At 40.0% G+C, this 144,179-nt stretch overlaps 2 protein-coding genes across 4 annotated transcripts; one reads left to right on the top strand and one right to left on the bottom strand.

Annotated features, from left to right (window-relative positions):
* Positions 1–54,818: 54,818 nt before the first annotated feature.
* LNP1 (leukemia NUP98 fusion partner 1) lies at positions 54,819–94,996 on the bottom strand. Of its 2 annotated transcripts, XM_070368411.1 has the most exons (5): positions 94,600–94,996; positions 76,129–76,177; positions 70,156–70,353; positions 61,374–61,604; positions 54,819–57,313 (listed from the first exon to the last, which is right to left on the bottom strand). In XM_070368411.1, exons 3-5 carry the CDS (start codon positions 70,312–70,314, stop codon positions 57,164–57,166), a joined length of 540 nt encoding a protein of 179 aa, XP_070224512.1. In that variant the 5' UTR covers positions 70,315–70,353; positions 76,129–76,177; positions 94,600–94,996; the 3' UTR covers positions 54,819–57,163. The 2 variants fall into 2 exon arrangements, with proteins under 2 accessions (XP_070224512.1, XP_005890113.1); XM_005890051.2 differs by lacking the exon at positions 76,129–76,177.
* Positions 94,997–95,263: 267 nt separating this feature from the next.
* Positions 95,264–132,716, top strand: TOMM70 (translocase of outer mitochondrial membrane 70). Of its 2 annotated transcripts, XM_005890049.3 has the most exons (12): positions 95,264–95,933; positions 107,367–107,540; positions 109,975–110,101; positions 111,720–111,829; positions 112,680–112,828; positions 115,780–115,987; positions 118,464–118,598; positions 119,777–119,884; positions 120,743–120,859; positions 125,733–125,830; positions 126,434–126,556; positions 132,261–132,716. In XM_005890049.3, exons 1-12 carry the CDS (start codon positions 95,607–95,609, stop codon positions 132,412–132,414), a joined length of 1,830 nt encoding a protein of 609 aa, XP_005890111.2. In that variant the 5' UTR covers positions 95,264–95,606; the 3' UTR covers positions 132,415–132,716. The 2 variants fall into 2 exon arrangements, with proteins under 2 accessions (XP_005890111.2, XP_070224471.1); XM_070368370.1 differs by lacking the exons at positions 125,733–125,830; positions 126,434–126,556.
* Positions 132,717–144,179: the final 11,463 nt, after the last annotated feature.

Genomic DNA, 144,179 nt, shown 5'->3' with positions numbered 1-144,179 from the left:
GTCATCATCATCTACCAAGAAAGATAGTTTTATTTCTTCCTTCTCACCTTGTGTATTTTATATTTCTTTTTCTTATATTATTGAAGTAGCTAGAATTTCCAGTATGATGTTGAATACTAGTGGTGAAAAGGGACAACTTGCCTTGTTCCCAGTTTTAGGGAGAAAGCATCCAGTCTTTCAGCATTAAGTAAGTTAACTGTGGGTTTTTCTGTAGATATTCTGTATCAAATTGAGGAAGTCTCTGCCTTTATTCTTAGGTTACCACTCTTCAGATTAAAAAAAAAAAAATTTCTAAAAAATTTTTTAAAAACTAAGATGGTCTTTAGAACCAGAAACTAGAGAACCTTAAATGCTAGGTTAAGAACTTTATTCCATGGACAATAAGATGCAACAGAATGCTTTGAGGAAAAAAAAAAAATCAACAGAGATATGCATCAGACCCCTTAAACTCTTCCACAATACAAAAATATAATTTCTATCTAAAAATGTCCAGCAAACTCCTCCAACTACTTCAATACCTCATTCTGTGGACATTCAAATCTCACTCTCCATTAGCCCTGCCTCATAGCCAACTTGAGTCCCTTGGAGGTCCCAGGGAAGATGCAGAATATTCATCTGTCTTGATAAACTGCTTCCACACAAACCTGACTTGCAAACTCAGTATTCTATTACCCACTCCCTGCCCAGAAGGGAAAGTTAGATCACTCTGGTTCAGAGCAGAGACACAGTCACCCCATGGCCCAGACTCACTAACCAATGTGCAGTCAAAATGCAGTGACCACCTCTGAATCAACAATGTTGAACAGTCATTTGTACCACATATTCTAAAGAAGGAGTTGTTGTCAAGAGCTCTATCCATAATGGTATCTGGATGCCTGTCTACAGAGAACACCCTGTAGCCTAGTTCTATCCTCTGGGGACATGAGATCAAACTAGAATCCTCATTTTAGCCAGATACCCATGTGACTCATACGCACATTAAAAACTAAAAACCCTTGTCTGGTCTAGGGCAGAATTTCCCTACAGTGGCACTATTGACATTTCATGCACAATTATTTGTTTATTATGTAAGGTTCTCCTGTGCTTTCCAGAATGTTCAGCAACATCCTTGGCCTCTACCTTGTAGATTCTGACAGCACTTTACTCCCAACTGTGACAAAGATATCTACAGATATTGATAAATGTCCCCTGAGGGGCTAAATCATAGTCCGTCCCCAATAAGAAGTACTGGTTTAGAAGATCTTTGGTCCAAACTCTTAACATAAAAAGTTTTTTTTTTTCTTTTCACTTGAGAAAAAGAGAAATCTAACAAGTTTAGCTGTTAACTACTGTATAAGTCCAAAAAATATGATGTACACCTTTTCAGGAAGATAAAATACATGTTATTGCAAATACTAGAACAAAACATCATTTGAAAAAAATGACTTGCAAAATTCCCATGACCTTTCATACAAAAATTTTTGAAGTTTAAGTTTGATATTATTACTGAAGACAAAGGAGGACTTAGCAATAAATATTCCATACACGAAATGAGGTCCAAGGACTTATCCTTTCATGTCATCACTGCAAAAACTTTTGCCCTAGATATCATCATATAAAAGTCTATCTAGAACATCTCATTTTGAAAAAGATGACCTATGAGGCATCATAACCTATCAGTTTATAGTGTTACAGTGTTAGTCCCTCAGTTGTGTCCAGCTGTTTGCGACCCCTTGGACTGTAGCCCGCCAGACTCCTCTGTCCATGGAATTCTCTAGGCAACAATACTGGAGTGGGTAGCCATTACCTTTTCTAGGGGATCTTCCCAACCCAGGGATCAAACCCAGGTCACTCTCATTGCAGGAAGATTCTTTACCATCTGAGCCATCAGGAAAGCCTTTCCAGCCTCGAATAGTGGACATGGTAACAAGGTAGGGGAAGTCATGTTCAAATTCAGCTTGTGAAAAAACATATAAGCAGAAGCTGAAACCAGTATGGTGATATCTGAACCCTGTACAATTTTTGTTGGCATAGAGGAGGAAAAGGTTGCAGAATAATTCTTTGGTCTCTTAGTCTCTTGGAGTTAGGAAATTTAGGTCTCATATTTATTCTAATTAATTTTTTCACAGAAGCCATCTAGGAAATAATGGCTCCTAATTTGGGTGAGTGTCTATGGCAAATAAAGAAAGAAACAAGACAATTTCAGCTATTGATAAACTAGCTCAGGGCATTATGGGGGAGGGTGGGGACACTGGTTCTGCGTGGGAGTGCTAAGCTGGGTTGTGCTGAGTCGAAGGATCGAGACCAAGGCAGGGGAAACATCTATGCAGTGGATGAAGCCATCGGCCCAGTACTACCCTCAAATATGTATGGTCATATTGATTCCATCACACAAAAGAGACAGCTAAACTTAGAGACATTTGCCACTTGTCTGAATATCCTTAGTCAGTAAGCGGTAGAGGGCAGAAAAATAAGCCAAATCTCCCAAGTACTAGCGGACAGTGTTCTTTCTATTAGTACAACACCAAATACCCCCATTTTAGCTTCCTGTTGCTGTTCTAACAAATCACCATAAGTTACAACAAAAGATTCAATGTCTTACAGCTCTGGAGCTCAGAAGTCAGAAATGAGCTGCACTCAAATCTCAACCTCTCTCGCTGACGCTGCTCCCCATTCTTCTGTTGCTGTGTCCTTTTCGACTCTGATGATCCTGCCTTCCTCTTATAAGGATCCTTATGTTTACATTGGACTGACCGGAATAATCCAGAGTATAATCTCCTTATCCCAGATCCTTAGCTTAATCAAACCTTCAAAATCCCTTTTACCATGTAAAGGAAAGCAGAACACATCACCCCAAAGTATGCCTCTTTGACATAAAAGTTATTCTGAGCTGAAGGCTATTAAGAATGCCAGGAAAGCTCTCTCTACCTCACCTTTTTACCTAAAGGCAGAACACACGTTCTCCTTCCACTGGAGACAGCCTTACCAGCCCAGAGATGGCCCCAAAGGAATCTGTAAACAAACATTAACCACTAGTTCCCTGCCATACATTTTTCTTCCCAGTTTGCTGCCCTAAGAAGCCCAAACTTCCTTTCTTTGTCCTGTCATTTCTCTCCACAGTTATTGTTCTTTGTTGAAGATGATCTAGAAATTGTAGTTATAAGCCCTGCTTTGAATTACTTTTAACTGAGATTTCTCCCACGTGCTATGCACTGCATGAGTTAATAAACTGTTTTCCTCTTGCTTGTTGATCTTTCTGTTACAGAGTCCAGGCTGAAAATCTAAGATGAGTAAAAGAGTTTTGTCTACCCTACTTCTTGACACTCCACATGGAACCAGTTGGAATGTCCCACTGTCTATGAAACCTGCAGATTGGATCCTGGGACAAAAAGCCAGTGAAAGATAAGAATTCCTACCCAAGTCTGCTCTCTCAGTCTCTCTGTAATTCCTGGGCAAGAAAGAAAGATAAAAATTTCCCTTATCCCTTCCTCTCCAAGTGTTTTTCCAAAGAAATATTTGTAAAAACTAGTTCTTTAAATTATGACTCTGTGGATTTGGTGGCACTAGTAGTAAAGAACCCATCTGCCAATTCAGGACACATAGGAGACTCGGGTTCGATCCCTAGTCTCTTGGGAAGATTCCCCTGGAGGAGGGCATGGCAACCCACTCCAGTATTCTGGCCTGGAGAATTCCATGGACAGAGGAGCCTGGTGGGCTACAGTCCATAAGGTCACAAAGAGTTGGATACAACTGAACCGACTGAGCACGCACGCATGCACTCTGTAACCAGACCTCCTCACCTCTAGATCTTTCCATGTTTTGGGCCCCCATCACACACACACACACACACACACACACACAAAGTCATGGACTATCCTATACTTGAGAAATTTCTTAAATAGCAGTTGCTTTACATTTCTCATAAGTAAATGTGCCCCCAAATTTCTTTAAAATCTTTCTGGTGACCTGGTTTCTGGTGATGTAAATTTTACCACACCTCCAAAATATAAACATCAGAGGAGTTAATTAAAACAACTGCCTACAACCACCTGAGATTGGAGGGAAATAGAGAGACTTTAAAAAAAAAAAAAAAAAAACAGCTATGAAAACACCCTTGTTCAAAATCTAGTCCACAGTCTCTGTGAGATTAGCTATGAAGAGCAAATTTTAAAATCTTGAAAGTTTTCTCTACAAATATTTGTAAAATGTTTTAGCCATCTAAGCAAATAACCTTACCTTGTTCCAACTGCCAGAAATGCAATTTGAATTCAACATTCTTTTATAACCTAGTGAGTTTTATATTCCATAACTGTTTTTAGCCATAAATGGCTAAAATTTTTAAATGAAGTTTCAGAAGGGCATGGCAACCCATTCCAGTATTCTTGCCTGGAGAATTCCATGGATAGGGGAGTATGGCAGGCTATAGCCCATAGGACTGCAAAGAGTCAGAAAAGTGAAGTGACTTAGCACACACATAAGATCTTTGTCTGCACCTGTCTGTATATTTACGTACGTCTAGGCATGTGTTATGTGTATGTGATATTTTTGTACCTTTGGATGGTATTGCCAAAAATAACTTATGAAAGAGCTTAATAATCAAGTGTATAAATTAAATGTTCCTAAAAGTCTCAGAAATATAGAAATTAACTAAATGTCTTTCAAGTTCACATTATTGGGATAATCTTCAGTAAATAAAAGCTAGTTTAAGTTCTTCAAATTAATAAAACTGGCATGTCTCCAGAGCTTTCAACATTAAATTTAATGCATATGTATGATTTTTTTCCTCCCTGGATTTAATAGTCAAACAAGTATATGTTATCTCTATTAGATATTTAAGATTATAAACTTATAAATTGAAACTAAGAAAAACACAATAAAAAAATTACTTAATGTATGTTAAGCACAACAGCAAAACAAAGGAAAGAAAGAGAAGCCATGTGTTTAACTTTTTAGGTACTTTGCCTCTATGATGTTTGATGCTTGCCTAATATATAATCATGTATGGATGTGAGAGTGGGACTGTAAAGAAGGCTGAGCCCTGAATAATTGATGCTTTTGAACTGTGGTGTTGGAGAAGACTCTTGAAAGTCCCTTGGACTGCAAGGAGATCCAACCAGTCCATTCTGAAGGAGATCAGCCCTGGGATTTCTTTGGAAGGAATGATGCTAAAGCTGAAACTCCACTACTTTGGCCACCTCATGCGAAGAGTTGACTCATTGGAAAAGACCCTGATGCTGGGAGGGATTGGGGGCAGGAGGAGAAGGGGACGACAGAGGATGAGATGGCTGGATGGCATCACTGACTCGATGGACGTGAGTTTGAGTGAACTCCAGGAGTTGGTAATGGACAGGGAGGCCTGGCATACTGCAATTCATGGGATCGCAAAGAGTCGGACACAACTGAGCGACTGAACTGAGCTGAACTGAATATATAGATGTTACAATTGATAGCAAGAAAAGTAATTTAAGATGATGGCTACTTTTGTCTAATATTATGAAATTGTCATGAGTAATCTAAACATAATTGTTTAGAACAAGCAAGTTAAATAAAAATATGTGGGGAAAAAAGTTTATAAATTAACTTTTCAACAATGATTATGTTTTACTTAAAAATAGTTTCCAAAAATCTTTTTGGTAAAATAAAGCCTTAAAGCTATCCTGTATTAAGTGATGCATAGTCATGGAATATCTAGATCATTTCCAGATAAAATAAAATTCTGTAACAATATTGCTAAACATAAGTTTATTTACTTTTGACTTCTTATGACAGAGGGACAAAAGATATTTAGGTCTATTAACAATATGTTTTTCTTGCCATGTTAAAAATTTGTTGTATGAATAAAAGGCATATGAATCTAAAAATTATGAAATGGTTTATTCATAATTTGCCAATCTACTATAAAATGTTGGTATGTGACAGTTCAAAGTTGTGCTTCCTAGTTTTCACTGAAAATTAGGGTCACTAGAGATTAAATTTTTTAATAATATATGTAATTAAAACTATTAAAATAATAAGAAAGCTCTGTATGCAAAGTATATAAGGAAAGTAAGAGGTATTTTTGGTAAGAAAAGGTATGAGATATGAAGATGCTTTTTTGTTCATGGAAACAGGGAGTAATTTTGTCCTGGTTTAGAGGTTATTTAAAGGCTGTTTCAGAATAATAAAGGAGAGAAAGAGATGAAAAAATAAAGGAGAACAACTGAAAATATTTATAAAGTTGGAAATAGAAAATCTTGTGTAGTCAAGTTGGTTTAAATTGAATGAATTTATCAGAATTTTCTTTTTAATAAGCTTTAATATAAAAATGTGGGTATATATAAAACTAAAATTTAATTTTCTTTCTCTGTTCAAAGAACAAAGTCTTTTGGAGGTTTTTCTCTTTACCTTTTAAGAAATAAGCTTAGGAAAAAAGTCCATAAAACCAAGACTTTATGTCTTATCAAAATATTTCTTGTGCTTCATGTTATCTTTACCAGGTTTTCAATTACTTAAGAAAAACTGAGTCAATATTAAGAGAGTTAAGGTTTTTATTCCAACATGGGTAATTATCTTTATTTGCCTTTGAAACCTTTTTGTTGTCAACTTGGTTAAACGGATAAATATTAATTCACTGTGACTTGTGGTTTTATTAATGTTTCAAACCTTTTGATATTTTTTTTTTACAAACTTCCCAAACCAAATTCTAAGTGAAATCTTTTATATTTGGAACTAATTTTTCCAGAGAGTCCCTGGAAAACCTCAAAGAATTTGTTCTCTCAAAAGAAAAATGTTAAATTAATTAGGCTTATTTGATATGTCAAATTACCTGAGAATAAGAAATGATGCTAAACCTTCTTTAGGTTATATTTGTATGGCTGCATGTTACTATTTTAAGTGTTACCAAGTCCAAGCTCACTTTTCTCACCACACGATAGGCCAACAAATCCAAGAAATGAGCTGTTGAGGCAAAGAATACGACTTTATTCAGAGAGCTGGCTGACAGAGAAGATGGCAGACTAAAGTCTCAAAGTCATCATCTTGTTGGGGGCCTTCATGTCAGGTTTTTTTATGGATCAGAGATGGAGAGAGGCGAGGAAACAACGTAAAAAGACCATTTAATTCTTGCAGATATCTCTGAGAACAACAGGCCTCAGGTAGGGGGATGTGTTAGTTTTTTTTCCTAACAGTCATTCACAGGTGGGCAGGGTCAGATTGTCTCCCTGTGAGCTAAATAAAAGCACCTTAAGGGTCAGGCAGAGGGGACAGGATTCTCTGAGGCAGGTCATTATGTATGATTTTAATGACAAAAATGGCAAAAATAAGGTTAAAGTCATAGCATGAAGTCAAAATTAACCCTTCCCAGTTACAATTCCCCACTGTCAATGGCCATCTCACAATCTTGTGGGGGAAGGGGGTGACAACTGTTCTGTCAGAGGGATCTTTCTGGGAGTGTCTATCTTCAGTGCCAGTGTCTCAAAAGTCATGATTTGTCTTCTTTTTGTTCTTTTTTGAAAAGTGTCCACTTTACACCTGTAGGCTTAGAAATATCTAACTTCAAACCCAAGAGGCAGCAACTCAAGTTAAGAAATTTAGTGCTTTTCTATGTATGGGAAGATACAAGAGTCAGGGCTCATTCAAATAATTTCCATGGTATGTACCTCATCTGTCTGGGGACCGTGTTCCTGTATTCTCAGTTTCCTCAGGGCTCACCACCTTCCTCGTTCGCCTTCCTCAGAGCTCACTGGCTCATGTTGAAGGGCTGCAATCACTGATTCCATTTCTCAGGTCTTTCTTCTTGGTCATGGTTTTGACCGATATTTGGGAAACATTTCCTGATCAACTTTTGTCCCATGGTGCTGAGAGGCTCATCCCAGATTAGGCAAAAATGCTTGATACATCACACCAGTTGGTAAATTTTGGACCAGGCCCCATCAATAATGAAAATTCTCTGGTTTCTGTCTAACTGTTAATATAATCCAGGAGACATTTTCCCTTGTTGTTTCTTCTCATACCCAGAATCATATTATTACAATTATTTCTTCAAAATATTTAGCCACAGAAGTTTCACTGGAGACCTGATCTGCACATTGGTTACTGCAAGAGATAACAATCTTATAAATTGGACAGAATGTAACTAGTGCAGCCAGTAACATTGACAATGACATAGTGCAGGAGTGAGACACAAAGCACAATTTGAAGACAAAGAACAAATTTAAACAATGATTAAATTTATAATCCAATTGCAATAGTTGAGAGACCAAAGGAGGCATAACTGATTTAATGAGCTGTTCACAGTTTCAGTGTACTGGCCGTGTGTACTTAGACATTCATAGCTTAATCTTTGAGACAAGCATATGTTACTGGTAGGATCAACAAAGTAGAGAGAAAAAGATACATATTTCAGTTTTGCTCACCAAAGATATAATTTTCCAAGTTATTATAAGCCATAATTTAAGGAGAAGATTTTCCTTACGCTTGGAAAACACAGATTTAAATCAGTAATCCTTTTAGATAAAAACCATAAAAATTACAACCATATTTACCAGTTTACTCAGTCCTGTGTAACTAATCCTTTTTGATAACAGCTTTATGAAGTCATCAGCTTTCTCATTAGAATTCTTTGATTTACAAAACCACTATGAGGTACCATCTCACACCAGTCAGAATGGCTGCAATCCAAAAGTCTACAAATAATAAATGCTGGAGAGGATGTGGAGAAAAGGGATCCCTCTTACACTGTTGGTGGGAATGCAAACTAGTACAGCCACTATGGAGAACAGTGTGGAGATTCCTTAAAAAACTGGAAATAGAACTGCCTTATGATCCAGCAATCCCACTGCTGGGCATACACACTGAGGAAACCAGAAGGGAAAGAGACACGTGTACCCCAATGTTCATCGCAGCACCGTTTATAATAGCCAGAACATGGAAGCAACCTAGATGTCCATCAGCAGATGAATGGATAAGAAAGCTGTGGTACATATACACAATGGAGTATTACTCAGCCATTAAAAAGAATACATTTGAATCAGTTCTAATGAGGTGGATGAAACTGGAGCCTATTATACAGAGTGAAGTAAGCCAGAAAGAAAAACACCAATACAGTATACTAACGCATATATATGGAATTTAGAAAGATGGTAACAATAACCCTGTGTACGAGACAGCCAAAGAGACTCTGATGTATAGAACAGTCTTACGGACTCTGTGGGAGAGGGAGAGGGTGGGAAGATTTGGGAGAATGGCATTGAAACACGTAAAATATCATGTATGAAATGAGTTGCCAGTCCAGGTTCAATGCACGATACTGGATGCTTGGGGCTAGTGCACTGGGACGACCCAGAGGGATGGTATGGGGAGGGAGGAGGGAGGAGGGTTCAGGATGGGGAACACATGTATACCTGTGGTGGATTCATTTTAATATTTGGCAAAACTAATACAATTATGTAAAGTTTAAAAATAAAATAAAATATATTTTAAAAAAAAGAATTCTTTGATTTATTACTCAGTTCATCATTATGGTCTGAAAGTCAGAAATTTGTATTTATCCAAAAGTCCTTTTTATAAATCTTGAAGAGGAGACATTTTTGCAAAGGTATTAGAGTGAAACCATACTGTCTGCAAATAACTTTTAAAAGGCACAGTTTAAATCTGATTACAATGCAACTGACAAAGCCATCCGGTTGCCACTGTGACATTCAACACTTTCAGAAAATAACTAGAATTATGACTGACAATATTCCACCAGGATATATCAGATTATTAGGAACTCCATATAATCTCTAGAATATCTGCACCATTTATCATATAATGTAAAATTTATTAGGTGGCACTAGTGATAAAGAACACACCTGCCAATGCAGGAGACATTAGAGATGCAGGTTTGACCCCTGGGTTAGGAAGATCCCTTGCAGAAGGGCATGGCAACCCACTCCAGTATTCTTGCCTGGAGAATCCCATGGACAGAGGACCCTGGCAGGCAATAGTCCATGGGGTCCCAAAGAGTTAGACATGACTGAAGCAACCTAGCATGAAAATGTATAATTCATTTGACATCTCCCTTACAGTTAGGGCTTTCCTGGTAGCTCAGCTAGTAAAAAAAAATCTGCCTGCAATGTAGGAGATTCCAGTTCAATTCCTGGAAGATCCCCTGAAGAAGGAATAAGCTACCCACTCCAGTATTCTTGGGCTTCCATGGTGGCTCAGATGGTAAAGAATCAGCCTGCAATGTGAGAGACCTGGGTTCGATCCTCAGATTGGGAAGACCCCCTGGAGGAGGTCATGGCAACCCACTCCAGTATCCTTACCTGGAGAATCCCCATGGACAGAGGAGCCTGGTGGGCTACAATCTATGGGGTCCCAAAGAGTCAGACACGACTGAACGACTAAGCACAGCATAGCACAGCACTTGCAGATAAATATACCGAGTGAACCTAATTAATATCTCCCTTTGGTGTGCCTCAGGGGCTCTTTGAAGCACACCAAAGTTAGCTCGAGGTCAAAGAAACATAATTTGATTTGGGAAGTTTTGTCAAAGGAACACCAAAAAACTTTTTAAAATACAATAGGACCATGAAAGGGAAAGTGAAAGGGTTAGTCACAGAATCATGTCAGACTCTTCGTCATTCCATGGACTGCAGACTGCCAGCCTCCTCTGTCCATGGAATTCCGTCCACTGGAGTGGATAGCCATGCCCTTCTCCAGGGGATCTTCCCTATCTAAGAATCGAACCTGGGTCTCCCACATTGCAGACAGATTCTTTACCATCTGAGCCACAAGGGAAGGCCATAGGTTACTGTGAAACTTAGCCAAAGTGACAATTAAAGATTTCCAAGGCAAATACAGATTACTACAGAAGTAAATAAACTTAAAATCTGTTATCAAAGGCAATTTAGCATCTTCAGAAAACTTGTCTGTTTTAACAGGGAGCAAAGCCAAATTTATGCTTTGCCTCAGTTTAAAGTTTCATTTACTGAATTAAACTTGTGATGCTTTTGAACTGTGGTGTTGGAGAAGACTCTTGAGAGTCCCTTGGACTGCAAGGAGATCCAACCAGTCCATTCTAAAGGAGATTAGTCCTGGGTGTTCTTTGGAAGGAATGATGCTAAAGCTGAAACTCTAGTACTTTGGCCACCTCATGCGAAGAGTTGACTCATTGGAAAAGACTCTGATGCTGGGAGGGATTGGGGGCAGGAGGAGAAGGAGATGACAGAGGATGAGATGGCTGGATGGCATCACTGACTCGATGGACGTGACTCTGAGTGAACTCCAGGAGTTGGTGATGGACAGGGAGGCCTGGCGTGCTGCAATTCATGGGATCGCAAAGAGTCGGACGCGACTGAGTGACTGAACTGAACTGAACTGAAACTTAGTCAATCCTGACTGATATTGTACAAAAACCTTTTGTGGTTCCATTTTCCATAAACCTTTCATTCCTTCAGTTATTTTAGCACAATTTTAACTTTTAAGTTGTAGAATATCTGGAGAGATCCTAAAACATGTATTTCTTTTTAAAAATATACTATTTATTTTAATTGGAGGCTAATGACTTCACAATATTGTATTGGTTTTGCCATACATCAACATGAATCCGCCACGGGTGTACACGTGTTCCCCATCCTGAACCCCCCTCCCACCTCCCTCCCCGTACCATCCCTCTGGGTCATCCCAGTGCACCAGCCCCAAGTATCCTGTATCGTGCATCGAACCTGGACCAGCGATTCATTTCATATATGATATTATACATTAAAACATGTATTTCTAAAGGTCTACTCAAAAACTCTTTTCTCATTTGCACCTTCTTTCCTCAAAAATTTCTTCACATTAATTTACTTTCCTTGCTGACAGATTTGCAACAGATATAATGAATCTTATTTAGCTGATACTAAAACTGATGCTGGGAAAGTGTAAAGGCAGGAGGAGAAGGGGATGACAGAGAATAAGATGGTTGGATGGCATCACTGACTCCATGGACGTGAGTTTGAGCAAACTCAGGGAGATAGTGAAGGACAGGGAAGCCTGGTGTGCTGCAGTCCATGGGGTCGCAAAGAGTTGGACATGACTGAGCAAGTGGACAACAAAACCTATGCACAATGAAAGTATTATACTTAATATTTTATTTAATGTTGATATAAGACATGCCTGTTGGATCAACTAACTTATTTTATTTTATTATTTTTTTTTCAACTAACTTATTTTAATGTGCATGCATGCTAAGTTGTTTTAGTCATGTCTGACTCTGTATGACCCCATGGACTGTAGCCTGCCAGGCTCCTCTGTCCATGGGATTCTCTAGGCAAGAATACTAGAGTGGGCTGCTGTTTCCTTCTCCAGGGGATCTTCCTTACCCAGGGATCGAACCCACGTCTCTTACATCTCCTGCATTGGCAGGCGAGTTCTTTACCACTAGCACCACCCAGGAAGCCTAGTATTGAATATTTCCCATTCATGTGAACCTGAAATTTACTTTGCTTAATTTCTCTTGTATTTAGAATCGTTTGGTTTGTAAGTGCTAACTTTTGTTTAAGCCAATTAAATAGAGCTCTCTTACAGATCAACCACGGCAATGTTATCCAAAGACAAAGACATGTACAGACACACAAACAGTGAGATCTCAGTTCTTATTTCAAGACTTTAATCCTGAGTCAGGTACAGCAGTGTAAAACCTATACGTTTACAAAAGAGGTTGGATTAAAATTGGGTTTTTCACAGATGGAACAAGTCAAGTTCGCTCAACTAGACAGCTAAATATTCACAGGGAAAAAAACATTTAGGATTTCTATTTGTCTTCAGTTCAGCCACTCAGTGGTGTCTGACTCTTTGCGACCCATGGACTGCAGCATGCCAGGTTTCCCTGTCCATCACTGCCGGGAGCCAGCGTGAGGAGCTCCACCTGTGGCAAAGGTCATGAGGAAGGAGGCTCGGCATACGCAAAGGTGGGATCGAGCCTCACGAGTCCCCCTGGATATTCTCGAGCATCTACCCCCAAAACCAGAGTCTGCCTACTTTACTGCTTTGTGCTTTCACCTCTGACTTTACGGGGGCTGTCCCCCACCACCATCTCGCTCTCTCTGAAAAGGAGTTAACTTACAGCTCCAGTTAATAAAGTTCCTCGGCATAATAGGAGTGTTTAAATCCAAACCCCTCAGATAGCTCTCTAACTCGCCTGACAAGTTTACCTGGACTCCTACAGCTATGCACATGATTGTTCACAGTCTCTCAGCCGCGAGAGGCATGGGAAGCCTAAGATATTCAAATAGCTTAGAGCCTCTCAGAGACTTATAAACTGTCAGAATAAAACTAGTAAAAGATTTCATTGATGAGCCAATGCTTGCTGCCAAGTTTCCACATCCCCTGTATTGTATCCTTGAATGTGTATTAATTAATATAGTTGGTATGTAGAAAAAATAAGTAGTGGCCTTGGTGTTAGCAACTTTAGACCCTTAAGGTAATAAATTCTTTCCTTTGTTGTAAACCCACTGCACCTCTGCCCTATAGGAATGCAACTTTATCTAACACCTTTGGAGGATAGTGCCAAACATTAAAATAATTACTCTTAGAGAAATAAGTCTTATGGTTGACAAACCTTTATCAGAGTCATAAAATGTTAACAGGCCTTCTGGCCAGAAGATGATGTAAATTACCTAAACCATTTGTATACGATAATTTACAGAAAAGAAAGCCTGGTCTCAATAAGGATCAGAGACTGCTGACTTTGCATGATTTCACACCCCCTGTTATTCTCTATGCGCAACTTAGGGTATAAAAGCCCCTGTTGAAAATAAAGCTATGGGCCTTGCTCACTGAAGCTTGGTCTCCCCATGTCATTCTTTCTTTCACATTCTGGCTGAGTCTCCATCTGGAGCGCAGAGGTCCTCTGTGACCATTTATTTGCCTGGGCTTCTAAGACCCACTCGAGAAGGTGCCTAAGGCGGGGCACCTTCTGCTATTCGAGAGGGCACCTGCGGCCTCCATGGTCAGAGCTAACCTGATGTCACAGGTTGTATTGATTTTCCTCATAAACCAAGCTACTCAGCCTCTTTTCTCCACTGAATTTTCCTACTGAGCTATCCTCATTCTATTACTCTTTATATCTTTGATGAATATTTAAATAAAGCCAGGGTAATCGCTGACGCCATCTCCCCTTCAAACTTCCTGGATCAGCCGGGGCTGGACCCCGGCACATCACCAACTCCCAGAGCTTGCTCAAACTCATGTCCATTGAGTCGTTGATGCCATCCAATCATCTCATCCTCTGTCATCCCCTTCTCCTCCTGCCGTCAGTCTTTCCCAGCATCAGGGTCTTTTCCAATGAGTCAGTTCCGTGCAGCAGGTGGACAAAGTATTGGAGCTTCAGCATCAATGGCCACCTCCATGAAACCAAAGGACTGACACACCCATCCACCCCTCTTGCAAAGCTTCACCCCTCCTACTATAGCCTAGGGGAGAAGGCCTTCTGCTAAGAAACCAGCCTTACAATAAGTACTTTTCATTTTACCTTGAGCAGTTAGTACCAGAGGTCTGTGTGTTACCGAACCACACTAACAGGAAATCACCAAAAAAAAAAAAGCAAATAGCAAAAATATGCCCAGAAACCCAAAAACCAACTGGCAAGAATGCCCCAAATGTGACTCCAAGTCCCACTAAGCCTTGGATGTTTCTCTAAAATGTTGTAGTTTTACTTCACTGGGAGAGCTTCCAAACTGGAGCTGAAGCTCTCACTGCCAAAGTTACCTGGGGCCCCTGTAGGGAAAATTATAATTGGATGTCTCAAGTCCAAGGGGGACCCCAGGCCTGTTCATTATCAGTGTTCCTCTCCTTGGCAAAGCACTGCTAACTATGAGATTGTATACTTGAGTCACTCAGGGCCTTCTGATCTTAACATATCTAATATGCTCCCCCAAAGAGCTATCCTATGGGATAGATGAAATATTTCCCATTTTTATAAGTTTGGTAACACGAAAACACAAAAGACATAGGTAAATCTCAACAAAAATGGCACAAACAGGTTGCATCAATGCACAGATGAACCAGCTCCCAACTCAGGTAAATAAATTTACCCTACAAAGAAAAAAAAAAAAAAGAACTAATTCCAGCCAGGTAGCTCACCACACGATACTAGCTCCCCAATGAACCGGTTCGCACTCAGGTAGAATCCAACAAAATCTCCCCACCTCCAACAGGGTGCCCCAAACAAATTGGCTTGTCTTGTAAAGGAAAAGCCCAGACTGAGGGGGAAATACATTTTTGATGTGTATACTGGAGCAACTTAGCCTATAAAATTGGGTTCATCAACTTGCAACACAAAGGATACACAAAACCACAAATAAACAAACTGGCTGAACTGGCTACCAGAGCGGGTAGAACAAGGGGCTTCCCTGGTAACTCAGTGGTAAAGAATCCACTTGCAATGCAGGAAACATAAGAGAAGTGGGTTCCATCCCTGGGTCAGGAAGATCCCCTGGAGGAGGAAATGGCAACCCACCCAGTATTCTTGCCTGGAGAATCCCCACAGACAGAGGAGCCTGGTGAGCTACAGTCCATGGGGTCACTGTGAGTTGGACATGACTGAGCACATACGCATAGGAACCTACCAATGAAATTGACTTTTGTTTTGTCAGTTTCTTATACCAACTGCCAAGCACTGTGCAGCCAGTGCCACTTCAGGATATCTTGAAGGAAGGATCCTCAGGACAAATAGTCCTGGTAGATGCTTAGGGTCTTACAACAGTACTCCCTGACCAGGGCCAGCTAGCCACAAGCAGCAGGACTCCTGGCTGGCTAAGCCAAATTTGTTATCGAGTCCAAGCTCTCTCTACTGACCACATGCTAGGTCAATGAATCTGAGAAACGAGGTGTTGAGGTAGGAATACAACTTTAGTTGGAGAGCCAACTTTTCTCTTTCTTATCCACCTATTAATAATTTAAAGCAAATTAAATTATATTGGTAAATTATATCTTTGTAAACAAAATTTTCTTTCTACCTGATCCCTCAAGAATTTAGAAACTCTTACTGAGTGTTCCTATTTTCACTATAAGAAAATAAAACTATTTGCATATAATTATGTAATATAGTTATTTGCATAGACTGAGGGAGAACCTGTTTTCCTTATTACAGGACACAGTGGGCAATACTGGTTATATTACCAGGACTTTGACTGGAATGTTATATTTGAGAATATAAACTAATATAACTAATGTTAATTAGTTTTTTTAAAACTGTCTGGTCATGTATTTAGACTAAGACATGACCAGACAGTTTTTTAAAAAACTAAGATTGACTTTATGGAGCCTTTACAGCCTCCTTTCAAAAAACTATCTGGTATCTTGTTTATAGGGTTCCCAGCCTAACCAATGAGAATGCAAAGTCATTTCCTAGTAGACCCAACAACTTATGGCATCTTACATCTCAAGAAGAGAGGAATTCACCTAAATCTACAGGCAATGCAAGTGAGCCCTTGACTTGGCTTCCAGAGTAATCTTATATTCTTTATCAAAAATTCTAGCAAAACAGACTTAAAAGAGCTTACATGATCAGTGTCTATTCTTGCTTCATTTATGCTAATAATCAGACCAAGTTTAATGAAATTAGACTTATTTAGCAAAGCAATCAGAGAAGGCAATGGCATCCCACTCCAGTCCTTTTGCCTAGAAAATCCCATGGATGGAGGAGCCTGGTAGGCTGCAGTCCATGGGGTCGCTAGAGTAGGACACTACTGAGCGACTTCACTTTCACTTTTCTCTTTCATGCATTGGAGAAGGAAATGGCAACCCACTCCAGTGTTCTTGCCTGGAGAATCCCAGGGACGGGGGAGCCTGGTAGGCTGCCGTCTATGGGGTTGCACAGAGTTGGACACGACTGAAGCGACTTAGCAGCAGCAGCAGCAGCAGCAAAGCAATTTGTCTTATTATCTCTTTGGTAAAAAATGGGGGTGATCGTAGAGATAAAAAAATGATGTTTCAATGGAAAACTATGACACAACTTTATGGATATTGGACCCTAGTCCTGTTCACTATCATTGAGGTTTTGTTATTTACCTGTGAATCAAAGTGGATCCCAAATTCTTTTAGATTCTGAAAATATCTGGTCACAGCTCTCCAAGCTAACATTTCCAGTTTTTCTCCTACCCTTCTGACTTGTAATCACTAAGAAATCACTAAGAAATAAAACTGCCCTTTTCCCAAAGGGCAGTTTCCCAAAATGACTGAAACTAGACAACCTGATATAAACAGAAATATCACCCACAACAGCTCATGTATGAACAACCTTCATGCCTGTTGTTGTGTAGGTCACTCAGAAGGTTCACTGGAACACACCTGATGACAGCCTCAGAGACATTCAAACTGCAAAACATACTTTGAGCTCAATATCTTGAAATCTGCTCAGTTGGCTGTCATCTGGACTCAAAAATAGTTTTATAGTCTACTCCAACCATTAAACTTCATTTTCCTTTTGTTTCTATAGAAATGCCTCTTACTAAATCCCTGATTGCTCAGATCATATAGTGGAAACCCACGCAAACATCACCTTCTGAAATGAGACACAACTGTTGAACCAAACTGACCTATTACCAAATTAACAGACCGACTCAATCAAACAGAAAATAGTGTTCTTAAATTCACTCTATTCTGCTTGTTTCTGTCTATATTTTTCTCCCCCTGTGCTGATCTCTTATCTCACAACTTGTAACCCAATTCAGCTTTTAATATGTTCAGTTCAGTTCAGTCACTCAGTTGTGTCTGACTCTTTGCAACCCCATGACTACAGCACGCCAGGTTTCCCTGTCCACACCAACTCCAGGAGCTGCTCAAGTGAAAGAAAGTGAAAAGTGAATTCGCTTAGTCATTTCCAGACTCTTTGCGACCCCATGGACTGTAACCTAACAGGCTCTTCTACCCATGGGATTTTCCAGGCAAGAATACTGGGGTGGGTTGCCATTTCCTTCTCCAGGAGATCTTCCCGACCCAGGGATTGAACCCAGGTCTCCTGCATTGTAGGCAGACGCTTTACCATCTGAGCCACAAACTCATGTCTGTTGAGTCGGTGATGCCATCCAACCATCTCATCCTCTGTCGTTCCCTTCTCCTCCTGCCTTCAATATTTCCCAGCATCAGGGTTTTTTCCAGTGAGTCAGTTCTGCGCATCAGGTGGCCAAAGTATTGGAGTTTTGACTTCAGCATCAGTCCTCCCAATGAATATTCAGGACTGATTTCCTTTAGGATTGACTGGTTTGATCTTCTTGCTGTTCAAGGGACTCTCAAAAGTCTTCTCCAACACCACAGTTCAAAAGCATCAATTCTTCAGCACTCAGCCTTCTTTATGGTCTAACTCTCATATGCATACATGACTACTGGAAAAACCGTAGCTTTGACTAGACGGACCTTTGTTGGCAAAGTAATGTCTCTGCTTTTTAATAACCTATCTAGGTTGGTCATGTGACACTTTCTAAAAACATGTGACACTTTCTAAAAATAAAGCTACAAATTGGGAACTAAAGGAAACTAGAATACACCATCCCAAAGTATGCCTATTTGACATAAAAATATTTTTGAGCTGAAGGAAATTAAGAAGCAGCCAATGGAGGAAAAGATTTTTCTTTTCCCTCCTTTCTGCCTAGAGGCAGGATATACATTCTTTCACTAGAAACAGATTCTAATCAGCGCAGAGGTGGCAAGTGGAATCTGCAAACAAATCTTAGCCAAACTTAAACAAATCTTAGTTCCCTCCCATATGTTTATATTTCCACAGTTCACAGCCCTTGAAAACCAAAATTGCTTTCTTTTGTCTTATCATTTCTCTACAAATTTATTGTTTTTTGTTGAAGATGCTCTATAAGTCAGAATTCTAAGCTGCCACTTTGAGTTATTTTTCATTGAGGTTTCTTCTGCATGATATGTGCTGCACGTGTTTAAACAAAAACAACAAAGATTGTTAGTTTTTCCTCCTGTTAATCTTTTTGTTAAAAATACCAGTTGAAAATCTAAAATGCATAGAGGTCCAGTGTTTCCTTTCCAATATATTTTGTTGTTGTTGTTGTTCAGTCGCTCAGTCGTGTCTGACTCTTTGAGACCCCATGGACTGCAGCACACGAGGCTTCCCTATCCATCACTAACTCCCAGAGCTTGCTCAAACTCATGTCGAATGAGTCAGTGATGCCATCCAACCATCTCATCCTCTGTCGTCCCCAATACATGTAAGGAAACACACTCTAATTTCCAGAGATTGGCCCATCTTTGGGGCTGGGGAAGGGGGACGTTATTCAGATTGTCATACCCTGTTAGGAATGCCAGTCAGAAGGAGGGCCTCTGACCATCATAAAAGTAAAAACTTTAAAAATCACTACCAGATGGTGGGGGGAGAAGAGAACAGAAATAGAAATGTTACAACAGAAATGGGAACTGGGTTTTTCTGCTAAGTGAAAGTGAAAATGTTAGTTGCTTAGTCCTGTCTGACTCTTTGCAACCCTACTGGAGCCCATCAGGCTCCTCTGTCCATGGAATTCTCCCAGGCAAGAATACTGGCATGAGTTGCCATTTCCTTCTCCAGGGGATCTTCCTAACCCAGGGATTGACCCCAGGCCTCCTGTGCTAACAAACAAGGAAAACAAAGGAATGAGTATAGAAACCCCCAGAACAGGCCTGTAGGAATTAAGCAATCCTAGCTTTACTTTGACTGTTTCTAATCTTTGGTGCACATAACTAGACTTGTCCTTCCCAAAGTTAATTTCTTAATCACTCTCTGACCCTAGGCATCCTGCACCTGCATTCTTTCCCCACACACCCTTGTAACACTCCCTTGCAGCATTCTTCAGAAAGGAAGTCACAGGCCAATAACCTCAAGGATGACCAAACCCAGTGTTATGGCTGTGTTAGAACTTTGCAGAAGAAAGAAGAATGTAAAACCGCCACTGCCCTGATCCTTATCATATACCGCTGACAAAGACATCAAACTATAACACCTCTCCCTATTTCCCAGGGAGGTGGGCACAGTTGAGGTGCTAGCCTGATGCATTCCCTCCTTGCCTTGCAAAGGAATAAAGCTACCCTTTCTTTCTCCTCTATAACTGTTTCCGTACTTTTGTTTGTCATCGGCACACAGACAGCCAGATTTTGGCAGCAGAAGGAGCCTCTTTAAACTCTCAGATTCCATCACTGATGAAAACTCAAGGGCTTAGTATTGTCTACTTCTCAATCCTGGCTGCACCAGAGAATGCCCTGAAGAGCTCATAAAAAATAACTAACGCCTGGACCTCAATTCCTAGAGATTCGGCTTCAATTATATCAAAGTCTGCTTTTATATATATAAATAAGTCTGCTTTTTTGTATATATATATATACACACACATATATATTTTTGTGTGTATATATATATACAAAACAATTTTGTGTATATATATATATTTGTGTGTTTATATATATATATATAAATATATATATATCTGTGTGTATATATATAATTTTGTGTGTATATATATATATATATATATATATAAACTAAGATCATGGCATCCAGTCCCATCACTTTCATGGCAAATAGATGAGGAAAAGATGGAAGCAGTGATAGATTTCTTCTTCTTGGTCTCTAAAATCTCTGCAGATGGTGATTGCAGCCATAAAATTAGAAGCCAATTGCTTCTTGGAAGGAAAGCTACGACAAACCTAGACAGTGCATTAAAAAGCAAAGACATCATTTTGCAGACAAGGTCTGTATGTATGCATCCAGCCTCACAAGTATGGACTTGAGAGCTGGAACATAAAGAAGGCAGAGCACCAGGGAATTGATACTTTTGAACTGTGGTGTTGGAGAAGACTCTTGAGAGTCCCTAGGACAGCAAGGAGATCAAACCAGTCAATCTTAACCAAAATGAACCCTGAATATTCATTGGAAGGACTGATGATGAAGCTGAAACTCCAATACTTTGGCCATCTGATGTGAAGAGCTCACTGGTTGGAAAAGACCCTGGTGCTGGGAAAGATTGAAGGCAGGAGGAGAAGGGAGCAGGAGAGGATGAGATGGTTGAATGGCATCACTATTTCAGTGGATGTGAACTTGGGCAAACTCTGGAAGATACTGAGGGACAGGGAAGCCTGGTGTGCTGCAGTCCATGGGGTTGCAAATAGTCAGACACAACTTGGCAACTGAACAACAACAAAGTATATATACATCTCCTGGCTCCTCTTTGAAGCAGTTTCTCAGACCCACTGTGAGGCTATTTTCCAAACTAGACTATAGCCTCAGTAAGTGAAAGTGAGTGAAGTCGTTCAGTCGTGTCTGACTCTTTGTGATCCCATGGACTGTAGCCTAAGCTCCTCCCTCTATGGGATTCTCCAGGCAAGAGTACTGGAGTGGGTTGCCATTTCCTTCTCCAGGGGATCTTCCCGACCCAGGGATCGAACATGGGTCTCCTGCATTCCAGGCAGATGCTTTAACCTCTGAGCCACCAGGGAAGCCCTCAGTAAGATCCTGAAAGTGAAAATGAAGTCACTCAGTCGTGTCCGACTCTTTGTGACCCCATGGACACCAGGTTCCTCCGTCCATGAGATTTTCTAGGCAAGAGTACTGGAGTGGGTTGCCATTTCCTTCTCCAGGGAATCTTCCCGACCCAGGGATCGAACCCAGGTCTCCCGCATTGTAGACAGACGCTTTACCAACTGAGTCACCAGGGACAAAGCTCAAACTCACATCTCGCATGTTGTACATTTTTGTTTAAGTAGACAGTTTGTTAGCTCTCCAGATGATACTTGTTAACTAGAGGTTAAACTGCTAAGTCCTCTTCTTATGCCTGGTATCTGAGTTTCATTAGCCTCACAAATTTCAACAGTAAATGCAGGAAGGGAGGGGAGAGAGTGACTCACCATGAATGACCTCTTCCTATTATGTGCCAACACCTAATACATTCTGCATGCTCCAATTATGTTAAACCTCTTGATTATCATTCCCATTTTTAAAGATAAGATAAAGATCAGTTCAGCCACTCAGTCATGTCTGACTCTTTTTGACCCCATTAATGGCAGCAAGCCAGGCCTCCCTGTCCATCACCAACTCCCAGAGTTCACACAAACTCATGTCCATCGAGTCGGTGATGCCATCCAGCCATCTCATCCTCTGTAGTCCCCTTCTCCTCCTGCGCCCAATCCCTCCCAGCATCAGAGTCTTTTCCAAGGAATCAACTCTTCACATGAGGTGGCCAAAGTATTGGAGTTTCAGCTTCAGCATCAGTCCTTTCAATGAACACCCAGGACTGATCTCCTTCAGAATGGACTGGTTGGATCTCCTTGCAGTCCAAGGGACTCTCAAGAGTCTTTTCCAACACCACAGTTCAAAAGCATCAATTCTTCGGCGCTCAGCTTTCTTCACAGTCCAACTCTCACATCCATACACGACCACAGGAAAAACCATAGCCTTGACTAGACGGACCTTTGTTGGCAAAGTAATGTCTCTGCTTTTGAATATGCTATCTAGGTTGGTCATAACTTTCCTTCCAAGGAGTAAGCGTCTTTTAATTTCATGGCTTCAATCACCATCTGCAGTGATTTTGGAGCCCAGAAAAATAAAGTCTGACACTGTTTCCACTGTTTCCCCATCTATTTCCCATGAAGCGATGGGACCAGATGCCATGATCTTCGTTTTCTGAATGTTGAGCTTTAAGCCAACATTTTCACTCTCCTCTTTCACTTTCATCAAGAGGCTTTTGAGTTCCTCTTCACTTTCTGCCATAAGGGTGGTGTCATCTGCATATCTGAGGTTATTGATATTTCTCCCGGCAATCTTGGTTCCAGCTTGTGTTTCTTCCAGTCCAGCATTTCTCATGATGTACTCTGCGTATAAGTTAAATAAGCAGGGTGACAATATACAGCCTTGATGTACTCCTTTTCTGATTTGGAACCAGTCTGTTGTCCCATGTCCAGTTCTAAATGTTGCTTCCTGACCTGCATACAAATTTCTCAAGAGGCAGGTCAGGTGGTCTGGTATTCCTATCTCTTTCAGAATTTTCCACAGTTTATGTGATCCACACAGTCAAAGGCTTTGGCATAGTCAATAAAGCAGAAGTAGATGTTTTTCTGGAACTCTCTTGCTTTTTCCATGATCCAGCAGATGTTGGCAATTTGATCTCTGGTTCCTCTGCCTTTTCTAAAGCCAGCTTGAACATCTGGAAATTCACGGTTCACGTATTGCTGAAGCCTGGCTTGGAGAATTTTGAGCATTACTTTACTAGCCTGTGAGATGAGTGCAATTGTGCAGTAGTTTAAGCATTCTTTGGCATTGCCTTTCTTTGGGATTGGAATGAAAACTGACCTTTTCCAGTCCTGTGGCCACTGCTGAGTTTTCCAAATTTGCTGGCATATTGACTGCAGCACTTGCATGGCATCATCTTTCAGGATTTGAAATAGCTCAACTGGAATTCCATCACCTCCACTAGCTTTGTTCATAGTGATGCTTTCTAAGGCCCACTTGACTTCACATTCCAGGATGTTTGGCTCTAGGTGAGTGATCACACCATCGTGATTATCTGGGTCATGAAGATCTTTTTTGTACAGTTCTGTGTATTCTTGCCACCTCTTCTTAATATCTTCTGCTTCTGTTAAGTCCATACCATTTCTGTCCTTTATCAAGCCCATCTTTGCATGAAATGTTCCCTTGGTATCTCTAATTTTCTTGAAAAGATCTCTAGTCTTTCCCATTCTGTTGTTTTCCTCTATTTCTTTGCACTGATCACTGAGGAAGGCTTTCTTATCTCTCCTTGCTATTCTTTGGAACTCTGCATTCAGATGCTTATATCTTTCCTTTTCTCCTTTGCTTTTCACCTCTCTTCTTTTCACAGCTATTTGTAAGGCCTCCTCAAACAGCCGTTTTGCTTTTTTGCATTTCTTTTTCTTGGGGATGGTCTTGATCCCTGTCTCCTGTACAATTTCACAAACCTCCATCCATAGTTCATCAGGCACTCTGTCTATCAGATCTAGTCCCTTAAATCTATTTCTCACTTCCACTGTATAATCATAAGGGATTTGATTTAGGTCATACCTAAATGGTCTAGTGGTTTTCCCTACTTTCTTCCATTTCAGTCTGAATTTGGCAATAAGGAGTTCATCATCTGAGCCACAGTCAGCTCCCGGTCTTGTTTTTGCTGACTGTATAGAGCTTCTCCATCTTTGGCTGCAAAGAATATAATCAATCTGATTTCGGTGTTGACCATCTGGTGATGTCCATGTGTAGAGTCTTTTCTTGTGTTGTTGGAAGAAGGTGTTTGCTATGACCAGTGCGTTCTCTTGGCTAAACTTTATTAGCCTTTGCCCTGCTTCATTCCGTACTCCAAGGCCAAATTTGCCTGTTACTCCAGGTGTTTCTTGACTTCCTACTTTTGCATTCCAGTCCCCTATAATGAATAGGAGAGCGCCAGGCTCTGTTGGCACAGGAGCGGCTGAGAGGAGCTACCCCACGTTCAAGGTCAGGAGCAGCGCCCTTGAGGAGATATCCCTCATCCAAGGTAAGAAGCAGCGGCTGCGCTTTGCTGGAGCAGCCGTGAAGAGATAGCCTACGTCCAATGTAAGAGAAACCCAAGTAAGACGGTAGGTATTGTGAGAGGGCATCAGAGGGCAGACACACTGAAACCATAATCACAGAAAACTAGCCAATCTGATCACACGGACCACAGCCTTGTCTAACTCAATGAAACTAAGCCATGCCATGTGAGGCCACCCAAGACAGGTGGGTCATGGTGGAGAGGTCTGACAGAATGTGGTCCATTGGAGAAGGTAATGACAAACCATTTCAGTATTCTTACCTTGATAACCACATGAACAGTATGAAAAGGCAAAATGATAGGATACTGAAAGAGTAACTCCCCAGGTTGGTAGATGCCTAAGATGCTACTGGAGATCAGTGGAGAAATAACTCCAGAAAGAATGAAGGGATGGAGCCAAAGCAAAACAATACCCAGCTGTGGATGTGACTGGTGATAGAAGCAAGGTCCGATGCTGTAAAGAGCATAGGAACCTGGAATGTTAGGTCCATGAATCAAGGCAAATTGGAAGTGGCCAAACAGGAGATGGCAAGAGTGAACATTGCCATTCTAGGAATCAGTGAACTAAAATGGACTCGAATGGGTGAATTTAACTCAGATGACCATTATATCTACTACTGTGGGCAGGAATCCCTTAGCAGAAATGGAGTAGCCATCATAGTCAACAAAACAGTCCAAAATGCAGTACTTGGATGCAATCTCAAAAACGACAGAATGATCTCTGTTCATTTCCAAGGCAAACCATTCAATATCATGGTAATCCAAGCCTATGCCCCAACCAGTAATGCTGAAGAAGCTGAAGTTGAACGATTCTATGAAGACTTACAAGACCTTTTAGAACTAACACTCAAAAAAGATGTCCAAAAAAGATAATGATAAAGAGATGAATTTCATAAGGATTACAACACCTATCACAATAATGTTGTGACAGAACCAATATTCAAATCCAAAGCCTATGTCCAAAGGGGACAAAGAGGAAAAATAATATTTTTTGAGCATCCACCCATTTGGATCTCTATAGAATCCTCTCAATTCCATGAGGTAATATTTTCCTTATAGGTCAGTAACTTGAAAGGCTAGCTAGTTTGTCCAGGCCACACTGTTTTATACTTTTTCTCCTCCAGGTGAGAAAGCCCAGCTCCTGTAAGATATTACCTTGAACCTCATAGACACTCTCATTTCAAAAATATATTCTGACCATTGCAGGTTCACATGGGAATGTCCCCTTCACCCTTCAAACTTATTTTAGAGGGATTCTTATCCCACTGCTGCTATCCATTAACACTCCGCTATGCTCAAACAAAATAGTCGCATTTAAAGTTCCCCAAATATTCCAAACTCTCTAACATGCTTCCTTAGCTCTCTACAGTCTTACTGCTGCTTGGAACCCTTCCTTCCCTCAACCAATGACATACATCCTGCATGGCTCAGTTCAAGAAAAAAGGAGGAAGAAAGAGATAGGAAAACTCCATTCAACAGTCATTTCATCTCAATCAAGCACTCTCCCTGATCCACCGTGTGTGGAACCCTATTCTGTGTTCCCAAGGCACTCTCATGGAAATTTCCTGAATGCCATCATTACACATCTAGGGTCTCTCTCACTGCACTGTGAGCTTCTAAAAAGCAAGATCTATGTCTCTGTCTTTACATTCTCATTGCCCAGCATTCATTGAATGAGTTGTTAAACAGGTAAATAAATGATTGGTTGGGTCGGTGAGTATGCTTATAGCTCTGTCTGAGTATAAGAAGCAATACCCAGTGCCACATAGTCTTAAGTGTTAAAAGAGAACTAGAGTGCTCTTGGAACATTGGCATCCCAACAGACCAGTAGTCAGGGTATTTGTCATAGTGACAGGAGCAGACAGTCTCCACAGAGCATCTGGTGATGCCTTCAACCATTTCATAAGAAGCCACCAGTCCTCAACCTTTTTGGCACCAGGAACCAGTTTCACAGGAAAGTTTTCCATGGGCGGGAGTGGGATGGTTTCAGGATGATTTAAGCACATTACATTTATTGTGCTCCTGTGAGAATCCGATGCTGCCTCTGATGTGACAGGAGGTGGAATTCAGGTGGTAATGCAAGCAATGGGGAGTAGCTTTAAATACAGATGAAGCATCGCTCCTTGGCCACCGCTCACCTTCTGTTTTGCAGCCCATTTCCTAACAGGGCACAGACAGGTACTGCACCATGGCCTAGGGGTTGGGGACCTCTGCTCTAAGCTGTGCAGAAGATGTAGCAAATCTGGAACTAGCCCCATGTTAGCTCCCAGGGGGCAGGAATATGTGGAAATGGTGAAATACCTAATAAAGTAGTGAGTAGGAAGAAGCCTGCTAAGCATCACAATGTGGCCACAGAGGCAAGGAGCCCAGGCTCGCTAACCTGAAAGGGACAGGGGACAGGAAGTGTTGGCATCCATCCATGTCTAGAATGGCAGATGGTGGCAAACTGTACCGAGCAAGGGGCAGGACCACAGGAACTTAGTTCTCCCTAACTCACAACACTTGGGTAAGTATGTTGAGAGATGTTTCTAGACACCTTAAAAGATGTTTATAGATGTTGACTGCACTGAGATAGTGGTCTATACTAGGTCTTGGACCTGAACCTCTAACCTTTGATGCAGCACACTGGTGTGCCCCTGATGGGTACAGCTGTGACAGAAGGAAATACAAATGCACTCAGGCCCAGGAGCAGTCAGCTGAGTGTAAGGGGATCCAAAGCCTATGAAGCCAGACCTCCCCTGGCCTGTTCTCTAAGAGTGAGTCCTCTCATCTACATGGTGTGATGTTCTACATATACTGTGACAGAAATAAATGATGAGAATCGTTGGGTTAGACTATATGAGACAGATGAGCAGCACCAGGGGTTGGGGATGTCAAAAAAAGGGATTTCACTTTGTAACTAGGACAAGAATTGCAAACTCTCAAATGTACAGACCAAGATCATCCTATTTGTGTGAGTGTTTCTGTGAGTTCAGATGGAAGATGGGACATTAGAGTGTTGTACCATTAAAAAGAACTAAACAATAGTAACCCACAAGAGTAAGGCCCATGTTTTCAGCAGGAGTTATTTGCTCCTGAAAAGCAAATAAATCAATGTGAGCAACATGTCATCCCCCAAATAGCCCATATTTCCTCATCCCAAGAAGAAGATCAGGGGCCAGAGCAGCCTACAACCACTGTCTGGCACCCACTCTCTTGCCTCTACTGCAGAATGGCCCAGGGAGAAATTAGTTCTTCAGTTCAGTTCAGTTCAGTTGCTCAGTCGTATCTGACTCTTTGCAACCCCATGAATCACAGCACGCCAGGCCTCCCTGTCCATTACCAATTCCTGGAGTTCACTCAGACTCACAACCATCGAGTCAGTGATGCCATCCAGCCAACTCATCCTCTGTTGTCCCCTTCTCCTCCTGCCCCCAATTCCTCCCAGCATCAGAGTCTTTTCCAAGGAGTCAACTCTTCGCATGAGGTGGCCAAAATACTGGAGTTTTAGCTTTAGCATCATTCCTTCCAAAGAAATCCCAGGGCTGATCTCCTTAAGAAGGGACTGATTGGATCTCCTTGCAGTCCAAGGGACTCTCAAGAGTCTTCTCCAACACCACAGTTCAAAAGCATCAATTCTTCGGCACTCAGCCTTCTTCACAGTCCAACTCTCACATGCATACACGACCACAGGAAAAACCATAGCCTTGACTAGATGGACAGTTGTTGGCAAAGTAATGTCTCTGCTTTTGAATATGCTTATCTAGGTTGGTCATAACTTTCCTTCCAAGGAGTAAGCTTCTTTTAATTTCATGGCTGCAGTCACCATCTGCAGTGATTTTGGAGCCCAGAAAAATAAAGTCTGACACTGTTTCCACTGTTTCCCCATCTATTTCCCATGAAGTGATGGGACTGGATGCCATGATCTTCGTTTTCTGAATGTTGAGCTTTAAGCCAACTTTTTCACTCTCCACTTTCACTTTCATCAAGAGGCTTTTGAGTTCCTCTTCACTTTCTTGCCATTAGGGTGGTGTTATCTGCATATCTGAGGTTATTGATATTTCTCCCAGGAATCTTGATTCCAGCTTGTGTTTCTTCCAGTCCAGCATTTCTCATGATGTACTCTGCATAGAAGTTAAATAAACAGGGTGACAATATACAGCCCTGATGTACTCCTTTTCCAATTCGGAACCAGCCTGTTGTTCCATGTCCAGTTCTAACTGTTGCTTCCTGACCTGCATACAGATTTCTCAAGAGGCAGGTCAGGTGGTCTGGTATTCCCATCTCTTTCAGAATTTTCCACAGTTTATTGTGATCCACACAGTCAAAGGCTTTGGCATAGTCAATAAAGCAGAAGTAGATGTTTTTCTGGAACTCTCTTGCTTTTTCCATGATCCAGTGGATGTTGGCAATTTGATTTCTGGTTTCTCTGCCTTTTCTAAAACCAGCTTGAATATCCAGAAGTTCACGGTTCACATATTGCTGAAGCCTGGCTTGGAGAATTTTGAGCATTACTTTACTAGCATATGAGATGAGTGCAATTGTGCGGTAGTTTGAGCATTCTTTGGCATTGCCTTTCTTTGGGATTGGGATGAAAACTGACCTTTTCCAGTCCTGTGGCCACTGCTGAGTTTTCCAAATTTGCTGGCAAATTGAGTGCAGCACTTTCACATCATCATCTTTCAGGATTTGAAATAGCTCAACTGGAATTCCATCCCCTCCACTAGCTTTGTTCGTAGTGATGCTTTCTAAGGCCCACTTGACTTCACTTAAGAACTGCAAATTCTCATGTAATTTCTCATGAAAACCATCATTATAGCATCATGGACCAGGTGACAAGTGAAGGAAAAGAGGGCATGATTGTCAAGGAGCTGATGGCTCAGTGGTAAAGAATCTGCCTGGCAATGTAGGAGATGCAGGAAGCATGGGTTCAATCTCTGGGTTGGGACAATCCCCTGGAGGAAGCCATGGCAACCCACTTCAGTATTCTTGCCTGGAAAATTCCACGGACAGAGGAGGCTGGTGGTCTACAAAGTCCATGGGGTAGCAAAGAGTCAGACACAACTGAGCCACTGAGCATGCACCCATGGGCCATTATCCCCATGGTAATTTACTCACCAAGCACTGTTTGGCTTTTCTTTCTTTTTTTTAACTCTGCTTATGAGTTCTCAGTTCCCAGACCAGGGATGAACCCAAGCACAGCAGTGAAAGCACAGAGTCCTAACCACTAGGCAACCAGGAACTCCCTGCCTTGGTCTTCTTAAGGGCAGATCTGAACTCAGGATTGGACACTGCTGGTCAGTGATCCAACCAGAGAACCACAGTGTTCCCTGAGAGAGGACTAGAGGTGTTAGGCTTCTATTGAAATACTGTTCATCCAGAAACAATAAATAATTGACAACAAACATACCCCCCCACACACATTACTAAGCTGATTAGATATACTCTTCATAGTCATGCTAAATGGCTTAGAGATATCCTGGAGCCTGGGTGCAGGAGCCAAATGTGGCAAGGAGGCTCTGGGCACTCCCCACAGGTGTCAGAGCAGTCCCACCTGTCAGAGTGATTCTGGCTGCCATTGCTCTGCTGTGACCTGAGTGAGCAGGAGAAGGCCAGACCCAGCTGGTACAGAGTAATAAGAGTCAATAGCCCAGAGGTCTGTGTGTACGTGCTGAAGTGAGCGTGGCACTATAACAGCCCTAGCCAAGAAGCAGCTAGCTCAGACTAAATAAATAAATAAACAAGTGTGTCATCTAAAAAAGCAGCTGACAACTGAGATCCAAATACACCCTGCCAAGGTGGGGCTGATACCAAATAGAGGAAGCTCAAGCTAATTCCCACACATCCAGCCTCAGCCAGAGGTGCCAATGTCACCTGTACTGCATCTGTCAAATACTGCCAGTGGGATTTAAACTCTTCTACATCCCACATTAAAAGACAGCCAGGACTTCCCTAGTGCTCCAGGGGTTAAGAATCTGACAGCAAATGCTGGGGACATACTTAGTCCAGGAGAATTCCATGTCCCGTGGAATATATGTGTGTCCCAGTTCCTGAGCCTGCACTCTAGAGCCCATGAGCCCCAACTACTGAAGCCCACGCACCCTACTTCCCATGCTGAGCAACAAGATAAGCCCCAGCAATGAGAAGACCACGCTGCAATGAGAGAGTGGCTCCCACTTGCTGCAACTAGAGAAAGCCTGCACACCGCCATGAAGACCCAGTGCAGCAAGAAATTAATAAATGAATGAATGAACAAGTAAAGCAAAAATACCATGTGATATAGCAATTCCACTTCTGAGTATTTACACAAGAGAAACAAAAATTGCTGTCTCAGAAAGACATATGTACCCCCATGTTCCCTGGAGTATTATTTATTATAGCAAAGACATGGAAACAATATAAGCGTCAATTTATATGTGTCAACTGACAAATAAATGAATAAAGATGTGATACACATATCACACACACACATACATACAATGGAATATTATTCAACCATGCAAAGGAAGGAAATCCTGTCATTTGTGATGACATGGATGGACCTTAAGGGCATTATGCTAAGTCAGACATATACACAAATACTGCTCCGTGAGAATATATGTGACCTTAATTATACATGGAATCTAAAAAACCATAAACTCATAGATACAGAGAACAGGCTGGTGATTGCCACAGGCTAGTGGGAGAGGAGGGGTAAAATGAATAAAGGTGGTCAAAAGGTACAGCTATCCAGGCATAAGATAAATAAAACCTAGGAATGTAATACTCTGCATGGGGACTGTAGTTAATACTACTATAGTGTGTATTTGAAAACTGCTTAGAGAATGGGGTTAAAAGTTCTTATCTCGCACAAAAAAATATGTACCTGTGTGTGATGATGGATGTTATCTAAGTTTTTTGTGGTAATCATTTCTCAGTAGATATGGGATGGACAAAAATGTTCACTTAGAACAGCTTATGAAAAAACCCAAACTTTTCGGTCAACCCAATACATATATCAAATTATTATCTTATACACCTAAAACTAACACAATGTAATCTGTTGATTTTATCTCAATAAAAAAGAAAGGAAAACAAAACAAACAGCCAATTTAAAAGTAGGCAAAAACGTCTCTGGTGGCTCATTGGTAAAGAATCCACCGAAGACACCAATTGTCTCTGCCAATGCAGAGACACAGGTTCGATCCCTGGTCTAGAATATTGTAAAGTAATTAGCCTCCAATTAAAATAAATAAATTTATATTTAAAAAAAAAAAGAAAGATTCCACATGCTGCAGAACTGTGCCTGTCCCCCACCCCCACTACCTCGGGATCAGGCAGGTAGTCACATTTCTACCACCAGGTGTGAAGGGAAGAAACAATGAGCTCCGCACCCCACCAGAGGCTCCCTGTTTGGAGGAACATCCCATTCTGCTGGTTTGGCAGCCCATTCCAAAAGAATTGAAGGTTGCTTACAACGATTAATGGAATTGGCAAAATAAGATAAAGATGAATCAGAAAAATGGGAAGGTGAAGGGCTTAGTCCTCTGGATTGGGAATGAGGAAGACTGGTAGCAATTTAATGGTCACTAACTTCATCTCTCCCTACTTCAACCTGTCCCTTCTTTACTGGACCTACCTGATTCTAGCTCTCTTGTCAAGGTCACCGAAATCCCAATTTGCTGCATTCAACAGCCAATTCTGTCTTCATCTTACTTGAGCCACTAGCAGAAATTCACAGAGTGGATCAGGGCCTTCTGCTGGAAAATATTTTGCCCCTGTTTTTACTCCTCTCTGGTTCTTCCTCCTTTTCTGCTTTCTTTTATCTCACAGGTCCTTAAAATTAGCAAGTCCTCTGGCTGTTTTTAGAACTCTTTTCTACCTGCCCTCAGTACTGGGGTATCTCATTCTGCTTCACAGCTGTAAATACTACATCACGTGTCCACCACTCCTAGATTTCTATCTTGAGCCCAGGCTTCACTGCTTAACTCTTGACTCCCAAATCCAGCTTCCCATTCAGTATCTCCACTCTGGTGTCTGACTTACACCTCAAATCCCAAACCATCCAAGACAGATCTCCTAACATCCCGGACGAAATCTGCTCCAGTTTTTCCCACTCAATGACAACGTTATCTTTCTGGTAAGTTGCCCTCTCCCTAAAATTTAGAGTCATCCTTAACTCCTTTCTTTCTCTCACTACTCACATCTAACCGACTAGAAAATCCTGTTGGCTCTATCTCCAAAATATTCCTGGGGCTGTCTACTCTTCACCCCTTCCCTGTAACCACTTTTATACAGGTGTGTGTTATTACAGTGGTTGAAGTAGACTCTGCTTCCACCTCTGCCCTTCACATTGTTCTCAACATAGGAGTCAGTGTTACTCTATTGAAGTGTCGGTTACGCTCAAGGTTTCACGAGAACCTCCGTAGCCACAAGTGATTTAGCCCTTGTCACTCCTCCAGCCTTCTCTCGTCCTCTCCTCCACCAGCCACACCGGCTTCCCTGTTTCTCCCTGCACAACAGGCTTGCCTCCACCTTCCAGCCTTTGCACTTGCCACTTCTCCTGCTTGAAATGTTCTTCCCCTTTTCTCCTTTCAGCCTTTGCTCAAAAACTTTCTCAGGGAGGCCTTCCCTGATCACCCTATGGAAAAACTGCAGAGTGCCTCAAACCCCAACCTCTTTTCTTGCTTTACTTTCCCCATAACAATGCCCCATCTAACACACTACAGACTTTGCTGATTTATTTTGTTGATTGCACCATGGCTCACTAGAATAAATGCTTCAGGAATGCGGGATTTTTTTTTCCTGTTTTTCTTTATTGCTTAATCTCTGGCTCTTAGAACTGTGCTTGGCATACACTGATTCAGTACACAAATGTTGGGTTGATAAATGGATGAATGGATAGATGGCAGAGTGGACAGCTGGATGGATAAATAAATGGATGGATGGGTGGATGGATGATGGATGAATGGAAAGAGTGGATAGCAGAACCTATGCTTTAGTTGCCACATCCTGAAAGATCTCAGAAGGAAAAAATGCTCCACACCAAGTGAAGTAGAATTCAGCATTTGAGACACATTCCTTCCCACATTTACTCTGCCTATCTAACTACAATGCTAGAGTCTAACATGAAATGAAATGTCCATAGAATCATTAAATTAGGCTAGTCTTAGCTTTGTCTTAATCAGCCACAACCTACAATAAGTTGGCTATGGAAACACCATTAAGGGAGTTGAGAATGGCAGGACATGACTCCAGTGCTAGGGAAGTGGAGCTAGAGAAAGAGTTGATAAACTAGAGGTAACCATTGCTGAGTTTCTATCCAGAGACAGCTGCTGCACTAGGCTCTTTGCGAGCATTATTTCATTAAATCCATACTACTCTGCAAGTTCAGAAAGATTAAGTTATTTGCACAATGTCAAACATACACAGAAGAGTCAACCTAGGTCAGTGTGAATGAAAAGTTCTTGCCCTTTCACACTAAAGACTACTCTGGAAATGGTGAACTACTTTTGACCATTTCAAACCAGTTCTCCATCTAATCATTCATCAACCATGGTCTGAGTAACACCTTAGATTTGAGGCAGAAGAGTTAAGGAATAAGAAGTCTTAGTTAATGCTGAAAATTTGCCAACAGAATAAAAAAAATCAATAGACTGCAACCTGACAACTTTCAGTCAGTTTTATACACATATACACATCCAGGTGCACACCAAACCCAATGAGTAGGAAAACACAGTACTAAAATATACCACATTCTTACCTTTGCCCTCATGTCCCATGGCTCATGAGTATGGAGATGTGTTTCTTAGTAGCTGACAATCCTGGCAGATGCTGCTTTATTGCTTTAGAGAGACAAGCATCTTTCACCAGCATCAGCCTTGGAACAGCTCCAGAGAAATCCTTTTTCTTCCTCCCACTCACACATTTCTCCCTGGGCACGGCACACATTGCCAGTGGCCTCCACCTCTGCCCAACCTACAGAAACCTCGCCCATAACACCCTGTAATTAATGTCATCAGATGAGCAAGACTGAGTGTCACTCCACAATGCACGCTCTCTGCTTAGCAGTAGACACTGTCCTTGGCAATCAGGGAAGCACTCCCCAGCCACCATCAGCAGGTGCTTCTCCAGGTCCTGAGAAGGACTTACAGCCTTTATGCCCACTCTCACCAAGTCTGCCTCCTGACTAACAATATCTATGAAACTGCTCAGTCGTCCTGCTTAGGCAGCCAATATGTAAGCACAGTAAAAGTGGAGGCTTCCTCGGGGATAAGGCCTACTCATGACTCTGCTTCTCTCTCCTGGGCCAGTCCACCAAGCCAACCCACCCACACCTATTCCCACCCAAGGGGAACAGATAAAAGCTACAGGGTGCACTCCTCACCTGTGCACAGCCTATAAAAATTAAGAAAACTCAGGAAAGAATATTCACAATCACTGGGGCTGGTTTCAGTATTTGGACCCACCAGCCAATAAGAATATTTCTTAGTTCTTGCTTAAAAAATAAGACATACTGAACTGTGTGTAAAATGCACCCATGAAATTGAGGTTGTGCTAAAGACCATAACACAAAGTAAAGCAAGTAGATGTAGAAAGTTCATCTTTTCAAAGGATGTTGCCAAGACCTAAATCATTCTATTAACTAGAGTTTCTGAATCAGTATGGAGATGGTTCTAAAAGGGGAAAAGAGACCTCTGAAAATCTTAAAGGAGGTTAAATATGCTACCAGTTAAGATCATGGGGAGGAAAAAGTGGAAGTAATGACAGATTTTCTCTTCTTGGGCTTCAAAATCACTGTGGATAATGACTGCATCCATGAAATTAGAAGACGGTTGCTCCTTGGAAGAAAAGCTTTGACGAACATAGACAGCATATTAAGAAGCAAAGACATTATTTTGCTGATAAAGGTCTGTGTAGTCAAATCTATGGTATTTACAGTACTCATGTACAGATGTGAGAGTTGGACCATAAAGAAGGCTGAGGGCTAAAGAATTAATGCTTTTGAATTGTGGTCCTGGAGAAGACTCTTGAGAGTCCCTTGGACAGCAAGGAGATCAAACGAGTTAATTCTAAAGGAGATCAACCCTGAATTCTCATTGGAAGGACTGATGCTGAAGCGTCAAGCTCCAATACTTTGCCCACCTGATGCAAAGAGCCGACTCACTGGAAAAGATTCTGATGCTGGGAAAGATTGAGGACAAGAGGCAAAGAGGGAAGCAAAGGATAAGATGATTGGATGGCCTCACCAACTCAATGGACATGAACTTGGGCAAACTACGGGAAACAGTGAGGGACAGGGAGGCCTGGCATGTGGTAGTCCACAGGGTCACAAAGAGTCAGACACGACTCAGTGACTGAACAACAACAACAGAGATCGAGGAATGGGTAGCAGTTTCATTAGGTGCTTATCTGGATACATAAACTTGGAGGACGGTGACAATGGAGGTTCTTGATTTTTTTTTTCTCACTCTTGTTACCTCAATCTTGCATGACCTTGGATGCATAGAAGCAGAACCAGCTTCAAGATTTGTATGGCCAAGAACAAAATGAAAATGTGGGTCCCTTGTTTATAAATTGTTGGGATGTTGACAACAGTAACAGTACAGCATTAAAATAAGACTGAGGCTCTCCCATCTAAAACTGGACATCTAAAACTATACAACTATACAAGTTGCACAAACATGAAGCTGGCCCTGAAGATAAATAATTTCTCTTCTGTTTTTTGAGCAACCTGCATGGAAACTACAGTGTAAATAAATGCTCTTGGGCACCATCAATCCTGGGTAGAGTGCCAAAAAGCTCAGTGTCCCTGTGAAGCATCATTCCATGCTGGTATCACTTGGAGAGAAGAGTAATTCCTTCCATCTGACAAAATCCTGAACTGAACTTCCACAAACATGGCTGTTCCACTGGAGATTCAAAAGCTTTCTGTCCCTGAGACTAAATAGACATTTCTCCAAAGAAGACATACAGATGGCCAATAGGCACAGGAAAGCATGCTCAACATCATTAATTATTAGAGAAATACCAATCAAAAACACAGTGAAGTACCACCTCATACTGATCAGAATGTCCATTATTAAAAAGCCTAGAAATAACAAAGGCTGGAGAGGATGTGGAGAAAAGGGAACTCTCCTATATTGTTGATGGGAATTTAAGTTGGTGCAGCCACTATGGAGAATGGTATGGCGGTTCCTTAAAAAATTAAAACAGAATTACCACATAAGCCTGCAATCCCAGTCCTGGGCAATATACAGGGATAACTATAATTTGAACAGATACATGCTTCCCATTGTTCACAGCAGCGCTATTTACAATAGCTCAGACATGGAAACAGCCTAAATGTCCCTCAACGAATGAATGGATAAAGAAGATATGGTCTACATATACACTGGAATACTACTCGGCCATAAAAAATGAAATAATGCCACTTGCAGCAACATGGGTGGATCTAGAGATTATCATAGAAATGAAGTAAATCAGAAAGAGAGAGGCAAGTACCATATGGTATTACTTATAGGTACCATCCACAATGTGACACAAATGAACTTATTTACAAAACAGAAACAGTCTCAGAGAAATAAAAAACAAACTTAGCTACCAAAGGAAAAGGGAAGGGAGGGTTAAATTAGGAATCTGGGATTAGTAGATACAAAGTACAATATATGAAACAGATAAACAACAAGATCCTACCATATAGCTGTGTGTGTGTGTGTGTGTGTATCTGAATCATTTTGCTGTACACCACAGATTAACACAACATTGTAAATCAACTACACTTCAAATTGAAAAGAAAAAAGCTTTCTTCATTGCCAGGAGAAACATCAACAACCTCAGATATGCAGATGATACCACTCTAAAGACAGAAAGTGAAGAAGAACTGAAGAGCCTCTTGATGAGGGTGAAAGAGGAGAGTGAAAAAGCTGGCTTACAATTCAACATCGAAAAAACTAAGAGCATGGAATCCAGTCCCATCACCTCATGGCAAATAGAAGGGGAAAAGTGGAAGCAGGGGCAGATTTTATTTTCCTGGGCTCCAAAATCATTGTGGATGGTAGCCACAGCTGTGAAATTAAAAGATACTTGCTCTTTGGAAGGAAAGCTATGACAAACCTAGACAGTGTATTAAAAAGAAAAAAAGAAGAAACATCATTTTGCTGACAAAGATTTATATAGTCAAAGCTATGGTTTTTCCAGTAGTTATGTATATACGTGACAGCTGGACCATTAAAGAAGGCTGAGCACCAAAGAATTGATATTTTCAAATTATGGTGCTGGAGAGGACTCCTGAGAGTCCTATGGACAGCAAGGAGATCAAATCAGTCAACCCTAAAGGAAATGAACCCTGAATATTCATTGGAAGAACTGATGCCAAACTGAAGCTCCAATACTTTGGCCACCTGATGCGAAGAGATGACTCATTGGAAAAGACCCTGATGTTGGGAAAGATTGAAGGCAAGATGAGAAGGTGACAACAGAGGGTGACATTTTTAGGTAGCATCACTGACTCAATGAACTTGAGTTTGAGCAAACTCAGGGAGATCATAAAGGACAGGGGAGCCTGGCATGCTGTAGTTCATGGAGTTGCAAAGAGTCAGACACAACTTACCAACTGAAGAAATAAAATTCCTGTTGTACTTAGGTTTACTAGAGGTCAAATAAGACCTTATTCTATCTGTTACAAATTTGTTAACAAGAAAAGTAGCAAACTTTAAGAAAACTAAGATTTGTGCTTTCAATAAAGGGAAGTATGACTATAAATAAAAGTACTGAAATGAAGACAAAATTCTTTTCTCAAGACCCACTTTTCACAAAACTTTCTGTAGCATTCACTTAATTTATTCTAGCACAATTTTAACTTTTTAAGTTGTAGAATATCTGGAGAGCTCCTAAAATAGATAATTATATCTAAACATTCACCCAAAACACTTAATTCATTTTCACTTTTTTCCTCAAAAATTTCTTCACATCAAGTTACTTTCGTTGCTGACAAATTTGCAATGGATGTAAAATCTTATTTCAGTTCAGTTCAGTCACTCAGTTGTGTCCGACTCTTTGTCACCCCATGAATCGCAGCACTCCAGGCCTCCCTGTCCATCACCAACTCCCGGAGTTTACCCAAACTCATGTGCATCAAGTCAGTGATCCCATCCAGCTATCTCATCCTCTGTCGTCCCCTTCTCCTCCTGCCCCCAATCCCTCCCAGCATCAGAGTCTTTTCCAATGAGTCAACTCTTCGCATGACGTGGCCAAAGTACTGGAATTTCAGCTTTAGCATCAGTCCTTCCAATGAAGACCCAGGACTGATCTCCTTTAAGATGGACTGGTTGGATCTCCTTGCAGTCCAAGGGACTCTCAAGAGTCTTCTCCAACACCACAGTTCAAAAGCATCAATTCTTCAGCGCTCAGCTTTCTTCACAGTCCAACTCTCACATCTATACATGACCACTGGAAAAACCATAGCCTTGACTAGACGGACCTTTGTTGGCAAAGTACTGTCTCTGCTTTTGAATATGCTATCTAGGTTGGTCATAACTTTCCTTCCAAGGAGTAAGCATCTTTTAATTTCAAGGCTGCAATCACCATCTGCAGTGATTTTGGAGCCCCAAAAAATAAAGTCTGACACTGTTTCCCCATCTTAGGCTATATTAAATGTAATGAAAGCATTTTGCTTAATATTATATTTAATGTTGATGACTCAAGACATGTCTATATTAATTAGATCAACAAACTTAAATATCAATTCAGTTCAGTTGCTCACTCAGTCTGACTCTTTGCATCCCCATGGATAGCAACATACCAGGCTTTCCTGTCCTTCACCATCTCCCGGATCTTGAAACTCATGTCCATTGAGTAGTGATGCCATCCAGTCATCTCATCCTCTATCGTCCCCTTCTCCTCTTGCCTTCAATCTTTCCCAGCATCAGGGTCTTTTTCAATGAGTCAGTTCCTGACATCAGATGGCCACAGTATTGGAGCTTCAGCTTCAGCATCAGTCCTTCCAATGAATATTCAGGATTGATTTCCTTTAGGATTGACTGGTTTGATCTCCTTGTAGACCAAGGGACTCTCAAGAGTCTTCTCCAGCACCACAATTTGAAAGCATCAGTTCTTTGGTGCTCAGCGTTCTTTATGGTCCAACTCTCACATCCGTACATGACTACTGGAAACACCATAGCTTACCAGGTACTAATTTAATATTGACAATTTCACAGTTCACATGAACCTGAAATTCAATTAACTTAATTTCGTTTGAACTTAGAATTGTTTGGTTTGTAAGCATTAACTTTTATTTAAGCCAATAATAATTGCCGGTTGCTTGGAAACCTCTGGAAAAACCTGGAGAATCCCATGAACAGAAACCTGAGTAAAAAAAAAAAAAAAAAAAAACTGGCTTAAGGAGCTTCCTTTGTGGTCTTTGCTTCAGCTCAATGGGTCTTACAGATGCTAATAATAACATTAGAATAATTAAAAGTTAACAGAAAAAATTTGTAAGAAAAGTCTAGGTATTATTTCCAACAAGGAAAAATTTTAAAGGAATTTTCTCAATGAATAAAGAAATCTTTTGGATAGTTACTTAAAATGGGAAAATTAAAATGGACATTTATGGGATTAAAACAAGGAAATCAGTCCTGAGTATTCATCGGAAGGACTGATGCTGAAGCTGAAACTCCAATACTTTGGCCACCTGATGCAAAGAACTGACTCATTTGAAAAGACCCTGATGCTGGGAAAGATTGAGGGCAGGAGGAAAAGGGGATGACAGAGGATATTTGGATGGCATCACCAACTTAATGGACATGGGTTTGGGTGGACTCTGGGAGTTGATGGACAGGGAGGCCTGGCGTGCTGTGGTTCATGGGGTCACAAAGAGTCGGATACGACTGAGCAACTGAACTGAACTGAACTGATACTACTACACTACATAAGGTTATATGGGCCAAAAGGGGCCCCCTGTCCTGTGCTGTGCTTAGTCGCTCAGTCAAGTCCAATTCTTTGCAACCCCATGGACTGTAGCCCACCAGGCTCCTCCGTCCATGGGGATTCTCCAGCCAAGAATACTGAAGTGGGGTGCTATGTCCTTCTCCAGGGGATCTTCCCAACCCAGGTATCGAACCCAGGTATCTCACATTGCAGGTGGATTCTTTACCATCTAAGCCACTAGGGAAGCCCTAAGAAAGTGGAGGAGGATGCAGTCTAAATTGGGAGAGCTTACTCTCAAAAATAGTATGGCAAAAGCCAAGTTTTCAAAAATGCAAATGAGCAAAACACACAAACACAGAACAACCCAAGAAGATCAGATAAAACATTTACATCTCAAAGATATAGAGAAATGTAAGTTTCTACCTAGAACTCCATTGTTTGAAGTCTGTAAAGATATTTTTACTAAGCTAGCTCATAACCTTAATGTAACTTAACTACATAGCAATGAAAGAGCCCTCAATTTTTAGGGCGAGATTTCCTTTAATTTCCAATTAAGCGAATACTTATAGGTTTTGTACATATATTAAGCCAGCTTGGGTGTTGGCAATTTGTTGTTCCTTTTTCTTTTATTCTGAAACCTTTATTTCCCATTTTGAAGTCAATGTTTCAAGATAAAATTGCAAGTGACAATCACGCGATGGGCCAGTGTGTGCTGCTTCGGAGCTTAACTCCTCTGGTTTTGTTCCAGAGTTGTTTTAGCCCCCTCCTACATGTCTCAGGTCTCCCAGTGAAGTATAAGACTTCCCCAGGTGCTCAGATCATGGAATGGCCAAATATTGTGCATGTCCATGGTTGAGCACTTTGTTAATTACATGAGTGGGTTTCCCTTCAGGGACAACCTCACAGCGTGGGGTCTTGCCTCTACCTTAAATTTCCTTAAAGTTTCTCAGTTGCCTGAGGAAGCTGTTGCTGGCAAGGAGGGTAGAGTCCCTTCTTCAGAGCTCAAAACCACTCATAAGATTTCTGCTTTATTTTGACAAACTCTACTAAGGCAACCAATTCAAGGAAACACCACAGGCCAGTTTCCTCCCTAATAACTTGGTCCCAGTTTGGTCAGTGTTTAACTAAGTAAAGTCTTCCCAGTCTCTAAATTGAGGATAACAATCACTCAGAATCCAAACTGAGGCTTCCCAGTGCCTTGCACACTGAGGATCACCTACTCAAGCAAAATCTTCCCAGTGTCTTTTTACACTGAGGATACCCACTCAGCACCTATGAAGAAGGAATTCATAGGGCCTGGACTCCATCTTAGGCCTGTTCATGCTGATCGTGCTCAGCCACCTTTCCAATGGACTCTGAACTCTGTGTTTAGTGCCTGTGAAAACAACAACAGAAGGATAAGACCCCCTCCAGACAGGGGAACCTTGAAGATCATATCTAGGTTACTCATCGTCTAAGAGAAAACATACACTAATCACCCCTTCCTCCAGACAGGCCATACATTTTTCAGTATCTATCGGAGTGTAACCTCAGGTTTATTGATTATTGGCTGATTGTTTGACTGTTTGAGCACTTGAGCACATAGCACGTGAATGATGGGGTTATTGAGATTGTATTTTTCTTGGTTTATGTAAGTCTCAAGGAATTTGGAGTGGTGGGTTCAGACACCTACACATGGTGTATAAAAGATTTTCACAAATGCTGGTCGCAGTCCTTGGCTAAGAGGAGACTCTGCCTTGGGCCCGCCGGTGTAATAAACTGCACTCCACTATCTAAATTGCCCTTCTGAGTGAGTTTTTTTCCCGGAACGAGTGGCTACAACACCTAAACTAAGCAAAATCTTCCAGTCCTACAACTGAGGATAACCCACTCAAGTCTCTAAAGTGAACAACCCAGGTACCTCTTCTTGAAACCAAGTTTCAAGGATAGCCTCTTCCCACCAAATAAATCTTAGGATCATCAACCAAAACGGGAGACCTGAGAACCAGGAGAGGCTCTTTCAAATCCATCTGGACTCCCTAAGCAGGCAGATGGGCACAAAGGGCCTCTGCTGGTACCAAGCCTCCAGATTTTCAGACAGCTCAGGTGGAGGGGAGAAATCTACTCTGGTCCCCTCATGGTCACCATAACTGTCAACTTGAAAAACAGTCACAACCTAAAAGCTGAGAGTTGCTTTATTTGGTGGGAATTTTTAGGACTTCAAGCCCGGGAGACAGCATCGCAAGTGACCCTGAAAGAACTGTTCTGAGGAGGCAGGGGGACGAGTCAGGCTATATAAAAGCTTGCAACAAAGGGCACGAAAAAGTATTTTTGTGAATTAAAGAAAATCAGATATCTCAAGTTAAGGAATCTAGCACTTTTCTATACATGAGAAGATGCAAGAGTCTGGGCTCACTGAAATCATTCCTTTCATATGCATCTCAGCTATCTAGGGCCAGTATCCTGTGTTTTCCACATTCTGAGTTCCTCAGGGCCCTCCACAGGGAGTGGCTGCAGCCTGATGGCTGCTGATCACAGGGACTCTTCTCCTTCCTGGAATCACTGATGACTGAGACATCTTTGTTTATTGACGTGGCAGGGAATATTCCAATTTTCAATAGAGATGACCACAAAACTAAACTAAATTAAATTAAAATGTTAGCAAAGAAAAGGAAATGAGGTCTATGCATTTGTGGCAGCAAGCAGTACTTTTCTCTCCCTTATGAAGAGAAGGCTCGTGAGAACAGCAAAAAGAGACAGGGTAGCGATCACAGCGGGAAAAATAGGACATCTAGCACATATCCAAAACGTACTCAACACTATTTGCCCCACTTTGCCAGTTTTATATCAGACAGCAGCTAGGTTTTTTGTTGTTTGGATCCCAAGAAAGTTAAATTGTGTGTTGGATAGGATCTGGCCCCATCTCGCATTAGAGGGGAAAAGTTTTAAACTTGGATTTCTCACTGCTTCTCTGGGAGAATTAAAGTAATAAGTTACAGTACACGTGCTTCTCTCTTGTGGAGCCCGGGCTCCAGGGTGCATGGATCAGTAGTTGTGGTGCATGGGCTTCGCTGACCCTCAGCATGTGGAATCTTCCCAGATCAGGGGTCAAACCCGTGTCTGCTGCTTTGTCAGGTGGATTCTTAACCACTGGACCACCAGGGAATTCCTGCACTCTCATATTCTTAAAGTTTAGCATTGCTTTTAGGGACCCAGCACTAAGGCAGTATCTCCTACCATCAACCCCAGCCTACAGTGGATGGCCACCACTTCTCAAAGACCCACCACCCACACCCTTACTAGTGCATTTCTTATTATCTTAATGAATAGAGTATCCTCTGGCTCCTCTTGGATAACATGATAATGGATGTGTTCTCTGGTCTTATTTTATAAATCCACTTTAATATTCTCAAGTTTTGGAGCCCTCTGGTGCCTTCTGCAGTGCTCTGCCAAGGCAGTTCTATTTTGTTATCTTTATCATGCCCAGGCTTCGAAGAGCCATGCCAGTGGCTTCTAAGACAGGCTCCAGGTATCCTTGTTAGGTCATTAAATTCTGAGTCACATAAGTTCCCATGGCAATAAACTTTCCCTATCTGATACCCATGTACTCTAAAGCTTACACATATTCTCCTGGTTCCTGTCAGTTAATATTACCTGGGTCCTCCAATTTTGGGGAGGTGACAGAAGTATATTTCTCTCCTAGGCTGTTGGTGTACAGCCAGTGAGGTATAGTGGTGCAAATACTGAGAAGGCTGAACATCATTCTGTGAAGCAGCCACCTCGGGGAGTCTTTCATGGTTTCAGGCAAAGAGAGGCGATTTTACTCTAACAAAGAAAAGGCAACTGCTTCTGCCAACCTTAAGGGTTTAGGGAAAGAAATCAGGGAGGTCCAAATTCTGGGACCTATCCACTCAAATACCTCCACTGCAGGTCTGAGTCCCACTTCTTGGTCAAGGCTCTGACTTCAGCATAAAAGACACATCAAGGCTACTTTGCAGTTCTGCAGTTTTCAGTCAAATTTTGGGTTTGATTTTTATCACCATCTTCTGATCCTTGCAAATGATGGAGGTCTCTATAAACACTGCTGTTGAGGCCCTCCGGTTTTCATAGCTTGGACTGAATTTCTAGTTGTCTGAACTGAGCCTGTCATTCTCTTCAAGGTTTCTGAGGCAAATAACATATGCCATCTCTTCTCCTAATACTGTTCGAGTCTGGCCCTATTGCATATTCCATTTCCTCTTCCACTTATACCTCATCCTGTTGCATGAAAGAGGAGACTCTAAGTATTGTGATGTGAAAGTGTGGCCAGAGATCCTGCCCCTTTTCCACAGCAATGGAATCCTTGCTGACATCTCACCAGTAAGTGATCTGATTCTAGAGTTTCATCCCAACTACTGGCTTTTCACTAATGTTTCCAGGAACATGTCTTACTTTATGTCCTTCTCCACATAGTCAAAGGATTTAGTATAGTTAATGAAACAGAAGTAGATGTTTTTCTGGAACCCCCTTGCTTTCTTCATGATCCAGTGAATGTTGGCAATTTGATCTTTGGTTCCTTTGCCTTTTCTAAACACAGCTTGTACATCTGAAAGTTCTTAGTTCACATACTGCTGAAGCATAGCTTGAAGGATTTTGAGCATTACTTTGCTAGCATGTGAAATGAGCACAATTGTATGGTAGTTGGAACATCCTTTGGAATTGCCTTTCTTTGGGATTGGAATGAAAACTGACCTTTTCCAGACCTGTGGCCACTGCTGAGTTTTCCAAAGTTCTTGACATGTTGAGTGCAGAACTGTAAGAGCATCATCTTTTAGGATTTGAAATAATTCAGCTGGAATTTTGTCACTTCCACTAGCTTTGTTCAAAGTAATGCTTCCTAAGGCCCACTCAACTTCATGCTCCAAGATGTGTGGTTCTAGGTGAGTGACCACACCATTGTGGTTATACAGATCATTACGGCCTTTTTTTCATATCTATAGTTCTGTGTATTCTTGCCTCCTCTTCTTAATCTCTTCTGCTTCTGCTGGGTCCTTACTGTTTCTGTCCTTCATCATGCATATCCTTGCATGAACTATTCCCTTAATAGCTCCAATTTTCTTGAAGAAATCTCTAGTCTTTCCCATTCTATTGTTTTCCTCTATTGTTTTGCATTGTTCATTTAAGAAGGCCTTCTTATTGCTCCTTGCTGTTCTCTGGAAGTATGCATTTAGTTGGGTATATTTCTCTCTTTCTCCCTTGCCTTTTACTTCTCTTCTTTCCTCAGCTGTTTGTAAGGCCTCCTCAGACAACCATTTTATGTTCTTGCATTTCCTTTTCTTTGGGATGGTTTTGGTCACTGCTTCCTGTACAATGTTATGAACCCCCATCTATAGTTCTTCTGCCACTCTGTCTACCAGATCTAACCCCCTGAATCTATTCATCACTTTCACTGTATAATCATAAGGGATTTGATTTAGTCACATCTGAATGGCTTAGTGGATTTCCCTACTGTCTTCAATTTAAGTCTGAATTTTTCAATATAAGGAGTTCATGATCTGAGCCACAGTCAGCTCCAGGTCTTGCTTTTTGCTGATTGTATAGTGCTTCTCCATCTTTGACTGAAAAGAACATAATCAATCTGATTTCAGTATTGACTGACTGGTGATGTCCACATGTAGAGTTGTGTCTTGTGTTGTTGGAAGAGTGTGTTTGCTATGATCTATGTGTTCTCTTGGAAAAACTCTGTTAACCTTTGCCCTGCATCATTCTGTACTCCAAGGCCAAACTTGCCTGTTATTCCAGCTATCTTTTGACTTCCTACTTTCGCATTCCAATCCCCTATGATGAAAAGGACATATTTTTTGGTGTTAGTTCTAGAAGGCGTTGTAGGTCTTCATAAAATTGATCAACTTTAGTTTTTTCAGCATCAGTGGTTGGGGCATAGACTTGGATTCCTGTAATGTTGAATGGTTTGCCTTGAAAATGAACTGAGATCACTCTGTCGTTTTTTGAGGTTGCACCCAAGTACTGCATTTTGGACTCTTGTTGACCATGAGAGCTACTCCATTTCTTGTAAGGGATTCTTGTCCACAATAGTAGATATAATGGTCATCTGAATTAAATTTGCCCGTTCCCATCCATTTTATTTCATTGAGTCCTAAGATATTGATGTTCAGTCTTGCCATCTCCTGCTTGAGTACATACAATTTACCTTCATTCATGACCTAACATTCCAGGTTCCTATATGATAGTATTCTTTACAGTATCGGACTTTGCTTTCACTACCAGACACATCCACAACTGCACAGCATTTCCACCTTGGCCCAGCCGCTTCATGCTTTCTGGAGCTATTAGTAATTGCCCTCCACTTTCCCCAGTAGCATACTGGTCACTTTTTGACCTGGCTGGCTCATCTTCCAGTGTCACATCTTTTTGCCTTTTCATACTGTTCATGGGATTCTCACAGCAAGAATACTGGAGTGGTTTGCCATTCCCTCCTCCAGTGGACCACATTTTGTCAGAATTCTTCACTCTTATCTGTCTGTATTGGGTGGCCCTGCCTGGCATGGCTCATAGGTTCATTGAGTTACAGAAGCCCCTTCTCCACAAAAAGGCTGTGATCCATGAAAGGATCCAATACATATGTGCATATGCAATGGAATATTACTCAGCCATAAAAATTAAATACTGCTATTTGTAGCAATGTGGATGGATTCAGAGAATATTATGTTTAGTGAAATGTCAGAGAAAGATAAATATTATGTGATATCACTTATATGTGGAACTAAAAATAATACAACTAAATAAATATACAAAAATTAGGGGTATAGGATTAACAGATACAAATTATTACACATCAAACAGGCTTCCAGGTGGCGCTAGTGGTAAAGAACCCACCTGCCAATGCAGGAGACATAAAAGGCCCAGATTCATTTCCTGAGTCAGGAAGATCCCCCAAAGAAGGGCACAACAACCCACTCCAATATTCTTGCCTGGAGAATCCCATGGACAGAAAAGCCTGGTGGGCTACAGTCCACGGGGTCACAGAGAGTCAGACATGACTGAAGTGACTCAGCACTCATGCATAGAACAAACAGAAAAGCAACAAGGATTTACGGTATAGCGCCAGGAACTCCATTCAATGTCTTATGATAGGGAAAAGAATCTGAATAAAATACTGGTCACTATGCTGTATACCTGAAACACACTACCATGTATCAACTACACATAAAAGAAAAGAAGCTAGAAAGATTTAAAAGCAAAAAAAAAAAAGGAAGAGAAGAAGAGGGGAAGAAGGAAAGGAGGGAGGGCCAGAGGCATGGAGGGAGCCTGGGAGGCACCTGGCAGACCCATCGCAGAGGGACTTGTTGCCTCAAGTAGAAATTTGGATGAGACAGTCTTGAGTCAGATGACCCCTCCCTGCCCCAGGTACACAGTGTAAAGTTTGACTTACATATATTGTGAAATGATAGCCACAATAAGTTTAGTTAACACGCATCCCCTCTTATAGACACATAAAAAGAAATGGAAAAAAAAGGCAAAAAACATTTCTCTTTGTGATGAGAGCTCTTAGGATTTACTGTTAATAGCTATCATATATAACACATTTGTCTTTGTAAAAAGCCACTTGTTTATAAGAACCTAATGAACAATCTTTACACACACAATTGCTAGTTACAGGCGAAAGATTTATTAATATTTCAGAGATAAGAGAATCCTGGGAAAGTACTTCACTGGCTCCTTGCTCAGGTTAAAATTGTTCATGACAAGTATATTACTATTACCCATTATGAATGGCTAACCAGCACCCATTGCAAATGGAAACTCTAAACAAAGAGACATAGTAATCATTATGAAGATTTAATTTGTTTGCATTTATCTCTCCACCAAAACACCTGAAGGTGATTTACACAATAGCAATGAAATCACCTATAGCAATTGCAATGAAATCACTCTTGGGAGTCCCGTGGAGAACGGGGAGATCAAACTGGTCAATCCTAAAGGAAATCAACCCTCAATATTCATTGGAAGGACTGATGTTGAAGCTGAAGCTCCAATACTTTGGCCACTTGATGCGAAGAACTGACTTATTAGAAAAGATCCTGATGCTGGGAAACATTGAGGGCAGGAGGAGAAGGTGATGACAGAGGATGAGATGGTTGGATGGCATCACCAACTCAATGGACATGAGTTTGAGTGAACTCCAGGAGATGGTGATAGACAGAGAAGCCTGGTGTGTTGCAGTCCATAGGGTCACAAAGAGTCAGACACGACTGAGCAACTGAACTGAACTGAACTGGATGAAATCATCTGCTGTGAAGAAAGGTGTATAGGACACAGAACACTGAGGAGGTATGAGAAGAAAGGGAAGGAGGCAAGAAGAGTTTGAAATAATATTTTTGTCATCAAAGTTTGAAAACCAGCTCCATGGGGTGTTTGATGCCATGCTGGAAAGTTTTAATTCTGTAAGTAATGAGCCATCTAAGGGCTTCAAGCTAGAGAGTGACACAATATATATATATATATATATATATATATATATATATATTAATTAGTTATCTCTGAGGAAGTGATGTGTAGACTTTCATTTACTGTTTATCTTCCCCACGGCAATGTGAGCTCCTGAAAGAGGTTTTTATCTGCTTTGCTCACTGTTGTATACCTAACACAGAGCAGGAAGTAAAACAACAACAACAACTTTTATTGAATGAACAAGCAAATCCTGGCAATTAGTAAAATGGGAGAGACTTAGAGATCATGAGCCAAGGCGAGGTGTGGCTATGCTCTGTGGTGTAAATTACTCAAGAGTTGCTGGGCACACATGTACGCACAAGCTGAGCTAAAATTAAGGAGCTTCACAGTTCATTATTGATTTTTGTTTGTTTGCTTGTTTCTTTAATCTAGATAAAATTGACCTATAACATAATACTCATTTCAGGTGCACAATGATTCTATGTCTGTATATATTGCAAAATGATCACTACAATGTCTAATTAATATCCACTACCTCTGCTGCTGCTGCTGCTAAGTCGCTTCAGTCGTGTCCGACTCTGTGCAACCCCATAGACGGCAGCCCACCAGGCTCCCCTGTCCCTGGGGTTCTCCAGGCAAGAACACTGGAGCGGGTTGCCATTGCCTTCTCCAATGCATGAAAGTGAAAAGTGAAAGTGAAGTCGCTCAGTCGTGTGCGACTCTTCGCGACCCCACGGAAGGCAGCCCACCAGGCTCCTCCATCCATGGGATTTTCCAGGCAAGAGGACTGGAGTGGGGTGCCATTGCCTTCTCTGATTCACTACCACACACAGTTACAAATTTTTCTCTTGTGATGACAGTTTTTAAGATCCACTCTCTTAGCAACTTCTGTTTATACGGTGTAGAATTGTTAGCGATAGTCACCATGCTGTACGTTACATCCCCAGGACTTATTTTATACCTAGAAGTTTGTACCTTTTGACTCTCTTCACCCATTTCACCCACTGCCTACTCACACTACTCCCCACCTCAGGCAAACACCAATCCGTTTCCTGTTTGTTTGTTTTTGGCTTTGGGGGAAGGGGTTGAGGTACAATTGACATGTAACATTATATTGGTTTTAGGTGTACAACATAATGATTTGATATTTTTATTTATTGTGAAAAGATCACTATGATGTCATTAACATCTGTCACCACACACTTACAAAATTTGTTTTTCTCATGATAAAAACTTTAAGATCTATTCTTTAAGCAACTTTCAGATATGTTTTACAATATTGTTAACTATAGGCACCATGCTGTACATTACACCCCGTGACTAATTTTTTTATAGCTGGAACTTTGTACCTTTTGACTATCTACACCCATTTTGTACACCTGGCCTGCCCCCATTCTCCCCACATACCCCCATCCCAGCTTGCTTTTTAAGATTCTGTTATGTAAGTGAAATCATACAGTATTTGTCATTCTCTATTTGACTTATTTCACTTAGCTTAATGTCCTCAAAGTCCATCCAAGTTGTCATGAATGGAAAGATTTCATATATATATATATATATATACGAAATATATAGAGAGAGACTTAGATTTCATATATATATACATGAAATGCAGACAAGGCAATGGCACCCCACTCCAGTACTCTTGCCTGGAAAATCCCATGGACAGAGGAGCCTGGTGGGCTGCAGTCCATGGGGTCGCTAAGAGTCGGACACGACTGAGCGACTTCACTTTCACTTTTCCCTTTTATGCATTGGAGAAGGAAATGGCAACCCACTCCAGTGTTCTTGCCTGGAGAATCTCAGGGACGGGGGAGCCTGGTGGGCTGCTGTCTCTGGGGTCGCACAGAGTCGGACACGACTGAAGTGACTTAGCATAGCATAGCATAGCATATATGAAATAGAGAGAGAGAGACTTAGATTGTTTCCATGTCTTAGCTGTTGTAAGTAATACTGCAATGAACATGGGAGTGCATATGTGTTTTTGAGCTACCGTTTTGTTTCCTTCATATCAATACCCAGAAGTGGAATTGCTGGATTATATGGTAGCTTTATTTTTAATTTTTCAAGGAAATTCCATACCCTTGTCCACAGTGGCTGCACCATTCACCATTGTTTTTCCCTCACATCTCCATACATGCAGATGGGGCAGAACTGTGCTCAGTCAATTCTCTACCTGGCTCCTAAAATAGCAGGATTTCAGTCAAAACAAAGTTATATAATCCCAGGAAACAAAAGAATATTAAAAACTTCAAAGACAAAGAAAATTAGTATTTATAATCCCTCCCTTTGCTAGTTTAAAATCTCCCATTGTGTAAATGTAAATCATCTGCACAAGTATTTTATGCCTTCTTTCTCTTTTTGTGCCCCATGGAGAAAATCAGTTCGTCATTCTCCCTCGTGTACCTTTAAATACATTAATAAGTCATAAAAATTACCCAGTGTTTAATTAGATTAATCCAACCTCCAAAAGTTTTGATAGGAAATGCTGCAGTTCTCCTTTCTGTCTAAAAGCTATGGGAGTGATTTTGTCACTGCCCGACAGGGAGGTTTCTCTGTGTCCAGCGTTACCGTCCAAAGGTCAGCTCAAGTCTGCCCCCTAGAGCAGAGTAACCAGTGTGCCTTCACAGTAATGCTTAACCGTGTTCATTTCTGACACTGGTGTTTTCCAGAGAACAGCCACTTTCTATTTTATATGCTTCTGCATTATTTGAAAGTATGACAGGTGCTGTTTTTATAAGTAAAAGAGTTTCCATGGAGGGGGGAATACGATCTACAAATGCAATTTTTCATTTCAAGAGAGTAATATGTGACAGTTTCTTGCCTAAAATAGGCAGAATTAATTCAAGTTATAGAACTCTGTTCAGAGTCACACTCTCAGACAATATATATATATAGCCTCAGTACTATGAGATAGGCACCTATGGGGTTCTGGGAATGCAAAGATGATTAAGATATGATTCCTGTGAACTCAGAGTTCACAGTCTAGATGGGAAGACAGATATGTATGTAAATCATTACATGCTAAAACCCACATGAGTTATACTACAGCACAGAAGAGAATATAATTGGACAGAGGTATTTTCATTTGGAAAGAGAAGGATGGAAGGAAGGAAGGGAGAGAGGAAAGAAGGGAGAGATAGAGGGAGGGAGGAAAGAAGGAATCAAGTATAATAAACTTTAAAATGTTATAACTACTATTAAGCCAGTTAACCCAAAAAGTAACACCATGGGTTAATCAAATTCTGATTCTTTTTAAACTCCCTAGAATTTAAAAAATAAAATTCGAGTAATACAAAAAGAGGCTTAGAGAATCAGTCAGGGTAAAGATCAGTACTGCCCCAAAGGAATGAGACAGAGAGGTAAGTTTAAATTTTCTAATAGCTACATTAAAATAGCAGAGGGACTTCTTTGGTGGTCCAGGAGTTAAAACTCTGTGCTCTCAATGCAGGGGGTCCAGGTTTGATCCCTGGTCAGGGAAGACATCATTTTGGTCAGGGAAGACATCAACAAAGACATTATCTTTGTTGCAATCAAGGGGCCTCAAGTGATGTGGTGGCAGTGAGAATGGAATTTAGTAGGTCCCAGTGATATTTAGAGGCAAAATAGGCAGAAGTTGATGATTATTGGAATGGAGAACAAAAGAAGACTACAAGATGGTTTCGACCTGAACCAAGTTCTTAGTTGACAACTGGTAAATGATAATAACCATTCACTGAGATAGGGAACCATAGCCTTGACTAGACGGACCTTTGTTGGCAAAGTAATGTCTCTGCTTTTTAATATGCTATCTAGGTTGGTCATAACTTTCCTTCCAAGCAGTAAGCATCTTTTCATTTCATGGCTGCAATCACCATCTGCAGTGATTTTGGAGCCCAGAAAAATAAAGTCTGACATTGTTTCCACTGTTTCCCCATCTATTTGCCATGAAGTGATGGGACCAGATGCCATGATCTTAGTTTTCTGAATGCTGAGCTTCAAGCCAACTTTTTCACTCTCCTCTTTCACTTTCATCAAGAGGCTTTTTAGTTCCTCTTCACTTTCTGCCATAAGGGTGGTATCATCTGCATATCTGAGGTTATTGATATTTCTCCCGGCAATCTTGATTCCAGCTTGTGCTTCTTCCAGCCCAGTGTGAAGAAAAGCTGAAGAAAGCTGAGTGCCAAAGAATTGATGCTTTTGAACTGTGGTGTTGGAGAAGACTCTTGAGAGCCCCTTGGACTGCAAGGAGATCCAACCAGTCCATCCTAAAGGAGATCAGTCCTGGGTGTTCATTGGAAGGACTGATGCTGAAGCTGAAACTCCAGTACTTTGGCCACCTTGTGCAAAGAGCTGACTCATTGGAAAAGACCCTGATGCTGGGAGGGATTGAGGGCCGGAGGAGAAGGGGACGACAGAGGATGAGATGGCTGGATGGCATCACTGACTCGATGGACGTGAGTCTGCGTGAACTCTGGGAGTTGGTGATGGACAAGGAGGCCTTGGCATGCTGCAATTCATGGGGTTGCAAAGAGTCAGACACGACTGAGTAACTGAACTGAACTGAGATAGGGAACACAACAGGAGGGAAAGACAGGGGGGCAAGAAATAATAATGTACTTTTAAAAAGTGAGTTTGAGGGAATTTCCTGGCAGTCTAGTGGTTAGGACTCCATGATTTCACTGCTGAGAGCCCAGGCTCAATCCTGGGTCTGGGAACTAAAATCTCACCAGCCTTGTGGTATGACCATAAAATTAATTTAAAAATGAGTTTGCAATGCCTATGAAAACTGCAACTAGATATATGTCTAAGGTCCAGTTGTGTGTGTGGGTGTGGTGCTCAAGAGAAAGGTCTGCATCACAGGAAGAGATTTAGGGGCCATTTGGGGCTTCTCTGGTGGCTCAGATGGTAAAGAATCTCCCTCAAGGCAGGAGACCTGGGTTCAATCCCTGGGTCAGGAAGATCCCCTGGAGAAGGGAATTGCAACCCACCAGTATTCTTGCATGGAGAATTCCATGGACAGAGGAGCCTGGCGGGCTGCAGACCATGGGGTCAGTTGGACATGACTGAGTGAATAACACACCACATAGGTAGCTGACCCCATGGGAGTGTTTGAGATTGCTCAAAAAGAATAAGCGGAGTCAGACATATGCCTAGAACACATGCCTAGACAAAGCCTAGAGGAAAGCCAACATTTAAGGGTTAAGGATTCCTCAACAAAGACTAACCAAGAATGATCAGTGAAGTCCAAGGAACCAGAGAATATAGATCATAACAACCAGAGAGGACTTCAGAAGGGAGAGAGTGGTCAGCAATGTCAGAAGCTGCCAGATAGTCAAGCTAAGGAAGTAGAGCAATGTTTTCATACAGTTTGACAGTAAAGGGGACAAGAGTGACTTTGAAGAGGACAGCTTCCAAAGAAGGTAAAGATAAAAGTCACATTGCCACAGACTGAAAATTCAGGGAGGAATGTAATAGATACTCTTCAGGAAGTTTTCTGTGAAAGGAAAGATAGCTAAGGTGGTAACTCAGGGAAAACAAAGTGTTAGTCACTCATGTCTGACTTTTTGCAAGCCCATGGACTGTGGCCCACCAGGCTCCTCTGTCCATGGAATTCTCCATGCAAGAATATTGCAGTGGGTAGCCAACCCCTTCTCCAGGGGATCATCCGACCCAGGGATCAAACCTGGGTCACCTGCATTGCAGGCAGATTCTTTACCATCTGAGCCACCAGGGAAGGCCAGGGTGGTAACTATTGGCTATTAAAAGTGGTACCTACTGATATGTTGTGAGGGAAACTTTCTAAGATAGAATAGACTTGAGCACATTCTAAGTATGTTTCCTTTGTAATAACCATTAAAATTATGCACTCAACTATTTTATTGACTTTAAAAGATGTTATCACATATTATTAACTGAAATGAGTTAATGTTTGGACATAAGTTGTGTGTGTATATCTGTGCACATAGATAATATTCTGAAAAGACATAAAATAAAGTATATCTCTGAGTAAGTATAAGAATTTTTAATTTTTATTCTCTTTCTTTTATATCTTTATTATGACAAGTATTGTTGTATTTTAAAACAAATTTTAAAAAGGCAATAAATAGACAAAGTCATATTCAGAGAGTCCCCCCTTTTACATGTACAATGGTCCTGAAAGTGTGCTGAAAATGGGCTTTTCTTCAATTTGATAAAATATAGAATAAAATTCCTAATTCTGATTTTTCCAGGTATCATCATCCTTGAAGGGGAAGAACCTTCACACGTATCCTGGTTGGAGTGGAAGGCGGCTACTCTCTCAGTCAGCCAGCCAACGCGCCCCGAGAACTCCAGGTATTTCTCCTTCCCGTGGGTGGGCCACTTCTCCCCAGACCTTTATATTGGGGCCACAGCAATGTATAGATCATCCCCACTTCTAAAATTTGGTTAGCAAGACTGAAAAGTACCCAAAGCAAAGGTGGAGAAACCAGTATTTTCCCCACAACTACAGCAGAACACAAACCTCAAAGGCAGGTCAGGTCCCGTTCTCCACCTTGGTAGCAAACACACCAGGTACTAGATTGAAGTCATCTTTTACTTGTGTGAAAAAGCATCATTGAGAGGCTACATGAAAGTATCAACCCAAAATGGTGAAGGTACAAGTTGTATGAATTGAAAGAATGCAAGTTAATGATCATCAATATTTTACTTTTATTTCACTGTTTTCCTCTTCTCTTTTTCTTTCTTTTTACTAACTATGCCAAAGTTAGTTTGTTCTTACATAAGCAATCAGTTGTGGTATAATTCTGGGAGATCTTTACAAAATAGAGATTCTTGCTACCCTTGGGCATTTAAAGATCCAAGACAGAGATAAAGAATAAAAAGAAGGCAGGAATAGAGACCCAGATGTAGAGAACAGACTTATGGTTATGGACACAGCAGTGGAAGAAAAGGGTGGGACAGATTTGAGAGGATGGCATTGAAACCTATACATTACCATATGGAAAACAGAGAGCCAGTGGGAAGTTGCTGTATGACACAGGGAGCACAAATCCAGTGTTCTGTGACAACCCAGAGGGGTGGGATGGGGAGCGGAGGGAGCTTCAAGAGGGGGACATATATATATATATATATATATATATATATATATATAATATACACTTATGGCTGATTCACATTGTTATATGGCAGAAACTAACACAACGTTGTTAAGCAATTATCCTACAATTAAATTTTTTTTAATTTTTTAAAAAAGAATAAATAGGGAGATTTCAACTATCTCTCCTTCTAGGGAAAAAAAATAGAATATGGGCTCAACGTGTTTAATTAACCTGACTGTGGTGATGGTTTCACAAAGAATGTCGTATACATACACGTCGATCATCATGCTGAACAATTTAAATATACACAAATTTATTCATCAATTATACTTCAATAAAGCTGGAAAAAGAATAAAAAGTCCCTGCTTCAACAGCACATACAGTAACATTGGAACTTCTCTGGACACACAGAAGATTAGCACAGCACGTGTGTAAGGGTGACATGCAGATCTGTGCGAAGCATTCCATATGTTTCAAATAAGTCATGGGTGTAATGTACAGCAAGATGACGATAGTCAACAATACTGTATTGTACATTTGAAAGTTGCTAAGAGAGTAAGTCTTAAAAGTTCTTATCATCAAAACTATAACCCACTTCCAAGTCCTGCTTTTCTCATTCACCTCTGCCCATTTACAAGCAAATCACACACAGACTAAGTCAGGACCCTCTGCCAAAGGGAAAAAGATGTCCTGCCTCAGGTTAGGAACATGAGTCAGAATGAGCTGAGTTCTGGCCCTAACTCTGATTACCTCCTCAGCAGTGAAAGACAGAACTTTCCTAAACTGCAGTTTCCTCTGCCAGCAAGTAAAAAGACTACACCCCACCTCGGGAGTGGTGAGGACTATTTCAGGTCATGCTTTCAAACTTTCCACATAGTACCTGGCACCTTTAATTACCAGTTCTCATTAAATAATGGCCTTTAGACATACTTATATAATAACTTCTAGTAAGGAGTTCGAGTCACACCAATGACTTTTATTTAAGATTATTTGTGAGGCTGATGTGGAAGAAGGGTTGGTGAAGATGTGTAGGTGGCTCTTTAAATATCTCTCTTTACATTTTCAAGAATAACTTTATTCTATTAAAATACCTTTTATTCTTTTTATTCCCCTAAAAGGGCAACAGAGCAGATCATACTCTGAAAAGCAGGTGGGGTATGATGCAAGCTGTCTTGGGGAGCAGCTGAATCAACCACCCACCTGAGTCACTCAGCATCTGCAGACCCTCTTACAGGTACCGTTCCTGGGTCTGGTAAATTGGGGCTCAAAAAGCAGCAGCGTCGGTAGTCATGGTGTGGAAGCAAAGGGTTATTTGAGCGCTTTTTCAGACAGGGTGGGCAGGTACACTTCTCCATGCTCTTCCTTCCTAGAGCTCCTTTTTTCCTCCACTTTCTTGCAAGACCTCACTTCCAGAAACCGGCGTTCTCTCTCATTTCTCTCCTTTCTGCTCTCAGGTCCCTGATAAAGAAGGATTGGAAAAGGGTAGATAGCTGACAACATTCAACATTTTTCCTAATTATCAGAAATGTAGGAAACTCTAATCATTTAGGAGACTTTCACATCTTAGTTTTTAGTAATAAATTAGCACAAGCCTAAGGGTATTGCTAAAGCTTTAGTCATAAACAAAGGAAGAGGGGCCTTGGGCACCAGCAGATGGTCTGTGGAGGAAACTCGGCCTGCACATGACTCTGCCTCTAAGGTACAAAGGGATGTGATTTCACAGTAAAATTAATACTCTTCTGGTACTTTTTGAAAAAGAATGTGGCAAGGGAATCATACATTGAATGATTCTAACCTCCTCACGGTCACTAAGGGTTTGCACTAAGTTTTCAGATAAGGACTAGGTAAAGAATGAAGTGTCAAGAATGACATTCAACCACACTAACATTCCCCAACAAGTTGCCCAGGGGTCCACATTCAATGGTCAAATGAACGAACACACACTGTTGTTCTAGGATGGGGCGATATGACACCAACTAGACTAGAGACCCTATTGCTTAGATTCTACACCTAGGCGGAGGGAGACAATCAACCAATAAGCCTGAAAGGAAATAAAAAAATAACAGGTAGTTATAAATGTAATGATAACTATAAATAGGGTGATGTGATAGGGAACTGTGTGGAGACTGGGGGCAAGGGGAGAGGTGTGCTTCTTTGGTTTCCATGGTCAGAGGGTTAGTTTCAAAGGAATTACTTACAAAAGACTAGTATTGATCAATATAGTGATGGTATCTATTTACACTTCAGTTTTTTAAATAAACAAAATCATTATTCCCCCATTGTCCACTTGAATTGGAAATGCTGCAGAACTCCTGAGTGCCTATGAGGTGAACATAAGCAGTAACACTCAGATGAGCAAGGTCATGACTAGCCCAGCAGGGTGAGCTATGGGGATGTCTGGTTACTGAGGGGGTGTTATCCTCTGTACAGTGTTAAATTGTTTTCATACTGAGATTATTTCATTTCTATCTATAATGGTCCACTAGTCAAAATCAGAAAGCAAAACAAATGATGATGCTGAGATACAGGTTAAGAGGGGCTTAAAAATTGTACTAGCCCTGTAAATGTGCCTCCAGATTATTTTCATTAGGTCCAGCACTTGTATTAAATCCATCAATCTGCTCATAATTCATATTGAGCAGCCAGGAATATCTCTAATCCTTATAAGAACAGTATAAAATAGAGAAAATATAGTGATGATTATTTGCAATTTGGCTTTTCCCTCATTGAGAATAAAGACTATGTGAAAACTGCTCATAATAATAACCTGAAATATTTTTTTCTTATCTTATCACTTAGAAACAAAGTGAGAAAAATTATTTTAAAATGCCAGTTGAGTTTTTCAATATCAAAAGGAAAAACTTTAATGTTATTGGTCATGAACAGATCACAAAAGCAGTTTTCTGGCTCTTCTTGATGCTAAAAGATGTAAAATTTAAATCTACATAGTAGTATACATTTGGCCCCCAAATAAAAGCCAATATACATCATTTTTAGATTTGCTGACAAATCACACTTTTTAATGTAGTTAGTTTCAGAAAATCGCATCAATTGTTACACAGAAAAATGTTTTAAAGTATGTATTTTCCAAATTGTTTTATTTGGAATGAAGAAAAATTTTATAATATAAAAGTAATATAAAATTTAAAATATTTAAAATTATTTATCATATATATTGATCACATAATATGAAAAGCATTTTAATGATTTTGTAAATTCCTAGCAGGTTTCTAGGTTATTATACAGTTGTCCCTTAGTATCCTCAAGGGGACTGGTTCCAAAACCACCCACGGGTACCAAGATGCATGGATGCTCAAGTTCACAAGTACAGAACCCAAGGACATGAAGAGCCAACTACATACAACTATGAACAGAGTTCTTGAGTCAAAAAAGTTGAAAAGGCTGCCTTGGTTATCTTGGCACTCAAAAGGAAGAACTTGAGAAATGAATGAAACAAACATTCTTATATTTTAAGGATAAGATAATGACATCTCTTTAAGTAAGAAAATTGATTTCACATTTACACACTTATGTAAACATGTGATATGAATTTTTTCTGTGGCCAACAGAATCAACAAAGAATTGTTCTGATTAAATTTTTTTTCAAAACATATTTATATCCTTCCTTACTCTAGAAAGAATTTAAAGCAAGTCAATTCCCTGATTAATATAATTAATGACTTTAACAAGCAGTTTTGAAACAGATGTGAAAAAATATTTTATTCCTGCCAAAAGCTCATAATGTGAATCTAATCATGAGGAAATATCAGATGATTTCAAACTGAGCTTCATTCTAAAACATAACCAGCCAGTCTTATGAAAGATAAAGACTGAGGCATTGCTGCAGAAATAAAATAGCTTAAAGGGACATGAAAATCATTTGCAACACATGATCTGGAATCTTGATATAAAAAATATTATTGGGACAACTGGGAAAATAGGAATAAGGCCAATAGATAAGATATTGTGTTGGTGTTCATTTCCTGAGTTTAATTACCATACTATATTTATATCCTTGTGCCCTTGTTTGGGCGTGGGAAGGAAAGAGAGAGTAAATGTAAATGGGATAATATGTTTACGTTTAGAGGGAATCTAGGTGAAAGGTGTAGTCTTGGCACTATTCTTGCAACCTTGTTCTAAGTCTGAAAGCATATCTAAAAAAAAAAAGCATTAAAAAAAAAAGACAAAATAGAAACCCTTAATAATGTTTAGACACAGAAAGTGACAGCTGTTCACTATTCTTCCTTCCTTATTCCTTTTTTGATCCCGTAGAGATAGCACTTACTCAAGGGGAGTCATAGATACACAAGGTCACTGCGACAAAAGTGAAGTGCCACTGTGAGGCAAAGATGCACAGTGACAATCCCAGCAGCTGTCACAGCTAGGCAGAAAGCACCGAGCTCGGGGGACCATGAGGTAGGAAGCCCATGAGTGTCTTCCCTAGCCAGTCACAGAGCGCAGCTCAAGATCCAGGTGGATCTAGCCTTACTTATTCGCTCCATCTACTACATAGAAGAAACATATCATTATTCTTCTTTTGCAAAATAAAACCAAAATCAAAGACCCAACAAAAAAGAAGTATGTTGCTCAGGGCTGCTCAGTGAACACACTGCAAAGTTGAAAAACTAACCTCCAATTAATTGGTCTCTAGTTTAGGACTTTATGTATCAGTTTTGGCATCATCAGTGGTGCTTCTAGTCTTCCCCCCATTTCCTGCCTGTTTCCCTTATGCCTCACTTGGATTCCCACGAGGCCACTGTGACCACTCCTGCTCCTGCTCTCCATGGTGTCCAGAGAGTTCCTTCTGTGTGCTTTTTAAAGATACAGGGGGCACAACGCCATCACAAACTATTTCCTACCAGATTACATAGGGGAGGATAAGAGCAATAGGGACAGCTTTTTCTTTTTCATATAGTGGAAAGAGAACAAATCACAATTATTTGTAATAAGGGTGATAGAAACAGTCTCAAAGAACTAGAGGACATTGGTAACAAAACATTCCAACCAGTACTTCTTCAGGAATTCTTCCTACACCCGATGTCTTTAAATAATAATAATTTAAAACCTTTATGTACATCTGGGCTATCTAAAACAGGTATCATTTTCCAAAGATCTCAATGCTGCTGCTGCTGCTAAGTCGCTTCAGTCGTGTCCGACTCTGTGCGACCCCAGAGACAGCAGCCTACCAGGTTCCCCCGTCCCTGGGATTCTCCAGGCAAGAACACTGGAGTGGGTTGCCATTTCCTTCTCCAATGCATGAAAGTAAAAAGTGAAAGTGAAGTCGCTCAGTCGTGTCCGACTCTTTGCAACCCCATGGATTGCAGCCTACCAGGCTCCTCCGTCCATGGGATTTTCCAGGCAAGAGTACCAGAGTGGGGTTCCATTGCCTTCTCTGAAAGATCTCAATGCCAAACTGTAAATAAGAAGCTAGATTTGTTCTCCTCAGACTGGGAGAGTACGAACTTTTTGAGTTTCCTTTTCTAAGACAGCTTAAATATTCAATAACTCTGTTACATACCAAAGAGACGGAACGTTTGGTTCTAAAGCACAGTTGCTGTTCAAAGGAGTCTGAAAATGACTGAATTTTGGAATGGGATCTTCCTTTTGATTCCAATGGCTCCTTGAATGACCCATCCCCTGAGCACTTTCTGTGATCCCGCACTTGAGTGTGGCATCGAAATCCCTGGTCCTCATAAGAATACCTTCTAGGATGGCTGGCAGACGACATCATTCTGGGAAGTACAGGAAACTGGGAATACAGAATAAAAAATGTTACAATATAAACAGACTGCACAATATTAGCACAGAGACAGAATGTCCATAGATTACTAACCAAACGAATCTCATGTTGAACTGAAATTTCATCTTCTTGATCAGTAGGACCTTTCTACAGCAATGAGGCAGTGGAGTCAATTGGTCAAAACATTAAATATCCCAAGATTAGCTTTGTTGCTCCTGTATCATTAGGGTGGTATAATCAAGTGTCCCAAGCCTTAAACTGACATGTAAAAAAAAATTTCAAAATAATCAAGTGAAAATTTTAAAGAAGCCATAAACATTAAAAAAAATAATACAAAGATGAATAGTTGTGTGATTTCTGTATAGAGAAGGAATTTCTAAGAGCAAAGAACAATAGAAGAAGTCAAAAGGAAAAAAATTCATTTAATTACATAAGTAAAGCTAATATACATGAAAACAACACAAAATTATGCAGTGGACAAAAAAAAAAAAAACAAAATATTTGCTACAAGTTACTAATATTTAATAAATACTCTGAAGATAAATAAGTATATTCACATATACATACAAACATAGAGGTCAGGTAACACAATGACAGCAACAGAAAATGATCAACAACTGGAAAATAATCAAAGACAGAGTTCAGAGAAGCCAAACTTTTGAAAGAATTGTGACATTTGCTCTCTCAATTTCTCTTACTCTCCAAACCACTCCAATCCAGCTTTTGCAGCCACATGTTAGTTAGGATATTGGTCCCCATGTTGCCAAATGCTGTGCATGTTTTAGCCTTTCGTCCTTTATGTAGCCTCCAACCCAGGTGCCTAGGGAGCCATTCTGAAACAGTCTTTCTCTTGCCTTCTGCCATGGCACTTCTTGGTTCCCCCTTCACCTTTCTGCCACTGTGTTTTAGATGTTTGCTCACTTCTCCCTTCTGTCTGCTCACAACTGCTGGAGTCCCCAGCGCTCTAAACCAGTCCTCCCTCCCTTCCTTTGCTTTCTCACCTAACACTGTCTCTCTAAATGCCTCACCCCCAGACTTCAATTTCTATCTATACCCTAGTTTCCTCATTTATACTGACTTCTCCCCTGAGCTTCTGCCCGCTCAAAACTTCCCTTCTTGGTTTCCCATAGGCACACAACCTGATCCGTCCAAATTCGAACTCATTGCCTCTCCTCCCCAAACCTGCTTCTCAAGTGCCCCTCAATTTAGAAAAGGCATCACCATTCACCTGGTTGCTTGGGCCACCTTCCACATCCAATTGCCAAGTCAGTAGAATCCACCTCTCAAGTGTCTCTGAAAACCATTCACTTTTTTCCAGTGCCACCGTTACTACCCTAATCCAAGTCATCACTACCTTTTGCCCAGATTACAGTGGCAGCTTCCTTCCTAGTTGGAGCTATCCTGGGTTCACTCTTACTCACTTTCCCCACAGCACCCAGCATACTTAAAACAACCGCAACAAACATAGGCCATCACGCTTCATCTCTTCACCCTCACCTCTTCAAGGACACAGCCTCACTGGTCGCTTCCTCCAGCTCACTTGCTCCTGGCCAGCACAGGCATTTTCACAAGAGGTCCTCTCTGGCTGTGACCCCATCCCTTCACTTCATCACCAGCTAATCGCACTTTACTCACAGTGGAAACCACACCCCCCTCAGAAAGCCTTGCCTTCCCCCTTGATTGGTCCAGGCCCCTGAGGCACTGTTAGACACTCTCCCTGAGGTCTTATACTTCTTCATGACGCTTTTCACAACTGTCGTTGATCTTCTGGTTAATTTTGTTACACGTCTCTCTTCTCCAGTAGACTGTGTGCTCCACGTGTCAAGGGCTACGTATCATTCTCTCCTAGAAACTCAGTACACAGCACTTTGCTGCCTTCACAGCATGAGTTTATTAAATATACATTCAATGAATAAAAGTATAAAGAATGAAAGAAAAAGAAATACCAAGTGGTGAAAACTGTTTAGGCTTATTAGTAGTCAAAATTATGTTAAAATGAAATGAAAACCAATTTTGCCTTTTGGGTTAGCAAAAAAAAGTTGTTTTTTTTTTTTGTTTGTTTGTTTTAATAATACTAACACTAGCAAGAGTGCAAGGGGATAGGCACTGTCATTCCTTGCTGGTAGCAGGACTATAAATGGATACAGCTTTCTTGGAAAGCTGTTGACAATATGAATCAAAAGGCTTAAAATAAGGTCCTCATTGCACATGGGCTGAATTGTGTCATCCCTTCCCCCCCCAACCTGCCCCACCAAATTCACATATTGAAGCCCCATGTGAATAGCTCACAATGTGACTGTATTTAGGGGTAGGGCCTTTAAAAATTAACTTAAAATGAGGCCATCAGGGTGGCCCTAATCCACTCTAACTAGTGTTCTTATAAGAGGAAGAAATTGAGAGACACCAGGGACATACTCATATGGAGGAGAGACCACGTGAAAACACAGGGAGTAGACGTTTTCTACAGATGTTTTCTGTACTGATCACTTACATTGTCAGTAAAAAAAAGAATAATAATACGCTAAAAAATTGAGACTGGGACACAGAAGGACGAATACTTCATGATTCCACTTATATAACATATCAGAAATGGTCAAGCTCCTAGAAGGAAGGAACAGAATGGTGGGTGCCAAGGGCTGGGGCAGTTGCTAATTAACAGGTATAACATTTCAGTGCGCTGGTTCAGACTCCACGCTTCCCCTGCAGGGGGCGTGGTACCACCCTTTGTCCGAGGACTAAGATTCCACATGCCTCACGGTGCAGCCAAAATAAATAAATAAATAATAAGTCCTAGAGTTCTGCAGTACAACATTGTGCCTAAAGGTAACAATACTGTATCGTATACTTAAAAATCTGCCAAAGAGGGTAAATCTCGTTACATGTTCTTATCACATCAAAAATCTTAAAAAATAAAATTTAAAAGATGTGAGACTGGGAGTGAAATGTATGTGTTTGTACAAATGTTCTCTTCCATTGATAGGCATAAAAAAAAATGGCAAGGGTTTCCATCACAATGTAAATAAAGTGTACCCTTGATATCTCCTTATGTCAGATGAAATTTCCAGTTAGTCTGTTTAGGTGTGGAAGCTTGTGAGAAACAAGCATAGAAATATATATTACCATATGTAAAATAGATAGCCAATGGGAATTTGTGTATGTCTCAGGGAACTCAAACTGGGGCTTGGTGACAACCTAAAGGGGTGGGATGGGGAGGGAGGCAGAAGGGAGGTTCAAGAGGGAGGGGAAACATGTATACCTACGGCTGATTCAAATGCAGAAACCAACATAATACTGTAAAGCAATTATCCTTTGACTAAAAATAAATAAACACACACACATAAAAAGCACTCTAATTGGTTACATGGAAATTTTCCCACTTTTAAAAATGTTTTCTTAGTAAGCAAGCTCTACTTTTGGAATTTTATATGCCCTTCTAATGCAATTTCCCCCACAAAGACTTGAATCAATGCCCTCAAAAGCTTTTTTTTTTTTTTCAAGGTGTGGAATGTCACTTCCACGTCCATGGATCAACCTTATCCATCTGTCTCCTGTGCTGTGACGCAGGTCCTCGTGTGAGGCATGGGATCCCCCACACTCTGAGCTCATGACCTGGGCTCCCGGCTCCCAGGCTCCAAAGCCTGCAGCAGGCATGGACTTGCTGGAGCAATTATCACCCCGGAGTTAGTAGTGCTCTCACTAGAAAATAGTGCTCTGAACAACCTTGCTATTTCTCACAGGGATGCCAGAAAACCATTTCTGTCCAAAAAAAATCCTATGCACTCTTGACTCCAAGCCATAGGTTCTTGCCTTTTGAAAATATAGTTATGTAACACCTTCACTCCAAGAACTACTTGAAGTTTTTTATTCTGGGTTTAATTATAATCACCCTTCAATTGTACCCCTCCTGCCCTCTGAGTAAATGCAAGCACCTGAGCATGATGAGAAATAATCGGGGAAAAGATCCAGGTGTTGAGATAATTAAGACCCATGTTGAATCTTAGTGCACTGTGTGTGTCAGGCTCTCTGGGGACCAGGCCTTATCTCTAATCTCTGAACAAATCCTACAAGGGAGTCATTCTTCCCCTTTCACAGATGAGGAAAATGAATCTTAGTTTGGCTAAGAGACTTGTCTAAGACTTACATGACTAGTGACTTTATGGAGATGTTTAAGCATAAGATGTCTCTTCCTTGGATTATTGTTGTTGTTTAGTGACTAAGTCACATCTGGCTCTGTGACCCCACAGAATGGAACCTGCCAGGCTCCTCTGTCTATAAGATTTTCCAGGCAAGAATACTGGAGTGGGTTGTCATTTCCTTCTCCAGGGGATCTTCCCAACCCAAGGATCAAATCTGCATTTCCTGCTTGGCAGGCTGATTCTTTACCACTGAGCCACCTGGGAAACCCCTTAATCAGATTAATAATCCCAAACTTGTATCTTCAACAACAGCAACAAGTTCATTCTATTTCTAAGTGAAACATGGCTTTAAACAATGTACCAGTTATAACAAAATCTTATTACAAAAGTAATAATAATTTGTAGGTCTTTAGGAAAGTCTAAATGAATTTTATGTGAGGAATATTAACTGCCTATCAACAGAGCCAAGAGATTTATAAATTAGTCAATTAGCATTATACAGAAATAGCATCAGGATAAAAAGGTTCAACTGGTAAAATGGTAGGTCGATACCATCCGCTGGACCTCCTTTAGGGAAACTAAAAGACAATTTAAACTCTGACACATAGGAAAAAGAGGAGGAGGAGGGAGAGGAGGTGGAAAGGAGAGGGGGAGAAAAAGTGCTTACTTGGTACCAGGCACTGTTCTAAGCACACTGCACACACTAGTCACTGAATCCTAAGAACACCTGCATGATGTATGCACTGTCTTCATCAATCCCATTCACACAGAGGGACTCTGAGACAGAGGGAGGTTATGCAGCCAGTAGTAGACACTGGGAGGCACCTCAGAGCCCTCGCTCTTACTCACTCCACTCTGCTGCCTTCCCAGAAATTCCTCTATCTTGGCATCTATTGATAGTAGAAGAGAGGAAACAAGTCCAGGGAACATTAATGATAAATGCTCCCCTGTAGAACTGTCACTGATGCCTGAAATTTATTACTAATTTCTTTGGATCAAGCTTGTCTCCTCTTGAAATAGAATACACATTTAAGCTGAAAAACAAGGAATCACATTAGTCACGAAACTTTAGGGCATCCCCCTCGTTTCAGGTGTGAGAAATCCTCTAAGGGGGCCAAGGCCCACCCTACCCCTGTAGTGAGCAATGCTGGAGAACCACCACTGAAGTGAGATACTACAATGGCGAGAGTGTGTAACAACCCTTAGGTCAGTCAGTCAAAAAAATTAAAATTAGATATATATTCTACAGTTTTCTTCCCTGGTAGCTCAGCTGGGAAAGAATCTGCCTGAATGCAGGAGATCCTGGTTCAATTCCTGGGTCAGGAAGATCTGCTGGAGAAGGGATAGGCTACCCGCTCCAGTGTTCTTGGGCTTCCCTCGTGGCTCAGATGGTAAAGAATCTGCCTGCAAAACGGAAGACCTGAGTTCGATCTCTGGGTTGGGAAGAGCCTCTGGAGAACGGAACAGTTACCCACTCTAGTATTCTGGCCTGGAGAATTCCATGGACAGAGGAGCCTGGTGGGATACAGTCCACGGGGTCACAAAGAGTCGGACATGACTGAGCGACTTTCACTTCATTTCACTTCTGCAGTTTTAAATTGAGACTATAAAGACAGAATATAAAATTGGTTAAAGGTGATTGTTGTTAAAAAGAAAAAAAAATCCCTTGGGGTACAGATAGGTAAGAGGTTTATTTTGAACCCCCTCAAATGATATGATGTGGACTAGCACATGTTGTGCCTATGTGAGCATCGAAGAAGCACTGAGAAAGCCCAAGGCCAGGGAACTCAGTTCCCCCGGAAGAGGTCTATCATTCAGCATAATCCTCACTTCCACTAGGCCCTAACTGTGTAGAACAAGGCTAAGAGAACCACATTAATCTGAAGATGACTAGAAAGTCAAATCAACTACTTACAATTCACTTTCAGTGAGTAGAATAAATAAGGGATATGGAGATTTTTCTACTTCAAGTTTGTATTCGTGTGACAATGGAGGGAGGAAGATTTGTTCAATAATGAGAAAGACGAAAAAAAAAATTTTTTTTTTTCACACAAGCACCTCAGGACAGTAAAGTTAGATTTTTAATTTGATTTAAATCAGCAATCACAGATTATAATGAGTCTTGTCAAAAAGTCGTGTGTGTTCTCTATATCTAAGAAATTAGTAATAAATTTCAGGGATCAGTGACAATTCTACAGGGGAGCTTTTATCATAATGCTCCATGGACTTGTTTCCTCTCTTCTACTATCAGTAGAAGCCAAAAGTAGCAGTGTTCTCTAAGATGGAGCAAGCTTTATACCTTGTCTACCTCATTCTTTCTGCCGAATTTGTATTTTCCACCAGCTTGGACACGCCACAAGCACAGACGCCATATAGGTCTTCTTTTCCCCTGTAATCCTATTGTGCCTTGAACAACAACTGGCGCACAATCGGTGTTCGATAAATATGTGTAATGATTTAATGTTCCATCACTATGGTTTTGCAAGAATCGTGAGGCTGAAGACTTATAGTGGAAACCACATGCAAATAGCAAATAAGGGGAAAATTCTTCACGTGAATATAAAACTGATGGATGTAGGCTAACAGGTTGCAACAGGGGAGAAGCCTTTGAGTGGAGCAGTGGGGAGAGAAAAAAAAAAGATAAGGCTAAGAGTAAGCTTTTTTCTTTTAAGTTGTTTCTGAGCTCAAAGCAAAACACAAAACTTGAAAACCTAATTGTTCTCATATCTCCAAAGTAAGAAAAATTTGAGCACATTTTAGAGTCAGGAAAAGTTAAGTATCCAACTACAGATTCACTTCAGAAACACAGGCATTGTGTGAGGAGGGATGAGGAATCAGGCCCTCCATTCTCCAGGACTCTGCCTCTTTTGCCCGGGGTCCCCCAATCTGCGCTCTGTGTTTCGTGCTCTCTCTGCTCAGTTAGGTCGTCATGTTTCGCCCGTGCTTTTGTTTCCTTAAATAAACACATGCTTTCTGCATGCTAGTCTGCTAATTATGAAATTGTCAACTCGGAGAATCGAAACAGGTTAACTCGGGCAGATGCTCAAAGCCAGTGTGAGCAGGAAAAGATAGATGGATCCTCTTTAGAAATGTTATACAAAGAAATTCTGCTATTCTCCAATAGTTTAAGGCAAACAACATTGCAACCCACAAATGGACTCTCTAAATAAGGTAGATCATCCTAGTTTTTAAAGTCTAATAAATGCTAAAATCTATTCAAGAAACTATTATTTTATGTCATGTTTATTTGTTTTCATATTTTGGTGGCTCCAAAGGGCTGTTGTGATAAACAGTGAAACTCATTTTTTTTCTCTTTGTTTCTCCCTGGTTCTTGCTGTTTGGCTAAACACTAGTCATATTCCTGGTTCACACATTATGAATACCTCCCTCAGTGTGGGCCATAAAAGATTAAAACATGAGCATAATAAGCAAGGGTTTATTTTATAACAGAATTATGGAAAGTGAGACTGGAAGGGTTCTTGTAGATCATCAAGTGCAACCTCTGTCTTTTTTCACTTAAAGAACCTGGAGTTCAGTGAAGTGTTGAAATGCTCCTTTGGTCCCTGATTATGCTTTTTAAGAGAAGTATTTTCAAATATTTGTGTCTCAAAGAGGTCTCATTCCTCAAACTTGCTGACCATTTGGAGTATAAGACTGCTTTACATGCTTTAATATACTTCACATACATTATGCTTCTGGGAACTTCAGAGCTAAAAATAAAATAACATCACCCCTGAAACTTATTTGGTTCTGGAGTTAGCATAGCAGGGGGTTGGGGAAATATTCTCTGGTAGCTGGAATTCTAAGTGCACGTGTACCCACTGCCGAGTCCACCTGGTCAGGTCCACCTATTTCCCTCTCAAGAGCTCTCCTGTCCCCTGCCTAGCCATGGAAAAACAGTGCTGAGAGTGGTAGAATGTTGGCTTTCTCTCCCACCAGGAAACTAAACGAGAACCTGAAGAAAGAGTACATCAAATTGATCAGGGGTAGTGACTTATTAAGTAGAATCCCCAATTCCTTAGATGCCACCAAATAGTGGAGCTATTTTCAGTATTTCAAAAAGACTGCTGGAAATCAAACAGTGATCCACACCAGTGTTACACAGACTATAACATCAGGTTTCTTTCCTTTGGCTTGAATTATATTACCTCTCAATAGGATTATCCCAGGCTTATCAGGAGCTCCGAGTAGCAGTTAAATATATCTTAGGTTGCTAAAAATGAAGGAATCATTACTTAATAGATGAAAATCAGGTCCTTTGGAGGACAAGATAAAATGATAAAAGGGATTTTTGTGAGTATAAAAAAAGGTTTGGAAGTACTCATTTCAACCAAAGAAAACTGTATCATAGGACCCTCAAAAAAACCGAAGAGAAAGCCCCCTCCCCTAGTTTGGTTCTCCCCTGGTTCCATTGTACAACTCACTGGGCAGGGCAGGGAGCTTTTCCTGTAACTGGCGTCTTGTGATCCACGGCGGTCCCGGAGTCCTCGCTCATCCTCCTCTATCCAGCTGTGACCCCAGAAGCTGCTCATCCATTTGGCAAAAGACACATCATCATCATCATCATCATCTTTGTGCTCCATGTAAAGGCGCTTCAGAATATCCAAGGCCTGTCCCTAAATCTAGCAGAGAGAAATATCACCCAACAGGGCTGACTCGATGAAACCCAGGATCTCCCCAAGAGACAAAACGAAACTGATGTTTTCAAATGGTTTCTGATAATGGAATCCTTAAAGGAGAAAGATTTACTAAACAACCACTTCACAATCAGGCAGCCTCTGGTAATGTCTATTTATAAATTGTGCAGCCCACATTCCCCTCCCCTCCCCCTGTCTTTTTAAATTGAGAGGCTTTTTAATCCTTCCATTGCTGGGGTTGTGCCTCACAGCCGAAGGGTGGGAAGTACAGTCCACTGCCTGGTTTTCCCTGTGCTTTGTTGCTGATGGCATGTGATGGCCTCTCCAGCTGTCAATGGTGATAGAGCATGACCCTCATAATATGCCTGTCAGCTCCAGGCCAGCTCTAAAACGGGGCCACTTACAAGGGACAGACTGCAGCCTGCAAGATAGCCGGCTATTGGTATGTCATATCTACAGCCAGATTCTCCTAATAAATAAATTTGATACTGATATAAAATCTAGCTCCTGGGGCAAAAAGAAGGTTTTTTTTTGATGTGCTATTTATACATGTACAAAGGTAAAGGAATGTGCAAATCTTAAGTGTACGGTCTGATGAATTTGTACACACATATACCCCTCTAATGACCACAACTATTCAGGTGAAGACATTTCGAGCACCCTGGCAGTCTCCCTCTTTTCCCATTCTAATCTCATCTCCCTCCAAAAGGTTAAGATTTCTGACGTCTATCACTGTAGATTAATTTTGCCTGGTTTTGACTTTTCAATGGAATTATATAGTATGTATTATTCTGTGTCACAAAATTGTTAGTGAGATTTATCCTCACTTTTATAGTAACAGTGGTTCATGCTACATAGTATTGTACAGTATGATTCTCCAACTTTTTAAAAATTCAGTCTATTATTGATGGTCTTTTGGGGCTGTCATATTTGGGTTGTTTCCATTTGGGGCTGTTATTAATAGAGTTTCTATGAACATTAGAGTCTCTCTTAGTAGGCTTTTTCTTCCTCAAGGTAAGGAGAATATTACATTTATTGAGCTACTCTGTGCCAGGTATGGAGTCAAGTATCTTACATATGTTATTTTCATTATTAACAACCCTGTGCTTGGGGTATATTCATCATATTTTATAGATGAGGAAATTTAATTCATAGATCATCACTTTCCCAAGGTGAAATTACTTCTGAGCAGCATAGCCAAGTTTGAAGCAAGAAGTAAGCCCAGGTTCTCTCCACTGTTCTGCCAGTATTCCATGAAATTTTTGATAAATTTTATATTTATAAATAGAAGCATTCTTGGACATTTTCCATATAAAGTTTCTTCCTTGAGCTGTAAAAATTGACTTAACTGTAACCAATGTTCCTAGAGTACTATTCTACAACTTACCTAAGGGAAAGAAACCAATGCACAAGATGGCTTATATTTTTATTTTTTGCTTTAAATTATAGGGTTCATGCTTGTTACTTTGTAATATTTTTATTAAAGAATGGAGGCTTCTCTGTGACCCAGATGAGAAAGGAAAATATATAATTCTATGTCATCACTGTTGGTTGTCTCTGTCATTAAAGAAAGAAATCAGATAATTATTTTCCTTGGGGAAACAGAACCAGGTTTGTCCACAAAAGATGACAATGGATGGACTTCTTTTTTTCTGTTTCTCTTAAGACAAAACTGTGTTTTCTTCCAATTTCTGGAAAAAAAAAAAAAATCTGGGCGGGGGTGGAGAACCCAGAGCAGATAATATCTAATTACTTCAAAGTATTGTAGGGAAAAGGAACTAGGACTTCATCTTAAAACCTCTTTGAATAATATCTGTCTCTTGCACTTCTGAGTGCGAAAGTCATTCAGTCGAGTCCGACTCTTTGTGACCCCATGGACTATACAATCCATGGAATTTTCCAGGCCAGAATACTCGAGTGGGTAGCCTTTCCCTTCTCCAGGGGATCTTCCCAACCCAGGGATTGAACTCAGGTCTCCCACATTGCAGGTGAATTCTTTACCAACTGAGTCACCAGGGAGCCAAGAATACTGGAGTGGGTGGCCTATCCCTTCTCCAGGGGATCGTCCTGACCCAGGAATTGAACCAGGGCCTCCTGCATTGCAGGCGGATTCTTTACCAGCTGAGCCACCAGGGAGCTCTCCCCTTTACACCCTAAGTGCTCAGTCACTCAGTCGTATCCAACCATTTGCGACCCTATGGACTGTAGTCCCTGAGGCTCCTCTGTCCCTGAGATTTTTCCAGGCAAGAATACTGGAGTGGGTTGCCATTTCCTACTCCAGGGTATTTTCCCAACTCAGGAACTGAACCTGAGTCTCTTGTATCTCCTATCTTGACAGGCAGTTTCTTTACCACTAATGCTACCTGGGAAGCCCTTAATGCCTCACAGGCAAAAACAATTCAGATATTGGAAATGTGCAGAAAAAAGGTATCTGTTTATACTCACACACATACACACACACACACACACATATATGAATTTATTATGAGGAATTGGTTCATGCAATTATAGACCAGAAATCTGCCAGTCTGCTAGCTGGAGACCCAAGAAAGCAAGTGATGTAATTCAATCTGAGTCCAAGGGCCTCCATGGAAAGCAAGGATGTAAGTCCCAGTCCAAGTACAGAGAAGATGAGATGAGATAGCTCAGTTCAAGCAGTGAGGAAAGAAAAAAAGGGTGAATTTCGCCTTCATTTGCCTTCTGTTCTATGCCAGTCCTCAACTGATTGTATGATGCCCACCCACAATGGCCAATTTACTTTACTGAGCCCACTGATTCAAATGCTAATCTTATCTAGAAACATCCTCACAGATATCCCCCAAAATAATATTTAGTGTAGGTGCCCCCATAGCCAGTAAAATTGACATATAAAATTATCACAAAAGAACTAATCCCATTCCCAAGACTCCACCCTCAGGATCTACTTATCTTCCAAAAGGCTCCATCTCCAAATACATCTCTCACAATAAAGATCAAGCTTTAACACAAGAACTTTGGAGGACCACAGACACTCAGTTCACAGGAAGCTGCCTACATGACCAGTACCCAGTAAAAACCCTGGGCATTAAGTCTTTAATGAGCATTTGAACAATGTTTCACACATGTTATTTCACACTAACTGCTGGTAAAATTAAGCACATCTTATGGGAGTGAAATGGAAAGGGAATTTTGGAGGCTTATTCCTGGTATCCTTCAGACTTCACCCAATATGTCTTTCCCTTTCTGATTTTATATCCTCTCAGTGCAATAAATTTTATCCACAAGTACAATTATGTGACGAGTCTTGTGGATTATTCCAGCAAATCCCTGAACTAGGGGGTGGCAGTTGGTGTCAAAAGTGGGATTTACTAAAACAACCCCAACTCACTGAAATATTGCTAAAGCAGTGTCTGGAAAAAGGATAAAGGGGACATCATAATAAACTTTTGATGCAAACTGGTTACCTAGTCATCTGTGGTATGAAACATCAGCAGAGATGATGTCTATTGTGAAAGGTAAAGATTAACTATGGAATTTCAAAATGATACAGGCAAGTCCAGGAGAATCTGCTCATTGAAAGTATTGATTGCTTTTGGCAATGGTAGCTAAAGTGACAAGATTAAAAATTGCAGTTGCAACCTAGATGATGCCTTAGGGTTTTGTTCTCTCCTCCCAGTGGGAGGGGAAAAGATTATCAGTGCCAAGGCTAAAGCAAGCTTCAGATAAACCAGAAATAAAGGAGAAGGGAAAAGCAATACTCTGTCCTCTGGTACAGCTGCTGCTGCTGCTAAGTCACTTCAGTCGTGTCCGATTCTGTGTGACCCCATAGACGGCAGCCCACCAGGCTCCCCCGTCCCTGGGATTCTCCAGGCAAGAACACTGGAGTGGGTTGCCATTTCCTTCTCCAATGCGTGAAAGTGAAAAGTGAAAGTGAAGTCGCTCAGTCGTGTGCGACTCTTAGCGACCCCATGGACTGCAGCCCACCAGGCTCCCCATCCCTGGGATTCTCCAGGCAAGAGTACTGGAGTGGGTTGCCATTGCCTTCTCCATCTGGTACAACAGCCCCTTACATTCCAGCTGGGATTTCTCAGCAGCTGTAATGCCAATCCTGAAAAGTGTTGAGGGGGTTGTACAAACTTGCAATGAAAAAAAGAGGGAGAGAGAAAGAATGGAGAGACTTTTTTAAAAAATGACTTTTTTGTGGCTACTACTTCTGGATGTATGATAAAAACTGATGCAAAATACTATATGCCTATAATTTCATACATGTTAGAGGGATTATCCCAAATCAGGGAAAGCTCCCCAATAAAAGGTGTTGGTAGAACATAAAATCCTTGCTTTTTGTTGCTGGTGGATGGGTTAAAATTTAAATGCTGGCTATTGAAATCTCACAGCTGATTATTTTTGCTAAGATTTTTGCCAGTTGGAGCCTATGAGAAAGGTAGACAACATAAAAAGAGAGAAAATCTCTATAGGAAAATCTACTTTTGAGTTTTAAAAGTCAGGTTTTGATTTGCTAAGTTCTTGCAAAATCAGATGTCTAATTCTTAGAGGCTGATAATTTTCCAGCCTAATGTGCATATTTTTGAGTGGTTCAATTTGAACTTTAAGTCTGGCAGGATAAAAAGGACCTGGAACCTCACTGTCTGACCCAGTAGTCTCTTGGCTTTGCTGCTGCTAAAGAAGAAAAGTCCTTTTTGGAATCCTGGATTCAGAGATCCTATTTACCTGGACCTAACAGGAGGCTGAGGGGCTTGCCAGGTGGCTCAGTGGTAAAGAATCTGCCTGCCAATGCAGGAGCCATAGGAGATGTAGGTTCAGTCCCTGGGTCGGGAAGATCCCCTGGAGGAGGAAACAGCAACACACTTCAATATTCTTGCCTGGGAAATCCCATGGACAGAGGAACCTGGTGGCTCCATGGAGGTTGCAAAGTGCTGGACACAACTGAATGACTGAGCATGCGTGCAATGTCACATAATGATTGCGATAGACTGTTCCAACTTCTGAAAGCAGGCATAGGCTCAGTGAATAGAATCCAGGCTCTGGGAGATGTCAGACATCCTCCCCTTCCACCTTGTGGGGCCATAAACTATAAAAACACTATGGATGCTTACTGAACCCCATGGTTCATTTGCAGATGTCCATGGGAAAGGGTTTGTTCTCTGACGGGACCATCTGAAACCAAAATGCTAGTAACTCTATCTAATGTAGGGACGAATTGCATCTGAGATGATTAATCATAAGAAACTTGTGATTCCTGTCAAAACTCCAAGTTGGGAGACAGCACATTACGGGGAGTGGGACCTCTCCACCCACTCCTAAAAGATAGGGTTCCCACCCCTCTTCCCAAGGATATCTCACAGTTATTGACTTGTGTTTGGGTTTTACTAATAACATTATTGACAATGGTGGACTGGTAACTGATTCTAATTCACTCACCTTTCTTTCTTAGTTAGGAATTTTTAGCATTAAATCCCCAAACAGAGATTGAGCTTCTCCAGGCTATTTACCAAATAAATGATCAGCATGATAGGGATTGGGGTTATGTAAATCACATTCTGCAAACTTGAAAATTCAGGATTTTGTCCTACAAGTTCCTGAACATGATGTGTCTTTTTGGTTAAGTTTATTAAAAATGTTTTTCTATGTAAATTCATCTATTCCTCTGTTTGAATTTATTAAATTAACACTTATTAAGTGGAGTGCAAGGTGTCAGTTGTGAGCCGCACTTCAACAACAGATCACAAGAGAAATTAAAATAGAGAAAAATTAAATACTTACAGGTCCCATGGGCAGGTCAAGGCAGAGTGCAGACAGAGAGAAGCAGGGCCTGGGGAACATGTTTTTATTAGAGTTTATAGGGTGGAGTGCTTTGCAGTTTCCAGGCTAAGGCCAGATTGGTCAGTTCAAACCAGTAAAACAGTGCTTTGATAAGTCCCATGAAGGTCTCATTGGTCTTATCTAAGAGAGTGTAAGAAGGCACTGGGAGGCAGGGGAGATTGTTGATTGCAAGGGCCTTTGAGGAAGTCATATCAGGAACTTACATTTCCTTGTGATTCTGTGAGCTGCCATCTAGGGCATGGGTTTACCTAAGGGGACTACTGTCCGTTTAAGGTCACTGCTGGCCCCTTGGCCAAACAAAACGGATGTTGAGACACAATAGCATGGAGTAGCTTAGCTAAATTCTCAACACTCTCCTTATTCCTAACCCTTCCTGCTGAAAAGTCTAGATCAGAATAAAACATGATTGGGAAAAAATGTAAAGTTAAGATTACTGCATGAGACATACTTATCAAGTGATAACACAGAAAAAACAAAACACCAACACCTGTGAGATGCAGGGATAGGTGGGCATCAATAATTTCTACTTTTTATAACTGCTGTCTTTCAGAACTGCTCCTGGAGGAATTCTCTGGCAGTCCAGTGGTTAGGACTCTGTACTTTCACTTCCAGGGCCTAGAATTCAATCCCTGTTCAGGGAACTAAGATCCCATAACTCTCCTGGCACAGCCAGAGACAGAGAGAGAGACAAAAGAACTGCTCCTCAACGACAGTACTGCCTTCACAAGATGCTTTGAGGTCTTGAATGCAAACAGACTGCTGAGCCTATGATCACACCTAACAATGCTGACTGTGACACAGCAGGGGATGTCCTCAGCTTCTGCGTTTCCAGGAAGAACACCTGAAGATGCTGTTCCCACTCATGAAGCAAATGAACTGATGTCAAAGACAAGCAAAACTGATCGAAACTGCGTTCCTCCTGGAAATGCTTCCAAAACTAGGGACTCGGGACTTTCCTGGCAGTCCAGTGGTTAGGACTTCAAGCTTCCACTGCAGGGGGCATGGGTTCAACCCCTGGTTGGGTAACTAAGATCCCAATGCTGCATGGTGCCACCTAAATAAATAAATAAAACTAGGAACGCAACTGAATTATTTGGACTGGACAGAAAGCCCTGAGGCATAAGGACTCACAGTGGGAAGCCACACTGGAGGCCCTGTTAACCTGTTTTGCCTGACTAATGTGTGCCTTCATTGGTGTGACTTAACAAGTGCACACTTTTTGTTTCCAAGGGTGCTCTCTGGAATTGTTATTTCTTGTATGCGTACCTTGACTATCATGGACCACCTCAACTTACCAGAATTGTGTTGTGCCTAAATTGATGGCTCAGGCCAGGTTAAGAAAAGGTTAATATAAAACTTAAGGAGAAAGCCACCTAGCTTTCTAAGACTGACCTTTATTTTTAATAGGATTTGTTTATATTGGCTAAATCCAGGATCCCTGGAGGGCCATAATGAAAAGTCAATATTGCAGGATGCTTTCATCCTACTGCATGGGTCCTACCGATAATAATTTTGCTCTAAAAATGCCTTGAGCAAGAAGGTGGATGCTGCAGAAAAAAAGGTAACACAGTAGTCTGATGCTGCCTATCCTTAGAAAGGACTCCTTGCAAGGTTGGCCCTTACCTGGTATCTGGGAACTTGGCTGGCCACCCATCCTCTGTAGTGATGTAAAACTTTCCCTAACTGGAACCCTCCTACACTGTTGGTGGGAACATAAATTGGTGCAGCCACTATAGAAAACAATATGGAGGTTCCTCAATAAACTAAAACTAGAGTTGCCATATGATCCAGCAATCCCACTTCTGGGCATATGCTGCTGCTGCTGCTAAGTCGCTTCAGTCGTGTCCAACTCTGTACAACCCCATAGATGGCAGCCCACCAGGCTTCTCTGTCCCTGGCATTCTCCAGGCAAGAACACTGGAGTGGGTTGCTATTTCCTTCTACAATGCATGCATGCATGCTAAGTCGCTTCAGTCTCTGTGCCACCCTATGGACAGCAGCCCACCAGGCTCCTCTGTCCACGGGATTCTCTAGGCAAGAATACTGGAGTGGGTTGCCATTTCCTTCTCTATCTGGGCATATATCCAGACAAAACTATAATTCAAAAAGATAAATGTAGCCTTATGTTCATAGCAGAACTATTTACAAGAGCCAAGACATGGAAACAACCTGTCAGTTGACAGATGAATGGATAAAGAAGATGTGGTTTATATATACAATGGAGTATTACTTAGTCATAAAAAGAACAAAATAATGCCATTTGCAGCTACACAGATGGACCTAGAGATTATTATACTAAGTGAATAAGTCAGAAAGGGAAAGACAAATACCATAACACTTATATGTAGAATCTAAAATATGATAAGAATGAATTTATTTACAAACAGAAGCAGACTCACAGACACAGAGAAGAGACTGTGGTTGCCGGGGTAGGGGGCAGGGGATGACCGGATTGGGAGCTTGGAAGTAGAAGATGCAAACTACTATATATAGAATGAATAAACAAGGTCCTACTATATAGCACAGGAAACTATATCCAATATCCTGTAATAAACCATAAGGGAAAACAATATGAAAAAGAATATATAATATATGTATAACTGAGTCACTTTTCTGTACAGCAGTAATTAATACAATACTGTAAATCAACTAGACTTCAATCAAAATAAATAAATTTAAAAATATATATACACACAAAACTATATACCAGAAACTAACAAAATACTATAAATTAACTATACTGAATTTAAAAAGAAAGAAAAAAAAATCTTTCCCTAACTGATAGGAGTGGCCTAAATTGCTTATACAACCAATGTGATTTATGCTGAGTAGCTGCCTTTCTCGTGAAAGTCTAGAGTTTTGGTACATGCCAGGCAGTGCATGCCTACATGACCAGCCTCCAGTAAAAGCCTTGGGTTCTGAGGCACCAGTGAGCTTCCCGGGGAAACACTTGGCACATGTAATTACAACTCATTCCTGGAGGAATTAAGCACACAGTGCATGACTCCACTAGGAAAGGACTTCTGGAGCCTGAGATACGTTTCCTCTAGACTTGACCTAAGCGCATTTTCACTTTGCTGATTTTGCTTTGTCTCTTTTCACTGTTATAAATCTTAGCTATGATTACAGCTACATGCTGAGCCCTGTGAGTTTTCAGTAAGCCAGCAAACGTGGCGGTATTTTCTGGGACTGCCCAGTGCAGGAAGGAAAGACAACTCTTCAAACATGTGGCCAAAAAATTTTCCCAAAGTAACAGATAAATTTACCACCCAAAGAAAAAATATTCGGCCTCCATTATATGAAATTAGTCCATCTCCATTTCCTCCCCTCACCACCATACCCGCCCACTTAAGCCGATTTCTTTAAAAGTGTGAGAGAAAGATGGTTGTCCACTTTGCCTGTCCTAAATTTCTTACGACAAACCTAGCAGCAAAGGAGCCGCAGCAAACGTCAAGTCTCAGCAGCTGGGGGAGAATGGCTCTTCGTCCTGTCCTGGAAGCCAGGGCCTGAGAGGAAGCCATGCAGCACTCTCTGCGAGCCCAGCTGCCCGCTTGACAGGGCAGAGGTTTGGACACCTGCCTTGGGGAGATGCTGCCAGGGGCACAGGACCAAAGGGAGCTGCCCTTTTGACCCTGCTCTAACGCTCTGCCTTGCCAAGCCAGTGTTTACACAGTGTCAAGTGGCTGAGACAGCTGCAGTTTTCTAGACAGTTTGAGTGTGCTTTTTTAATTTTTCTTGTACTTATTGTGAAAAGAATTATCTTCTCATAGAGGGTAGAACACCAGTAGTGCGTGTGTTCTCATAAACTGATCAGACATAAAGGGTGCCCAAGTGACAATGATCCTTGGCCTGCATAAAAATGAAGTGGCTTTGCAGTGCCCTCTTTCATATTCGCTGCTTCAGAAGACTGCAGTAATGAAAAGATGATTTTGCTTTTATTTCATTCTTCTTTTCATTTATTTCCTTTTGTTATTTCATTTCATTCCCTTTATTTATTTCATTCTCCATAGCCCCTACCTATTAATTTTTTTTAGTTCATTTTTTCTTTTTATTTTTGACAGTTAAAAGGAAGAATTATTCATTACACTGCTTTCAAGTTTGCCAAGCCAGTTTCACTCTGGAAAAGAAATGCTATGTACAGAGCTAAGCTGCTACTTTTTTTTTTAGTACATCAATGGTTTTGAGATAGTTTTCACTTGCCAGAGGGCAGTACTTGATTACTTGGCACTGTGTGCTGTGTTCTATTTAATGTCCTGATTATCAGTATGCTCTTTTGCATGCAACGTTTCCTAATATCATCCATTTCCATGATTCTTATCCAGTTACACTTTGAAGTATGCAACCCTTTTGAGGTGACTACCAAAGATACTGATTGTCGCCTAACCAAGTGTCCTAAAGCATGTACATGAAGGTACAACATAATCATTTTTTATTCTACAAAGTTGTATAATTTACATAATGAAAACTATTTTTAAAGTATTCAACTGCTAATGCAAAAAAATATATGAGGGAAAGAAGGTATGTTTTCAGAGGTTTGCCTACTAGAATATTGGTTGTATAAATATCCAGTTACTTTGGTATTAAGCATCATTAAGTTCTGCAGGACTTTGGCTAATGAGACTTTATGACACTCCAAGTTTTTAGATGTTGTAAAAGGTTTTTAAAAAACAATATCTCACCTGTTTCACAAGAGACCGTTAGAGACAGCATTTATTCTCATCTGCCAGAGATGGAATCTCTGCGGCTTTGTCTCCAGGAGTATTATTAATTGTATGATTTCTCAAGATCTTATTGATCTCTGAGCACCTATTACTCTATAAAAGATTAAACACACTATTTGTTAAAATTTACCACTTTGTAAAAACTTTATCAGTTCAGCTCACCAGTGTGTCCTACTTCAGAAAAGACTTCCTCCCATTTATTAACTGCAATTTCACACAGTTTAAGGGTAGTGCCTTAGCACCTCCTCTTGTGTCCACAAGCCTCCCCATAAAAAGTGCTCCAGAGAAGAACTGGGGGAATTAGACTCCTGTGAGCCTGACTTCTTCTTTTTTTGTCACACCGAGTAGCACATGGGATCTTAGTTCCCAGGCCAGGGATTGAACCTGTGCCCCTGCAGTGGAAGCTCGGAGTTTTAACCACTGGATTTCCAGGGAATTCCCTGTGAGTCTCAGTTGTGCAATGTAAAATAAAGAAGTGGATCGCCAAACATTTAACAGAAATTGTGACAAAATACTTAAGACATTTAGAAAAATAAATTGGAAAAATTAAATTTTGAGTCAATAGACAATGGGAAATCTTCAGAATATTAAAAAGAAAAACTTTAATGAAGCTCTAGAACAATCTCTTCTGAGGATCAAATGCCATATACTACTAGTCTGAACACAGCCTTTCTGAAAAGAAATATTGCAAGGTGTATTAAGAAGCTATAAAAAATATTCTCATCCCTTGACTAAAAAATTTCACTTCTAAGTATGGTAAGTATATAATCAGAGGTTCATACAAAGGATATTTGTTTACCATAACATTATTTTAAACAGTAATAATGTGGAACTATCTTAAGAATAGAATTTGAAGATCAGGCTAATAAATTATGACATACTCATATAATGGAATTCTTTGCAGTCAGTCATTTAAAAAATCACAGGACTTAATGACACATGCAACTTCTCAGAATAAAATATTTGGTGACAAAACCAAAATATAGTGTGAGGGTTAATTTTATTTATCAACTTGGTTAACCCATTGTGCCCAGATATTTGGTCAAAAAGTATTCCAGATGTTTCTTCTTCAAAAAAATATTCTGAAGAGTGTTTTCTGGATGAGATTTAAAATTAAGTCAATGGACTTTGAGTAAAGTAGATTGATCTCCATTCTATGGATAAGTCTCATCCAAATAGTTGATGGCCTGAATAAAACAAAAGACTGAACTTCTCAGAACAGGACGTAATTGTGCCAGCAAACTGCCTTTAGACTTCAACTACAGTATTGCCTCCTCCGGGGTCTCCAGCCTGCGAGCCCACCCTGCAGATTTTGGACTTACCAGCTTGCACAGTCATGTGAACCAGTCCTAAAATCAACCAATCAACCTCTCTATAAAAAACAGTGGTAGTCACACAAAGCTATACATGTGTTAAAATTTCACCAAGTTCTGTGTGTGTATTGCTGGTGAAATCTGAATAAGTTCTCCAGATTATATCTATGTCAATTTCCTCATTTGATATTGCCCTATAGTTATGAAAGTTGTCAATATTGGGAAAGGTGGGGGTGAAAGGTACGTGAGACCTCCATATACATTTATTTGCAGCTTCTATAACTATTTCATTGTAAAAGTAAAATGAAAAATTACTGCTACCAAGAAAAAGTTCTCTAAATGGTTAGCGACTAGATCAAAACGCTATTAAACTACAGATATTCTTGGAATATAATAATAAAGATAGCATAGCTTTTCAATCTCTCTGAATCCCCACAGAAAAACCAATAGAGCAACCTCCAAATGAAATCATCCATGGACAACTCTACAATAGATACAAGATGTCCCCCACCCCCAAGTGGAAGGGGTGGGGTCACACAACCAACTATGAGTTGTCCACGCTGAAGGAAGAAGAAAGTAAAAGGCCATCTGTTAGATCTAAGAATCAGAGAATCACAAAACAGTCAATAGTTCAGAAAGCACAAGAAATCAGGTTAAGAACAGTGCTATCCTTTTATCCACAATGTTGTTGAACTGTTTTTTTTAGATCTAGATTATAGATTTTCTTGGACTTTCAATTTGGAGACATATTGTCTGTGAATAATAAAAAGTTACTTCTTCCTTTCCACTATTCTTTTATTTATTTATTTTTCTTATTAACACCTTCAGTAACATGTAATAAACCTAAAAAGCTTGACTGGTTCTTAACTTCAAAAAGAATACTAATGTTTCACTCTTAGATATGTTTATTTAGACTTTCAGATGATCTTTATCAAGGTTCTATAATGAAAATGTTTTCTAATTGGATCACAAGTAGATAGGGCAAAATACAACTTTGGTTAAATCTAGTTAGAAGATCATGGTATATTAAAAATAACTGCAACTTTTTGCTACTTCTTCCATTGAGAGTTGCAGTCTAATTCACTTCCCCATGAATCTGTGCTGGTCTTGCTAACAGGCTTGACCCACAAAACGTAGTAGAAGTGAAGTTTTGGAAAGCTTTGCAACTTCTGTCTGCAACTCTTAGGGCACACTCACTGGGAACCATGAGATGTCACAGAAGTCTGACTACCCTGACTCCTACGCTGGTAAGACCACAAGAAGGTGCTCCACCTGATAGTCTCAAATGAGTCCAGGTTCCCTACGTGTCTCTAGTGATAAAGAACCCACCTGCCAAAGCAGGAGACATAAGAGACACAGGTTCGATCCCTAGGTCAGGAAGAGTTCCTGGAGGAGGGCAAGGCAACCCACTCCAGTATTCTTGCCTGGAGAATCCCACGGACAGAGGAACCTGGCAGGCTATGGTCCACAGGGTCACAAAGAGTTGGAGAGGGGTGAAGAAACTTAGCACGGAACAGCAGAAATCACTACCACTTGGGACAGTCTGTCAAGCAGCAACAGATAACTGGAACACAGATATATAAACTATTTTTATGGTTTTACATTTTTTCATAATTTAACAAAATTGAGTCTCCTCCTCATTATTGGAATTGAGGCAATTTCCCAGTGGTTAGGAAAAACAACAAAAGGTAAAGACAGGCGAGTATAGCACAGAGGATCTCAGGTTCAGTACTAGACCAATGCTAAGAGCAGGTCTGCATAACAAGGGTTACTAGTCTAATAGGAATGAATTAGAAAATGGGTAGATACTCCACCAAGGGCCCATCACTTAGTGATGGGCCAGCATCTTCATGCAAATCAGAAAAAGGAATACCTTTTTTCCTAGCCACAGTCTGACATGAGACTGAGATGAACAAAGTGCAGGCTGGATCTCAGCCTCCACTTCTTCCAGCTTCCTTGCACAAGGCGCAATTAGTATAACCTATATGCAATACCTTTATAAAGTACAAGGAAATATTTCTATATTTGCAAATGACACAAATTCTTGTGGGCGGCAATGAACCAAGTTGACGAGGATGCAAAGATCTTAGGAATCTGTGTGAGTGGGCAGAAAGGTGGCAAATGAATGCACAAAGTATAAATATGAGCTAACATCACAGCTAGGGAGAGGATCTAGGGTTGTTGCAGACTGTTCTTCAGATTGTTCCCTGAAGATAATACAAAGGCTTCCTTTGACAGCAAAAAGAGCAACTACTTGATTGAATCATTAAAGTGACATTCCCCCTGAGAAGTAAAGTAGTACCACCCACTCAACTGATGCTCTGATGGAAGCTGAATAAAGGAGAAACCATTAAGAGTGGAGAAAAATTAATAGCACGAGGGCTCGGAAGAAACAAGGACTTCTATATATGAGTAGAATATGAAGGACAAGTTAATCAGGTCCCAGGGAAAGGAACTGCAGTGGTGGAGGTGGTAGCAGTGAATACAGCAGGCTTGGGACCAGGAACTAGTAACCGTGATGATGGTGGTGATGCAAGCAGACAATTTCTGGTGATGGCAGCAGCTGCAGCAATTGAGTTGGTTTCCCAGCTCTGCCAGTGGTCTTGACCAGCAATGTGGCACCAGACCATCAATGCTAGCAACAGGAATGGAGATAAAGCAGTAATCAGGAAACTGTCCAACAAATACTTCATTAACTCTTTATTCAGCACTGACCATATTTCAGGTATCATGTTCAGTAGATAAATGTTAACAAATAATCATTATGTGCCCAGCCCCATAATAGATGTGGGAGTACAAAGATGATTAGATTAATGGTCCCCATCCTTTACAATCTTAAAATTGAGTATGGGGAGCACACATGAAAACAAAAAAATTGTGGCAATGTGGTAATTGTGAAGAAGAAACATAAAGTTTTGTGTAATCCAAAGTAAACGGAGAAAACATATTCCTTTGTTCTGACACATAGCATTAGAGCAGACACTGTGTTAGGCACTATATAGAACACAAAATAAATCAGATATAGATCCTGATCTGAGATGCTTAAAGTCCAGTCGATGAAGCAGGGCAAGTACAATTCTTAAAAACAAGTAGGAAAGTGACATGTTTTAGAAAGTTCCAGAAAAGTATTTTAGGGTTTTAAAGGAAAGCCTGCATATAGCAGCTACTCAGTATTGTCTTAAATAAAGCTACATTCTACCAACTCAATCTTGAATGCTACTTTCTCCTTCTTTGACGCCCTTTAATATAGTTTACTTTAAAAAATCTTTACTGAGTGCCTCTTCTATTGAGTGCCTGCTCTATACTGAATATCCACCTCCCCATCAATCATATATTGAAGCCCTAACCCCCAATGTGATAATATTTGGAGGTGGGACCTTTGAGATGTAATTAAAATTAGATGAGGTCATGAGAGTGGGGCCCTGGTCCACTGGGATTAGTGTCCTTATAAAAAGAGACACTTAAGAGCTTGTACCTTTCTCCACCTTGAGAAAAAAAAAAGGAGAAAGAAAGGAAGCAAGGAAGGGAAGGAGGGAGAGCAAGGGCAAGAGTGAGGAAAAAAGGAAGAAAAATAAACAAAGAAGAACGAAAGAAAGAAAATCACCTGAGGACACAGCAAGAAGATTGACACCTGCAAGCCAGGAATAGAGCCCTCACCAGAAACCTGACTGGCCAGAACCTTGATCTTGGCCTTCCCAGCTTACAGAACTGTAAGGAATAAATTTCTGTTCATTAACCCAACAAGTCTAGCATATTTGATTATAGCAGTCTACTACCAATAACCTCAGATATACAGATGACACCACCCAAATGGCAGAAAGTGGAGAGGAACTAAAGAGCCTCTTGATGAGGGTGAAAGAGAAGAGAGAAAAAGCTGGCTTAAAACTCAACGTTCAAAAAACTAAGATCATGGCATCTGGTCCCATTACCTCATGCCATATAGATGGAGAAACAAAGGAAAGTTTCAGACTTTACTTTTTTGGGCTCCAAAATTACTGCAGATGGTGACTGCAGCTATGAAATTAAAAGACACTTGCTCCTTGGAAGAAAAGCTATGACTGACCTAGACAGCATATTAAAAAGTAGAGACATTACTTTGCTGACAAAGGTCTGTATAGTCAAAGCTATGGTTTTTCCAGTAGTCATGAATGGATGTGAGAGTTGGACCATAAAAAAGGCTGTAGAACTGATGCTATCAAAATGTGGTGTGTTGGAGAAGACTCTTAAGAGTCCCATGGACTGAAAGGAGATCAAACCAATCAATCCTAACAGAAATCAACCCTGAATATTCACAGGAAGGACTGATGCTGAAGCTGAAGCTCCAATACTTGGGCCACCTGAAGTGAAGAGCCAACGCATTAGAAAAGACCCTGATGCTGGGAAAGATTGAAAGCAGGAGAAGGGGATGACAGAGGATGAGATGGTTGGATGGCAGCACCGATGCGATGGACATGTTTGAGCAAACTCTGGGAGATGGTGAAGGACAGGGAAGCCTGGCATGCTGCAGTTCATGGGGTTGCAGAGTCAGACACAGCTGAGTGACTGAACAACAAGCCATCCCTCCCAGACTAACGTCCTTCTCATCCAAAATTCACATCCTTGTCACATGCAAAATACATTAATTCCATCCCAACAGCCCCCAAAGTTAACTCATTCCAGCATCCACTCAGAAATCTAAGGTGCAAAGTTTCATTTAAATATCATATAAATCAGGTATGAGTAGGTCTTGAGACATGATTCATCCTGAGGCAAAAATTCCTCTCCAGTTATGAACTTAGAAAACCAGACATGTTACATGCTTCCACAATATAAATGGCCTTTGAACAAAAGAGTTCTGAACTGTGAAGGTCCACTTACACATGGGTTTTTTTCAATAAATATGTGTAACACTATGGTGCTTCCCTGATAGCTCAGCTGTAATGAATCCGCCTGCAATGCAAGAACCCCAGTTCAATTCCTGGGTTGGAAAGATCCCCTGGAGAAGGGACAGGCTACCTACTCCAGTATTCTTGGACTTCCCTGATGGCTCAGATAGTAAAGAATCTGCTTGCAATGCAAGAGACCTGGATTTGATTCCTGGGATGGGAAGACCCCTGGAGGAGGGCATGGCAATTTGGACAGAGACTGCCCAGCTACAGTCCATAGGGTCGCAAAGAGTTGGACATGACTGAGCGACTAAGCACAGCACAACTCTTCAGAGGTAATTGAATCTGTGGTACAGGACCACACACATGGAGGGAGAGCCAACATTAAAGTCATATTCAGATGTTCAACTGTACAGGGTGGGGGCAGCACCTCTAACCCCCCACTGTTCAAGGGTGAAGTGTACAATGACAGGCATATTACAGATATGTCCATTCCAAAAGGGAAAAAATAGGAAAGAAGGGCTGATAGGTCCACAGCAAGTACAAATTTAGCAAAGCAAATTGCATTAGATCTTAAAGCTCAGTAATAACCCTCTTTGGTTTGATACTCTGCCCTCCAGGCCCACAGGGGTGGCAGTGTCACTTCCACAGCCTGGAGTAAAAGGTGGCCCTGCTCATGCAGCTCTCTGCAAGGGTGGTCCTGTCTCTACGGCACTGGGCAGACACACCCTGGTGGCCCTGCCCCCTGGATCCATGGTAGGCATGGTAGCCCTGCTATCTGAACAGCCCTTAGCATCTTTCCTTTTTCCTGAACATAAAGCAAGTTCACAGCTGAATAATTGTATGGTCCTATCCTATAAAAGCCCCAAACTACAACAGCCTTCTTCATTCCATCCTATTTTGGGAGGTCCTCTTTAGTTCCAGCTGGCAGTGTTTCTGCTGATAAAATCCTGTTTCTATTCCTAGCTTCTACTGATATTGACAATTAAGTCCGTAAGTTGTACTAATGATCCATCAAATAGTCTTTCGGCCACATCCTAGTATTCTCTTCATAATAAGCTTTCTCTCTCTCTCTTTCTGCAGAAGGCTCAGAATTTTCCAAATCTCCTAGTTCCTTTTTATTTAAAGTTTCTTCTTCAATTCATCTTGCTTCTTACATTTTACTATAAATAGTAAGGACTACCTACAGCACACCTTCAATACTTTGCTTAGAAATCTCCTCTGCTAAATAGCCAATCATCACTCACACTTCTAATTTTTAGAAAACACTGGGACACAATTCAGCCAAGTTTTTTTGGACGCTTTACAAGAAAGATCTCTTTGCTCCAATTTCTAATAACCTTTCCCTCATTTCTACTTGAGATCTTACTGGAATGGCCTTTATCATTCATATTTCTACCAACATTCCACGACTATTCATGTGGAAGTTTTGTCTCCTATTTGGCTCTTTTCTTTCTGAGCCCTCACCAGAAACACCTTTAATGTCCTCATATCTATCAACAGTTTCTTCATAGCAATCTCGGCTTTTTTCTAGCACATGCCTCAAAACTTTTTCAGCCTTTACCCATCACACAATTCCAAAGTCACTTTCACATTTTTGGTATTTGTTACAGCAGTACTCTACCCTAGAATCAAAATATATAGGTATTTCATGGGGCTCTCCAGAGAAACAGAACCAGAAATTTATAAAAAGGAACAGATTCATGCAATTATAGAGGCTGAGAAGTCCCAAGATCAGCACTCAACAACCAGAAACCCAATAGAACTGACAGTATAAATTCCAGTGTGAAAGCTGGCAAGTTCAAGACCCCAAAAGAGCCAATGCTTCAGTGCAAGTCCAAAAGCAGGAAAGATCAATGTCCAAGCTCAAGGGAACCCTGAAGTTCCCTCTTGCACAAGGAAGGGTCAATCTTTTTTTCTATTCAGGTCTTCAACTGATTAGGGAAGGCAATCTGCTTCATTCAGTAAAACTGATTCAAATGTTAATTTCATCACCACCAACAACAGCCAAAAACCCAACCCTCTTAGAAGCACCCAGAATAATGTTTGACCACATACCTGGGCACCTTGTGGCCAGGTTGACGCATAAAATCAGTCATTAACACGGACTATTTTGGGGGCTCTGGAAGTAAAAGATAAACAGTTTCTACTGGTATGGAGCTTATGTCCTAAATAAATAATTTCAAACACTTGTGCTGAGAATGTGGACCAAGGAAACAGACAAAAGTGTGAGAAAGGAGGTGGGGGTAGGCAGAGACATTTATAGGAAGTGGAGCAATTCTGAAAGTCTAAGAGCTAGAGAATGAAATTGGAGTTACACTTTGGGAGGAAGAATCTAGTATCAAGCTGCAAAGTGGCACATGGGAGAGGTACTGCAAACAGGGAGCTAATACAGCACGCAGGAAAGATGAAGGTGGTGGAAAACAAACGGAAGAAGAGGGGGAGAAACTATCATCAAGCATCTGCTATGTGTCAGACACACTTTTAAGTGTCTTCACATATTTGAACTGGAAGTGGCAAAGAGCACAGAAAGGAAAAAAAAATCAAAAACATATTACAATCAGCAAGACTTCAACAGCTGATTTTAGGTTTAGGTATGTGTATATAGGATCAGTTTTCATTCCAATCCCAAAAAAAGGCAATGCCAAAGAATGCTCAAACTACCGCACAATTGCATTCATCTCACACACTAGTAAAGTAATGTTCAAAATTCTTCAAGCCAGGCTTCAGCAATATGTGAACCGTGAACTTCCTGATATTCAAGCTGGTTTTAGAAAAGGCAGAGGAACCAGAGATCAAATTGCCAACATCCACTGGATCATGGAAAAAGCAAGAGAGTTCCAGAAAAACATCTACTTCTGCTTTATTGACTATGCCAAAGCCTTTGACTGTGTGGATCACAATAAACTGTGGAAAATTCTGAAAGAGATGGGAATACCAGACCACCTGACCTGCCTCTTGAGAAATCTGTATGCAGGTCAGGAAGCAACAGTTAGAACTGGACATGGAACAACAGACTGGTTCCAAATAGGAAAAGGAATATGTCAAGGCTGTATATTGTCACCCTGCTTATTTAACTTATATGCAGAGTACATCATGAGAAACGCTGGACTTTAAGAAACACAAGCTGGAATCAAGATTGCTGGGAGAAGTATCAATAACCTCAGATACGCAGACGACACCACCCTTATGGCAGAAAGTGAAGAGGAACTAAAAAGCCTCTTGATGAAAGTGAAAAGTGGAGAGTGAAAAAGTTGGCTTAGAGCTCAACATTCAGAAAACGAAGATCATGGCATCCGGTCCCATCACTTCATGGGAAATAGATGGGGAAACAATGGAAACAGTGTCAGACTTTATTTTCTTGGGCTCCAAAATCACTGCAGATGGTGACTGCAGCCATGAAATTAAAAGACGCTTACTCCTTGGAAGGAAAGTTATGACCAACCTAGATAGCATATTGAAAAGCAGAGACATTACTTTGCCAACAAAGGTCCATCTAGTCAAGGCTATGGTTTTTCCTGTGGTCATGTATGGATGTGAGAGTTGGACTGTGAAGAAGGCTGAGTGCCAAAGAATTGATGCTTTCGAACTGTGGTGTTGGAAAAGAGTCCCTTGGACTGCAAGGAGATCCAACCAGTCCATTCTGAAGGAGATCAGCCCTGGGATTTCTTTGGAAGGAATGATGCTAAAGCTGAAATTCCAGTACTTTGGCCACGTCATGCGAAGAGTTGACTCATTGGAAAAGACTCTGATGCTGGGAAGGATTGGGGGCAGGAGGAGAAGGGGACGACAGAGGATGAGATGGCTGGATGGCATCACTGACTCGATGGAAGTGAGTCTGAGTGAACTCCGGGAGTTGGTGATGGACAGGGAGGCCTGGCGTGCTGCGATTCATGGGGTCGCAGAGTCAGACACAACTGAGTGACTGAACTGAACTGAGAGGTGAAGAGATAAGTCATATCAGAAAATGTGTAGATAGAGATTATATGCAGATAACCTGTGAAGTTGAAGCAATGAGATGTACATAGGTTACTCATGCAGATAAAGAAGAGGATATATTTTTATGGATTCTCATACTTGAGGAAGATCTATAGGTGTGCTGTTCATAGTTGGCACTCTTAACCACATGAAGATACTCAAATCAAATTAAATTAAAATGAAAAATTTAGTTAGTTGTACTAAATACATCAAATGGCTACCATATTGGATATCAGAGATAGAAAACATTTGCAACATCACAGAAAGTTTTATTGGGCAATATGTATCTAGAGGTTTGTCAGTAAAAGAAAGAGGAGTTAGTCTCATGAAGAGACTAACCTAGACAGCATATTACAAAGCAGAGACATTATTTTTCCAACTAAGGTCCATCTAGTTAAAGCATGGTTTTTCCAGTAGTCATGTATGGATGTGAGAGTTGGACTATAAAGAAAGCTGAGCGCTGAAGAATTGATGCTTTTGAAGTGTGGTGTTGGAGAAGACTCTTGAGAGTCCCTTGGACTGCAAGGAGATCCAACCAGTCAATCCTAAAGGAAATCAGTCCTAAATATTCATTGGAAGGACTGATGCTGAAGCTGAAGCTCCAATACTTTGGCCACCTGATGTGAAGAACAGACTTATTGGAAACGACCCTGATGCTGGGAAAGATTGAAGGCAGGAGAAGAAGGGGATGACAGAGGATGAGATGGCCGGATGGCATCACTGACGCAATGGACATGAGTTTGAGCAAGCTTCAGGAATTGGTGATAGACAGGGAAGCCTGGTGTGCTCCAGTCCGTGGAGCCGCAAAGTACTGGACAGAACTCAGTGACTAAACTGAACTGACTCTCCTGAAAGCCAGGGAAAACAACATTTCAAATAGAGAATGACCCATAGTATCCAGTAAAAGCATATGAAAACTAAAAACAATAACTTGTGACCTCTAAAGCAGTTTCAGACTAGTAATAAAGTTACAAACTGCTTATAAGAGATTTTGGATGAAATGAGTGATAAATAGGTTAAGGTAACAAGCATAAACGGTTCTTTCAAGTAATTTTTCAATGGAGAAAAACAAAGAATGGAAACCTAAGCAAGAGTTGAAAGAGAATCAGGCTAGATGTATGCCTAAAACACGCATGTTTGTGGTCTCATTAGAAGGCCTGGCCATCAACCAATCAACCAGCTATCCACTAACTTTACCAATCAAAAAGCCTTTCATGTGGCAATGACAATTGAAAGGATAGAATTATACAAAGTTAAAGCTATGAGAAGTTTTGTTGTTTAGTCACTAAGTTGTTACCACGTCTTTTGAGACCCCATGTACTGTAACCTGCTAGGTTCATGAGTCCATGGGATTTTCCCCAGCAAGAATACTGGAGTGGCTTGTCATTTCCTACTCCAGGGGACCTTCCCAACCCCAAGAATCAAATCCACACCTCCTGCAATGCAGGAGAATTATTTACCTCTGAGCCACTAGGAAAGCCCCCAAAGAAGCTTTGAAAGTGAAAGTTGCCTCATCATGTTGGACTCTTTGTGACCCCATGGACTATAGCCCTGCCAATCTCCTCTGTCCAACAAATTCTCCAGGCCAGAATATTGGAGTGGGTAGCTGTTCCCTTCTCCAGGGGATCTTCTCAACCCAGGGATTGAACCCAGGTCTCCCGCATTGCATGCAGATTCTTAACCATCTGAGCCACCAGGGAAGCCCAAAAGCAGCTTTAGGAATCATCTAATCCATTGGTTACATCATATAGAAAGCAGGTGTCCAGCCACACCCAAAATCTAGATTAAGAACTCAAGTGTTTTGCATCCCACGCTATTAGATGTTCAGCCTCATTCAAATGCCTCCTCAGACACAGACCAGAGAAGTGAAGAGAGTTTCGTCTATTGAGTTCCTTTAATCTAGCAAGAAAATATCTGTTAACATATATAAAACTTCAATTTTTAAAAAATGAAACATAATTCTTTTACTTCTCTCCTTTAAAATTTAGAGAAACGGAGAACTAAGCATTGAGTGTCTACTATTTTGCAACAAACGTAACACTAAAAAGACCTTGCTGCTGCTACTGCTGCTAAGTCGATTCAGTCATGTCCGACTCTGTGCGACCCCATGGACAGCAGCCCACCAGGCTCCCGCATCCCTGGGATTCTCCAGGCAAGAACACTGGAGTGGGTTGCCATTTCCTTCTCCAATGCATGAAAGTGAAAAGTGAAACTGAAGTCGCTCAGTCGTGTCCGACTCTTAGCGACCCCATGGACTGCAGCCTTCCAGGCTCCTCCATCCATGGGATTTTCCAGGCAAGAGTACTGGAATTACCTTAAATACCATTTAATTAAATCTTTAACGTATAACCCGTTTTCAGTATTTCACAGCTTAGAAATGCATGCATCAGTTCAGTGAGGTCACAAAGGTAGTGACAACTTTTACTCAGTTTCACATTATATTCAATTAGGAAATGGAGAAAATGGGAGGAAAGAGATGAATAGCCTAGGGAGCCGAAATTACATGTTTAACAAGGTAAAAAAGTAACAAGGACAAATTCATTTATTGATGCCAATCTTAAAAATAAAACCAACTCTTTAGATAAATAATAGCTACTTAAAATGTTTCAAGAAAGTCTTAACATTGTCTTTGGAGGGGAAAGGAGACTTCACAGTAACTTTTGTAACTTTTGATTGCAACTATAACAATCCACTGCCTATTACTATAAACCAGTTTCCTTTAAAAACTTTAAATGTTTTAGTTCCTACCAATAATTTGTAATTACTAGCATTCTACAATCCCCTGAGGCTGCAGAAAAACTGAAATTTCAAGAAAGAGAGAGTCTAACTTTGTTCTGAAAAGGCTAGGGAAAAATTACATTAAGGGACCAAAGATTTGCCTTTGGGGGTTGGGAATCAGGAAGTGAGAGAAGTCATTGCCTGCAACAATCACTATTTGATCAATTCTACTGCTATTATTTTTAGCTCATCGTTTTAGCCTGTTGCTAAGGAACTCTACAGCCTGAAAGCAATGTACCAATAGGAACCCATATGAAGCAAGAGAAAAGCAATTATCCTGACTTTCAAATTAGGCCATTCAGTCTATTTTGGTACCATTTAATAAATTATCTCCTTTCAATCTTTATGCAGCCGCTATAGTCTGCACATACATATTTTCGCTGTGTCGAAAATCCTCGGTTGTACCCAAAAGCAAAATCTTCATTTGTAAATTTTTATTATGAGGGTCTGCAGATCAGTATACCTGAAATGGAGAGCCATAGTTCTGGACTCTGATTTTCTATTAATACTTGTCTTTTATTCTTGCAAATACTAATTATAAACTTCTTGCAAGGAAAATTTTTGTATTTTAAGAAATCTGGTGCAGAACACGATGACAGGAGTTGACAAAGCTATTAGATACATAAAGCTGAAATTTCTACTTGGAACATGGCAGGACAGTGGGTGGATCAGAGCACTGGGGAGGGCGCGGAGGCTCCAAAGAGCGAGGTGTGGGCTGGGGTGTCAAATGAAATCCGGTATGACACAAATACGTACAGGAAAGATGGGAACTCTGGGTCTTCTCATTTCTACCCACTCACTTCGAGAACCTCGTAACACCCAGACGTCATCGCTCTCGTAACTGGTGCAGAAGGTGAGTCGCAGGGACCCCGTTCAAGCTGTTTCAACTGGAGCCAACCTAGATTACCACCGAGTCTGATTTCTGCCACCCGCCGTTGCCCTCAGTAACCTCAAATTCTTCCAAACTAAAATCTGGCCATGGAAGAGCTAAGAAGACCGGTAATATCGGGCTATCTTCAGCTTTTGGCTTTCCTCCTACATTTTTAAGTCCTTCCAACCCGATGGTTTCCCGGGACACGCAAATAGACAGCCGAGCTAACTGCCGCGGGGCTCTAAGCAGCGCCAACGTGGCGTTAACGAGAAAACGAGGGGTCCAAATTCCACCAATGAACTAGGCAGCTCGGCCTACGCCCCGCCCACCAATATTGCCAGCCAATAATCTTCAAAACCCCTGTGTTACTCCCGCCCATTCTTAGAGCAGCTTAAGAGCCTGAAGCTTCCTCTGCTCACCCGAGCACTTTAACCCGCTGTTTATGCGCCCTTCCTTCGCTTCGCTAGCTCAAAGGGCCCTCGGCCCTTCTTTACTGAAGGCGTAGAAAGCGGCATCGGCTATCACCGGAGGCCCCGGACCCCAGAGTTTAGTCTTAAAATCAGCAGCGGTACGAAAGGCAAGAAAATGGACTGCCTGGGACGTTCAGATCACGCCCAGTTTACCTTGACCCGGAAGTGATTTTCCACTCCTCTTTTCTCCCTGCCCCCCTCTCCCTTTTTTGAGAAAGGAAAAGAAGGACGGCTAGGTCTGGCCCGGCATGCCTTGGGCTTCCGGTGACCTCTGGCCCTTTTCTGTCGTCCGCTCTTGCTGCCTAGCGTGCTTGTTCGCTCACTGCTTTCCTTCCCTACCTCCCTCCCGTTTTCCTTGGGACGCTACCTGGTGACTGTGGCTCCCGCGACCAGCAAGGAGGCGGTGGCGGAGGACACTCGTTATGGCCGCCTCTAAGCCTGTGGAGGCGGCAATGGTCTCAGCGGCTGGACCCGGTTCCGGGAGTGGGGTGGGCGGCGGCAGTGCGACTTCGGGCCCGGGCACCGGGAGCCTGCCGAGATGGCAGCTGGCGCTGGCGGTCGGGACGCCCCTGCTGCTAGGAGCGGGTGCCCTGTACCTATGGAGCCGGCAGCGGCGGCGCCGGGAGACCGGGGCCCGAGGCGACTCCGGCGGCCTGAAGCGCAACAGTGAACGGAAGACCCCGGAGGGCAGGGCCAGTCCGGCCCCGGGCAGCGGACACCCCGATGGCCCCGGTACTCACCTGGAAATGGTGAGAAGCAGCCCCGGGCATGGAGGTAGAACCCGGCGGGTGCAGCCTTTCCTTGACGGGGTTGTGCCCCTCAGGGGGCTTCCCATCAGATGGAAGCTGCCAAGCGGCCGCGCAAGGGTTTAGGGAAACTCAGTTCTGGCTGCCGTTATAGGGAATGGAGTAGCCCGAGGGCACAGGTTAGCAACATTCGTTGACAGTTTCCTTTTGGTTTCAGAAAAATATATGCTTTTCTTCTCAGTGACACAGCGTTTATCTCTATCGTTGTGGGTAAGGGGACATTTGCTAATGCGATGATTGTCTCTAACTAGGGAAGGAAGCCAAATTTCCTTAACGATCGGTACATTGTGATATGAATTGCCTTGATCATTTCTAAGGCCTAGGACTTAATCAGTAATAATCTTTTAATAACAAATGACTCCCTGGGTTGGGGAGTAAATACAGTGACTTGGTGGACAAGAGTAAAATGGTGTTCAGAGACATTTATTTCATCTGTAGGAATGAGTTCTTAAACTTGGGTTAGAAGCATCTTAAATTTTTTTTTTTTTTTAATTTTACCTGGAAACTTAACATGACCAAGCCTGACTGCATGATACGGATTCTCTGACGTTAAGCCAAGCTTCGGAGTGCCTGATAAATTGCTTTGTATGGTTTTGTTGGAACTATTAAATCCTTCTGGTATCTGACAGCTGTTGGGGGAGGTGGGAGGGAGTGGAATTGGCCTGGCTGCATTTAACAATACAGGAGTAAGCTGAGCGGGGTGGGGAGGATTTTTCGGAGTCTGAGATTGTATAAGGGCAGTTACAGTTAGAGAGTGAATCAGTTCAGAGGAAACTGGTCAGAAAATATATATATTTTCAAGTTGTTTCCATATTATACTATCCAGAGTGAAGACATGTTTTTATTAAGTGAGTGAGTGAAAGTCGGTCAGTCTGTCTGACTCTTTGCCACTTCATGGGCTGTACAGTCCTTGGAATTCTTCGGGCCAGAATACTGGAGTGTGGGTAGTCTTTCTCTTTTACAGGGGATGTTCCCAGCCCAGGGATGGAACCCAGTTCTCCCGCATTGTGGGATGATTCTTTACCAGCTGAGCTACAAGGGAAGCCCAAGAGTACTGGGTAGCCTATCCCTTCTCCGGAGGATCTTCCCAACCCAGGAATCGAACTGGGGTCTCCTGCATTGCATTCGAATTCTTTACCAGCTGAGCTATCAGGGAAGCTCCTGATAAGTAGTCAATTTTAAAGGAAGTTCTGATGTGGAAGCAAACTACCTTAGTTTAGTGCATCCTATATATCAGGCATTGTGCTAGGCCCTGAGAAAACCAAATAATCTTTCTAAGGGGAGAGTAACATACTGCTTTTAAAAAAAGTATAGCAAAGATGCAGTACGACTATGCTGGAAAAAACCTATGGACTGTGAGAACCAGGAGATGTATGTGTGTTTTATATTGGGGTCTCCAGCAGAGTTACCTTGGAAAGTCATTTTATCTCTCAGATGTTGGTGTCATCCCTGTAAGAGAAGAGAATTAAACTATTAGATCTCTTTTATTTCAGCCCTGGGAGTGGTGATCATGGCACCATGAATTAGTCATCATTTGTCTTGTTTTGATGTTTCTGAAAGTCTCTGGCCATTTCCTATTTTATTTGTTTTTAATCATGGAAGAACAGTGGATGAATAAAAAATACCTAAAAGTTCTCAGTTCTATGTGCTGTGCTGTGCTAAGTTGTGTCAGTTTGTCTGACTCTCTGCGACCTTATGGACTGTAGCTCGCCAGGCTCCTCTGTCCATGGGGATTCTCCAGCCAAGAATACTGGAGTGGGTTGCCATGCCCTCCTCCAAATCACCAAAAATAGTTTCTATTAAAAAAGCTAGGCTCTGATATTGCAGTTTCAAAAATGACCTACTCCACCTCACCTTTTTGGCATTTGATAGAATTTAGCATACTGTCAGATTTTAGATTTCCTTAAGCCCCATTTCCAGTGTTTCAGCATTGTCTAGGTCAACACTGTGATAATTTTTAAATTTCATGGTGTTTTGTGGTTTTACCAGAACAGTTTTTTAGTTCACATCATTGCTGCTAAAAATTAGACTTCAATATTGACTTCTTTGTATAACTTGAACTGCTTTAAAATGATTACTTCTGACCCAAAATAAAACTGAGCAAAACACTTGCACATACTGTTCTTGTGGATTTTATGGAGTTGTACCTATAATCTTACTTTGAATTACTAGATGATACTTTAGTAAAGCAACAGTAAAAATGTCTTTGCCATTTTTTTAATGGAAATTTGTATTGCAACTCATGATGATCATTGTATATTGAAAAACTTTGTTCTTTTTTTTTATAGCCTGGTCCTTAGAGTTATTATTAGACTAATTGACCACAAATGGTAATTTATTATTATCTGTGGTTGGAGAAATTGTTTTATATTTGAATAGCACCTTTAAATTGTCTACCTCAGTGGGCTTTGTAAATAAGAAAACATTTGTTTGAACTGATGGGAAAACTGGCAGAATCCTGATGCTCAATTCTTTTCTACCTAATCAATAGTTGTAATTTTTAAGGAATGCAGGAATGGACAAATATTGTCAGTTTAGGGCTCAGTATCAGTGAGCAGAATGGAAAATCAGTGGTTATTGTTTGTTGGCTTATGTTTGCCTTAATGTAAAACTGAACTAATTACTGGGCTCCTGTCTATTGGGTTTGTGATACTCATGTCCAAACAGACTATACCAAATTGGCTTTTTCTGGGATAGCAAATACTTGTAAAGCAAAAAATTCATATTTTTGTTTAATTAATGGGATTTCAGGAGTTCACCAAAGGAAGGCATCTAATTACAGTTGATAGTGTGAGACAGAGGTAAAGTATTAAATCATTTTCCACTTTGGGACATTATAAAATCTACCGTGATGTGCCATTTTGTTTCAGTAATTTATTTTGAAAACTTGATAATTAACAAATTTTTCAAAGTTTGTAAGGTTCTTTGTGAATCTTCTAATCCACAGGACTTCTCAGTCTCTGGGCCTGAGTTATCACAGGGCAGCATCATATTCAGATATACACCAGCCATGGTATCTGGCTGTACAGATGTCTTACATATTTCTTTTTTCAAACAACTTGTGAATTTTTAAAATGTGCATTTATTTACTACTGACTTTATAAGTAGTGTTTTATCCAATTGTTGTCATTTGATTACTTAAAAAAGCAGTTATACCAGTTCAAGTTTTTTGTTTTTTTTTTTAATGTTGCGCAAGAGTGAAATGTTTAGGAACCACTAATCTAAGTCAGTCCTTTAAAATAGGAAGGGAGAGATGTGTGTAAACATTTTAATTAAAGAGGTCAAAAACTGATAACCTGTTATCAGTCATGGTTGAAATTAAATAATTCCTACCCCAGCTCCAGTGATCTGTTTCTGATCTTTTTTTTTTTTTTAAATCAGGATCACCAGTGACATAAGACCAGTGAACACCTTTCACTCTTCATCTTCCTTGATCCTTCATAGTATTTCACATTATTGTCTCTTAATTTTGTGATTTTTCTTTTGGTTGCTGAGACACTATGTTCTCTAATTGTAGTTTTTTGTGGTTCTGTCACAGGCTTTCTTAATGCTCTGTACCGTCACTGGATGCTTATTTGCCCTCCAGAAGCTTCACTTAACACTTACATGATGACCCCCTAATTTCTTGTTTATAGCTCAGACCCCTCAAAAGACCTAAGACCCAAATTTACAGGAAATCTTCACCTCATTACCTTTTAAGTGTTTAACATCGGATTCTCTTGAGAATATTCCTTATCAATGTGGTTCATCTAACTAGTTTTCCAAGCCAGAAACTTGTGAACTATCTTCCCTAACTCTGTATTCTTTTCATGTTCTCCACATCCAACCTAGAAAAATATCCAGAACATTCTACTTCTTAAGTATCTGACTACTCTTCGTTCCCACTGCTATTATATCTTGACTGAATAACTCTCTTTATTGTCTTCCTCCAATCCGTTTTGTCACTAATAGAGTAAATCCTAACAGTTCCATGCTTAAAACTGTTAAGTGGTATTCTGGTCATTGCTCACAGATAAGTTCAAATTCATCATGATTCAAGACTCTGTGGTCTTGTTCTCGCTTATCTCTTTTCTCCATCTCTTGCACTTCCTCTTGTTTCTTGCCTTTGGATGTTCTGTAACACTGTCCATTATGTCTACCTTTTTATCCTTCAAGTCACAATATATAGGCCATTTCACCTTTTCTGAAACCCTTTTATACCTAAGCATTCTGTTGTGTGATTGATTACATCACACTCTGAACTTTTCTCTTCCATAGCACTTAGTACTAGAGTTGTTTATTCATGTCGTTGCTACTAAACTCAGGAATCTGTGAAGACTGGGACTTGCTCTGTCTTTGCCATTTTTCAGAACTGGCACTTGGAAGATGTGAGTAAGTGAACCAGTGAAGTGTCATTATTTGACATTTTTTTAAAAATTCACAGAAATTGAATACTTTTTCAAAATTTCCAGCTTTTCATTTGTATGCTATCCTGGGGAAATTTGTGTTAACAGTCTTAAACCTCATTTAGACATTCTTTTTATAAATTTCTTGATTTTGTATGAACTCAAACCATAATCCTGCAGAGGTAGCATCCTTACAAGTGAAAGTCACTCAGTCATGTCATTCTTTACAACCCCATGGACTGTAGCCCATCTGGTTCCTCTGTCATGGAATTCTCCAGGCAGGAATACTAGAATGGGTAGCCATTTCCTTCTTCAGGGGATTTTTCCCAGCTCAGGGATTGAACCCAGGTCTCCTGCAGGCAGATTCTTTACCATCTGAGCCACCAGGGAAGCCCTCCTTACAAGTATATTCTTCTTAAAGAGTTCTCTGTATTATGATTTAGTAGGTGGGGTTGTATGTAGATTTTTTACATTTCAGGACATAATCTAGAAAAGAACTTTCTTGTTATCTTTAGGTATCTTTTATCTTAAACTTGATTTTTTATAAAAGTAACAATTGGTCAATAAAGTATTGAAAGATTGTTTCTTATGTGGTAAGTGTTTCAGACTTGATTGCTACTTTCGTAAAGCTAGGATTCAAATTTTAAAATATGCCTCTGGAATTTGGTAAACTTAAGGGAATAAAACCATTGAAAAGAAACAGTATGCAACCACCTCATGTATATTCTACTGCTGCTGCTAAGTCACTTCAGTCGTGTCCGACTCTGTGTGATCCCACAGACGGCAGCCCACCAGGCTCCCTCGTCCCTGGGATTCTCCAGGGAAGAACACTGGAGTGGGTTGCCATTTCCTTCTCCAATGCATGAAAGTGAAAAGTGAAAGTGAAGTCGCTCAGTCGTGTCCGACTCTTCGTGACCCCATGGACTGCAGCCCACCAGGCTCCTCCATCCATGGGGTTTTCCAGGCAAGAGTACTGGAGTCGGGTGCCATTGCATGTATATTCTAACTGGATGTAAATGTGTAATTATGGTGATGAGTTCCCTCTTACCCACTGTTTTAGCTTTCTGTAGTTTCAGCTAACCTCAGTAAACCATGATTTGAAAATGTTAAATGGAAAATTCCAGAAGTAAATAGTTCATAAATTTTAAATTGTGTGCCATTCTGAGTAGGTCCTGCTCTGGATGTGAATCATCCCTTTGTCCAGCACATCCTGTCCCTTAGCATTCAGTTAGCTGTCAGATTGACTGTTGCACTAGTAACCTGTATTTTACTTAATAGCCCAGAGCACAAGATTAGTGATGCTGGCAATTAGGACATACCAAAGAGAAGCCATTAAAGTTCTTCTTTTCAGTAAAAAGGTGAATGTTCTTGACTTAATAAGGAAAGGAAAAATAATCATATGGTGAGGTTGCTAAGATATATGGGAAGAATAAATCTATTTCTGAAATTGTGAAAGAACGAGAAAGCTGTGCTAGTTTTGCTGACACAGACTGCAGAAGATATAGCTACAGTATGTTAAGATGGAAAGGGCATTAAATTTGTACAATGAGATACTTTGAGAAAAGACCACATTCACATAATTTTTATTACAACATATTGTAATTGTTCTACTTTGTTATTACTTATGAATCTCTTATTGTGCCTAATGTATAAGTTAAGCTTTATCCTTGATACATGTATGTAGGAAAAAAATGTATATGTAGGCTTTGGTACTATTTGCAGTTTCAGGCAGTCACTGGAGACAGGAGTCTTCGAATGTATCTCCTGCAGATAAAGTGGTGATTGCTATATCTATTCTGTCTCCTTACACATGGATTAATGTACCTGATTCTAGCTCATTCTTTTTACAATGACTATATGTTTCTGATCACCAGAGTGTTTTTTAAACACTTGCTAAGAATTTACAGTGATTCCTTATTGCCAAATCTATATCATTGATAATTCTAAAGGTTCTTATTATAACTTGAGAAAGTAGATGGAGTTGGGTAGAAAGTAACTGAAAAGCAGTGCAAAGGATTCCTGGGAGTTGGAATTAAAATCCCCTATATTATAAAGAATTGGGTAGTTGTATATTTTCCAGTTTAAATTTTTTCTTCCAATAAATTTAATTTCTGCCTGGTATTGGCCTCAAAGCTTATGAAAATAATGTCTAATTATGATCTAATTACTATTATTAATGTCTAATTATTATCTTTAGGTATCTTTTATCTTAAACTTGATTTTTATAAAAATAGCAATTGGTCAATAAAATATTGAAAGATTGTTTTTTATGTGGTAAGTGTTCCAGACTTGATTGCTACTTTCATAAAGCTATGTAAAGTTTTATGTAAAGTTTCATAATCACTATGTTTCTATGTTTCACTAATCTACTATGACATAGTAGAAGGCTGGTGTTGATTGATAAGCTCACGTTTTGTTCTAAATTTTATCATTGGGCCAAAATAATTAGCTTTTCTGTATTGTCCCTGTGGTAATGGCATTCTTTCTCTTCATTTTTATTAATGAAGGGAAGCAATTAGACAGTAATGTGGCTGTGGAGGGAGTGTGGTGAGCAGAAGGTGATAGTGAGGTTCACTGAGACATTGCTCTTCCCAGATGTGGTTTGGTTGCCTTCTGGAGTGACAGTGGATGAAAATTTGCAGTTTGGTGATTTGCCTGATCCTTGTCCACTCAGTGTCATTCAGAGCATCATTTTTTTTTCCTAGTACAGTAAGGAAAGGAAATTAAGCAGGTTCTGATTTTGACCCTAAGAGACAAAAAAATCTATAATAATTTTTAAAGGGAATCTATTGTAAAATGTGACTAAATGGAGGGAAATGGTAAGTGAAAGAAGTAAACAGTCCATAAGTGTTCTTGAACGTTTGTGTTCAAAATGTCTTGGTTGGTTTTAGGTTGATTTAGACTTTGCTGTCAGGGCTTCCCTAATAGCTTTGCTGACTTTGCTATCAGGGCTTCCCTGATAGCTCAGTTGGTAAAGAATCTGCCTGCAATGCAGGAGACCCCAGTTTGATTCCTGAGTTGGGAAAATCCCCTGGAGAAGGGCTAGGCTACCCACTCCAGTATTCTTGGGCTTCCCTTGTGGCTCAGCTGGTAAAGAATCAGCCCACAATGTGGGAGACCTGGGTTCGATCCCTGGGTTGGGAAGATCCCTTGGAGAAAGGAAAGGCTACCCGGTCCAGTATTCTGGCCTGGAGAATTCCATCAGACTACAGTCTGTGGGGTCACAAAGAGTCAGACACAACTGAGCGACTTAAAAAAAAAAAAGACTTTGCTGAAATAAAAATAAGAAGTACCCATCTTTCTAAGGAGAGGAAGCCTTGTATACCTTTCCATATTTCTCTCTATTCTTTTAACTTACCTGCACTCACATGACTACCTCTCCTGGTATTCTGTGTGATATCCTGTATGTAGCCTTAAACTTCCAATAGACAGGAAAGAGTTCATTGCCTGTTTGTGCTAATGAAACAAAGTCATTACTCTGACCCAAGAAAGTTCTTTTTTAATCCTCAAATCTTCAGTAAAAATAATAGTCAAACATACTTCTCACAGGCATTTAATATAGCAGCTTACTTTCTATGTCAGCAGTCCCTAGTGTATTAGGCTGTGTATTAGCCATGTTCTCAATGACTTAGAAACATTGTAAACTTTTTATAAGAAATTGAAATAATGTTTATCTTGTTGTATTTAACATCAAAAGTAATTGAGTTTCATTATTTTGAAGTTTTTTTGGAGCACATAAAACTTTGTAGTCATGTTTTCTTGGTGGATTGTACCTTTTATCAATAAAACTGCCCTTCTGTGCTCCATCCCTGGCATTTGAATGGTATTTTGTCTGATACTGCCTTCTTTTTTGCAAGAATTTGCATTCTGTAACTTTTTTATGTTTTTTTTTTGACCTGTCATTTTGTTTTAGCTCATGCCTGTAGGTAGCATGTAGTTATTTTTTTAATAGGGAGATTTAAGCTGCTCACATTTATTGTTATTATTGACGTGTTTGGTGATTCTTGCCATATTTACTCCACCTTTTTGTTTCTTCCGTGATCCTCCCCTTCCTGCTTTTTTGTTTTGTTGATCATCTCCCCCACTTTGGAGTTCATTTTTAGTGGTAAGGAAGTTGTACACCACAGTTTCTGTTCTGGTTTTAAACCTTAAATGCTAATTTAGCTACGTATAAGATTTTAAGTTCAAGATAATCTTTCTTCAGGACTTTGAAGTTGTTGCTCCATTGTTTTTTAAGACATAATGTCGGTGATAGTCTGACCCCAGTTTGGTTTTTTTTTCTTTGTAGGTAATCTGTATGTGTGTGTGTGTATGTGTATATAATTTTTTTCTACCTGAAAACTTCAAGGATTTTTACTGTGAAATTTCACCATGATATATCTAAAAATGTGTGTCAGGGATTTTTCTGATATTTTCTTAAGACACTCCTTTCTATGCCTTTCCTTCTAACATAGATAGATGTTGGAACTTTGGGATTTATACTCCTTATATCTAACTTTTTCCCAAACTTCTCATCTCCCTGTCCTCTATTCTTCTTGCATTCTGGCAGATTCACTTGCCTCTGCCTGCTGCTTGTTTGCTCCCCAGTTATGCCCATTCTAATATACAGTCCACCTATTTTTATCATAATAATTCTTTTTAATTTTCAAGATGTCTAATTGGTGCTCTTTAAAAGCAGCCTTTTTTAAAATGAATGTGGTTACCTCTCATTCCTCTGATGTTAAATTTTCTGTTTGCTTTGTTTATCCTGCTTCCTCAAATACTAGTTTTTTAAATATGAGTAGGGTGCCTCTCTTTTGTGGTATTAATTTTCCTTTATGTTAGCAATTCTTGACAATATGGTTTCTTGGAAGACAGACATAGTGTGTTTGTCACTGGTCTTTCAGGTGGAGGGGCTCCTCGCTCCTTCTGGATGATGCAGCCCTAGTCCAGCGTGACTTCTGTTTCTCTAGTGGAATGGGAGGTTGATGAGGTCGCTTAAGTGCAATTTTCCAGCAACTGGAAACCACAACTACATTAGAAAGTCCTAGTTGTCTTCTGTTATGAATGTGCCAAGGATTTTTTTACTGTCAAAGCTTTTGCAAGATGGTTACGGCTCTTTAGAGGTAGAAGATTTCATATATTACTCTTTTTGTGTCTTATTCGACTCCTTTCATCCATTTGCTTCTTTTTAAAATATGCACGTTTCTTATTGGCTTTTCTGGTGGCTCAGCTGGTAAAGAATCTGCCTGCAATCCGAGAGACCTGGGTTCAGTCCCTGGGTTAGGAAGATTCCATGCAGAAGGAAAAGGCTACCCACTCCAGTATTCTGGCCTGAAGAATTCCATGGACTGTATAGTCCGTGGGGTCACAAAGAGTTGGACACGACTGAGCTGCAGTCCATGGGGTTGTGAAGAGTTGGACACGACTGAGCGACTTCACTTTCACTTTTCACTTTCATGCATTGGAGAAGGAAATGGCAACCCACTCCAGTGTTCTTGCCTGGAGAATCCCAGGGACCGGGGAGCCTGATGGACTGCCGTCTGTGGGGTCGTACAGAGTCGGACATGACTGAAGCGACACAGCAGCAGCAGCAGCAGCAGCAGAGCGACTTTCACTTCACTTCACTTATTGACACTAGCTAGCTTAAACTAGCTGTTTAATATTCTGAACTTAGAGTTCCCTACACATCTTTCTTTGCACACTATACTTTTTAAAAACTAACTGTAGTTTCATTTAGACTAAAGGAGAAGGGAAACAAAAGGTAAATGGAAGAAAAAAGTAGCAAAAAAAAAAAAAAGAAGAAGCATGAGTAAGGGAGAAGATAACAGATATAAAAGCTTACTCTCCTCCCATCATCTCTTCATGACTGAGATGCCTTAGGTCCCAAGCAACTTACTCTTGGCAAGGTGAACTCACAGGGGCTCTGTGAGTTCGTTGTGGGGGCAGCTACTTCTGCTTTTGCTTTGTAAGTGTTTACCTGTTGGAAATACATGGGTTCTTTCATAATCACATGTTTGTTAAACATCACATATTTGATGTTGACAAAGTTTGGGGTGAAGACGTGCCGCAGAGCTCTTGGACCTAGTAGCTTGAACCTAAATAACTGGATTTATCTACAAAGATGCTTCCCAGATGTTTACTGAAGCTTTTGCAACTGTCCTCTGTGGCTATTAACTACCAACTCATGAAATATGTGAATTGGGTCCTCTAGGAAGCAGATACTGAGACAAAGATAGGAGTGCCAAAATTTTATTCATTTGCAAATAATAGATTTGGGATAACAGTTGTAATGAGGACGGCAAAGTGTTTCTAGTATCTGTTCTACACTGTTGACCAACAACCTAATTGAAAAACACCAATACATGTGATTAAATGGTTTTCAGAATGAAAAAGTCAAATAACCAATAAATGTGAACAGATTTTCAAATTCATTTATAGTGGAGAAAATGTGAATTAAAATAATATCAGAATATTATGTTACACTGGGGTTTTGCAACTTTGGCACTATTGACATTTTGGATCTGATAAGTTGTTGCGGGGTGCTGCCCTGTACATCGTAGAATGTTAGCAGCATTCTAGTATCTACCTACTAGATACCGGGGGCATCTCCCCCAACCCCTAGGTGTGAAAATCCAAAATGTTGTCAGGCATTGTGAAATGTACCCTAGAGGGAAAATCATCCCTGATTGAGAACCACAGTTTTATGCCCATTAGACTGGATATGAAAACTCTTGCTGGCAGAGTTTGGTGGGAAAGTGGTATACCTTAAAGCAATACAGCCTTTTGAGGGGGAAAGTGTCTTTTTCAAGTTAAAGATTTATAAAATTTTTGATTTGGCAGTCCTATTAAAGACTCTTGTCTCCCATGAAGATGTAAATATGAGTGGCTTGCATTGTGAACGCCCATTCTGCCCTTCCATTTTTTTCTTCAGTGTGTCATGTAGTCACTGTGATCTGAATCTGTTACTGCGTATTGATAAGTGTTTCATAATTGTTTCCTTGTATTTCAGAACTCGCTTGATAGAGCCCAAGCAGCCAAGAACAAAGGCAACAAATATTTTAAAGCAGGAAAATATGAACAAGCTATTCAGTGCTATACCGAGGCTATCAGTTTGTGTCCTACAGAGAAGAATGTTGACCTTTCCACATTTTATCAAAACAGAGCTGCTGCCTTTGAGCAATTGGTATGTACCGTAGGTTGGTTTTTCTTTTTTTTTCTTTATTTGCATAATGTTTCAGCTAATGCCACTCAAATATGTCTAATACACTTTTTGAAGTTGTTTTGAAATTATAGGGGTTTTGTTTTGTTTTTATATCCTTTAAGTACATAGGTTTTTAAGAACAAATTTTAGTTTTGTTCATTCCACATATAATCCAAAGTTGTATATATCAGATTTTATAAAATTAGATAATAAAGAACGTTAATGTTTCTGGTGACCCCATTCACTTCAGCAGTTTAAGTCTATTTCTTCAACTTTTGCCTCCATATAAGCATATGTGGGGGAGAAAAAGACTAAAAGATTAATTCCCATTACATTGTTTGCAATGTATCTTTCCAGTTGCCACTGTTTCTGGTACAACTTTTCATAGCACACACAGATCTGTTTCATTCTTTTTAAAGCCAATAGGTAGTAGCTGTTATATAGCTGTATAGTGGAAGTGAAGTGAAGTGAAGAGTCGTGTCCGACTCTTTGCAACCCCATGAACTGTAGCCTACCAGGATCCTCCGTCCATGGGATTTTCCAAGGCAAGAGTACTGGAGTGGGGTGCCATTGCCTTCTCCAGGGGATCTTCCCGACCCACAGATCGAACCCGGGTCTCCCGCATTGTAGGCAGACGCTTTACCATCTGAGTCACCAGGGAAGTCTACAGTGGAAAACATCTCCCTACTGATGAGCATTTGAATTACTTCCTCTTTTCCCTGTTGCATTCAGTGTTGCAGTAAATATTTTTTAAATACTTTTTTTTTACATACTTTTCTGAGAATAAAATTAAGAAATGGAATTATAAAGAGATAGTACCTATTCTAATAATAATATTTGAGCATGCTTGTTTTCTAGTATCTCACTGTGTAAATTGGTCTTAATATTTGCCACTCTAGTAGAAGAAAAATACTATCTTCTCATTTTTAATTTGCACTTTTTGAGATGTTGGTGATGTGGACCATCATTTTCTATGTTTATCAGTCATTTGTAGTCTCTGCATTCTTTGTTCAACCATATTTTGTTGACTGTGTTATATATGAAAGGTTACTGTAGTAGGAGCCTAGGTCTGTAAAAGCAGACAATTATGCATCGAACTCAAAGATCACTCAACAGTGAACTGTTAAATGACATTTGGATAAGCCTTTGATTCTCTAATAGAGGAATGATTGAGGTTGGTGTGTCAAATAGTGGAGAATAGAGTGTTACAAATGGAGAAAACAGTGTATGTAATTGCTTCTGAGGCAGAAAAGAGTTTGCCATGATTAAAGAAGTGTGGATAAAGGATCCTGGGATATAGAGAGATGAAATCGGAGAGGTTGCAGAGGCCAGATCAAGCAAAGCCTTGCAATAGCAAGAAGTTTGGATTTGATTCTGAGTGTAATGGGAAGTATTTAAGGCTTTTTAATAGGGCAGGAACATCATCTAAAATTGTTCTCACTGTTCTGTCAGTATATTGGAGGGAGGCAGGAGTGGAGGCCAGGGGGCTGAGGAAGGATGTTGTAGTTGCCAAAGTGAGACATGAAGGAAAGCTGAAAACCAGTAGAACTTGCTATTGCATTGGGTGTGAAGGGTGAAGAGAGGCAGGAGTTTTACTTATAGTGGCGTGAGGAAGGGTTGAGACAGCCAAGCAGATGGTTTAATTGAGAAGTGTCTGTATTTTAGGAGAGTGATTTGGGTTAAAGAGATAAATTTGAGAGTCCTCTAATTTTAATGTGGTTATAGGACCACAGATGTGATTACCTAACGGGATGAGTCCTTGAGCATTCCAGCAGAAATCAGATAGGGGGGAGAAGTCAGCTAGAGAAATTGGGAAGGAGCAGCCAGTGGAAGTAGGTGGAAATTAAGCAGAGTGGCTACTCCTTGGAGGTTTGGCAATAATGAGGGCTGAGAAATGGGGTAGTAGCTGTAGGGAATTACGGAATCAAAGGAGGGTTTTTAAAAGATGGGAGATACTAAAGCAAGTGTTTTTATGCTAATAGGAATGATTGAGTAGAGAAGCAGATTGCTGCAGAGGCAGGAGAGCTGACAGTGAAGTCCTTGACGTGGGGGAAGTGTAGATCCTACTGCAAGTGGAGGGTTGGCCTTTGATGAAGAGGGGTGCTTCCTCAGTTTTAAAAGGAGGGAAGGAGGAGATGATATGATCACATAGATGCAGGTAGGTTATAGATGTGGTAGTAGAAAGATGGCTTATGTCCTTTACCTATTTTTAAAAATCAGATTGCTTATCTTTATTGCAGTTATTTGGAGCTGTTATAATGTGTTGTGGATATTAACTGTTTGTATGAATTGGGAATATGTTTTCTATTGTGGGACTCTTAATACTCAGCCTGCTGAGTTTAGAAAACTGATTTCTGTTGAACAGTGCTTCCTTCAGTGTGACTTTTTTTTTGTTTTTTAATACTTTCAATTACAGCAAAAATGGAAAGAGGTGGCACAAGATTGTACAAAGGCTGTTGAACTTAATCCCAAATATGTGAAAGCTCTCTTTAGACGTGCAAAAGCCCACGAGAAGCTAGACAATAAGAAGGAATGTTTAGAAGGTGAGGGTATTTTCGTGTTTACATATGAAAATTACTAAAGGTTTTGTAGTCACTGGTAAATTTATATGCAACTCTCCCTATGGGTAGAGAAATCAGTTGTGTGTAAAAGTTGGACTCTTCCCCAATTGAAACTTTGTTCTATAGTTTCAATTGACATTGCTGATGCTTGAGTACCATCACTATTCCCACCTATTGAATTAAATGATTTAAAGTTTATATACTGCACATTTTAAACTTGGCAACATCATCAGTGTAATTTCATGAATAAGAAATCAGAAGAGAGGTTTAGTTGAGTGTTACTAAGATTCTGCATAGTTTCAATTAATATCCTATATCAATATGAAATAAATTTTGAGATGAATCATTAAAGAAAACATTTGTTTTTTGCCCTTGCTATTTTCAAACATTATCCTTTACTCAAGTAGAAATTTTGTAATTGATACAAAGCATCAAGTGAATTTGCCGTTCTCTGTAAATATCATAAATATTCCTTGGCCTCTAATTAGCCATATCTGTTGCTAAAACTTCAGTTAGGGTATTGGCCACTTACCTACAGAGTACATTGTTCCACTTAATATAGAGCTAACCCAAAATGCAATTCCACAGTCTAAAAGTGTTTTCCCACTACATATTTAAATCTGCTTTAAAAGTATCAATAATCAGAAATTTAGCCATAATTTTTTTAAAAAATAATATCATTATTTAAAAGGAGAAAGCTATTTTGTTTTTTAAAATCTGGGTTACCAGTTAAGAGTGGTTTTAGAGAACATTTTAGAAGAAACTTGAGGTTTTGCAGTATTATATACTTCGGTGATGGATAGGAGGAGTGTTGCTTTGAAAAAGAGATTTCTGAGTTTTGAACCAGACCTTGAAGTTATTAAGAGCTAATTATAGAGAGGCGTTTAAATGGGTTTTAGATGGAGAAATGGGATGGGGAAAAGACATTGACATTGGCACTAGCCAGAGTATCAGGGGAACATGCAGTAGATTGACTTGTTTGGAGGGGCATGGGTTTGCAATTATGAGAAATTGAATTCAAAAAGAGAGGGACAGTCTTGTTGACTACTTTGAATGAAAGGTTGGGAGGTTAAAGAAACATTGATCTTTTTCATTTCAAACCACTGTATATTGAGTTATAGCATAGCCAGGTTCAAATGATATTTTGAAGCAGATTTCATTGAGAGCTCTGTGGCAAGATGGCTTTGGAGACAAGGAGTAACCCTGAGGCCTATTTAAAAAAAAGTAAGACCAGACATGAGAGAGCCACATTATGATTTGGCCTATACTTACTGTCCCGAAGAGAATATTCCTGGGTTGCTGGTTTTATTTGCTATGTACAGTGTTAGAGCAGTGAGAAGCATCACAAATCATGTAGCATAGTCCTTTTCATTTCACAGGTTAGGAAAGTAAATTCTGGAGAAGTAGAGTGACTTTCTGAGCTTTGAGTTTGTAAAGTATGTAAAACCAAAGTGTTAAGAATAAATTTATTGAAAATGATAGCCACATAAAGCTATGAATTTAGTTTGGCATTTTGTGGTAACACTGAGCCCATTTGATGCTGCTAGTCATCTTTGCAATAATTTTCATACTCACTCTTATTTTTTGGCATCATTTCTAGATGTCACTGCTGTGTGTATATTAGAAGGATTCCAAAATCAACAAAGCATGCTGTTAGCTGATAAAGTTCTTAAACTTCTTGGAAAAGAGAAAGCCAAAGAAAAATATAAGGTAAATTAACCTGCATTGGTTAATATAGAGGAAATATGCGTTGTGAAGGGTCATTGCTCATTTATACTGCTTAAATTTGGGCATGATGGTAATGACTGAAATTGATCTGGATTATATTTATTTTTCCTATAATATTGGGCTTTTGTGGCCTTTTAAAATAAGAATGTGAACTATGTCCGGATTGTACCTGCTGCTGCTGCTGCTAAGTCGCTTCAGTCGTGTCTGACTCTGTGCGACCCCATGGACTGCAGCCTACCAGGCTTCTCTGTCCATGAATATTAAAAGAATTCACATATATTAGAGGTTTCCAAACAATGGCCTACAGGCCAAATCCAGTCCGCCACCTGTTTTATAAATGTGCCAGTAATGTTTTATTGGAACTCAGCCACTCACACATTGTTTTTGGCTGCTTTTAAACTACAACAGCAGAGCTGAGTCGTTGTGACGCTATATGGCATACAAAACCTAAAATATTTACTATCCAGCCTTTTACAGAAAAAAATTGCCAACTCTTGCTTTTTAAAGTTTTTAAAGGTATACTGTATAAATTGGCACTGGTCTTACACAGTTAGTAGATGGTTTAATTTAGTGTGTGGTTATAAGAGTTCTTGACATTTTACATCTTCAGAGAGGGAAAGGCTGTCATTCAAAACGTTTTTTGAAAAGCTGGGATTGGCAGCATAACCATTTTCACTGTCTATTACCCTACAGTTTGGAGCCTGATATTCTTCAATTATTTGAAAATGAGGAGCCAGTTTTTATGGTAGTGGTTCCCAGTGTTCTACAAATGCATCTGCTTCTTTGGTTAGTGTTTTCTACTTTGATGTATTTAAATATGATTAAATTTCAGAATCGTGAACCTCTGATGCCATCTCCACAATTTATCAAATCTTACTTCAGTTCTTTCACGGATGATATAATTTCTCAGCCAATGCTTAAAGGAGAGAAGTCTGATGAAGATAAAGACAAGGAAGGGGAGGCTTTAGAAGTAAAAGAAAAGTAAGTGTGTCTTGAGTATAGTGTCTGCCTAATCCTTTTTGTGGGGGAATTGGATTGTGGGGGTTTTTGCTGCCATAGAGGGTTTCCCTGATAGCTCAATTGGTAACGAATCCGCCTGCAATGCAGGAGACCCCAATTCGATTCCTGGGTCATGAAGATCCACTGGAGAAGGGATCGGCTACCCACTCCAGTATTCTTGGGCTTCCCTTGTGGCTCAACTGGTAAAGAATCCGCCTGCAATGTGGGAGACCTAGGTTTGATCCCTGGGTTGGGAAGATCCCCTAGAGAAGGGAAAGGCTACCCACTCCAGTATTCTGGCCTAGAGAATTCCGTGGACTGAATAGTCCATGGGGTCCCAAAGAGTCGGACACGACTGAGCGACTGTCACTTTCACTTTCATTGCTGCCATAGAGCCAAAATGGGACTCTGAGTCATCTCTTTAAAAACTTATTTATAGACAGATATGAATATAATAGAGCTTCCCTGGTGGCTCAGACGGTGAAGCGTCTGCCTACAATGCGGGAGACCCAGGTTCAATCCCTGGGTCAGGAAGATCTGGAGAAGGCGATGGCAACCCACTCCAGTACTCTTGCCTGGAAAATCCCATGGATGGAGGAACCTGGTAGGCTACAGTCCATGCGGTTGCAAAGAGTCGGACACGACTGAGTGACTTCACTTTCTTTCACTTTCTTTATGAATATAATAAAATTATAGTATATAATATTATAATAATAAAAATACTTCTTTTCTCACACATGTCTATTATATCCTGAATGTTACATCTTTGGTAACTCAAAGTTTTACTGCCAGGAGTCTGCCCAGCTTTTAAGGTCTACATAATATTCTAAAGAGAGTTCCCAGAGAGTCAAGTGGTTAATTATATTTGAGTAGGGAGACTAACTTAAAAAATGATTGTGTAGGTCAATATCCAGATGTTTTAGTGCAAGGAAGTTTCTAATTTAATTTTTAGAAGTGCCCAAAAGAGTGACTATCTTCAAGGTTTTCCCTGCATGCCTAGGAAAATGCCATTCTTTGTGTTTGTGTTTACTCTTCTAGAGAGCTGAAGTCAAAGTACAAGGTGCTGTGTTTACAACTGGCAGTCAAGGGATGTAATACATAAGCTATTGAGCCTGCTTATCCATTTATATTTAGCAGTACTTTTGTTTTGCTGTTGAGGCTAGCTCACCTCTCCAAGAGAACACACAATATTATTACCAACATGACATTTTGTAATGAGTTTGGAAGAAAAGGGAATGCTGTTCCCATAGCAAAGCATAATTTTGCCTCTATAGCGTATTGAGATGTTTAAGGGAAAAGATTGCTTTTGGTTTCTATCTCTCAATTTTTCTACCGTTATTGGCCACCTTTTTTAAGGGAGGATATTATGCATAATTTTGCCAAGATGTTCTGATTTTTGTTAGTTGATGAACAATCTCTTTAAGAAAATTATAGATGGGAAGTAAATGTTGAGGGTAATGCCAATAATTGCCTCTTCTGATTAGGAGGTAGTCCTAATTCCAGAAAAATTACAATGAAGTTTTAATACCATTATTCTAAAAGCTACATTGAGAGATGGTTGGACGTAACTGTCTCTCACCAGAACACTAACTGGAGTTGGTCCTAAGTTTTTAAATTCTACTTTACTCTGAGCCTTAGCTTTATCAGTTTTTGGATAGAGAGGTAATAATTACCTTTGAGGCTTATTGTGAGGTTTACGGGTCATGTTTGTAAGCGTCTAGAACTTAGGTTCTCAGTAAATAGGAACCATTATTACTTCCAATCTAATTATTTTGTCTTAGTTCAGGAGTATTAGAATTTTAATTATGGGAAAGATTAGCACAGAGTTTCTAAGTTTTGACTGACATAACTTTTAAGTCACTTGCCAATTCTCTCTATTCAGAGTAGGTAGCAAATGAAATAAGAAAACATGATTTTCTTACATAATGTGCCTTATATTGTTTCTTATGTAATATGCCTTATATTTGTAAGACCCCCTTAAAGAACATCTAGTGTAATTTTCCTTTTCAGTTAAAAAAATCCCTTCTACAAGTGTTGTGAATAAAATCATCCTAGACAAGTGATGATATTGTGGTCATTGCTTTTTAAAAAGTAAGAGAAGGGTGTTTTCTTTAAGTCCTATTTGATGGAAGAGTCTTCTGCTTTTGTATTCCCACCTATTCATTCTGAAAGTGATGGGCTTCCCTTGTAGCTCAGATGGTAAAGAAACTCCCCACAATGTAGGAGACATGGGTTCGATCGCTGGGTTGGGAAGATCCCCTGGAGTAGGAAATGGCAACCCACTCCAGTGTTCTTGCCTGTGAATTCCATGGACAGAGGAACCTAGTGGGCTACAGTCTGCTTCTTTGATATTCCCACCTGTTCATTCTAGGTCTGTTCTTCTAGGTGAAATAGCACAACTTCTAGATGAGAGCCTTTTAGCTATTCCCTTTGCTTAAGTTCTTGCTCCCTTAGTGTTCACTTTTCACAACACAGCTGGAGTGATGTTTACAAAGTACAGCTCAGGTCACACCTCTTCTCTTGCGTTCTGGGACCCCCAACTCACCTGATTATTTTCTCTTTCTCTGTTCTTTCTGTTGGTCATAAAGTAACTGTTGAGTGCCACCAGTGTGCCACAGATAAGGTGAATAAGACAGGATCCTTTCCTATGCTGCATTTCAATCTGTCATTCGCTTACTTTTTCATGTGTCTAAATGTTGAAGCCTGGACAATAACCCTAGGTTTCTGCCATTTTCTCTGCTGTTTTCCTTTTTAAAACCCTCTCTCCAAGGCAACAGGAAGATCCCAGTCTACATTGAAAGTCCTAAGGTGCTACCCCCACACACACCTCCACCACCACCTCCAGTCCTGCACTGGCTGGTTAATTTGTTATGCTCATTTTATTAGTAATAAAAGATAAAATTTATAATTTCCTCTGTTCATTTTATTTTCAGTTCTGGATATTTAAAGGCCAAACAGTATATGGAAGAAGAAAACTATGATAAAATCATAAGTGAATGCTCAAAAGAAATAGATGCTCAAGGAAAATACATGGCAGAAGCATTGCTACTACGAGCTACTTTCTACCTGCTTATTGGCAATGCCAACGCAGCCAAACCAGATTTAGATAAGGTCATCAGCTTGCAAGAAGCTAATGTGAAGGTACTTTTAAAACTCTGTGTGTGTGCATGTGAAAAAAATTAATAATAAAAATGAGGCTTTTAGGTATGTTTTGCCAAATTTTTGGCATTTCAGTTGCCATTCTCCAAAAGACTTATTTTTTGTTTTCGAAGGAACTACACCTAATAATGATTGAATTGGTGCGGTGAAACTAAAACAGACATATCAGTGATAGTTAACTTTAACTAAGAAAGGATTGTTTTTTCTACAGCATCTTTTGGCTTCAGCTTCCCTGTATATCTTCTGCCTACTGTATTGGACTATATTTGGGTAGGAGTAAGGGTGATGTAGCAGTGCTATAGATAATATAAATAACTTGCAATATGTTATAATACTATAAATAACATGCAATATGTAGTATAAGAAGATACAATGCATTTAATAAAAAGTAAACATGTTTAATGTCTTCTGAAAGAGTTTATTTACATGAGGAAAAAAACAAGATTTAAAAATATATTGTAATGTAGAAACATATCAAAAGTTTTTGCGGTTGTGTGGTTGGAACAGCTTTTTATTTTCTAAGTGTTCTTGTGTATATGCAGTTATTTTCATAATTGAGATTTGGTAGGGATCTGTTATGGCACCCCACTCCAGTACTCTTGCCTGGAAAATCCCATGGATGGAGGAGCCTGGTGGCTGCAGTCCATGGGGTCGCTAAGAGTCGGGCACGACTGAGCGACTTCACTTTCACTTTTCACTTTCATGCATTGGAGAAGGAAGTGGCAACCCACTCCAGTGTTCTTGCCTGGAGAATCCCAGGGACAGGTTAGCCTGGTCGGCTGCCGTCTATGGGGTCACACAGAGTCGGACACGACTGAAGCAACTTAGCAGCAGCAGCAGGGATCTGTTAAATTATATGAGCCCTCTATTTCAGCATAATAAGAACAAATGTCGGCCGCCAAAGTACTGTTGGTTAATTAACATCTCTTTTTCCTCACTGAATTAAGTAAACTCTGGCTTCCTTCACCTCCAAAAGAATCATTCATGTATTTTGTGGAAAATGAAAGTTGTGTTCAAGGCTTAAGTATTTGCCGGCAAATTTTATCTTAACTTCTTGTAAACAAAAGTAATTTAAAATAAATATTTGTTAAAAGTCCTTTTCAAAATGAGATTTTCAAGTTGAAGATAGCCTTGTACTAATTATCTTTATTTCCTGATAATCAGATATGTTCTGTTTTTGTTATTATCATGGGGGCATTCTTACTTGTTTCATTGAGGACATTTGTGTACTTTTGCCTTGAAAAAAACTTTGGAGAAGAATCTTATTTCTTATTTCCTGATCATGACTTTGTTCTAATGGCAGGTAATAATGTACATATCATGCCATGTACAAAAATGAGCTCAAAATGGATCAGAGACCTGAATGTAAGAGCTAAAACTATAAAACTCTTAGGAAAAAACATAAGGAGGAAATCTTCAGTACTTTAAATTAAGCAGTGGTTCCTTAGGTGTGACACCAGCAGCACAAATGACAAAGTGGTGGGGGGGACTTATTCCACAGAATGGGAGAAAATATTCCCAAGTCATATATCTGATAATGATATGCAGACAATATTAAATCGTCTTTATAGCGTAACAGTAAAAAGATAGCCTAATTTAAAAATAGGAAAGGATCTGAGTAGACATTTTTCCAAAGAATATGCACAAATGACCAATAAGAACAAGAACATATACTCAGCATCATTAGACCTTAGGGAAATGTGAATCAAAATCACAATCAGGTATAACTTTATACTCGCTAGAATGGCCATAATCAGAAATTTGGACAATTAAAAGTATTGATATAGATGTGGAAAAAATTGGAACTCTCACACATTGATAGTAGAAATGTAAAATGGTAAAATCCCTTTGGGAATTAGTAGGCGGTGGTTTCTAGAGTTACCATGTGACCCAGCAGTTACTCTCTTAGGTATATACCTATGAGGATTTATGTCAAGACAAAAACTTGTACATGAATGTTCTTAGTAGCATTATTCATAAGAGCCAAAAAGTGGAAGCAGCTCAAATGTCCACCAGCTGGTGAAGAGATAAATAGACTGATTTATCTATGCAATGGAATATTATTCAGCCCCTAAAATAGAATGATGTACATGTTAGAACTTAGATGAACCTTGAAGACCTGCTGTTTGTGAAAGAAGACAGACAGAAAGGCCACATAGTTTACAATTCCATTTATGTGAAATGTCTGGAATATACAAATCCGTAGAAATAGAAGGCAGAATGGTGGTTTCCAGGGACTGAGAATTAGAGGTGAAATAGAGTCCCTGCTAATGTGTATGAGGTTTCTTTTGGGATCAGTGAAAACATTTCTAGTGGTGACTGGTTGCACAACATTTTTAGTCATATACTAAAAATGACTTACAGTATGTGAACTACATCTCAATAAAGCTGTTATTTTTTAAAAAACTAAATTAGAATAAAAAGTAATGATGAATCTTTCCTCATTTTGGGTATATAGCTTCGAGCAAACGCGCTCATCAAAAGAGGCAGCATGTACATGCAACAGCAGCAGCCTTTGTTGTCTACTCAGGATTTTAACATGGCTGCCGACATCGATCCTCAGAATGCAGATGTTTATCACCACCGAGGACAGGTAAATTAATTTTCTTAAGGCGTTTTGATCCTTGAATTGAGGGATTTGATAGCATTTTTGAGAATGTCTTAAAGTTTTCTTATATCACTGATGATAGCTATGAACAAAGTATCAGGGTGGTTTAGTTTGGGTTTAGTTTGATACATAGTATCATTTGTTTAGTTCCATCTTGAACATTTGTCCTGATACTTACTTGTTAAAAAAAGAGAGAGAAGAGGAAGGCTGCAAATGTTGGGTTGCCAGTTCAAGTTTGGTTTTTAGGCATTTCTGCTTCATAGGTTTTCAATGAGTAAAGCATTAAAAAATTAGTGACAAATTAAAAAAAACTTGCAGTGAGCATTTTGAGTTAATGCTTAGAATCAACAGAATGATTTTTGTAGGCATCTTGTAAAGAATTATTAACCTGAGCTATCTAGACAGTATCACAAAAAAATCTCTTCTGAATAGAGCTTTATAATTCTATGCATATTGGGTTTTTAGTAAAAATTCGCAGTGAAGAAAACAGTTCCCAATTTCAGCCTCATCTGGAAAAACATGGCTTTAAAATCTGTTTGTATACATGTATACCTGTGGTGGATTCATTTTGATATTTGGCAAAACTAATACAATTATGTAAAGTTTAAAAATTAAATAAAATTAAAAAAAAAATCTGTTTGTGTGATGTGGCTTCTTGGAGTGCATTAGAGTGGAAAGTATGGACTAATCCATATAATAACAGAAAAGTTCAAGTCATTTCTAATGGAAAATTTTAACCTAATATTTCTGCCTGGAGCATCTTAAGAAGTATCGAGATAATCTTAAAAACTTCTTGATATTTTGATCCTTACTGGGTGTATCTTAAGATTAATATGAAATGTAGTTATTTAATGTCTGATCTATCCCTACTTTGAAGTTTAAAAGTACAGAGACATTTCATATTCTAGAAGAAAAATCACTTAAGAGTGATTAAAAACTGGTAGGTTTATAGTGCTTTTTTAAAAAATTGAACACTAGTTCTAAGTTTTAGCACCTTTCCTTTAAAATTATAAGATTTTCTGATTCACTGTTTCTAGAAAGTAATTCTATATTAATAATTCCATGCTTAGCTTTATGCTGATTATGCAAAAAGGCACAGTACATGCTTAACTGGTGTAGTTTCTGTTTTGAACTGTGCTTATTTGTGTACTTTTTTTCCTTAGCTGAAAATACTGCTTGATCAAGTTGAAGAAGCAGTAGCAGATTTTGATGAATGTATTAGATTAAGACCGGAGTCTGCTCTGGCGCAAGCTCAGAAATGTTTTGCTTTGGTAGGTTCTACTTTCTTTTGTATTTTCCTGAACATCAGTATTTCCCATTGTTAACAAAAACGAGTATCTCATTGTCTACAAAATCTTCCGTTTTTTCCTTCAATCTGTGACAAACAGGGAGAAAAACATGTCAGCTTAAAGAAATAGAAGTGTGTATGTTACTTGAGGTACTGCTTCAGTATTTCTCTGGGTGCTTTATTTGGTTCATCCTGATAGACGTTTGTCCCTGATTTTATGTGCCCCCTAAACAGCGCTCTTCTTCTCCCTGCTCTTTACCATAAGCCAGTACAAAGAACAAAAGCATTTCAAGGAAATACTTGGCAATCATGACACCATATAATGTACCTCTCATTTCACCTTTGTAGAGCTATTCAGAAACACAAAGTTGAAAATCAGGTAAAATAAGACGATTTCTAATGAGATGAGATATTTCCAATTAGCCCCATACCCTGAGACCTAAAAGAATTTTCCTTTTAAAGAAAAAAGTCAGTTTACAAACAAGTGAAAATGTTATCAGATGAAGGATACTATAATGCTTTTAGTAAAATGATAATAAATTTCTTTGAGTTTAATATTCCCCTATTTATATGCAAAGTTAACTTCAAGTTAGTCTGTCTGCTAGGATATTGAACATCTGGAAATTGTGTAGTGGCAATGAAGCCCTGATTGTACAAAGCCTTTGAGTCCCTGCTCTGTAGATATTCCTGTGGAACCCTTTTAGACGCAGCAAATTACGTTAGCAAATTACCTGCTTTTCTGGAAATATTTATGTAATTTTGTGTGACCATTATAAGATGTTAACATTTCCTGAGTTTTTGAGTTCTTGATTTGACAGGCTTCTGTTGATTTTTTACACAGTATCGCCAGGCATATACAGGAAACAATTCTTCACAAATCCAAGCAGCTATGAAAGGTTTTGAAGAAGTCATAAAGAAATTTCCAAGGTGTGCTGAAGGCTATGCATTATATGCCCAGGTAAATGTCATTTTTTCGTATTTTTTCAGTTGCCAGTTCTGTAAAGAACTGCATTTATATCCTGAATCCTAGAGTGGAAATCAGGAAACAGGGATCTTGTTGTAGCTTCTGTGGAAGCAAACGACTTTGTTCCGGGTTCTCAGGATGTTCAGGATGGTCCTGAATCACCTCAATGGGGCTTCTTTTCTGTGTTACATAATTTGAAAACTGTGGCCCTAAACTTGTAATCTGGGGAAACTTTAATAGAGCATTTCCCTCACGTTTTCATTTCGATTGGATTTATAAAAATTTAATTACTTTAGGAAAATTTACTGCATGCAGTTGGTGGGGAAAATGTCCTTGGAAAAAGTTTTCTTTCTATTTGATTACTGTTCTTTTAAATGGTTAGTCTATAACAGCTTATTTTAAACCATGATTTGTCCAAAATTCTTGATGCTTTCCTTGATTTAGAATTGAAACTATGGAAAATTGGATTTAAATTTGCATTATTTTCACTTTTAATCATAGTTTGAACTCTTTAAAAGTTTATTAACTTTAAATCATCCATTTAGATGAAAATGATTAGCTTCTTATTCCCACAGTTAAAGAGTTTTCCCTCAAACTAAATAATATCTGAATGGCTGTGGCTTAATCTTAAGTTAAAAGCTGCTTGTGGTATCTCAAATCCCAGCCATCTCAAAATTCTATATATTTTGTCTTTTCTTTTTAGCCTAAAGAAATTTGTCCCTCCTACCTTAACCCCCCAAACCCACAGAAACAGGAAGCACTTAAATATGACCATCCATGGTAGACTCCTACCTCCAAATATCCTTAAGGTTTATTGATTTGTTTCTGATTTCCTTCATGCTATCATTAGTCAAGTTATAAGAAAATTTCCACAGGAGTAAAACTTTCTTTTTCAAGGATTATTGAGAGGGACTGTGAGAAGATTGAATTGTGTTGGATCAATTCTGTAAAAGTCCTACACACCCCTGCATAGGGTTGAAATTCTAGGATATGAAGTACAACCCAGGAATTCTTTAACCTCAGTTTGAAATCTTATCTATTCAGTCTTTAATTCCTAGACAGAATGACAATTAAACAAATGATACATTGGTTGCTAACTGCATGCTGACTTATTAATTGTGAAAGCATGTACTGTCAGTTTTCAGTTCAGTCGCTCAGTCATGTCCAACTCTGTGACCCCGTGGACCACAGCACGCCAGGCCTCCCTGTCCATCACCAACTCCCGGAGTTTACTCAGACTCATGTCCATTGAGTCAGTGATGCCATCCAACCATCTCATCCTCTGTCATCCCCTTCTCCTCCTGCCTTCAATCTTTTCCCAGCATCAGGGTCTTTTAAAATGAGTCAGCTCTTCGCATCAGGTGGCCAAAGTATTGGAGTTTCAGCTTCAACAGCAGTCCTTCCAATGAACACTCAGGACTGATCTCCTTTAAGATGGACTGGTTGACCTCCTTGCAATCCAAGGGACTCTCAAGAGTCTTCTCCAACACCACAGTTCAAAAGCATCAATTCTTTGGCACTCAGCTTTCTTTATAGTCCAACTCTCACATCCATACATGACTACTGGAAAAGCCATAATCTTGACTAGATGGACCTCTGTTGGCAAAGTAATATCTATGTTTTTTAATATGCTGTCTAGTTTGGTCATAACTTCCCTTCCAAGGAGTGTCTTTTAATTTCATGGCTGCAGCCACCATCTGCAGTGATTTTGGAGCCCAAGAAAACAAAGTCAGCCACTGTTTACACTATTCCCCCATCTATCTGCCATGAAGTGATGGAACCAAATGCCATGATCTTAGTTTTCTGGATGTTGAGTTTTAAGCCAACTTTTTCACTCTCCTCCTTCACATTCATCAAGACACTCTTTAGTTCTTCTTCACTTTCTGCCATAGGGTAGTGTCATCTGCATATCTGAATTTATTGATATTTCTCCTGGCAATCTTGATTCCCATTTGTACTTCATCTAGCCCAGCATTTCTCGTGATGTACTCTGCATAGAAGTTAAATAAGCAGGGTGACAATATACAGCCTTGACGTACTCCTTTTCCTATTTGGAACCAGTCTGTTGTTCCATGTCCAGTTCTAATTGTTGCTTCCTGACCTGCATACAGATTTCTCAAGAGGCAGGTCAAGTGGTCTGGTATTACCATCTCTGGAAGAATTTTACACAATTTGTTGTGATCCACACAGTCAAAGGCTTTGGCATAGTCAATAAAGCAGAAATAGATGTTTTTCTGGAACTCTCTTGCTTTTTCAGTGATCCAGCAGATGTTGGCAGTTTTATCTCTGGTTCCTCTGCCTTTTCTAAATCCAGCTTGAACATCTGGAAGTTCACAGTTCACATACTGTTGGAACGTGGCTTGGAGAATTTTGAGCATTACTTTACTCGCGTGTGAGATGAGCACAGTTGTGCCGTAGTTTGAACATTCTTTGGCATTGCCTTTCTTTGGGATTGGAATGAAAACTCACCTTTTCCAGTCCTGTGGCCGCTGCTGAGTTTTCCAAATTTGTTGGCATATTGAGTGCAGCACTTTCACAGCATCATCTTTCAGGATTTGAAATAGCTCAACTGGAATTCTATCACCTCCACTTACTTTGTTCCTAGTGATGCTTCCTAAGGCCCACTTGACTTCACATTCCAGGATGTCTGGCTCTAGGTGAGTGATCACACCATCATGATTATCTGGGTCGTGAAGATCTTTTTTGTACTGTTCTGTGTATTCTTGCCACCTCTTCTTAATATCTTCTGCTTCTGTTAGATCCATACCATTTCTGTCCTTTATTGAGCCCAAGATATCTTTGCATGAAATGTTCCCTTGGTATCTCTATTGTCTTGAAGAGATCTCTAGTCTTTCCCATTCTGTTGATTTCCTCTATTTCTTTGCACTGATCACTGAGGAAGGCTTTCTTATCTCTTCTTGTTATTCTTTGGAACTCTGCATTCAGATGCTTATATCTTTCCTTTTCTCCTTTGCTTTTCGCTTCTCTTTTTTTCACAGCTATTTGTAAGACCTCCTCAGACAGCCATTTTGCTTTTTTCCATTTCTTTTTATTGGGGATGGTCTTGATCCCTGTCTCCTGTACAATGTCACGAACCTCCATCCATAGTTCATCAGGCACGCTGTCTGTCAGCTCTAGTCCCTTAAAACTATTTCTCCCTTCCACTGTATAATCGTAAGGGATTTGATTTAGGTCATAATGGTCTAGTGGTTTTCCCTACTTTCTCAATTTCAGTCTGAATTTGGCAATAAGGAGTTATGATCTGAGGCACAGTCAGCTCCCAGTTTTGTTTTTGCTGGTTGTATAGAGCTTCTCCATCTTCGGCTGCAAAGAATATAATCAATCTGATTCAGTGTTGGCCATCTGGTGTTGTCCATGTGTAGAGTCTTCGCTTGTGTTTTTAGAAGAGGGTGTTTACTATGACCAGTGCGTTCTCTTGGCAGAACTCTATTAGCCTTTGCCCTGCTTCGTTCTGTACTCCAAGGCCAAGTTTGCCTGTTACTCCAGGTGCTTCTTGACTTCCTACTTTTGCATTGCAGTTCCCTATAATGAAAAGGGCATCTTTTTGGGGTGTTAGTTCTAAAATATCTTTTAGGTATTCATAGAAATGTTCAACTTCAGCTTCTTCAACATTACTGTTTGGGGCATAGACTTGGATTAGCGTGATATTGAATGGTTTGCCTTGGAAACAAACAGAGATCATTCTGTCGCTTTTGAGATTGCATCCAAGTACTGCATTTCAGTCTCTTGTTGACTGTGATGGCTACTCCATTTCTTCTAAGGGATTCTTGCCCACAGTAGTAGATATAATGGTCATCTGAGTACTATAATATATAAAATTTTATAGCATGTACAGAAATTAAAGTGAGACGAACACACATAATTTTATGACATATGTACTGAATAGTACACTTGTGTTTAGGATTTAATTCGAAACAAACCAGAAGGTAACCATCCTCATCACTGAAATGAAATTCAGAAGGGCGTTTTTGGTTCAGATTTCTATAAGCAGCTAAAAGAGTAAAGTAGCTTTTAAAGAAACCAACATTAAACTCTTTAGCAGAGGTTTCATAATTGTATATTTATCCGTCATTGTGTTAACTTCAAAATAGGTTTTGGCTTCCTTGAGCATTGTCTTACCAGCACTAGCACTATTATGTCTGTTTGCACTAAATTTCTGTCTTTTGGTCCCTCTTCTGATGTTTGCAACTTTTAATTTATATATATTTAGAGGGAATTATATTTTAGTTACATAGTATGACTTTTTGCTTTGAGCTCTGAAGCTCAGCTTAGATGCCAGCTAACTCTCAGAGTTACAGTTTGAGCATGGTCTCGTCTCCACATAACCAAGCCTTCCATTTGTGCCATGGGATTTGCCTTAAAAGTTGATGGTAGCCTTTTTTTCTTTCACCAATTATTTTTAAGGATTGACTCTGATAACCATTAACATACCTATCTGAACTTATCCTTCCAAATAAGTATTGTTTTTAGGGTTAACATTTTAAATTAAGTTTAATACCCTAAACAGGGCTTCCCAGGTGGCATCAGTGGTAAAGAATCCACCTGCCAATGCAGGAGACATAGGAGACTCCCTGGGTCAGGAAGATCCCCTGGAGAAGGGAATGGCTACCCACTCCAGTATTCTCGCCTGGAAAATTCCATGGACAGAAGAGCCTGGCGGGCTACAGTTCATGGAGTTGCAAAAGAGCCAGACACGACTGAGCAAATAAACAACAGTCACCTCAAAACAGTAATTTGGTTATGAATGGTTAAATGAAGTAAATTTTAATGATTAATAAGCAACATATAGTTATAACTCCTTAGGGATACAGTTACCTAAATTTAACTGAAGTATCTCTTCACATAGGCATTAACAGATCAACAGCAGTTTGGCAAAGCTGATGAAATGTATGATAAATGTATTAATTTGGAACCAGATAATGCCACAACATATGTTCATAAAGGGTATGTATTTTGGGGGTCTGTTTGTTTCAGTAAAAAAGCTAAACTGCTTGCACAGTAATAAAATGGAATTGTTTTGCTCACTGAGAAAGGGGACTGTGATAGAGTCAGTGAGCTAATTGAAAAATTTCTTCATTGCTATGAATGCTTCACTGTTACTTTTTTTTAACTTTTATTTTTTAATAATGTTTATTATTATACAATAATTAGTAAATGTGCTACTTGCACTCTAGCTTAAGGATTTCAGTTCTGAACATCCTGTCAAATGTTACTTGTATCAAAAAGGAGACACATAATTAGGTTTTTCCTGTTCTAGTATACTTAAATTATCATTTTTAAAACTTCACTTAAATTATACAAATTAAAACATTAAGCTGTGCAAAGGAAGTTAATAATAGAGCTTAGACCATTATAATAAGGAATTTAGACTTCATAATAAGGAATTTAGACTACAAAACCACTATAAGTTGAGGGAGAAAAAACCGATTTGATGTTGATTATACTGTTTTAGATTTTGTTTTTCCTTATTAATTAAATTATAAATTCACTGAGAGCAGAATTGATACTGGGCCATGGTCACATCTGACTGCTGTTTTGCATTTGCAGTTTACTTCAACTTCAGTGGAAGCAAGATCTGGATAAAGGTTTGGAGCTTATCAGCAAGGCTATTGAAATTGACAATAAATGTGATTTTGCATATGAAACCATGGGAACTATTGAAGTACAAAGGTAACTTCTATAGTCTGTCCTTAGGAAAGTTAGGGAAGCTCCATAGATATTTATCTTTTTGTTTTTTTCATTATAGATAGGTTATTGTCATTATTCATTGCATTTCTAAGTCTTAAACATGCCTTTGGAGGCAAGATTCCCTTGAAACTATACAACTTTGATTTGCTTGGGTTCATATTTTTTCAATTTAAAAATCAAAACATAAAAGTTGTTTAAGTCAAGCATATGCATTAAAAGGGAAGCTTGATCTTAAAGAGTTGCTGTATGGTTGTGTCTCCTGTCACCTGTGTCACTTCTGTTGGAGGGGAATGTCTGCCTTGTACGTAGGCAGTGCACTGTAGCACAAGGCTTGGCAGCCACATTGCCCAAAGACATAGATCTTGCTACAGCCAAGTGGCTGGGCAACTTGGACCATCACCTCTGAGCCCTCAAGTTTTCTTTCAAATCAGGGAGTTGGGTAAGATTTTTGCAGTTCTGACTTTTTCATAACTTCTTGATTTCTGTAAATGTTTATCCAGAGTTGCACTTGAGATTCACCATTAACAGATGACAACTGCGTATGCCATAGACTTTAATGTCGTATGCCATCTTGACACTGGCATTGTCATCCATTTGAGTATCTACTCTAGGCCAGGTACTGAACTTTAGGTGCTTTCCAAATATTTCAGTTGATTTTTATCTGTCTTTATAAAGGTTGAGATTATATGGTCCTCAATTTAATTGAAGAGTATAGAAACTGATTCCTCAGTCAGTCAGTTCAGTCACTCAGTCGTGTCCAGCTCTTTGTGACCCCATGGACTGCAGCAAGCCAGATCTCCCTGTCTATCACCAACTCCCAGAATTTACTCAAACTCATGTCCATTGAGTCAGTGAAGCCATCCAGCTATCTCATCCTCTGTCATCTGCTTCTCCCACCTTCAATGTTTCCCAGCATCAGGGTCTTTTCAAATCAGTCAGTTCTTCACATCAGGTGGCCAAGTATTGGAGTTTCAGCTTCAGCATCAGTCCTTCCAGTGAATATTCAGGACTGATTTCCTTTAAGATGGATTGGTTGGATCTCCTTGCAGTCGAAGGGACTCTCAAGAGTCTTCTCCAACACCACAGTTCAAAAGCATCAATTCTTCGGCACTCAGTTTTATAGACCAACTCTCGCATCCGTACATAACTATTGGGAAAACCACATCTTTGACTAGATGGACCTTTGGTGGCAAAGTAATGTCTCTGTTTTTTAATATGCTATCTAGGTTGGTCATAAGTTTTCTTCCAAGGAGCAAGCCTCTTTTAATTTCATGGCTGCAGTCACCATCTGCAGTGATTTTGGAGCCCCCAGAAATAAAGTCTGCCACTGTTTCCACTATTTCCCCATCTATCTGCCATGAATTGATGGGACCATATGCCATGATCTTAGTTCTCTGAATGTTGAGTTTTAAGCCAACTTTCACTCTCATTTTTCACTTTCATCAAGAGGCTCTTTAGTTCTTTGCTTTCTGCCATAAGGGTGATGTCATCTGCATACCTGGGGTTATTGATATTTCTCCTGGCAATCTTGATTCCAGCTTGTGTTTCATCCAGCCCAGCGTTTCTCATGATGTACTCTGCATATAAGTTAAACAGATAGGGTGACAATATACAACCTTGACGTGCTCCTTTCCCTGTTCGGAAGCAGTCTGTTGTTCCATGTCCAGTTCTGTTGCTTCCTGATCTGCATACAGATTTCTCAAGAGGCAGGTCAGGTGGTCCCGTATTCCCATCTGTTTCAGAATTTTCCACAGTTTATTGTGATCCACACAGTCAAAGGCTTTGGCATAGTCAATAAAGCAGAAGCAGATGTTTTTCTGGAATGCTCTTGCTTTCTCAGTGATCCAAAAATCTTTGATCTCTGGTTCCTCTGACTTTTCTAAATCCAGCTTGAACATCTGGAAGTTCACAGTTCACATACTGTTGAAGCGTGGCTTGGAGAATTTAGAGCATTACTTTATTCACGTGTGAGATGAGTGCAATTGTGCCGCAGTTTGAGCATTCTTTGGCATTGCCTTTCTTTGGGATTGGAATGAAAACTGACCTTTTCCAGTCCTGTGGCCACTGCTGAGTTTTCCTAATTTGCTGGCATATTGAGTGCAGCACTTTCACAGCATCATCTTTTAGGATTTGAAAGAGCTCAACTGGAATTCCATCACCTCCCCTAGCTTTGTTTGTAGTGATGCTTCTTAAGGCCCACTTGACTTCACATTCCAGTATGTTTGGTTCTAGGTGAGTGATCACACCATCCTGATTATCTGGGTCATGAAGGTCTTTTTTGTATAGTTTTCCTGTGTATTCTTGCCACCTCTTCTTAATATCTTTTGCTTCTGTTAGGTCCATACCTCTTCTGCTCTTTATTGTGCCCATCTTTTTATTCCTAGACTGGTTAAATTAATAAGGTGACATTGTGAGCCAGTAGTAGAAAGAGGAGATGAACCCATATTTCACTGATGCCGAAAGTAGCTGATGATCTTCCCACCATCACTTGTCAGGAACTAGTAGGAGTTGTCTTAATAACATTCAGTCACTCCTGGAGTCCTCTTCTCTCTCAGCTCCAGAGGAAGCAGAATGTATGTGTATGTGTGTGTGTGTGTGTGTGTATATATATATATATAGGCTGATGAAAATTTTTGTGATTCTTTTGAACCATTCTGACAGTTTCATATAAATATTAAATTATTTCTTAATTTCTAGGTAATGTGAATAAAATATTCTTATGCTAGAATATGATTGGGTAGTAGTTCTTAATCTTTTGAGCAAAGATGTGGACTTTTCCTAGAATAATGCATATATGGAAACTCTCTGCACTCAAGTTGTTCATAGACCCTGGGTTAAGGGCCCCTGATGTATGGAGTTTGATGAATTGTGTTTGAAATGTACTTTAAGAAATCCATTCTAAATCCTGCTTTACAAACAGATAAATGTTAATGAATGAAATTGCTGGTTAATGTAAGATTTAGCAAGTCTTCTGTCTACCAAATATCTGAACATGAACTGTTAGTTATTTTTTTAATTGTCTATTATGCACCATATCAATACATGTAGTAGGAGATTAACTACAGTCACCCAGAGGCACATTTTACTTCTTAGAATTTAACTGTTGTATATATGTGTGTGTGTTGGTTGCTCAGTTATGTCCACCTCTTTGTGACCGCACGGACTATAGCGCTCCAGGCTCCTCTGTTCTTGAAATTCTTCAGGCAAGAATACTGGAGTGGGTAGCTGTTCCCTTCTCCAGGAGATCTTCCTAGCCCTGGGATCAAACGCAGCTCTCCTGCATGGCAGGCAGATTCTTTACCATCTAAGCCACCAGGAAAGCCCATTATATTTATAGTGGAGACTTAATATTTATTGTAAGATTACAGGCATGTATGCATGTATACATATCCAATACTAACTACTTTAAAACAGCTCTTGCTTCTTAGTAAGTATATAAAGCCTAGTCACAGACTGTAAGAGGTAAATTTTGTGTTTTTTGGCAAAACGTATGCATCCATTTATTCAAAAAATAGATAATAGTTACCAAGCATTGTACTTGGTTCTGGGAATTGAAAGGTGTCCATTAAGGATCTACTTCTGCTTCATTGACTATGCTAACGCCTTTGACTGTGTGGATCACAACAAACCGTGGAAAATTCTTAAGGAGATGGGAATACTAGAGCACCCTACCTGTCTCCTGAGAATCCTGTATGCAGGTCAAGAAGTAACAGTTAGAACCGGACATGGAACAACTGACTAATTCAAAATTGGGAAAGGAGTACAAGGCTATATATTGTCACCCTGCTTATTATATGCAGAGTACATCATGAAAAATGCTAGGCTGGATGAATCACAAGATGGAATCAAGATTCCCAGGAGAAATATCAATAACCCCAGATATGTAGATGATACCACTCTAATGGCAGAAAGTGGAGAGGAACTAAAGAACCTCTTGATGAAGGGGAAAGGAGATGAAAAAGCTGGCTTGAAACTCAACATTCAAAAAAGATCATGGCATCTGGTCCCATCACTTCATGGTGAATAGAAGGGGAAAAAAGTGGAAGCAGTGACAGTTTTTATTTTCTTGGACTCCAAAATCACTGTGGACAGTGACTGCAGACGGAAATTAAAAGACACTTGCTCCTTGGAAGGAAAACTATGACAAACCTAGACAACTTATTAAAAAGCAGACATCACTTTGCCAACAAAGGGAGATAGAGTCAAAGCTACAATTTTTCCAGTAGTCACGTATAGATGTGAGAGTTGGACCATAAAGAAGGATAAGTGCTGAAGAACTGGTGCTTTTGAACTGTGGTGCTGGAGAAGACTCCTGAGAGTCCCTTGGACTGCAAGGAGATTAAACCAGTCAGTCCTAAAGAAGAACAACCCTGAATATTCATTGGAAGGACTGGAGCTGAAGCTTCAGTACTTTGGCCACCTGATGGGAAGAACCAACTCATTGGAAAAGACCTTGATGCTGGTAAAGATTGAGGGCAAGTGGAGAACGCGGGCAGCAGAAGATGAGATGGTTAGATACCATCACCGACTCGGTGGACATGAACAGAGACATCTAGCATGCTACAGTCCATGGGGTTGTAAAGAAACTTAGCGACTTACCAACAAAGACTGGTGTAAGCATATATATTCATCTGACTGTGCATAGAATGATGATAGAATTATGGGAACAATGGAGAGGGAGCAGCCAATTCCTGCTGGGAAAGGGAAAAATATTTTTCATGAAGATATTCTAGTCAGTATTTGAACTGGGCCTTAGAAAGGTAAGGATTTGACTAGAATCAGGCAGAGAAGCAATAAATAATCTGACCATTGTTAGCATGAGTGAACTCAAGACCTGTGTGACTGGAGTAGAGATGTGGGGGCTAACGATATGCTGGTAAGGGTTGCACAGATCTATGAAGGTAAGGTTCCTGAATACCCTTAATGTCCTTTGAACTTACATCACTGCTTTCTAAAGGAGCCTCATGATGGAGTAGAAATGGGCAGAATTTAGGAACCAGATGTGATTAGGATTTTAAATAAGTCATTGAATTTTTCTAGTTTCACTGTTCTTATCTGTGAACAAAGGCCACAAGTGACATAATATAAGCACATATAGTATTCAGTCTAGAGAAGGCGATGGCACCCCACTCCAGTACTCTTGCCTGGAAAATCCCATGGACGGAGGAGCCCGGTAGGCTGCAGTCCGTGGGGTCGCTGAGGGTCAGACACGACTGAGCGACTTCACTTTCGCTTTTCACTTTCATGCACTGGAGAAGGAAATGGCAACCCACTCCAGTGTTCTTGCCTGGAGAGTCCCAGGGACGGGGGAGCCTGGTCTATGGGGTCGCACAGAGTCGGACACGACTGAAGTGACTTGGCAGGCAGTATTCAGTCATGTTCAACTCTTTGCAACCCCATGGACCGTAGTCCACCAGGCTCCTCTGTCCATGCGACTCTCTAGGCAAGCATACTGGAGTGGGTTGCCATTTCCTACTGACCTAGCAATCAAGCCCAGGTCTCCTAAATTGCAGGCAGATTCTTTATCATCTGAGCCACCAAGGAAGCCCTGTATTTGTAATAGTAGCTAACAGTCATTGTTTTCTATATGATAGGCATCATCTTGTTATAAAGAAGCATTTTATTAGTATCATGGTTGAAACTTAGAAGTCAGCTCCATGTAATTTTTGTTATTTTTTTCTTTTAGAGGAAACATGGAGAAAGCCATTGACATGTTCAACAAAGCTATTAACCTGGCCAAATCAGAAATGGAGATGGCTCATCTATACTCACTTTGTGATGCTGCCCATGCCCAGACAGAAGTTGCAAAGAAATACGGATTAAAACCACCAACATTATAAAATATGGGGGAAGGGAAATGACCCTCTTTTTAGAAGTTTACCCCTCTCCAGCTGAACCCTGAAGACACTGTTGTGAACTGTGTTGAATGGTGGGACTTCGTGTTTCCATTGTGCTGTTGTCCTTTGTCACAGCTGTCTCATGTTTAGGTGTTGTGGGAGTGGCTGTTGAAGAAAGTTTGCAGTGTGGCAGCTTTTATTCCCTGTGCAACAAAAGCTTAGAACCTGTTAAAGGGATATGAAAATAAAGTTGCAAAGAGTACAAATGACAATTGGCCATGCAAATAAAAACTTTGATTTGTTGATTTGACTTTTTTTCTGAGGGGGTGGGAGGGTGAATATGTGCTGGTTGATTTTGTCTTTGTGTGCGTGTATGTGTATATATATGAATATTCTACAGTTTTACAGCATGTTGGTTTAATTAACATAGTACGTGCTGTAGAATAGGATTCTTTTAAGATTTGGTTAATCCCTTTCAGTTGAGTCCTCTGAAGGAAACAAAGCTTAAGTGGGGATTTTGTTTTTATGGCAGCAAAATTGAGACCCTTTAAACCACTGTCCATCAGCATGCACAATGCCTCTGATTCTGCAGAATGTTAGACACGGTGGCAACTCTTAAATCTTTTGACCCCCTTCAACTCTGATAATGTACCTCATTCTTAAAGTCTACAGTAGCTCTTTTTCCTACAGTAAATCATGCAGAAGCAAGATATTCTAGTTGATGTATGTGCAGAAGACTGAGTATTCAAGGGAGAGCAGACCAGGCATGAGGTAAGATGAAATGTGTTTACAATTGCCCACGGTTATTTTCTCCTGTTTAAAGGTACTACTATTTACTAGTATACTTTTTAAAGAAGACAAAGATTGGTTATATGTATATATATATATATATATAAATGAAATGTAATGAGTAATTAGCTTAAAATTTCTAGTGAAGAAACGGGGGCTAACAGTTCAAAAAGGATGAAAGTCTCATGTCCAGAAGCATATATTTCCTAAAGTGACAAGTTTAATGCTTCTTATCTATGGCTATGTGTACCTAAGGGATTGTGAGCCAGTATTGTCAAAGATGCTGAGGACACGTGGCATGTATCTTAGTTTTGAACTGCCTTTGGTCTTGAAGCATGTCCAGGTCTGTACTGGGGGCACCGGCAGCAGGGTTTTGCTTCTTTCATCTTACCTTTACCTCACCCTCCTCCTTAGCAATCACTTTGTTTTCTCAACATGTCACTTTGATAGATCATCCTTTTCTTATATGCTGGATTTTTCTGGTGGGGGGTGGGGTGTTCTTAAAGAATGTCCTCCTTTGAGATATTTATGGTGGTTTTGAGATATTCAGGGTGGGAAGAGGTTTACTTAGGTCTTAGTAGAATAAAAGAGCAAGCTGTCAGTTGTACTTTTCTGGAAATGTTATCTAATTAGAGTTTACATTGTTGGGAGTAAATGAGCATTTTACCCCTCTTTAAAAAGGTGCTTTATCCTATTGAAACCAAAAAGATTTTGTCAAAAATGCCATCGTTTTAGAAGCTACTAGAAGTGACTCCTTTCCAAAGTCAGAGTCTGAGAAATATTGCGAGGCCTCTAATTGGTGGGGGCAGCAAACATAATTTAAGATGGCCTGGATAATGGAAAGTGGGAGAGCGCTGCATCGTAGCTTTTAAATTAAGCACCTACTGTAATAACCCCTGAATACAGAAATGTTCTACATCTCTGAACAACAACCTCTGGCTTAAAACAGTTTTTATTTGCATGGCTGTAGTTACATTAACACTGATATTTTCTTCTCTTCCTACCCCTTGGGGTTTGGTAGAAAACACACAAAGGAAACTGAAGCATGTACCATTCGATACTATCATTCCAGAGCCTCATGGACTATTGCCTGTTCTGAAAAATATTTGAAACTGCGCTGAAAGCTGCATCTGTCTGTATCTTCTTTTGTAAATGACCTCACATGTAAATTCACCAAATAAATATTACATTCAAGCTTTTCAATCTATTCTTTAAATAGAAGGATAGGCAGTTTATTCATTTACCATAGTATTTGGTAAATTCATTCTCTTGTGGGCTCAAGCTAACTTTGACATATTGGACATGTTTGTATATGAAACACAGTAAGTCTTGGGTTATTAACGATGGAGTTTCCCATTCTTCCTCCTGGTGAAACAAAAGTTCTAAGGAACAGCTAGTAGAACCAACTTCCTGTATTCCTACCTTTACCTTACTTGTACTGCACAACAGCCTGGAAGGTTACCAGGCAGACCTGAGCCCTGTGGCTCAGCTTATCCTCAAACTGGTTTCACCAGTGAGGGCTTTTTTTTTTCCCCCACCAGTGAGTTTTGATCAGTCTTTAGACACTTGGTCTTGTAGTCTGAAAAATCCTACCATCCTTAGGTATTTGTGGTATGAATAAGAGATCTCAGTGCAGTACTAAGCAGCTTTGGCTTTATAACACAATTCAGGTAGATGGAAATTCAAATTGTAAATAGTCGTTTTTCCCAGGAGAGCTCAACTAATTGTCATCTTCTTAAGGCTGTTTATAAACAGGAAGACTGCATAATTACCCCCAAAATTTTTTAGTAATAATGAAAGTAGTAATTACCCAAGACTGTCCTGGGTAAATTGAGTTGTATGGTCTTTGTATTTATAAAGAAACGATATGGTAATGGGAGAGCTAATAACTAATCAACCATAGCTTTAATTCTCTGCATAACTGTTTGAACAGTTCGGTCAGTTCAGTTCAGTCGCTCAGTCGTGTCCTGCTCTTTCTGACCCCATGAGCTGCAGCACTCCAGGCCTCCCTGTCCAAAACCAACTCCTGGAGCCTACCCAAACTCATGTCCATTGAGTTGGTGATGCCATCCAACCATCTCATCCTCTGTCGTTCCCTTCTCCTCCTGCCTTCAGTCTTTCCCAGCATCAGGGTCTTTTCAAATGAGTCAGCCCTTCACATCAGGTGGCCAAAATATTGGAGTTCCAGCTTCAACATCAGACCTTCCAGTGAACACCCAGGACTGATATCCTTTAGGATGGACTGGTTGGATCTCCTTGCAGTCCATGGGACTCTCAGGAGTCTTCTCCAACACCACAGTTCAAAGCATCAATTCTTAGGCGCTCAGCTTTCTTTATAGTCCAAACCTCACATCCATACATGACTACTGGAAAAACCATAGCCTTGACTAGACGGACCTTCGTTGGCAAAGTAATGTCTCTGCTTTTTAATATGCTGTCTAGGTTGGTCATAACTTTCCTTCCAAGGAGTAAGCATCTTTTAATTTCATGGCTGCAGTCACCATTTGCAGTGATTTTGGAGCCCCCCAAAATAGTCTCTCACTGTTTCCACTGTTTCCCCATCTATTTGCCATGAAGTGATGGGATCAGATGCCATGATCTTAGTTTTCTGAATGTTATTAACTTGGTCTATTTTTAAGGCTTTACACACAGTGACAGAATGAATAGTGGTCCTCCAGAAGATATTCATGTGATCCCTGGAACCTGTGTTACCTTATAGGGCAAAAATGGACTAACGGGTGTTATTCAGTTAATCTCGTGATTGGGAAAATATCCTGGGTTATCTAGGTTGACCCCAGATACAGTTACAAATGTCTCTGTAAAAGAGATTTCAGAAGAGAAGATGGTATGACAACAAACAGAGATCAGAGTCCTGTGGCCCCAGGCCAAGGAATGCTGGCAGCCACCAGGAGCTCAAAAAGAGAGCTCAAAAATAAGAATGGATTCTGCCCTAGAGCAGAGCGTGGCCCTGCTGACACCCTGATTTCAGTCCAGTGAAACCGATTTTGGACTTCTGGCCTTCAAACTATGAGAAAGTAAGTTTCTGTTGTTTTAAGTCACCAAGTACGTGGCAATTTGTTATGACAGCCATAGGAAACCAATTCTCCTTTTGCTATTCTGTACAAGGCAGCCTATAGTTGAATTATTTTTTGAGTATTGCAAAGTTCAGCATGACCTCACATGCACTTAAAACTTTGGCCAAAGGCATTTCAGGCAGAGTGAAGATTTAGTCAAAAAATGGGGCATTTGTGATGGAAAATCCATGTGATCATGGTAAAATCACCAGGCCAAAGCCTGTTCTTCATGAGGCAAAAAAACTGAGATGCCTCTGCCAGTACCAAGAAATATCAAAAGAAAGATGCTATTTCCAAATGTTTTCATTTACTTTAAGGAGACGGTACACAAATTCTGTTGGGGGTTGAGAGCTTGACCCTTATAGACTACCTTCCTGCCAGCCGGGACTTAAGGGACAGGAACTGTGCCAACCAAAGGAGCGGGGGGGAATTCAAGGTGAGAAGAGGCTGCAGGCAAATATGATAGCTGCCTTTTGGGGGCCAGGAACATGACTCGGTTTCTCCAGTTTTTGTGTTTTTTTTTTTTGCTAGCACTGGAATATACCATGAATCTGCAAGTGCTGTCCTAGAGTCCACGGGAGGGTTTGGCAGATAAGGTTTCTATAGCCTAGAGGGGAGGAAGACCACAGTGGAAACAGACTCCTGGATACCATTTGGGGGACTAGAAACTTTAAAGCAAGGGGGGACCGGGTAGAGCAGGTTGGAGTCTCTGCACAGATGACTCATGGTCTAAATTATCCATGAAGCTGCTATATTAAGCAAATTTTATCCAATTTTAATTCTCAGAATACCTGCTTTATATCAAGAACTGGAAAGGGTCAGATTTTGCCCTACTAAGTAGTTTCATGAATGCTAGCTAAAGATGTGAGACCCTAGGTCAGAGATGATGGATATACTTACTTAGAACACGCTAAGCAGCACGAGCTTCATGTTCGCTTTGCTCCCGCGCCTCATGGAGGTAACCTGGAGTGACCTAGGCGGAGGTCACACGCGGAGTGGGTCTGTGTCACAGCTGAGAAACTCTGAGCTTAGGAAACCCAAATCTTAATGAACTGACCACTTGAAAACCTGCCTAACTTTTGCATCAGTGGGAAACATTATTATTATTGTGCTGATTCATAAACAGACCTAATTGTATGCTCCAGAAAGAGACAGTTTCTGTCTTCTAAAGCTGTTTACTTTATACAGACATCTTTGAAAGGGCAGTCTGGAAGAAAAGCTATCAGTGCCTCTGTTTGCAAGGCATGCAGAAACTAAAGAGACCTGTGGAGAATGGACTACTCATCTCTACATGTTTTTAGCTTTTATGACTTCATCTCAAGCTTAACTTTCATGAGTTTAGAGGATTACAGCATCTATTCTGGGCTTCAGCGTAGTGCAAGTAAAAGTATTATTGGCCTGAGCATCCGGTGACTGGTTCTAACTAACACAGCTTTCCACTGGCTGTGTGATCTTAAGTAAATGAAGGTCTAATCCAGCTCTAAATTATATGAAGCTACCCTATGTCCTGGATCTTCCCAGATTAGAATCTCTTAAATAAGGGGACCACTCCAGAATATGTAGAAGTTACTTCACCCGAAAACTTGTACATGTCATGTACAAGTATAAACTGTAGGAATGAATTCACTTCAACTCAGCACTTACTGAGAACCCATCAGGTGGCTCAAGGAGCTCCAACACTGAGCTCCTTTTATGGCCCAAAGTTTTGGTGCCATAAAATTAGATAAAGTTCAGTATGGAAACACAGGACAGTAATAACTTCTGCTAAGCCTCGAGTAATAATGAAGATTTAGGTCATGAACTTGGAAGATGAGGACACTACAAAACAACACGAAAAACTAAGTGAAGGGATATTAGTCTGAGCTGAAAATAAGTCATCCAAGTTAAAGTTGAGTCCAACAAGATGAAGCTGTTTTTTCTAAACTGGTGAGGAGACACCAATAGTAAAACTACATATGAGGATTATCAGCGTATGGTCTTGAATAGACCATGTATGTAAATGAGATTACATCAGGACAAAAAGTACTAAAACTGGGAAACATTAACATCTAAGGGACAAAGATGGCGATGAAAAAGTGGTCAGAGAGATGGTAAGACCAAGGTCACATTGATGGTGTTTTATTTCAAGAGGCCAAATGGACAGGTCTGCAAAGAGATCACCAGTAATCTGACAGAGAAGTGTCACTAGAATGGTGAGGGGGAGAATGTGGCTTCAAGGATCTGAAAAGAAACTGAAAGATAATTAGTGAGTAGAAATGACTCCTTTAAGTAACTAGGTAAAGAACAATGAGTTTTTTACAGATGGCATGGTTTTTGTTTTCAGTGAGAAACTTTGAGAATGATCCTACAGACAGAATATTAAGAGTAACAGCACACAAAGGAATACATTTGAAAAATTATGTCAAAAAGAGCTAGGATCACAACACTGCCCCTTGCCCACCATATTCCATTCTTCCAGATCCATACTCATTTGGTGAATTATGAACTAGCTACCAAGTAATCATTGAACAGGAGGTAGTGTTCTCACATGTATGTGTTTTAGTAATTTGACTGTAGATCTGGGGCCAAATTTTCTACTTCCTGATTTTAACAAGACCATTTTATCCCTAAAGTGAATCTTCAACAACTACCTTTTACTTTTCCTCCACTCTCCACTCAAGAAGAAATGAAGGTAATTTGACAAGACACTGGGACACAAAGATAAACAGCATAAAAGGTAAAAGCCCTATTAAGCCTGCTGCCCTGGCAATATGTTTTGGTCAATGCAGACATCACAGAACACATTTCTTTTCCCTTTTCATCTCTTGGCTTATCAAACCCACTCATGACCAAAACCTATATAGCAGTGCTTAAGGAGCAGCATAAAAGACTTAAAAAAAACCCTAGTGCCAGTGTAGCAGAACATTCATTCAGAAACCTTTTTCACTTAGTGTACTTTGCACAGACCTAACCTGTGGCAGCAAGGAGTCCTTCCCTAAATACCCATTTAATGTCACAATATGACTACTATTCAGTCATTTTAAAACATGGGATGTTAGTAATTTATTAATTTGTAACCAATGCAACACCTATTATCTGTTAGCTCTCAACTTCAAACACCTTGGCTAGAGTCAAGTCACATTTGCATGACCGACTGCACATCCTGATTTCAGCATCTGTTATCAAGCTTGTGAGGCAATCAGTTCCATTAGCTAATGTATTGCCTTAACTAAACTTCAAGTGACAGATGTCCAAAATGTGATAGCATACTTCAAAGTATTAACACAAAAAAAGCATCACTGCCTTAACTCATTGAAAGTCAGGGAGTGAAGGAATGACAGTTAACACCTTTTTCATGGCCTTATATTGCAATGTTTTTCCAATTCAGGTGGACCAAGTTCAAGGTTCATTTTGGTCAGATATTTTCTTCAAGGGGAAATCAGAGACTATATTGCCACTTAGTTTCTAAAAATACAAACAATATTACTTCCTAATAGGAGATGCCTACTTCATTCATTTCCTTTCATAGTCTTCAAATGCACCAGAAGGCAAGATGACCTGATAATAATAAAAGGACGATACACGCATTTAGTAATGAAATACAAAATCAAGTTTCAGGATCCATCTGCTACTATCTGTTGTAGGAATCCTATATAAAGGGAAAATGTCTTTTCAAAGAGGAAATCAAGAATACTTCAAGACATATAAAAATAAAAACACAACATTCCAAAATCTATGTGATGCAGCAAGCAAAACAGTTTTGTGAGGGAAGTTTATAGCAAAACAGGCCTACCTCAAGAAGCAAGAAAAATTTCAACCTACATCTAAAAGAATTACAAAAGAACATACAAAGCCCAAAGTCAGCAAAAAGAAGAAATAAAGATCAAAAACAAAACAGAGACCAAAAAAAAAAAAAAATCAATATGCCAAGAGTTAGCTTTTTTTAAAAAGAAAATTGACAAGCCTTTACCCAGGCTCTTTAAGAAAACAGAACCCAAATGAAAGAAACCGAAGAGGAGAAATTAGAACCAGTATCACAGATAAAAAAAATTACATGCAAGAAAACAAAAACAATTATATGCCAAAAGGAAAACCTAGTAGAAACATACATTTCTAGAAATGTACAATCTTTCAAGAATGAATCAAGAAGAAACTGATAATCTAAACAGACTAATCATTACTAGTAAAATTTAATTAGTTATCAAAACTCTCAGCAAAAGTCCAGGACTGGTCAGTTTTACAGGGGAATTCTACCAAACATAAAAAAGAGCTAATATCTATCCACTTAATTTAAAAAAATTTTATGTTTAAATTGAAAAGGAGGGAACAGTCCTCTAAATTCATTCTATAATACCAGCATCACCCTGATACCAAAATCAGACAAACAACACACAAAAAGGGAATTCCCTGGCAGTTCAGTGGCTAGAATTCCACTCTTCCAATGTGGGGTCACAGGTTCGATCCCCGGTCAGGGAACTGAGACCCTACAGGCAACACAGCACAGTCAGCCAAAAAAAGAAAAAAGATATCACATAAAAATTTTGAGGCCAATGTCTCTGATGAATATAGATTAAAAACCCTCAACAAAATATTAGCAGACTGAATTCAACAATATATAAAAAGATCATACATTGTGATCAAGTGGGATTTATTCCAAAGACATGAATTGTTAATTTCATTATGAATAAAAGTGACATTCAACAAGATGACATAACAGCCCTAAATATGCACCTAATAAGAGAGCTTCAGCATACCTGAAGCAAAATGAAAGAACTGTAATGAGAAATTGACAAATCCACAATTATGCTCCAAGATATCAACACCCCTCTGTTAATAATTGACAGAAAAATTAAGACAAATAACAACTAAAGATACAGAAGACTTAAAAACACTATCACCCAATGTGACTTAATTGACATTAATAGAACACTCTACGTATAACAGCCCCCAAATACACATTCTTTTCAAGGGCACATGGAACATTTACTATGACAGAACGTCGTATGGGCCATAAAACAATCTCATAAAACCTGGAAGTATTTAAATTATACAATGTATGTTATCTGGCCACAATGGGATCAAATTAGAAAGCAAAGATCTGGAAAATCTCAAATATTTCAAAGTTAACATAAATAATCCTTGGATCAAAGAAAACATTAAAAGGGAAATAGGACAGTATTTCAAACTAAATGAAAATATATCAAAGATTTTGAATGCAGCTAAAGCAATACTTAGAGGGAAATTTATAGCACTAAAACAACTCTTAGAAAGGACGAAAGGTCTTCAATAAACCTAAGCCCCACTTTAAAAAACCAGAAAAGTAAAAGTAAATGAAACGCAAAGTAAACAGAAGAAAAAAGAATAAGAGCAAACCTTAATATACTATGGTCAAGTGAAGTTTATCCCAGAAATGCAAGGTTGGTTTACCATTCCAAAATGAATATAATTCACAAAGTATAAACATAGACTAAAGAAGGAAAAAGATGTTTGTCTCAATAAAAGCAGGAAAAGCATCTGAAAAAAAATCCAACATCCTTCCCAGAGAAAAACTCTCAGCACACTAGGAACAGAAAGGAATTTCCCCAATCATAGAGGGCATCTTTGAAAGACTAAATGCTTTCTCTAAATCAGAACCAACACAAGTATGTCCATTCATGAGTCTACTCAGAACTGTACCAGAGGTTCTAGACCATGTTACAGGCCAGAAAAAAAAAAAAACAGATTGGAAAGGAAGGAGCTTATTTATTTTGTATACTGTATTTGCAGACATGATCATCTATGTGAAAAATCATATAGAATACAAATATAAAATGCTGCTAGAATGAGTTTAGCAAAGTTTCAGGATAAAAGAGCACATATAAAAATAAATTCTATTTTATATACTAGCAATGAAAAAACAAGAAATAAGTTTACAAAACAATAGTCCAGCATTATAAAACTTGGAGGCTTTAGGGATAAAATGGACAAAAGATTTGTATTACCTTTACTCTGGAATTAACAAACACTGTTGAGAGAAATTAAGGAAGGCCTAAATAATTGAGGGGTTATCTCATATTTCTGAGTCAGTGATTCAATATTGGTAAGATGTCAACTTTCCATAGATTTAATGCAATTCCAATGAAAACCTGGACAGGCTTATGTTCTATAGAAATTTACAATCTAATTCTGAAGTTTGTTTGGAGATACAAAGGACTTAGTCTAAACCATTTTGAAAAATAAGCTGAAGGACTAACACTGACTTCAAGACTTAGATTACTAAGTTATAGTAACCAACACAGTAAGTTAATTCATGTATATATAAGAATATATATGGCCAATTCATTTTAATAAAGATGCCAAGACAATTCAATGGAACAACTGGATAGCTAGAGGCAAAAAAAAAATAAACTGGACTCTTACACCATATACAAAAAATTACCATTCAAAATGGGTCATACCTCAAATAGCCAAAGCAATCTTGAGAAAGAAAACAGAGCTGGAGGAATCAGGCTCTCTGACTTCAGGCTATACTACAGAGCTACATTAAGCAAAACAGCATGTTACTGACAAAACACAGAAATATAGATCAATGGAACAGGACAGAAAGCCCAGAAATAAACCCATGCACTTAGTCAATAATCTATGACAAAGGAGGCAGAGGAGAAAAGATAGTCTCTTCAGTAAGTGGTGCTGGGAAAACTGGACAGCCACATATAAAGGAGTGAAATTAGGACATCATAAGGACATTTATTTTGTATACTGTATTTGCAGACATGATCATCTATGTGAAAAATCATATAGAATACAAACATAAAATGCTGCTAGAATGAGTTTAGCAAAGTTTCAGGATAAAAGAGCACATATAAAAATAAATTCTATTTTATATACTAGCAATGAAAAAACAAGAAATAAGTTTACAAAACAATAGTGCAGCATTATAAAACTTGTAGGCTTTAGGGATAGAATGGACATTAGGACATTAGGACATTCTCTTAACATCATAAACAAAAATAAACTCAAAATGGATTGAAGACCTAAATGTAAGACCAGATACTATAAAACTCTTAAAACAGGCACAATACTCTGACATAAATCACTGCAATATTTTCACCTCCTGATGCTGCTGCTGCTAAGTCGCTTTAGTCGTGTCCGACTCTGTGCGACCCCATAGATGACAGCCCACCAGGCTCCCCCGTCCCTGGGATTCTCCAGGCAAGAACACTGGAGTGGGTTACCATTTCCTTCTCCAGTGCATGAAAGTGAAAAGTGAAAGTGAAGTCGCTCAGTCGTGTCCGACTCTTTGCGACCTCATGGACTGCAGCCCACCAGACTCCTCTGTCCATGGGATTTTCCAGGCAAGAGTACTGGAGTGGGGTGCCATTGCCTTCACCTCCTAGAGTAATGAAAATAAAAACAAAAATAAACAAATGGGACCTAAATTAAACTTAAAAGCTTTTGTACAGCAAAGGAAACCAAGAACAAAACAAAGAGACAACTCACAAAATGGGAGAAAATACTTGTAAACAATGTGACCAACAAGAGATTAAACTCCAAAATAAGGACCTAATACAACTCAGTATCAAAAAACAAACAACTCAAACCACCCAATTTTAAAAAATGAGAAGACCTGAATAGACATTTTCCCAAAGACATACAGATAGCCAAAAGGCACATGAAAAGATCTTCAACATTGCTAATAGAAAAATGCAAATCAGAACCAGTCAGAAGGGCCATCAAAAAGGCTACAGATAATAAAAGCTGGAGAGGGTGCAGAGAAAGGGGAACCTCCTACACTGTTAGTGGAAATGTAAATTGGTGGAGCCACTAGGGAGAACTGTATGGATGGTTCTTTAAAAAACTACATTTGTAATTTACCATATGATTCAAGAGTCCCTTGGACTGCAAGGAGGTCAAACCAGTCAATTCTAAAGGAAATCAATCTTGAAT

The sequence above is a fragment of the Bos mutus genome, chromosome 1, assembly GCF_027580195.1.
Source record: "Bos mutus isolate GX-2022 chromosome 1, NWIPB_WYAK_1.1, whole genome shotgun sequence".
Classification (NCBI taxonomy): Eukaryota; Metazoa; Chordata; class Mammalia; order Artiodactyla; family Bovidae; genus Bos; species Bos mutus.
This window is presented reverse-complemented; position numbering and strand designations above follow the sequence as displayed.

What these genes read in the sequence shown, in the direction of transcription:
- LNP1 (XM_070368411.1), bottom strand. Translation starts at nt 70,314, where the DNA reads ATGGAGCACAAAGATGATGATGATGATGATGATGTGTCTTTTGCCAAA. An exon ending in AAAGCTCCCTGCCCTGCCCA is followed by an intron (nt 61,605 to 70,155) that starts GTGAGTTGTACA and finishes CTGTATTCCCAG; the next exon opens with TTTCCTGTACTTCCCAGAAT. An exon ending in CCAAACGTTCCGTCTCTTTG is followed by an intron (nt 57,314 to 61,373) that starts GTATGTAACAGA and finishes CTTCTTTATCAG; the next exon opens with GGACCTGAGAGCAGAAAGGA.
- TOMM70 (XM_005890049.3), top strand. Translation starts at nt 95,607, where the DNA reads ATGGCCGCCTCTAAGCCTGTGGAGGCGGCAATGGTCTCAGCGGCTGGA. An exon ending in CTCAGAAATGTTTTGCTTTG is followed by an intron (nt 119,885 to 120,742) that starts GTAGGTTCTACT and finishes TTTTTTACACAG; the next exon opens with TATCGCCAGGCATATACAGG. An exon ending in ACAACATATGTTCATAAAGG is followed by an intron (nt 125,831 to 126,433) that starts GTATGTATTTTG and finishes TTGCATTTGCAG; the next exon opens with TTTACTTCAACTTCAGTGGA.